The sequence below is a fragment of the Oncorhynchus keta genome, chromosome 9 (genome assembly GCF_023373465.1).
Source record: "Oncorhynchus keta strain PuntledgeMale-10-30-2019 chromosome 9, Oket_V2, whole genome shotgun sequence".
NCBI lineage: Eukaryota > Metazoa > Chordata > Actinopteri > Salmoniformes > Salmonidae > Oncorhynchus > Oncorhynchus keta.
The window spans coordinates 32,836,157-32,938,576 of record NC_068429.1 but is presented as its reverse complement, the minus strand read 5'-3'; the positions used below and the strand labels follow the sequence as shown (position 1 = coordinate 32,938,576).

General features: G+C 43.8%; 3 protein-coding genes across 4 annotated transcripts; 1 reads left to right on the top strand and 2 right to left on the bottom strand.

The window, feature by feature from the left end:
- Nucleotides 1-7,535: 7,535 nt before the first annotated feature.
- Nucleotides 7,536-9,722, bottom strand: LOC118385253 (NACHT, LRR and PYD domains-containing protein 1a allele 5-like). The gene is made up of 3 exons (XM_052526041.1): nt 9,535-9,722; nt 8,342-8,469; nt 7,536-8,041 (listed from the first exon to the last, which is right to left on the bottom strand). The coding sequence occupies exons 2-3, from the start codon at nt 8,466-8,468 to the stop codon at nt 7,728-7,730; spliced, it is 441 nt and encodes a 146-aa protein (XP_052382001.1). The 5' UTR covers nt 8,469; nt 9,535-9,722; the 3' UTR covers nt 7,536-7,727.
- Nucleotides 9,723-23,962: 14,240 nt separating this feature from the next.
- Nucleotides 23,963-40,338, top strand: LOC118385247 (gelsolin-like). Its single transcript, XM_035772229.2, has 16 exons — nt 23,963-24,216; nt 30,240-30,437; nt 30,809-30,963; nt 31,252-31,413; nt 31,635-31,784; nt 31,977-32,066; nt 32,215-32,347; nt 33,288-33,592; nt 34,157-34,290; nt 34,376-34,466; nt 37,741-37,911; nt 38,030-38,204; nt 38,299-38,426; nt 38,516-38,593; nt 38,925-38,985; nt 39,183-40,338. The coding sequence occupies exons 2-16, from the start codon at nt 30,245-30,247 to the stop codon at nt 39,350-39,352; spliced, it is 2,196 nt and encodes a 731-aa protein (XP_035628122.1). The 5' UTR covers nt 23,963-24,216; nt 30,240-30,244; the 3' UTR covers nt 39,353-40,338.
- A 154-nt stretch (nt 40,339-40,492) lies between these two features.
- LOC118385252 (stomatin-like) lies at nt 40,493-69,392 on the bottom strand. Of its 2 annotated transcripts, XM_035772237.2 has the most exons (8): nt 69,224-69,392; nt 65,603-65,712; nt 54,110-54,182; nt 49,650-49,732; nt 49,350-49,553; nt 48,518-48,534; nt 48,167-48,301; nt 41,507-41,637 (listed from the first exon to the last, which is right to left on the bottom strand). In XM_035772237.2, exons 1-8 carry the CDS (start codon nt 69,285-69,287, stop codon nt 41,634-41,636), a joined length of 690 nt encoding a protein of 229 aa, XP_035628130.1. In that variant the 5' UTR covers nt 69,288-69,392; the 3' UTR covers nt 41,507-41,633. The 2 variants fall into 2 exon arrangements, with proteins under 2 accessions (XP_035628129.1, XP_035628130.1); XM_035772236.2 differs by lacking the exon at nt 48,518-48,534 and having other exon boundaries at nt 40,493-41,637; nt 69,224-69,391.
- Nucleotides 69,393-102,420: the final 33,028 nt, after the last annotated feature.

The window sequence follows — 102,420 nt, the reverse complement described above, 5'->3', positions numbered from 1 at the left end:
AGAGAGAGAGAGAGAGAGAGAGAGAAAAAGGGAGGGAGAGAGAGAGAGAAAGAGAGGGAGGGAGGGAGGAGGGAGGGAGGGAGATAGAGAGAGAGTGAGTGAAAGAGAGGGAGGGAGGGAGAGAGAGAAATAGAGGGAGGGAGAGAGAGAAAGAGAGGGAGGGAGGGTGAGAGAGAGAAAGAGAAGGAGGGAGGGAGAGTGAGAGAGCACTGAGGAGAGCTGAGGCCTCCTGGACCCAGAGGTTTTACATAAGCCAGCCTTTATGTTACCAAATGAAGTAATGCAACCAGTCGATGCAACCGCTCGCCGCAACCTAGGAAACCATAAATTGAGTTTTCATAAAAGGAACGTTGTGTAAGGAGGCCAGCTGGTGAGACTCACAGAGTAAACATGCTTTTCATCAAATGCAGTTGCTGAATTTAGCAACTATCGGGTCATTTTTCAGGACCAGATAAACAAAACACAAGTACTGAATCAGGTCTTGCAAAACATAATCAATATCCATTTGATTATTATTCTATCAAACATACATATTCCATCCCGGCTGTGAACAGGCATTCCCTCTGAAACTGCCCGGAAATGCCTGGAACATTCAAACATACCAAGGTTTAGGGATTTCTCTCCAAACCTGGCCATGGAGCCAGAAGAAGAAATTAGGGTATATCTGTCATAGATTTCTTGGCTGTCGCATGGGCAAACAGACCAGAAAAACTCACTGACGGACTGAGGATAGGACAGGATTCCGTTGTGTTTGAAACATTTAGAAATTCAAAGTAGCCTCGCTACCGAGCACAAAAGCCAATTCTCTGCTGCGCTTGGTATAATGTAATTTACATGAGCTCCTCTGAGTCTGTTTTCTGTTGCCAGGCGATGTGAACCCAGACTGCCCTGGCGCTTAATAAATACGAGGACGAGCTGCATTGCTAAATCCTGTTTCTTCTCCTCACACGTGTTGCTAAATCATTGTGGCCCATGTGTCAAGACATTAGTATTGAGAGAACATCAAGACCATGTAATTAGTCTTCATCTTTAAACATGTTCCCTATTCCAGAAAGCAGCCCCCCCCCCCGAACATCATAAATCTTCACGAGAGAAACATTTTCTCCACTGAACAAAGAGACCTATTATTTTTCTTGCTGTCCTTGTATTCCTTCCATACGGTGACCTTTTAGATCAAGAACAAACAAAAAAAGGAAAGATTTAATGTACCCATCGATAAACTATTTCTGGCATAGTCAAATACAGTACATTGGTCACTGCTTCTGTGATCACCATGACAGAGAAGCAAGGAACGTAAGATGGTAACATGCTTAGCTCGATGAGTATATCTGTGAGGAAGAAAGTGACAAACCACCTTGTGAAACCGATAAACAGGCTGATCCCCGTTGCTTTTCATTGTTCTTTGGAGGACAGTTTCACTTCTTACAGCGAGGCTGCTGGTTCTCAGTCTTGGTTTTGTTGGTCTGTCCTTACTTCAGGAGGGGCGATGATTGGCCTCCCAGCCTACTAGGACCTGGTCCTGTCGTTCAACCTGAGAGATAATCAATGATTACCAGATCCACTGGTGCAGATAATCTGTCAGCAGCCCATTCATCAACACTCAGACCTGTGGGGGGAACAGAGGGGTGCATAGGAATGTTTATTCAAGAGATGGTATCATGGCCCTTTTGAATGGGGACTTCGTAGACTGTCTGGGAAATGTGCATTTCCTTACATTTTCATAATTTATAACAGCATACTGTAATCCTATAAATGTTATGGACCGTGTTCATGTTCTGGGCTTGAAAGAAAAGTCAACATCCAGGAGTTGACTTTGGAGAGGTAGCCTGCCTTCCTGCCTCAAATCTATGTCTGGTATTTGCATTATGCGACAGCTTTAGTCTGTCTCTCAAACACAGAAGTCCCTCACACACCATTGCAGTAAATCCTGTTGATAGTAAAACATAGCTATTGAAAAACGTTCCATTCCCTGCTCCGTGTTAAAACTGGTATTGAGTGATTTGACTTGAAAGAAAAAAACTTTGATGTCAGTAGAAAGCATTCTCCTTTGATCTGTGGCTGAAATTCTAACACTGTTGCCAAATTCAGACATTTTGTTCTCACCCGTCAGGCTCCATTCTTGATATGGCTGCGGTGCTAACAGCTATCTGCCACCTGTACACCACAGATAAATCTGCCCTGAGTGGCAACCTACCAGCTCTCACAGTCCCACGTCAGAATTAGACGATCATCCATATTTCTCAAACGTCAAAATTTGAAGTTGTTTCAAGTTTCAAAGTGTTTCAAAGGTTAAGTTTAGGCATTAACTCCAAATTCCGAAAGGTTCATTATTAACTCCGAATGGTTAAGTTAAGGGTTCAGTTTTGGGAAAATAAAAAAATCTGAGGCAGATGATTGCGTCCTCCACCATCCCTGTCCAGCAAAACCAAAACCTACATGAAGGTAACAGCGCTCACTGTTGCCCCTGGTGGATGGTTTCCACGTCATCTCCCAACATCCTCAGACATGGATGGACGTCAAATACTGACTTGTATCACATGTGAGCTGGTTGGTAGTAACACTACCTGCGGTGGTGGGGCCTTCCAGGCTACCTGCCACACACACACCACACATACATGTACACACACCACACATACATGTACACACACCACACATACATGTACACACATACAGAGTGCCACCAGCCAGTTCCAGGATATATATAGAGAGAGAATAGCAGCATGGGTTACTCCTTGCCTCGACTCTATAGCACAGTCACATGGGGGAGAGCGTCTATGGGGTGGACTCTATAGCACAGTCACATGGGGGAGAGCGTCTATAGGGTGGACTCTATAGCACAGTCACATGGGGGAGAGCGTCTATGGGGTGGACTCTATAGCACAGTCACATGGGGGAGAGCGTCTATGGGGTGGACTCTATAGCACAGTCACATGGGGGAGAGCGTCTATGGGGTGGACTCTATAGCACAGTCACATGGGGGAGAGCGTCTATGGGGTGGACTCTATAGCACAGTCACATGGGGGAGAGCGTCTATGGGGTGGACTCTATAGCACAGTCACATGGGGGAGAGCGTCTATGGGGTGGACTCCCTGCATCACAGTATGAGGACATACATTGTCTGTGGTAGATTTTGATACTGGTCCCTGTAGCTTCCCTCAAATGGTTTTCCAGAAAAATCACATTGAAAGGAAAGACATGAACTACATTAAGTTGAATGGAGAAATTCATACTCTGAAAAAAAATCCTCTAAACATATTATTTAGCTTCTTAGAAAAGCACAGATACTATTGGAAATCTGGAAAAACATTCCAGACCGTCTGATTGGTCGCAGAAACTGATGAGTTGGGCCAGAGCCAGAACACATGTGGGTAAAGTGGGCATTGATACTCTGATTGGTAAGATATGATCCAATTACTTTGTTCTGTACAACAACCCTCATTTTGACATTACAACAAACAACTTTATTGATGTCAGTCTCAGACTGAAGTATGTAGCAAACGATAGAGCAGCAGAAGAATTCAGTTTGAGTTGTCAGGTAAAGATACTAAATTATTGCCTCTAAAGTAAACACCACTGAATACACGGAAAAAGACAGAGGTTTTTGTGTATAGTGCACTCAAGTGCCAAAAGCAATATTTTGATGCGGAAGCTATACCTGTCTCCCAACTTCCTGTCTTATGTAAATCTAGATTTGCACACAACATAGCACTGGTCTGGAGTCAGTTGAGAGCAACGTGATTAATAAACAAACAGGCAGGCAGGCCTGATCCCAGGTAGCACACACACACACACACACACACACACACACACACACACACACACACACACACACACACACACACACACACACACACACACACACACACACACACACACACACACACACACACACACACACACACACACACACACACAAGCTTAGTTTAAAGGGCTTCAACTGTAAATCTGCTCTTGCCTGTGGTCATGGCAGAGAGAGAAGTGAGGGGTCTGTATGGGCTGTGACGCAAGCTGTACACAATGAAAGAACCAACTGTGTGAGTGTTGAGGGGCATGAATTCACATGTGCTCCCTCATTCTGACACACACACACACACAAACACACACACACACACACACACACACATTATATCATACACACAGGTGTACTCACATGTACGTTACTCAGAAACACATACGACACACATGCAGGCGAACACATAGTCGCACACACACACACACACAGTCGTGCACACACAGTCGCACACACACACACAGTCGCACACACACACACACACACACACACACACACACACACACACACACACACACACACACACACACACACACACACACACACACACACACACACACACACACACACACACACACACACACACACACACACACACACACACACACACACACACAGTACTGTTTAACCTCAGTCCCAGACAGAAAGTCCATCATAGAGAATCGTAATAGTAAAATCTAATCTATATAATCACACATAGTAACTGCACATAGTACCTGTATTAGAGTAGTGGAGGTAGTTGGCAGGGGCTGTGGATGGTGAGCAGCACTCCTAACATGCTGTACCCCATTCTATTATTAACCATCATTAGACAGGCAAATCTGACACAAGACGAGGATGACAGCACAACAAAGCCTTCTCAAAGGAAGCCATATAAAATACATTTTATTTTTACCCAGTCCACAAAACCCATTTTTTAAGCAGTATTAAGCTGAGTTGTGAGTGTGGTGCCACAGATTGTTGTCCAGCTCCAATAAACAGGGAGAGAGGGGAGAGAGGGAGAGAACGACTTGTTGTCTGGCTCCAATAAACAGGGAGAGAGGGGAGAGAGGGAGAGAACGACTTGTTGTCTGGCTCCAATAAACAGGGAGAGAGGGGAGAGAACGACTTGTTGTCTGGCTCCAATAAACAGGGAGAGAGGGGAGAGAACGACTTGTTGTCTGGCTCCAATAAACAGGGAGAGATGGAGAGAACGACTTGTTGTCTGGCTCCAATAAACAGGGAGAGATTGTTGTCTGGCTCCAATAAACAGGGAGAGAGGGAGAGAACGACTTGTTGTCTGGCTCCAATAAACAGGGAGAGAGGGAGAGAACGACTTGTTGTCTGGCTCCAATAAACAGGGAGAGATGGAGAGAACGACTTGTTGTCTGGCTCCAATAAACAGGGAGAGAGGGAGAGAACGACTTGTTGTCTGGCTCCAATAAACAGGGAGAGATGGAGAGAACGACTTGTTGTCTGGCTCCAATAAACAGGGAGAGAGGGAGAGAACGACTTGTTGTCCGGCTCCAATAAACAGGGAGAGAGGGAGAGAACGACTTGTTGCCCGGCTCCAATAAGGGAGAGAGGGGAAAGAGGGAGAGAAGGACTTGCGGACATGTGCACGTAAAAGTGATCACACAGGGGCGGGCTGAGCAGCTTCGCCGTTCACCACCGTTACTGTCCGCCCACCGACGTATAATGCCTTCCCTGGGAATGGAAGCTTGAAAAGTTTACGATAACGCACTCGCCGTCTATTGATACATTCCCCACATGGCCCTGAGATTTATATTATTGTTGCAAGTCTCCCAGGATCCTCTCTTCTCCTGCTGCCAGGGGAGTTGCTCTCCAATTTATGCCTCGTATAGAACTATATAAAACATTGAAGAATAATCTCTCTCTCTCATTCCCCTACCCTCTTTCTGCTTCTTTCACTCTCCCTCTCTCCACTCCTGCTTTCCCTCTCCCTCGTACTTAACAGGCCAACATCTTCCCACAAAGGCAGGCAGAAAAACTGCAGGTCACCGTAGTCTGTCACCAGGTTATCATCAGGAGAGGGAAAACAACTGACTACTCTCTCACGCCTGCAGTAGCCTGTTGATTATAATAGCTATACTATTCTCAAAAGCCTATATTTCCATCAAATGTACACCCTCTCTATGTAGTCTTTTAACAGATAAGGGAAAACAGTGGGTTCACTAAAGTCCCAGGTTAGGACGTCACTACACCATGTGCATGTGCTGAATGTGAAAATGTAAGCATATCATCCCATTTTGAATGGGTGCCATGTTTCTCTGCCTGCTCCTGCCAAGTCTATGATGGACCAGGCCCTCAAAGGTGCCCATGGGTAATCAATGTGGCCAGTTAGGAGAGATGTCCTGAGTGATGTCCTGGCAAAATTCCCAATCTGGCCCTCAAACCATAATCCCCAGTTTACGATTGGCTCATTCATCCCCCTCCTCTCCCCTGTAACTATTCCCCAGGTCGTTGCTGTAAATGAGAACGTGTTCTCAGTCAATTTACCTGGTAAAATAACGGATTAAAAAAATAAAATTAAAATAAATCAAATAAAATAATATATACAAAAATATTTAAATTAAAAATTAAAATAAATCTCTCAAAGGTCACTAAATTCATCATCTCAATAGTCAGCCAATAACATCAGAAGTTGCTGATACTGGAGTATTCGCTACTACCAAGCTCAACATGGTGGTAAAGCCCTTCATCTAGTGGACAATTTAGTAACTACAGTTCATCATCTCAATAGTCAGCCAATAACATCAGAAGTTGCTGATACTGGAGCATTCGCTACTACCAAGCTCAACATCGTGGTAAAGCCCTTCATCTAGTGGACAATTTAGTAACTACAGTTCATCATCTCAGTCAATATCAACATCCATTCCTTTACTAAGATTTGTGTCTATTAGGTAGTTATTGTGGAATTACATGTTAGATATTGCTGCACTGTCGGAACTAGAAGCACAAGCAATTTCACTACACCCGCAATAACATCTTTCGAACCATGTGTATGTGACCAATAAAATTGGATATGATTTGATTTGAAATCAATATCAGTGAAAAAGATCATACACATGGTTTGCAGATGTTATTGCGAGTGTAGTGAAATGCTTGTGCTTCTAGTTCCGACAGTGCAGCAATATCTAACATGTAATTTAACAATTCCACAACAACTACCTAATACACACAAATCTAAGTAAAGGAATGGGATAAGAATATATACATATAAATATATGGATGAGCAATGACCGAGCGGCATAGGCAAGATGCAATAGATGGTATAATGCAAGATATGTAAACATTATTAAAGTGGCATTATTAAAGTGCTGAAATGGGGACCAATTCTATACAGAGTGGGGTTGTTTGTCACCAAAGATGATCCTTACCTTGATCCCTACGGTTTGGAAATCATACCAGAGCCCACACAAACATATAGGTCTCTAAACTGAGAGCTGTTGCCTGGCCTTTTGTGTAGATTGTTGACAATTACATCCATTTTAATTCCACTTTGGAACACAAGATAATGTGGGAAAAAGTCAAAAGGTGTGAATACTTTCTACAGCATACATTAATATTGCCAAATAAGACAAGAAAATGTAAGCAACGACACACAGCAGGAGGGAGCTGAAGGAGTCCAGTATGAGGCCTAGGTTCATGTAATGAAAAAGTGTAACACCAAATCAAAATATATCTGCAGTGCAGCTAGGGCCACATCAACCCTAGATACAAGAACATTCAAAGATTAAAAAAATATTTTAAAAACGTGTTTATTGATTCATGGTATGACAGATAAGATAATGTCATTGGAATTACCTTTCTAATTCATGTTATAATGGAATTTAAAACTATCCTAATTTGGATGATTTATTCGTAAACATTTGGTCTTATTTCAGAACGTAATGGAATAGGCAATTATGGATATGGCAGTGTATCAGGAGGTAGTTTATCCCTCTAGGTCTTTCACCAAGTAACGGTCTGCTTTTTTCAGGGCCTGGTAAAAATGTTCCTGTGCAGTTTTCCCCTTGTTAATAACCATGGTCAGCAGAGCTTCATTTTTCTTGGTCCGTGTGGTTTTGATCTCTATCTCCTCTCTATCCTCCTCACTCAGAACCCCAAGGTCTATGAGATTGCTAAGGATGGGACGAAGGTTGCACATCCTGTTCTCCAGATCATTCTTGTGTGTTTTCAGGAAATCATGAACTGATGACATCATGGGGCTGGAGGGTCTGGTGTGCTGGGGTGCCGCAGACAAAGGGCCTGCAAGAGAAGAGGACTCACCGTTATAAATATCCATAGAGAGTCAAATGGAAATCATTCTAGCTGCCGTATGCGCAAGCTTGAACGATTGGTACGATTGGTACGATTGGTACGATTGGTATGATTGGTACGATTGGTATGATTGGTATTATTGGTACGATTGGTATGATTGAGTGTGAATGTTTTATGTCAATATTTGTCAATAATTGAACTTTTGTCTCATATGAGTGCAATTCTCAGTTTACTTATTTTGTGCAAAATCATTGTTAAAAGTGTAGATTTTACACTACCCGTCATCACCTGTATGATAATGGATTGCCCCAATGGTGTTACGGGTCATTATGGGAGCGTTGACACTGGACCCATTATTGGCTGAGATGTTGAAGGGTTGGCCAGAAGAAGACCCAGATTCCGGACCAGATGCCATTCTATGTCAATAGAAACAGATCATTTGAATATGAGGGAAAACATGATCTATTTCATTTTGTAAAGTTGACTGAAGTCCTAGACCTATCAAGGAATACAGACATGGAGACAGCATACAGACAATTTGAGTCACATCTCATGTAGACAGAATATGATTGCTGATTTGATCTACAAACATCTACTCAGCCTACGTTAAGCATTGTCTCTCAACCTGGTCTCGGAGCATTTTGTATTATTCTGTATGTAAACCGAGACACTCCGTTTAGTATAATATGTTATGTTTTGTATGGTATGTATTAATTTGTGTATGTCCATTTCGTATTATATGTTACGAAATACAATGAATTATATGTTATGAATTTGCTAAACTTACAATATGCTACAAATTTCCAAAACGTATGATATGTTACGAATTCTAGCTAGGTGGCTAATATTAGGTAGTTTGCGAACATTAGCTAGACTAGGAGTTACGGTTAGGGTTAAATTGTAATTTTGTAACTAAATCCAGGCTGTATAACATTTGGCCCAGCATTGTCCGGGGTAGGCCGTCATTGCAAATAAGAATGTGTTCTTAACTGATTTGCCTAATTAAATAAAGGTGAAAAAAAATGTTTTAAAGTTTAGGAGTTAGGTTAAAGGGTTTATGGTTAGGATTGGGTGAAGGGTTATCTAAACGGGTTAAGTTTTTGCCTTGATAAGTAACCATTTGTCTTATGTAACCATACCAAACATAACATATCACAGTAAATGAATTCCTTCAGATTTATACATTCAGAATAATATGAAATGCTCTGAAACCAGGTTGTTTCTCTCTGCCGATTACAGTATAGGACATTACATAACTGCTAAATGTTGTTAAGAACATAAATATACAATGCAAGTCAAACACACATGTATTTGTCAAATTACGCACTGTTCATTGCATTATGCCAGTTTACAAGTTCAGGAAAAAACCATCCAACTCCGTCACTCAGATTTTCGATTATATTCTGATTATATTCCAAACGAATTAAAATCGCACATAAATGAACACATTCTATTGGAAAATATCTCAAACATCGCCTTACCAAGGTTGATGTTCTAGCTCGGGAGATGTAGGCTACCTTTGTATGGATGTTCTCTTCTCTTTTAAAGTTACAAAAGTTTAGAAGGAAACTACAGAATACTATTTTCACTTTCGCTTTCTGATGCATTACGTCTCTATCACACCGATTGTCAAAGGCGTTTTGGTATATGTTTCAAATGGAACGCTGTGTTGGCCTTGCAGCATCGCAGAGGCAGTTGTGTGTGGTGCGTTCGTTGGATTTATGGAACGTATTCGTCGAACTACGTGTATATATATGGCTTGACAGAAATGGAGGCAGAAGGAGAATTTTGAACTGTTGCTGCACACATATCCAGATGATGCTGCTACACTATTGGTGTGATCGGGGCGTGAGCCTATCAGTGCTGTTAGTTGATGTTGTAAACCTATACAGGAATACAACCACAAATGGTTGTTAATAAGAACTCAAAGGACATGCAACTTAGACTGTCGAAATTCAATGCATATCTCGTTTTTGAATTCTAATTAACAACCATATGTGGTTGTATTCCTGTATAGGTTTACAACAACAACTGCAATCCTACACATTTTCCCATATGGATTAGAGAAAATGTTGCAATTTTAAAGCAAGCTTTCTGCAATTCTTTATATTTTGTTATAGGGCGGAGGGGATTTGAGCAGTTTTAAAGCTAGTTTCCTGCAACTCAACCCATTTTGCCAAGACTTAAAGTACCAGTCAAGGGTTTTTCTTTATTTGACAATTTTCTACATTGTAGAATAATAGTAAAGACATCCAAACTGTGAATTAAAAACTTATGGAATCATTTGGTAACCAAAAAAGTGCTTCTTCAAAGTAGCCACCCTTTGCCTTGATGACAGATTTGCACACTCTTGGCATTCCCTCAACCAGCTTCTCTTGGAATGCTTTTCCAACAGTCTTGAAGAAGTTCCCACATATGCTGAGCACTTGTTGGCTGCTTTTTCTTCACTCTGCAGTCCAACTCATCCCAAAACATCTCAATTGGGTTGAGGTTGGGTGATTGTGGAGACCAGGTCGTCTGATGCAGCACCCCATCACTCTCCTTATTGGTCAAATAGCCCTTGCACAGCCTGGAGGTGTGTTGTCCTGTTGAAAAACAAATGATAGTCCCACTAAGCGCAAACCAGATGGGATGGCATATTGCTGCAAAATGCTGTGGTAGCCATACTGGTTAAGTGTGCCTTGAATTCTAAATAAATCACTGACAGTGTCACCAGCAAAGCACATCACACCTCCTCCTCCATGCTTCACAGTGGGAAACACACATGCGGAGAGCGACCGTTCCCCTACTCTGCGTCTCACAAAGACACGGCAGTTGTGACTAAAAATCTCACATTTGAACTCATCAGACCAAAGGACAGATTTCCACCGGTCTAATGTCCATGTGTATCTTGGCCAAAGCAAGTCTCTTCTACTTATTGTTGTCCTTTAGTAGTGGTTTCTTTGCAGCAATTCGACCATGAAGACCTGATCCTCCAGTTGATGTTGAGATGTGTCTGTCACTCGTCACTCTGTGAAGAATTTATTTGGACAATTTCTGAGGCTGGTAAACTCTAATGAATTTATCCAAGGCAGCAGAGGTAACTCTGGGTCTTCCTTTCCTGTGGCGGTCCTCATGAGAGCCAGTTTCATCATAGTCCGTGATGGTTTTTGCGACTGCACTCTAAGAAACTTTCAAAGTTCTTGAACTTTTCTGGATTGACTGTTACACCAGTCTTCGCTTTGGCTCCACCTCCTGTCCAGCTCATGCGTTCAGCGTCGCCGGCCTTCTAGCTACTGCCGAACCTACTGCTGGCAAACACCCTTCACTCATCAACCCCGGCTGTCTCGTCATCATTACACACACCTGGTTCCAATCCCCACTCTATAAATACTCCCTCTGCCATTTGTCTTTGTTGGTCATTGTAAATATTACTTGTTTTCCTGAGAGGAATCTCTCCTACTATTTCCTGAGTATATTATATTTTGCACTTTGGGATCGCCCTGTGCCTTTTTGTTTATGGAGATATATTTTGAGCACAACAGCATTTAGGTTTCATCCAGCTTTGATCTATGGTGCTTAAATAAACTCAGTAGTTCTAAACCTGCGACTGCCTCCTGCCTACTCCTCTCTCCACCAGTGATAGAATGACCGACCCAAGAAAACAGGAAGCAGCAGGATATCCCGACCTCTCTGCTGTAGGAGCAAAGCTCCACCACCACGACTCGTGCCTGGAGCGCCTCGGGACTGCCATGGACTACGTGCCTCGGACCTACACCAGTGACAGTGCCTGACCTTCATGTCTTAAAGAAAGAATGGACTGTTTTTCTAACAAAATCAATGGACCCCCCCTGGAGGTCAGGGCCCCTGGGCACATGACCTGCATGCAGGTCTGTTTTTGGCCATGATTACTGCAAGTTTACATAGCTGGTTAGACTGATTTACTAATCGAAACATTGTTAGATAATATGGTTAATTCCATCTGGACAAGAGGAATAACTATGTAAGAATGCTGTTCATTGACTACAGCTCAGCATTCAACACTATAGTAACCCCCAAGCTCATCATTAAGCTGGAGGCCCTGGGTCTCAACCCCGCCCTGTGCAATTGGGTCCTGGAATTTGATGGGCTGCCCCCAGGTGGTGAAGGTAGGAAACATCTCCACTTCACTGACCCTCAACATTGGGGCCCCACCGGGGTGGGTGCTCAGCTCCCTCCTGTACTCCCTGTTCACCCATGACTGTGTGGCCATGCACACCTCCATCTCAATCATCAAGTTTGCAGACGACACAATAGTAGTAGGCTTGATTACCAACAACGACGAGACAGGGAGGAGGTGAGGGCACTCGGAGTGAGGTGTCAGGAAAACAACCTCACTCAACATCAACAAAACAAAGGAGATGAACGTGGACTTCAGGAAACCGCAGACGGAGCCACCCCCCACCCCCCCCTATCCACATTAAAAGGACAGTAGTGAAGAAGGTGGAAAGTTTAAGTTCCTCGGCGTACACAACAGACAAACTGAAATGGTCAACACACAGACAGGAGGCTGAAGAAATTTGTCGTCACCTAAACCCTGACAACCTTTTACAGATGCACAATTGAGAGCATCCTGTCGGGCTGTATCACCGCCTGGTACGGCAAATGCACCCCCCTCGACCACAAGGTTCTCCAGAAGGTCGTGCGGTCTGAACAACGCATCACTGGGGGCAAACTACCTGCTCTCCAAGACACCTACAGCATCCGATATCACAGGAAGGCCAAAAAGATCATCAAGTACAACAACCACCCGAGCCACTGCCTGTTCACCCCGCTACCACCCAGAAGGTGAGGTCAGTAAAGGTGCATCAAAGCTGGGACCGATAGACTGAAAAACAGCTTCTACCTCAAGGCCATCAGACTGCTAAACAGCCATCACTAACTAAGATATGCTGCTGCCTACATAGAGACTCAAATCACTGGCCACTTTACAATGCCACTTTAATAATGTTTACATATCTTACATTACTCATCTCATATGTATATACTGTACCTTATACCATATTTGCACCTTGCCTATGCTGCTCGGCCATCGTTCATCCATATATTTATATGTACATATTCTTATTTCATCCCTTTAGATTTATGTGTGGATGGGGAATTGTTAGATTGCTTGTTATATATTACTTCACTGACGGAACTAGAAGCACAAGCATTTCGCTACACTCGCATTAAAATCTGCTAACCATGTGTATGTGACCAATAAAATTTGATTTGATTGTCAGAGACTGACCTAATAAGAGAAACTGCCAATGCACAACCACATTTCGAAAATTGCACTTTGTGTATTCTACTCTTCTAACTCTCAACAGTAAATTGAGACCCCAACTAAGGGAAAACTTATTCCTGTAGCCGGCCCTCGCGTTTGCAAATGTGTTTGTTGTTGTTGCTAAAATACATTAACAAAATTAGCATAGACCTAAACTATATATTTCACTGCATATGTTATTTTTGCCAAACAAAACTAGAATATCTAGGCAATGACACACAGCAAGAGGGAGCTGAACGAGTCCACTATTAGGTGTAGGTTCATTTAATGAAAAGGGGCCATATCAAATCCACAGGGATCACCTGCCTCCTGTGTAATCATATAGGGAGTCAAAATATATCTGCATTTCAGCTAGGGCCAGCTCAGTTGAAATGGAAAAAGTTTAAGATTACTATTTTTGGGACCAGAGACAATGCTATTTCACAGTAAACAAATTATCAACTGACTTTCAGCAAGCTTACAGGGAAGGGCACTCAACATGCATGGCACTTACATAAATGACTGATGATTGGCTGAAAGAAATTGATAATGTTCTGTTAGACTTCAGTGTAGATTTTGACATTATCGATCATAATCTGCTTCTGGAAAACCTTGTTTTATGGCTTTACATCTCCTGCTATAGCGTGGATCGAGAGTTCTGTCTAACAGACATGTCACATTCTTTATAAGGATCGGACCAAGGCGCAGCATGGTGTGCGTACATTCTTATTTATTTAAAGAATGAACATAGAACAAAATAACAAAACGAAATGTGACGCTATACAACTGATTGCTGACAGGCAACTACACATAGACAAGATCCCACACCAGAAAGTGGGCAACAGGGCTGCCTAAATATGATCCCCAATCAGAGACAACGATAAACAGCTGTCTCTGATTGGGAACCATATCAGGCCAACATAGAAATACAAAATCCCTAGACCTACAACAACCCTAGACATACAATACCCTAGACATACAAAACCCTAAACATACAAAACCCTAGACATACAACATTCGAGTACCCACCCTAGTCACACCCTGACCTAACCAAAATATATAGAAAAGCAGAGTTATCTAAGGTCAGGGTGTGACAAGAAAGCAGATGGTGTTTTTTAATGGAAGCCTCTCCAACATTATCCAGGTAGAGTCTGGCATTCCCTATGGCGGCTATTTAGGCCCCTTCGTTTTTTCAATCTTTACTAATGACCTGGCACTGAGTAAAGCCTGTGTCTATGAATTCTGATGACACAACATCATACACATCAGCTACCACAGCATGTGAAATCACTGAAACACTTAAAACAAAGACCTGGAGTCAGTTTAAGAATTGGTGGCAAGTAATAAGCTAGTCCTAAATATTTCAAAGACTAAAAGCATTGTATTTGGGACAAATCATTAATGAAACCCTAAACCACAACTAAATATTGTAATGAATGGAAATTGAGCAAGTTGAGGAAGGAAAGGAAAGGGGATAGCTAGTCAGTTACAGAAATGAGGCATTCAACCAAAATGTGTATTCTGCATTTAACTCAATCCCTCTGAATCAAAGACTAAAGTGCTTGGTGTACCCCTGATTTGTAAACTGTCATGGTGTGAACATATTGATGCAACGGTAGCTAAGATCAAAGCAAATGTGTCACATGCACTGAATACAACAGGTGTAGACTTTACAGTGAAATGCTAACTTACGAGCCCCTAACAGACAGTGCAGTTTCAAAAAATATGGATAAGAATAAGAGAAAAGTAACAAGTAATTAAAGAGGAGCATTAAAAAAGAACAATATACACAGGGGGTGCCGGTACAGAGTCAATGTGTGGGGGCACCGGTTAGTTGAGGTAATATGTACATGTAGGTTGAGTTAATTGGAGTGACTATGCAGAGATGACAACAGAGAGGGGCAGTGGTGTGGAGAGGGGAGCTGGGCAATGTGAATAGTCGGGGTAGTCATTTGACTAGATGTTCAGGAGTCTTACGGCTTGGGGGTAGAAGCTGTTTAGAAGCCTCTTGGACCTAGACTTTGTGCTCTAGTACTGCTTTCCGTGTGGTAGCAGATAGAACAGTCTATGCTGGGGTGGCTGGAGTTGTTGACAATTTTTAGGGCCTTCCCCTGACACCGCCTGGTATAGAGGTCCTGGATGGCAGGAAGCTTTGCCCCAGTGATGTACTGGGCCGTACGCACTACCCTCTGTAGTGCCTTGCGGTCGGAGGCAGAGCAGTTGCCATACCAGGCAGTGATGCAAAAAGTCAGGATGCTCTCAATGTTGCAGCTGTAGAACATTTTGAGGATCTGAGGACACATGCCAAATCTTTTCAGTCTCCTGACGGGGAATAGGTTCTGTCGTGCCCGCTTCACAACTGTCATTGTGTGCTTGGACCATGTTAGTTTGTTGGTGATGTGGACACCAAGGAACTTGAAGCTCTCAACCTGCTCCATTGCAGCCCCTTCAATGAGAATGGGGACGTGCGCAGTCCTCTTTTTCCTGTTGTCCACAATCATCTCCTTTGACTTGGACATGTTGAGGGAGAGGTTGTTGTCCTGGCACCACACGGCCAGGTCTCTGACCTCCTTATAGGCTGTCTCGTCGTTGTCGGTGATTAGGCCTACCACTGTGTCATCGTCAAATTTAATGATGGTGTTGGAGTCGTGCCTGGCCGTGCAGTCATGAGTGAACAGGGAGTACAGGAGAGGGCTGAGCACGCACCCCCGAGGGGCCCGTCTTGAGGATCAGCGAGGCGGATGTGTTGTTGCCTACCCTTACCACCTGGGGGCGGTCCGTCAGGAAGTCCAGGATTACGTTGTAGAGAGAGGTGTTTAGTCCCAGGGTTCTTAGCTCATTGATGAGCTTTGAGGGCACTATGGTGTTGAACGCTGAGCTGTAGTCAATGAATAGTATTCTCACATAGGTGTTCCTTTTGTCCAGGTACGAAATGGCAGTGTGGAGTGCAATAGAGACTGCATCTGTGGATCTGTTGGGGCGGTATGCAAATTGGAGTGGGTCTAGGGTTTCTGAGATTATGGTGGTGGTTTGAGCCATGACCAGCCTTTCAAAGCACTTCATGGCTACAGACATGAGTGGTTATTTAGACATGTTACCTTAGTGTTCTTGGGCACAGGTACTATGGAGGTCTGCTTAAAACATGTTGGTATTACAGACTCGGACAGGGAGAGGTTGAAAATGTCAGTGAAAACACTTGCTAGTTGGTCAGCACATGCTCCTAGTACACATCCTGGTAATCCATCTGGCCCAGCGACCTTGTAAATGTTGACCTGTCTAAAGGTCTTACCCACATCGGCTGCGAAAAGCGTGATCACACAGTCTTCCGGGTCCAGCTGTTGCTCTCATGGATGTTTGTGTTATTTGCCTCGAATCGAGCATAGAAGTAGTTTAGCTTGTCCGGTAGGTCCGCACCACTGGGCAGCTCTCGGCTGTGCTTCCCTTTGTCATCTGTAATGGTTTGCAGTCCCTGTCACATCTGACTAGCGTCAGAGCCGGTGTGGTATGACTCGATCGTAGTCCTGTATTGGCGCTTTGCCTGTTTGATGGTTCGTCTGAGGGTATAGCGGGATTTCTTATAAGCTTCCGGGTTAGAGTCCCGCTCCTTGAAAGCGGCAGCTCTAGCCTTTAGCTCAGTGTGAATGCTGCATATAATGGGGAGAGGTCGGCCCGTAATAAAGCACTGTTCTGCTTTCTTGACATTGCTATCAACAAAACAAGTCCTACAGGCCCTAGTTTTGTTGCACCTGGACTACTGCCCAGTTATATGGTCAAGTGCCACAAAAAAGGACATATGCAAATTACAGTTGGCCCAGAACAGAGCAGTATGGCTGGCCCTTAAATGTACACAGAGAGTTAACATCAATGACATGCATGTCAATTTCTCATGGCTCAAAGTAGAAGAGAGAATGCATCACTACTTGTCTTTGTGAGTGGTATTCACATGCTGTAAGCATCGAGCTGTCTGTTCAAATGACTAGCACTGCACGGAACTTTATTCCACATCAAGTAACTCATGCAAGCAGTAAAATCATGTACAAAAACAGATAAACCTACACCTTGTGGAAAAATGCATACTATGACGTCACACGCGTACACACACATCCATACGCACACACCCGCCAGCACAAACACTCTACACACACGTAAGTATGGTGGTATTAGAAATGTTGTATTTTAGATATGTAGTGATATAATAATATTATAATACGTACTGTTTTATAAAATGTTTTATTTTTGCCTTAATTGGTTTGGACCTCAGGAAGATTTGCTGCTGATCCTTAAAGCATAATCAACAGGGGAACGTTGCACTCTCCCAGAGGTGTGGTTCGTGGGTAAAACCGGTGAATCCAGATAAACAAAAAGGTGTGATTGGTCTGCCCTCAAAAGATATATAACAACTGAGGCAGTGGGGGTTAACTTAAACCCTCATGCATGATAAGAAACACCTCCGTTCGACTGTACACTGGAGTGCATCATGGAGCACAGTGGATCTTACCGGACTCTCTCCCCAGTAATGCGTCTGCAGATATATAACAAAAGTTTGAATTATACAACCAATTTTTCAAAGCCTATAGTTATCAGAGGCCTGTGAAGTAGGTCTCAGCGAGATTACATACCAAGGACCGTGATTATTATTTTAAAAGGACATCTGAACCCTCTAAACCTATAAAGCTTATAAAAGGATTCTATAGAACTGTAAAGAGGATTATCTTTGAGTTGAACGGCCTCCTAACGAAATGAAAATACTATTGAACTACAACCCTATTCAGAAACGTGTACAACTATCCGAGGATGATGAAGGAGCTATAAAGACCAGTGGTAATTTAGCCTACATGTTGGGGATGAATCCCAATAAATGGGTATATTTATGTTTATCCATGTCACATGTATTGCTGCTGGAGAGACGAAGCTAATAAGCTAAGTTAATAAATAACGGACATATGACGAGACAAGCACAGCTTCAGCAAACAGAAAACTAAGACAAAAAACAATCAGTCCAACAGTGGGGATCAGAGCTGGGGAACAGACAGATATAGGGGAGGAAATAAAAGGGTGATAAGTGAGTCCAGGTTAGTCCAATAACGTTGATGTGAGTGACGAGGGAGGGCAGGTGTGAGTGATGGATGGCAGGAGTGTGTGATGCAGGGTAATCTGCCGCCCTCAAGCGCCAGGGGAAGGGAAGAGCGGGAGCAGACGTGACAATACATGCAGGGTTGGACTACATGTTTGTGTATACCGACATCATATCCTATCAAAGGGTAGGAGACAGTTATGTGCCCCTCCTGAGAACAGGTCATATATATGGAAATGATGGGGATGTGGTCACTGTTAACTATGACAAGCCTCACTACGCACCTGTAGCAAGCAAGAAATATATTGAAAACATTCAGGTTGAGCTTAAAACGGATCAGAACAAAAATACAGATTTTACTTATGGTAAAACGATTGTAAACTCCACTTTAGACCTGCCAAAGCTTCTCTACATATCTAATATTACATTTACATTTATATATATATATACATAATAAAGACAAATTAAAGTGGTTATGGTACACAACCATCATCTCGATCCTAACACTCTCCAAAGAATTACCATGAAAACATTCAGCATACCTGTGGGGAGTAGAATCTGCAGTCAAGAAAACCTGTTTTTAGGCCCATTACCCCACTACATTGTTATAGGCATGGTTAGTCACACCTCTAATACAGGCAGCTTAAATTTAAAAAACTTAAATTTTCAGCATTTCAATGCAGAGTATGTAGCTCTCTGTCAGGACAGAACTCAGGTCAAGGGCTAAGGCTTTCCAACCACAATTCAATAACAACATATCTGTGCGAGAATTTTACAATCTATTCCTGCCTACAGGGAGGAATCTAAAATATCTCTCTTTACCTATTGACAGAAATTATTTTTTACAGAGGGTTACACATTATATGCTTTCAATGTATCACACCTAAATGTCAATTTATCACACCTATGGCACCACAAAATATTGTCAGGTTTCTGAGATAATACATCTTCAGAATTCTCCAAAATACTTTTTACAAAACAAGTTTTACAGCTATTGGATGGGCCTGCGAATAAGGCCGAAAATGGTAGTTGCAACCTGGGATCAAAACCTTCTACAGCAAACGTTTATATCTTGAGGGTTAAGACACACAGGGTTTGTAACATAAAGTCAGTAACCAAAGGGCAAGGTGGTCCTGTCAGGCAAAAGCAATCTCTTGTCATAGACTACCCAGAATATTATAGTAAGTGGGGCATTACGTAGATGGAACCCCTTTGTATCAAACTTTTTGTAGGAGTTCAACATTTCTAATACACTATTCCGGTCATTTATGAACCCCTAAGCGTGTGATTGATTCCAAGTTTACACGCGGGGCATTTTCATAGTTTTGTGTCACGCCTTTGGCTTTCAACACCACATGATTGTTTTTAGTCCTAAAAGCTTTTGGGGCCACAGGATGACCACTCTATGATATGATCACCATCTTCCAGTTCACTTGTTAAACCACCCAGATAGTTGCTAAGTGGGGGGGGGGTTCCAATCAACCTGTTTGCTTACATAGACCACAGAGTCTGTGTCATGGTAAAGAACCATCCTCTGCAGCTGCTCCATGAGCGTGTATAGTTCAAGTTGCCCATAGGGCGTGATAAAAGCTGCAAGAAACACATTTACATTACCAGGGGTAGACTTCAATTGCACCAGGGCTATGTCTTGACTCAAAAACGAGAAATGTGAAATTTCATATTGGTCTGTTAACATTTTAAAAACATTAAAAAATAATTTTCATTCATAACATTCATGATAGTCCTGAATGTATCTGTCTTTGCTCTCTTGATCTTTAATGATTGATCTCAAGAAAGTCTTGATGTACTCTTTAACATTTTACGTCTTTAGCCATTTTGTCAAGGCTCTTTCTTGATCTGAATGATCACAGGGCTTTTCCTGGTTGTTGTTTTCACTGCAGGTGCGACAAAGGGGAAAGAAAACTTCAGCAAGACTGGAATCGTGCAGATTTGTCTTTGTGAATGCCGCATCCACAGATTGGAAAGCAGCTGCGGTCATCCCCCTCTTCAAAGGGGGGGACGCTCTTGACCCAAACTGCTACAGACCTATATCTATCCTACCATGCCTTTCTAAGGTCTTCGAAAGCCAAGTCGACAAACAGATTACCGACCATTTCGAATCTCACCATACCTTCTCTGCTATGCAATCTGGTTTCAGAGCTGGTCAAAGCTCAGCCAAGCTCAAGGTCCTAAACGATATCTTAACCGTCATCGATAAGAAACATTACTGTGCAGCCATATTCATTGATCTGGCCAAGGCTTTCGACTCTTGTCAATCACCACATCCTCATCGGCAGACTCGACAGCCTTGGTTTCTCAAATGATTGCCTCGCCTGGTTCACCAATTACTTCTCTGATAGAGTTCAGTGTGTCAAATCGGAGTGTCTGCTGTCCGGACCTCTGGCAGTCTCTATGGGGGTGCCACAGGGTTCAATTCTTGGACCGACTCTCTTCTCTGTATACATCAATGAGGTCGCTCTTGTTGCTGGTGAGTCTCTGATCCACCTCTACGCACACAACACCATTCTGTATACTTCCGGCCCTTCTTTGGACACTGTGTTAACAACCCTCCAGGCAAGCTTCAATGCCATGCAACTCTCCTTCCGTGGCCTCCAATTGCTCTTAAATACAAGTAAAACTAAATGCATGCTTTTCAACCGATCGCTACCTGCACCTACCCACCTGTCCAACATCACTACTCTGGACGGCTCTGACTTAGAATACGTGGACAACTACAAATACTTAGGTGTCTGGTTAGACTGTAAACTCTCCTTCCAGACCCATATCAAACATCTCCAATCCAAAGTTAAATCTAGAATTGGCTTCCTATTTCGCAACAAAGCATCCTTCACTCATGCTGCCAAACATACCCTTGTAAAACTGACCATCCTACCAATCCTCGACTTTGGCGATGTCATTTACAAAATAGCCTCCAATACCCTACTCAACAAATTGGATGCAGTCTATCACAGTGCAATCCGTTTTGTCACCAAAGCCCCATATACTACCCACCATTGCGACCTGTACGCTCTCGTTGGCTGGCCCTCGCTTCATACTCGTCGCCAAACCCACTGGCTCCATGTCATCTACAAGACCCTTCTAGGTAAAGTCCCCCCTTATCTCAGCTCGCTGGTCACCATAGCATCTCCCACCTGTAGCACACGCTTCAGCAGGTATATCTCTCTAGTCACCCCCAAAACCAATTATTTCTTTGGCCGCCTCTCCTTCCAGTTCTCTGCTGCCAATGACTGGAACGAACTACAAAAATCTCTGAAACTGGAAACACTTATCTCCCTCACTAGCTTTAAGCACCAAATGTCAGAGCAGCTCACAGATTACTGCACCTGTACATAGCCCACCTATAATTTAGCCCAAACAACTACCTCTTTCCCAACTGTATTTAATTAATTAATTTATTTTGCTCCTTTGCACCCCATTATTTTTGCACATTCTTCCATTGCAAAACTACCATTCCAGTGTTTTACTTGCTATATTGTATTTACTTTGCCACCATGGCCTCTGTTGCCTTTACCTCCCTTCTCACCTCATTTGCTCACATTGTATATAGACTTGTTTATACTGTATTATTGACTGTATGTTTGTTTTACTCCATGTGTAACTCTGTGTCGTTGTATCTGTCAAACTGCTTTGCTTTATCTTGGCCAGGTCGCAATTGTAAATGAGAACTTGTTCTCAACTTGCCTACCTGGTTAAATAAAGGTAAAATAAATAAATAAAAATGAATCAAGCCACGTACAAGGTTGTCCTGGAAGAAAACATGCTTCCTTCTGCTCTGACAATGTTCCCCAAATCTGAGGATTGGTTTTTGCAGAAGGACAATGCTCCATGCCACACAACTTTCCAACTTAATTTAAAAAAAATCCTCAATAGTGGTAGAGATTACCTCTGGGAGCCAACACCAAAGAGACCATAATCAGGCCCTCCATCCCCCAGTCATTCAAACGTAGGAACTGGTTCCTCCAGGCTCCACACCCACCCCCGCCTGGCCATCTAGAGGTGTGAAGAGGACAGCCCACAAGTGGAGGAGGGCCAGTTCACCAGTTGCAATCACCGAGGTAGAGGACCGTTGGCACACTGTGCTAGAGGATAATGTGGAGCCACTTCCACCAACATGTCGACCTAAAAGGCAGCCAGGACCTCAGCTGGACATGACTGGAATGTACAGCCCCTTCGTCTTTGTGTGTAAACATACATTTTTTATTACCATAGCATTTTTGTATGTTCTCTATAGTTATGTACTTGAAAACATAAATTCAGTGACTCGCTCCTGCAGGTTCATGCTCTACAACATCCGTAGAGTATGAACTTACCTCACACGGGAAGTGGCGCAGGTCCTAATCCAGGCACTTGTCCTCTTCCGTCTGGACTATTGCAACTCGCTGTTGGCTGGGCTCCTTGCTTGTGACATCAAACACCTGCAACTTATCTAGAATGCTGCAGCCTGCCTGGTGTTCAACATTCCCAAGTTCTCTCATGTCACCCCACTCCTCTGCACACTCCACTGGCTTCCGGTCGAAGCTCGCATCCACTACAAGACCATGGTACCTGCCTACGGAACAGCAAGAGGATCTGCCCCTTCCAACCTTCAGTCTATGCTCAGACCCTACACCCTAACCCGAACACTGTTCTGCCTTCTCAGGTCTATTGACCCTCCCACCCCTACGGGAAGGCAGCTCTTGCTGAGCTCAGTTCTATGATTAAACAATCAAGGCCTATAAACACTTGTTGGACAACAATTGTAAAAATGAAATGCCTTTGATGGTCTCGCTGGGTGGGACTTGACATACATCAAATTAGCTGCATTTTGTGATTTAAAAAAAATTATTGGAGGTTGTTCCTCTGGAAAAGAGGCCATATGAAATCCACACTCTAGTCAAGAGAATCACCTCAAATGACAAATCACATTCATCCAACCATACTTTAGCCTTACCAGCAGATAGTGCTATGGCCTTTCCAACAGACAGACTTCACTTGCCCTCATAAGGACTCACCCTAGAAGCAAAGAGGTAGCTAAATCAAAACAGGGTATTGTATATGTCTATCAGTGGCGCAACTTTCACTGAGGATGGGGAAGGGGACCCCCCCCCCACACATTCTGAAATTGCATTTTTGTCTTCCCCAGTTTTATCAATAGAATGTGATACAAACGGTGGCAACGGTTTACTTTGGGACCATGCGGATGTGGCTCTGAGCAGTCAGTTAGGCTGTTTGGAGTGTTTATCCAACAAAATAAAAATAATAATAATAATTATATCCCCCCACTTCTAAAACCAAAGTTGTGCCCCTGTGTCAAACTTTTGTCAAAATAAACTGCAATGCAAGCGTGGGCAATGTTTTCGGGTATTTAGTTAATCGTTTTTCAGTGTTTTATGGCCACGTTTGAATGCATAACATTGAGAGAAAGAGAACACATTTTTATTAGAGAATTTGCAAGACACAGTTGTACTCCGTATGGTATTCATACAAAAGTGGTGGGCTGTAATAGGCTATCATGCTCCGTTGTCATCTGTGGTTGTCATCCAGACAGGAGGGGTTATGCCGCGCTCATATGCTAGTCGGAACTCTGAAATATCCTATTTGCTAACTTTATACACCCTCCGTTTCCGACTTGCACTTGAACGCGGCACTTACATGCCAGCTTGATCCCCCTGTATCGCGAGTGTCATTTAGGGAGTTGCTCGGCCCAAGCCAGACGCACCAACACACCCTGCCAAACGACACTGTCCTGACAAATTAAGCCCTCTCCTGCAGCCTCAAAACACCCGCCGCGGCCTAGAAAACGTCTAAATCACACAGCATACGGTAAGCAATTCATTTTAATTTGTGTACGGACACTCTGGCGCCTGTTACAATGATGCATTAAATCAATGAAGCAAGATAGATGCCACTGATAGAGGTGATTTAACCAGAACCGGACCGTTATTCTTTCGATGATCCTTAGGCTATACTCATAGGCTACGATTTAAAACATAAACTAAATATGCAGTCAGTCCTATTCAACTGGCGATGTTTCGCTGCTTTGATACTGCTTTTGCTGAAACTATATATTTGGTGAAAGATGATTTTTTTTGTGCGTAATTGGAGTAAAACAGCCATCATTATGAATTACAAAAATGTTATCGGAGACAATGACTTAAATTGAGCTATGCCAAATTATTATATCGGAGGATGCCATGTAATATATGGACCGACAGTGAAAAACTTGGATAAAACCATTGGAAAAAACAATGACATTTACCAATAAAAAGAGAACAAAGAAAAGACTCCAACATCAAGATGTCAGATTACATTTAGATGCACAAACCATTATAATATGTGGAAGAAGATCTTACACTCTGATGATTCCCCCCCTGTGAACCATAGTTAATCAAACTGTTACAACTTTGTAATAACATAATAACTTTGTTAAAGTTGTATAAGAGTTTATAGGTTTTGCAAGACACAGAGAGACATGCTTCTGAATGCATGCTTCACTATGCACAGTGACTGTCAAATTATTCATGATCATTTTACAATATCAAAATATTCCTGCTAAATGTATATTGTTTGAAAGGGTGTGCAAGTGTGTGTCAATCAAATGGCACACATGATTGCCTGTTTGTCTATGCCTACTGTTCATATCCCATCAACAGTTGGGCATTCTCATATCTATAAATGGACATCCTTAGTCACCATGGAAACACTCACAACTCCAAACACTGGCCTTGCATGATGAATAACCAATATAAGAGGAAGTTACAGTGTTGCGTGTTGGCCTTTGGTTGTCTGTAAACAAATAATGTGTGTGCGTGCGTGTGCGTGCATGCGCGTGTGTGTGAGACAGAGCAACCTGGAACTCAGTCAGCAGGGGAAGTGTCTGATTCTTACCCACACAGATGTGAGGGCCCAGACCAGGGAAAGCTGTCTGACGCCACAAATGACAGCGCACCTAATCCCTCTGTGCCTCACTTTAACACACATTATCCACTGTGTTAGCTGGAGCCATAACCATATATAAGTGTTGTGAGTGTGTTATGTGCGTCATTACTTTTATGCGAGAGAGAATGAAAGAGAAGCCAGGTAAATAAGATGTTCTTTGTCCTTGACTTTGAACCCTTTTAGAAACGGTACCCGCCCACGCACAAGTTTAATGTCCGACCTTATAACCGGAGTTGTGTGTTTACACTGCCATAAAGTCAGTCTGGCTCTGATTCTCTTCCTCTCCAGGTGATATAATACTCTGTGTAAGCACTGCAGTATGTAGATGGAGAGAAGGGGTTAAAGGAGCCAAACTGAATGTCTATCTGGGAAGGCCTGTAGAGTTGAGGGTAGGCACATGATACACACTCAGCTGAGGGAGAAGCCTGAGTGGAGAAAATGAGTCACCCCTAAATTAGTACGGAGGAATCTCTCTTCCAAACCGAACTATAGGAAACTTAGGATGGACGTGAAGATCTTCATCAATGCATTGATTTGAGTACTAGACATAACACTTGAACCCTATCAGATTGAGAGCAAAAATCGAGTTAACATTTTGGTTTTCCTGTTATGATTGTGTATTTCGTGTAATCTATAACGTAATTGGTTTGCAGTTTCTCGAATCCAGCATCCCTCCTTTCTCTGGGCCTCAGTAAAGACCGTGTAGCAGCTTACCCAGAACACATTCCAAGCTTTTTCCAGTTCATCTGATACTGAAGAATAAAAAGGGGCTGGTTGGTGGGGGAGGGGTGCAGCGTACAGGCCAGCAGCAAGTCTCTGAGGGGCGGGAATACTGGAATGACTGACTAACTTTTATGTGGTTGTGGAGAAGAGGGAAGGGTAATGACTTGCGTAAGTCTTGAGGATTTGCATGGGGCAGCTCTGTTATCCTCATGTGCCAATGAGACTGGGACCAGCAGTCAGGTGATCTGTTCTATTTATTCTCCCTCCTGTGGAGTATGAAGTCTACCAAACTACCCCCTCTGAGTCACTGACCAGAACACAGAGGAGATTATCATCAGAGAAGTGACTGAGTTAGAGTATAGTTTGTGTTGACAGTGACACAACATAGGCATATAGTCATTTCTGCTAGTATAGCATTGCTAGTCAACACTGTGAGGCCCAGGGACATGATTTACAGTAAACAAATGACATCCCCTCTCCGAGCACATAAGCAGACAAGTAATTACAGAGGAAGATACCGTTGCTTGCATCTAAGTAAAGTCGCAGCAGTGTCACTTGTCAGGTTGCTGCAATATATTTTGATAAATGCATGTATTCATATCATATACAGAAAATAATCATATATGCAATGCAACTTAATTAGCTGCTTTCTCTGATGAGACGTGACAGTGGGAGCTGAGAGGAGCTGGCCACACGCTCAAAGAAAGATAACTTCTTGCAGGGCTCTTGCTCAGATGATGTTTCATATGTAAATACCTTGGTAGTGATCTAGCACTGGGGGCCTTGATGTTCTCACAGAGCGAACAGTCCTCTCTGTCAGAGTAGAGATCACAGTTACAGGTATTTGGTCATGTTACATCATACTTCATACTGCAAGCACTTCAAAAAGTTTGGAATTAAAGTTTGGAATTCATTTAATACAAATTGTTCAAGGCATGGAAACATAGTGAGCTGCAGGTGTAGTTCTCCCCATATAAATAAGAATGAATAGAACGGGTGTCCCCATTCAAGTCAATGATGGCATAATGGGTGGATTAACGGTCATTGCGTGATGTACCCATAGGAGCAAAGCAGGAAGCAAAAGCAGGAAGTGTACCCAGCAATGTACCCAGCAATCTGTGCTGTGATTTGTTAAATCAACTCAAATTACATGACAAAAAATGCATTCCATTGCATGAGCCACATCAGTTAGCATCATTTGAATGAACATTCTACCTTTCCATGGAAATGACCTCATAATACCAAGCAACCATTGCGAGGGTACCCATGATGAGTTTACCAGTCGAATTGCCAGGGTTAGAGGTTTCAAGCCCATTCTATTCATTCATCATATATTTATTTGGTTCTCTCTATCTGGAGGCATGGCAATGTTCATGGTGTTGGACAGAGTTTCAAGTAAAAGCTGACTTGGGCTGATCTGTCAATATACAGTAGTTCAAATCAAATTGTATTTGTCACATGCGCCGAAGACAACCTTACAGTGAAATGCTTACTTACAAGCCCTAACCAACAATGCAGTTAATTATTATTATTATTATTATATATTTTTAGCCTAAAAAAAATAAGAATGAGAAATAAAAGTGACAAATAATTAAAGAGCAGCAGTAAAATAACAATAGCGAGGCTATATACAGGGAGTACCGGTACAGAGTCAATGTGCAGGGGCACCAGTTAGTCGAGGTAATTGAGGTCATATGTACATGTAGGTAGAGTTATTAAAGTGACTATGCATAGATAATAACAGAGAGTAGCAGCCGTGTAAAAGAAGCCTTTTGGAACTATACTTGGCACTCCGGTACTGCTTGCCATGCGGTAGCAGAGAGAACAGTCTATGACTAGGGTGGCTGGAGTCTTTGACAAATTTTAGGGCCTTTCTCTGACACCGCCTAGTAAAGAGGTCCTGGGTGGCAGGAAGCTTGGCCCTAGTGATGTACTGTGCCGTATGCACTACCCTCTGTAGTGCCTTGCAGTCAGAGGCCGAGTAGTTGCCATACCAGGCAGTGATGCAACCAGTCAGGATGCTCTCGATGGTGCAGCTGTAGAACCTTTTGAGGATCTGAGGACACATGCCAAATCTTTTCAGTCTCCTGAGGGGGAATAGGTATTTTTGTGCCCTCTTCATGACTGTCTTGGTGTGATTGGACCATGTTAGTTTGTTGGTGATGTGGACACCAGGGAACTTGAAGCTCTCAATTTGCTCCACTACAGCCCCATCTATGAGAATGGGGGCGTGCTCGGCCCTCCTTTTCCCGTAGTCCACAATCATCTCCTTTGTCTTGATCACGTTGCGGGAGAGATGGTTGTCCTGGCATCACACGGCCAGGTCTCTGACCTCCTCCCTATAGGCTGTCTTGTCGTTATCGGTGATCAGGCCTACCACTGTTGTGTCATTGGCAAACTTAATGATGGTGTTGGAGTCGTGCCTGGCCGTGCAGTCATGAATGAACAGGGAGTACAGGAGGGGACTGAGCACGCACCCTGAGGGGCCCCCGTGTTGAGGACCAGCGTGGTTGATGTGTTGTTACATACCTTTACCACCTGGGGGCGGCCCGTCAGGAAGTCCAGGATCCAGCTGCAGAGGGGGGTGTTTAGGCTCAGGTTCCTTAGATCCCCGGGAGCTGTAAATCTGACTTCATGATCTGGTGTTGATCAAATGATTATATTTTCAACTGAAACAGGAATCAATGTGTTGTTTATGGCCAATGGTTTGTTCTCTGTTTGCTCTCTCCGGTGGCAGATTGTTCCCCCTGTAAAAATGTAACAGGACAGATACCCGTGTGATTGAAAACGACATCAATATTGAACTTTACGATGGCTATAAGACGTACTACCATGTCTTCATGTAAGAAAAGATATGGGAAATAAGTATGTGGCTGCTTGTGAAATCTGTCATAGGTTACAAAAGAGTAGCGACAGAGGAAAAGGGAACATCATATTCTTCGGGGTTAGGGTTGCCTGAATTCTCTCCCAAACAAAGGTCACGTGTGAATTCTTTCCCATGCTCTGATGCTGAGGGTTAGTCATACAAATTGAAAAGGAGACCCAAACGGCAGTCTTTCCCTAAATATATTAGTTGGAGACCTGAGTCCTGAGGCATGCAGATGGGCCCCGGTGCAGAAAACACTGTGTTTACTCTCTAGAACATGGCCTCATTTAAGAGCACAGAGAAGCCTGTTTGCGCTGTCTGGAATGTTGTGTGGATAGAATTCATTCAGGGTGTGTTATGCTATGTAGATGTAGGCCGACCGTAATTTAACTTCTCATTTGATTTGAACTGTTGTTGTTGTGTGTTTCAAAACGGATAAGAAACGAGGCCTTGTAATCTTATCTTGATCGGTTACTGCTTTTGAAACCTGAGCAAATATAGATGTCTGACACTTCCCTTTCAGTGGGCATCACCTTATGTGTTTGTTTGCTGTGGAAACAGTGTGTGGCAGGGCTACTGTCTAAGTGCAGGAACCAACTTAGGCATGATTACCTGGCATCTAGACCACTGACTGAACATTTTGAAATGCTTTTCTGTGGTCACTATAGTGATCTGCAAAGAGGATAGGTATTAAGTTCCCACATGCCAAAATGAGCTCAAATACAATATGTGATAATCTCACTGAGCGTAGCCATCCACTCCATGCTTTTAATACAGTTCCTCATTTGGTGTCTGATATGACTGAAGTGTGATGTTTGTGGGCCTGTCCCATTGGGCTGCATGCCTGACTGCGAGTGTGCTGTGTGTGTGTGCACTATGCCGTAGTTCATCTATGGTCTCTCTCCTCTCTTCTGTACACACACTTATACTGTGGTGGCACCATTGCTGGGGCTGCCTGTTACAAACCGAGTCACAGCACTTTCCCATCAGAGAGAGGAAGAAACTCCCAACACCCAGCACAGGGCACCAATGAGTCACCACATCACACATTATTAACTCACGACTCTAAATGTTATCTTTATATCCATGACAACAGCTCTCAGTGAAGGGAGTGGCTCCCTTCTGCAAAATATGTCCATAAATTGTAGAGACAGACTTTTCTTGTCTTTCAATCTTTAGATCTTGGTCCTGAGGTCATATTTGTTCTTATCTTGCTGTCTCTGTATAACTTGGCAATTGGTGAATTAATAGTGTTCCATATCATCAATATCTTCTATCAAAGCATGTGTGTGTGTGTGTGTGTGATCTTTCCATGCAGGCAGCATGGTGTACCATCCTGAGTTTGAGAAGGCTGGCCAGCAGGCAGGCCTGCAGGTGTGGAGGATTGAGAAGTTTGACCTGGTGGCCGTGCCAGAGAATCTGTATGGAAGCTTCTACACAGGAGACGCCTACCTCATCCTCAACACCATCAAGCAGCGCTCCGGGAACCTGCAGTATGACCTGCACTTCTGGCTGGGTGAGGACAGAACCAGGAGCAGGATGGGTTGCATTACAAGCCCTGGTGGATATGATTGACGTCATAGAAATACTTTTACTAGAATGGGCATCCTCTTTCAAGTCACTGTGACTTGTGGTGGGTATGTACTGTAATTCTATCTCTATGATTGATGGGAAATGGACTAAGTGAGTGATACTCAAACTTGGTTCATTCGATGTACCGGTATGTGTCCATTGAGTTTTGCTTTAGGGAAATAGTCATCCATGACGTCTGTGGAATCTAGCAGACTAAGTAGCCATTGGGGGTTGGGCCTCCATTGTACAAAGACAAGAGAGCAAAACATTGCAATTCAGAGTTTGAATTTAACTTCTGTGGATTTTCTGCCCCAGGCGACTTTTGCACCCAGGATGAGAGTGGAGCAGCAGCCATCTTCACAGTCCAGATGGATGACTATTTGGGAGGTAAACCCATCCAGTACCGTGAGGTCCAGGGACATGAATCCAAAGTATTGCTGGGTTACTTCAAGGTTGGACTGAAGTACTTGGTGAGGAGATGTTATTTGAGATGACAATTAGAATTGTCTTTGACAGTTTTGTCATTATTGCGCTTAAACCCAAGTCATGACACACATAATATTGCATTCATACCTCAGGCAGGGGTATTGTTATAAACTAGTCTCTATACCTAAATGGTTTTGTGGTACATCAACCTTTTAATAGGTATAAAGTCCTCCTTGTATTGTCCCCTTTAATCTAATCTAATGGTGGAAATATGCCCTAGAAATGTGAATGGCTCCATATTAACCGTGACATATCTTTTGTCACTGTTTTAGAAAGGAGGCGTAGCATCTGGGTTCAAACATGTTGTTACCAACGAGGTGGTTATGCAGCGGGTGCTACAGGTCAAAGGTCGGCGTGTTGTCAGGGCGACGGAGGTGCCTGTCAGCTGGGACAGCTTCAACCAGGGAGACTGCTTCATCCTGGACCTGGGCAGCGTGAGTTACCATCGGACATAGCGTCATTAAACATTGGCGTCACATTTCAATAAAATAAACAGAGAAGCATGCACATTGTATGTTTCACGTCTTGCTTAAGAGAAAAGAGAAATGTTTAATAGAGAGATTGTCCAAATACACATACAATTCTTGAAAACAAATTCCTGGTCGATGCTGACCACATCACGTATCCTGTTTGTTATGTATCCCTCCTCCCACAGGAGATCTACCAGTGGTGTGGCTCCCAGAGCAACCACTTTGAGAAGCTGAAGGCCACTCAGGTTGCCAAGGGTATCCGTGACAACGAGCGCAGTGGGCGAGCCCGCGTGTACGTGTGTGACGAGGGAGCAGAGCGAGACAAGATGATAGAGGTGAGATCATAAACAACTAAAGAACAGGAGTCTTCTTACTCTCTTTATCGCTCTTTCTGTCTGTGATTGGTTGACGTTTATTGTGGTGTTTAATGGTGCATAATGGACTTTTGAATAAACTCCAGCTGTGGTTAAAGCATTGTTTAATTTTCAACAGTATATCTAAAAGGGATCTTCTCTGTGCGTCTTCAGGTTCTGGGAGATAAACCCCACTTTCCTGAAGGATCTTCTGATGACATCAAAGCTGATGCCTCAAACAGGAAGATGGCCAAACTGTACAAGGTGGGAATACAGGAAACAATCTACTGAAACCAAGATCAACTGGTCTAGCTGTATAATGAGAACATCTCATATAGACCCTGAGGACTTTTCACTTACACGTCTCTGATCTCTCTGCAATTCTTCCTCTGTCGCTCCTCCTCTCCCCCAGGTGTCAAATGCCAGTGGAGACATGTCCATGTCCATGGTGGCAGCAGAGAACCCATTCTCCCAGAGTGCATTGGAGTCCAGCGACTGCTTCATCCTGGATCACGGCTCCGATGGCAAGATCTTCATCTGGAAAGGTCAGCTGGGGTCACCCAATATCAAAGACATATTTATGATCAGCTGATTTTTCACAGTTTGCAACACTCTCCACCAATTCAACCAGTCAATGAAAGCATAATACTGTAGCTGGAATTGTTTTGGCATGGTATGGCTGCTGTCGTGTCCATTTGGTAACACATAGCATTACAGACCACATTTAGAGAATGAGACATTGTCTTGGACAGTTTCACATGATAAACTTCCACAGAGAGCATATGATGCAACCACGGGTGTCATTTCAGCTTAACCTCCAAGAAATGTATATAAAATTGAAGCTCATTTACTGCATTTCTACACCATTTAAAAACTCAAAAAAATGCAACTTGGAGAACAGCAAAAACAACTTCCAGCCATTATCATCTTGTTGCGGTAGCTTCAATCACCTCAGTCAATAGGGGACTTAACATTCGACAAACACGTTATACAATAATTAGTTGCAACGCACAAGGGATTAAAACTAGTTTAGTTTCATGTGAAGTCAAACAGCAGTTACCTAGCCAAAGCCAGCTACTACAACCATCTTTAACTCTGCACTCTTTTGAGAAAAAGTGTTCCTGTTCCCTGCAGCTGCATCGACGCGCCTCCCATAAAGCCAGCCAGCCACACAAACAACCTTCCCTCCCACTCCCAGGTGTCCGCAATGTACCACTAAAGTACATTTGCCTTTTAATCAGGATTGGAATGATTTTAGTAGCCTATTTGACATTTTTGGTATTGAGCTAAGGTATGGCGAGCGCCATACCCTACCGTACACAATTGATACCCATGGATGCAACTGAAAGGTGTTGTTCTAAATTCAAAATATAATTGTCCTCCGTTATTTATATAAAGTCCTCCATCTTTATAGTTTCTAAGTGGTTGAATTCATTAAACCCACTTTTTGTATTTCTCACCCAACTTCCACACACTCTCACCCAGGTAAAGAAGCCAACCTGGAGGAGCGTAAGGCAGCCATGAAGGCAGCAGATGAGTTCATCAAGAAGATGGGCTACCCCAAACACACCCAGGTGCAGATCCTGCCGGAGATGGGAGAGACGCCTCTCTTCAAACAGTTCTTCAAGAACTGGCGTGACAAGGACCAGACGGAGGGTCTGGGCGTGGCCTATGTCTCCAACAGCATCGCCAAGATAGAGAAGGTGCCATTTGATGCTGCCACACTCCACGACTCCCCCGCCATGTCTGCCCAGCACGGCATGGTGGATGGTGGCAACGGAGAGAAGCAGGTGGGTGGACAAGACCAATGGCTGGGCCTGTGCCCACATTGTATGACAAGCCTTCCCAGTAATCTTTCTTAGAGTAACTATCAGGATGAGTATTTATTTTTAATTTAACCTGTATTTAACTAGGCAAGTCAGTTAAGAACTAATTCTTATTTACAATGATGGCCTAGGAACAGTTAACTGCCTTGTTCAGGGGCAACACAACAGATTTTTACCTTGTCAGCTCTGGGATTCAATCTAGCAACCTTTCGTTTACTGGCCCAACGCTCTAACCACTAGGCTACCTGCCGCCCCAGTATTGCTTGTCACTATCAGCTTTATGTATTAGGGCTATTATACAGTATACAGTAAAAAATAATTCTGTGAGCTAATCTATGTAGACTGTGGGGGAGGTATGCTAGGGTTTCAGACCAATGTAGCTGATAGAGGAAGGATATTGAAGTAGGAAATCTCTGATGAACAGATAGCAACCAAATGACAGGGGCATGAATTTGTATTTACATATTTAGCTCTGTTTTGGTAGCCTGCCACCATTAGGGGTCACATCATGCGTATGTTTATGTACAGATCTGGCGTATTGAGGGATCAGACAAGGTGGAAGTGGACCCCTCCACACATGGACAGTTCTATGGCGGAGACAGTTACATCATCCTCTATAACTACCACCATGGAGGACGCCAAGGGCACATCATCTACATGTGGTAAGAGAAACACTAAAGTAAAAGTACAATTAAACAGTAGAGAGACAATCAGAAGAGATACATTGCTAACTAGAATGTCTCTCAGGCAAGGAAGTGACTCTTCCCAGGACGAAATTGGTGCTTCGGCCATCTTGGGTGCCCAGTTGGACGATGAGCTTGGTGGTGGGCCTGTGCAGGTAATGAATGTGTGTTTGTAAGTGGGTGGGTGTGTGTGTGTATAGAAGTGGCATATTCCTTTTTTCTATGGTTTCCTCTTAGCTTCATCTATATTTGAACCAGTAACCCTGTGTAACCCTGTGTGTCACTCTCCCTCTTCCTCACATTGTTTCCTGTCGTTCATTTGCTTTCTCTCCCCAGGTTTCAGGTGCTCCTATTACCACCCTGGTACTCCCCTCTCAGGGCTGCATAACTCAGTACAGAGCAGAGTATTTAACTGATATGGCTCAATGTGTTTACAGAGCAATCAGCTGGTTGAAATCAACAGGGACCCAAAACAGGACATTAAGGGCCATGTTTATGAGGGTGTTCCCTTTATCCTCTCGGATTCTGTTGCTTCATCACTCTGGCACAGTTACTGTTCCCAGACGAGCCAATTCCCTGACCTGTTGTAGGGACAAAGAGCTGTCTTGCTCGTCCTTATGAGATGTGCTCAACTCAAGCAAGGACCATTGCATAGGTTATATAGAGGCCACCAGTGATTCTAGGTCAGCTTATCCCAAACTCGGTCCCCCAAGGGGTGCACATTTTGTTTTTTTTGTCCTAGCACTACACAGCTGATTCAAATAAGGAACTCATCATCAAGCTTTGATTATTTGAATCAGCTGTGTCGTGCCAGAGCAACAACCAAAAGATGCACACCTTGGTGTCCCCGAACCGAGTTAGGGAAACGCTGTTGTAGGTTGTTTTATATACTGCAGTTCATTGTGATTTGGCTAGATCATGCCCTGGCTCTGTATAAGGTTCCATGCTCTGAGAATGTCTGCAACCATCTCTTTCTGTGTACCTGTCTGTTTGTGCCTGTCAGTCTCACCTTCCTGTCTATAGCCAGTGTGAAAAATGGGGCCCTGCACTACGTAGTTATTTAATTGATTTGTTATAATGCATGACTAACAGTGATCCTGCATTTGTGGAGAAGCCCACCAGGGTGGAAAAGTCAGTCACAAACCTGTTTATGTTCCATCAAACTGTCCATGATGTCTAACAGCTGATGGCTACCCAGACCCCTCTTTTATGCTGCTGCTCCTCTCTGTTTATCTTCTATGCATATTCACTTTAATAACTCTACTAACATGTACCTAATTCCTCAACTAACCGGTGCCCCTGCATATTGACTCTGTACCGGTAACCTCTGTATTTAGCCTTGCTATTGTTATTTTACTGCTGCTGTTTAATTATTTGTTAATTTTATTATCTATTTTTTTTACTTATCTATTTTTTACTAAAGAAGTTTTAAGAAAAAAAAGTGTTAAAGCATTGTTGGTTAGGGGCTTGTAAGTAAACATTGTTGGTTAAGGGCTTGTAAGTAAGCATTTCACTGTAAGGTCTACAACTGTTGAATTTGGCGCATGTGACAAATTCAATTTGATTTAATTTGACACACAATCATACATACATTTGTAACAGTGTGATTCATAGTCATTCAACAGAAACAGTATTTAGAGGAACTCAGTGCATGGATATTAGTCATCACACTAAACATCCAAGATTGCAACATTGCCTCACACATGTTTTCAGTACAGAGGTAGACTTCTTCATTAACTCTGTGCAATATGCACCTAATCTCTATTTCTCCGATTAGTAGTCTCCAATTTTGAAAACAAATAAAACTGAACAAGGCTTTGTGCAGGCTCACCCAGGTCCCAAAATGTCAGGAATGGTGTTAAGAGGAGAACAAACACTCGAGAGACTAAACAGTGAGAAATGCACACAGTCAGACTTTGGATAGCCCATTGCTTGGTATAGTTAGGGACCGTCAATAAATTACACAAGTAGGATAACATTTTCATGTTGCACATCTTTTAGTTCTCTCATTAAATGATTTTAATATTTGTATATGATTTTAGTTGGTTTGAGGTTATTAAGTCATTGAAATTTGGAGCTATGGACCTTTTTAAAATATTGTCCTATGTACATTGTGTAATTTACTGATGGTCCCTAACTAGCCCCGATAGGGAAATCGAATGTCAAACTAAATTGACCATGGGCATTACGTTTGGGTCGCATGCAACTGCGCTCTGAATTGATGATTGGGTGCTGCCAGCTGTGGAAACAATTCAAATAAACACAGCCCACTGAAAACTGTTACGGTACTCGTCATTCCGTGACATACTGCACAATTTATCCTATCATCTCGCAAATCTCAGTTTTGGACGAGACTGACATTATGATCATAATTATTCTATTTACACTTTGTAGTTCATTTTTACACAAAATACATTTTTCTGACTCATATCGATGCCACATTGGCCATTTTCTAATCAAGAAGTTGCTTTTTAGGAGCAGTTGCTCTTTAACGGGAGGAGAGAGAAAAGGCCCCGTTGTGCTGGCGGATGGCGAGACAAGCTTGCTGCATCCACTAAACAGGACTTCCTGTTGTCAGCCAGCCAGACAGATACACAGCATGCTGGGAGAGTAGGGTGGGGAGCGCTGTACAACACTTGGTGCTTAGTGTTTTCATGCCTTGTTGTTCAGAGCTCACTGCTGCCACCCTGTGGGAAATATTTGCAGACACATGCAAGGCTGCGTTGCAAGTATGTCCATAGATTTCCAAATAGATGTAATTAAATACAATTATATTCTTCCAAAGATCCACTTCTTTTTGTTTTTCACCACACTGGCCCATGTTGACTCCAATGTTTCCCACAGTTGTCAAGTTGGCTGGATGTCCTTTTGGTGGTGGACCTTTCTTGATACACACGGAAAACTGTTGAGTGTGAAAAACACAGCAGCATTGTAGTTCTTGACACAAACCGGTGCGCCTGTCACCTACTATCATACCCCGTTCAAAGGCACTTAAATGTTTTGTCTTGCCCATTCACCCTCTGAATGGCACACATACACAATCCATGTCTCAATGATTAAACTCCTTATTTTGAATTATTTAACTAGGCAAGTCAGTTAAGAACAAATTCTTATTTTCAATGATGGCCTAGGAACAGTGGGTTAACTGCCTTGTTCAGGGGCAGAACAACAGATTTTTACCTTGTCATCTCGGGGATTCAATCTTCCAACCTTTCGATTACTAGTCCAATGCTCTAATCACTAGGCTACCTGCCCTGTCACCTCCCCTTCATCTGCAATGATAGAAGTGGATTTAACAAGTGACATAAATAAGGGATCGTAGCATTTACCTGGATTCACCTGGTCAGTCTGTCATGGAAAGAGCAGGAGTTCTTAATGTTTGGTATACCCACGGTATGTTTGTTAACTAGTTTGCTCTGTGTGGTCCAGGTGAGGGTGGCCCAGGGCAAGGAGCCAGCTCACCTCATGAGCATGTTTGGGGGGCAACCCATGGTGGTGTACAAGGGAGGTACGTCCAGAGATGGGGGCCAGTCCGCCCCCGCAGAAACACGCCTCTTCCAGGTGCGCTCCAACTCTGCAGGGTGTACAAGAGCTGTGGAGGTGAGTGACATGAGGACAATGCCTCTCTTTTTTCTGAAATCAGCTACTAAACTGCAATATATTTACAGGCATGACACTCGTGGTCATTTTCTACCCACCATGTCTTATCCACCTCTAGGTTGATGCTGTGTCCTCCAACCTGAACTCCAACGATGCCTTCCTCCTGGTGACTCCTGGAGCCTCCTTCGTGTGGATGGGCCAGGGGGCCAGTGACACTGAGAAAAATGGCACCCAGCAGCTATGTGTTATCCTGGGGGTGTCCTCCTCAGAATTGCCTGAGGGCGGAGAGACCGGTATGTACATTGTGCCAATGACATTGGCTTACCTTTGCTCTGTGGCTGGCTGTGGCATGTCGTAACCAACTGACTATTGTGTGTGTCTATGCAGATGATTTCTGGGAGGCTCTAGGAGGGAAGGCAGCGTACCGCACCTCCTCCAGACTCAGAAGCAAGGACAAGATGGACGCCCATCCACCCAGGCTCTTTGCCTGCTCCAACAAGTCTGGAAACTTCATTGTGAGTCCCATTATTAATACCATAAGCCATTCATGGTTAAACATCTTTAACCCTGTTTTTTCAAATGCCTTGTCGCCTTCTCCACCCAGATTGAGGAGGTGCCTGGGGAGATGACCCAAGAAGATCTGGCCACTGATGATGTCATGATCCTGGACACATGGGATCAGGTAGATCAATTAGCATGTGGTATTTTCTGAGATGTGAATGTTATTAAGTATGCAGATATAGGATCTTAATTTGACCTATATTTTAACAGCAAAATAAGGTTGACTAAAGTAAACTACATAAAAAGTGCAATACTCTTAATATAACCCTGTCTTAGTGTGGGTTGTCAGTGAATTTATGTAAATCACAAAGCTCATCTGAATTTCCTGTGGTAAAGGAAAATTCTCAGCAACAAGAGTGAACAAATTAAGATCTTACACCTGCACAGTAACACAGTGGATAACATATGAATTGCTGTACATAGTCTAATGAAAGTTGAATATCCTCTTCTAGGTGTTTGTCTGGATCGGGAATGAAGCCCACGAAGAGGAGAAGACTGAGGCGATGGCCTCCGGTAAGTCATAAAATTGAAAACTGCTTAATTGAATAAATGATTTATGAATGATCTTACAGACAGTTTTACGTAGAGAGTGTTCATGCCATCTTTTCCTTTTGAGTGCATTACTCATGACTAAAATCATTTGATTGAGAAGTTCCCCACTGGGTAAACTGCTCTCTAAAGAACTATACTTTAATCCCCTCCTCCCCCAGCTGTGCGTTACATTGAGACGGACCCTGCCAACCGTGACCTCAGGACACCCATCGTGAAGATCAAGCAAGGGTTCGAGCCACCCACGTTCACCGGCTGGTTCCTGGGCTGGGACCATGAGTACTGGACCAGCGACCCCCTGGAGCGGGCCATGGCTGAGCTGGAGCTGTGAACCCTCACCTTTAACCCCTAACCCTGCCGCCTGACTTTACCGCACACACTGAGCAGCTCCAGCCATGAGACTTAATGGGGAACCCTCTATGCCCCGCCAACTTCCTTTCTTCTGACTGCCAGTGGGAGGAGGCTTTTTGTTGATTTTTTACATTTTGAAAAAGGAAATGTGTCAAAGAATATTGAGCTTTTAGATTAGAATGTCTTGCTTTGATTAGAGTAGAAGAGGCTGTCATAACCCTGTATATCTGATACAGAGCACTGGTGCACAATTGCAATGCCAATAAGGTACTGTAATAGACTAGCTCTACTCCCCCACCACATGTAAAATGTATGTTTCTCATTTCATGTTTTCGTATTGTGATAATGTTGTGTCATTATTTCAGCCCACCCCTGCTTCTAAATTCATCCAAGGATATTTAGGAGCAGTTACCCAATGCAGTCTTCTGATAATAAAATGAGGACTTTATTTGTTTGTTTTTTTACGTATGCAAATAGCATGCACGTGACCAATAATAAGGGCTTTAATGGAACCACAGGTTTAGATAAGGCTTTGCACCTGCTACAATCTGCATTAAGATTGAAATATATTTTATACGACGTCAGCAACATTAGGCTGTTTCTAATTCAGTATCTCACCATTAAGAAACCTAGAATATTACAATCATCTGAACCAACAGAGGCAGGGAGACAAAGCTTTGAGGAAATCACACTGCCAGACATAACCTCACTAGTTATCAATCCGTATTGCTACAGTTTTCGCAATAACAATTTAAAGGTCATTTTCCGATTGAGACGATATATGCAGTGTTTACCGTGAATGCAGTCTCCACCAATGTGGGAACATTGCCTTTAAATTGTATTTGTTTGGTGTCAGCCAGGCAGGAGTATAAGGATCACGCAATTAACGTAACAGCAGTCAATGTCAAGTTCAATGGTTTTCCCCAGGCCTTACTATTGTTTCAATAAAACCTTATGTCACCGACACTAGATGTGTTGTCTCCATTATATATATCATTTAAAGTGTATATAATTTTTATTTAAAGGCTGAATCATAGTGAAAATAACAATATGGCTTTGAAGGACAAAAGTGTAAGAGAAAAGTTCAGATTCAAATATATGTCAATACATTTACAATTCATCGTAATCAACATTGACCTTTATAGAAACTGTTCAACAGCAAGTTTGATAAGGATATGAAAATATAAACATGATAAGGATATGAAAATATAAACATGATAAGAAATCATTTCAATATGAGAAAAATAGGTTACAACAGAGTGGTTTAGTAACATGAAATAATGTACAGAATACAGAATACACTGACAATACAAAACATTAAGAACACCTGCTCTTTTCATGCCAGACTGACCAGGCCATTTCAGGTGAAAGCAATGATCCCTTATTGATGTCACTCGTTAAATCCACTTCAATAAGTGGAGATAAAGAGGGGGAGACGGGTTAAAGAATGATTTTTAAGCCTTGAGACATGGATTGTGTATGTGTTCCATTCAGAGGGTGAATGGGCAAGACAAAGAATATAAGTGCCTTTGAACGGGGTATGGTAGTTTGTGTCATCAACTGCAATGCTGCTGGGTTTTTCACGCTCGACAGTTTCCCGTGTGTATCAAGAATGATCCACCACCCAAAGGGCATCCAGTCAAATTGACATAACTGTGGGAAGCATTGGAGTCAACATGGGCCAGCATCCCTGTGGAACGCTTTCAACACCTTGTAGAGTCCATGCCCTGGCGAGTCTGTTTTGAGGGGGTGCAATTCAATATTAGGAAGGTGTTCCTAATGTTTGGTAAACTCAGTGTATAACACATACCATGTATTATACAGTAATGTATACTGCATAGGTACTGTAACAGCATCTGAAGAGCATGTAGTCTTGAGGATAAATACTGCTATTAAAACAGACTAAAATGCACTTACAATTTCCAATTACATGCCTCTCTCATCTTTTCAAGAACTTGCACAATTGGTGGCTGACTAAATACTTTTTTGCCCCATTGTATGTGGGAATGTTTGTTTTGTGTGTGTGTACTGTAGGTGTGTAACAGCACTCACACAGCACCCAACAGGCTCCCCTCAGTCTCTCTTCATGAAGGCCTGCATCATGTCCATTGGCAGGGGGAAGATGATGGTGGAGTTCTTCTCGGCAGCTATGGTGTTGAGGGTCTGCAGGTAGCGCAGCTGCAAGCCCGATGGAGACTCAGCGATCACCAGAGAGGCCTCCTTCAGAGCCCGCGAAGCGTTCATCTCCCCCTCCGCTGCTATCACCTACACACAGGACCCAGGGGACAGGAGGCAGGGCGGAGGGGGACAGATAGAGAGAGGAAGGGAGAGATGGAAGAAAAAGAAGTTAGGTAATGACCATTAAGTAACAAAGATAGATAATGGAGAGAGAGAGAGAGAGAGAGAGAGAGAGAGAGAGAGCAGGCTAGAGGTCATGATCACATGAGCTCCTGCATTTTTCAGCATTTTCTTTAAAAAAAGATAGATTTAGAGTTAGATGAACTTGGATTTTTTGTCAGGAACATATACAGGATGCTACCCTCGACAACATAACCTTCACTCCAAATCAAAACTCAAAACCTACAACCTGATTTTGGACGGAATTAAGGAATCACCTGGAGGTTTACAACTACCAATGATTATTATTCTATACAGCGAATTCTCTGGAAAACAACAGAAACCTGAAAACACCATCCAACCTGGAACTGAGTGAGTAATGTTTAGTCAGACACAGTATTTTATTTCAAAAAGCCAAGAAGAAAAATACACTACATTACTTTATAGGGACTGAGTGGTAAATTAAGGGTGCCAAGTTTGATACAGCTTCAATTAGCACTGACGTATCAAGTGAGAGGTGTGAAAGTCCTTTAGCACAACAATGGCAGGAGAGTCAAACAGTCTACTCCAACCAAATGGAGAGGCCTTAGAAGCTGCCTCCCGCTGTTCAGAGGTAATTAATATACAGTACCCTGTGTATGTAAAGAATGATAAAGCAAGAAAAGACTACAAAATGAAGCTCCTTATGGAAAATCAAGAGACACTTTTTGCTGACTATTACAAAAATGGGAACATCAGCAACCTTATCTTCCACACAAACCATCCCCTGGCATGGCACAGTGCTATATTAGCACACTACCCCTTTGTTAAGAGAGGAGGTGTTAACGAGGGGTGGAAACTCAGGATACTTGACAACGAGGACTCTGAGTCAGCTAATATAAATCTCTATAAGTCTGGAACAGTAATGGTACAGGGCAATCCCAAACAGTTTCAGCTGGACTTTCACCTAATCAAATAATTAGCCCAGCAGGAGAAGCTCTCCCTTGAGAAAGATACCCCCACATTGAGCAGGTCAGACCAGACCTCTTATATAACCCCACAAACGAGCCACCCCCAGCGGAAATTCAATCTCCCAGCACAGAGTACTACTCTCTCATTGAAATGAAGGATACATTTACCCAGCTGGAGGTAAGGCAGGTGGAGCTGGAACAGCAGGTGATTACTCTCCAGTCAGCACAGACCCAGACAACAGTCCAGCACAACAACACTCTCCTAACCAGACCCGGAGTGCTGGAGGTGGAGAGAGAACTAAATATCTGAACTCTGGACAGTGGTGAGACAACTTCAACAGGAGAAGAGCAAGAGCAGGAGAATAACAGAGCAGTAGAGGAGAGGATCAGACTGCTGGAGGAGAGGTTGAGGGGGGTGGCGTGTGACAGAGAACAACCCTAGAGGTGGCCATCCCCGCAGAGAAGCCAGCAGAACAGCCCACCTCAGCATCCGACAAAAGTCTCGACACCACAGCAGAACAGTCCACACCAGACCCTGACCATAGCGTTGACATCACAGCAGAACAGACAAATGAAGAACCCCAAGCCCAGGGGCTCCCACCCCCTCTGAGCACCCCCCCGTCAGCCACCCTGATAGGCCTTCTGACAACCCCCCCACACCCACTGAGGACATACACAAGACACAGATTGTTCTCTTTATGGACAAATGGGAAATATATACAAGAAAGAAAAAAAAACGTTTTCCCAAACACAGTGTGTCTAAACTCTGGTGTCCAAACACCCAGCGCCCTAGACCTTCTGTCTGAGGACCAACTAGGTTCACCTAGCCAGATAATAATACACACAGGCACAAATGACCTGAGAGCACAGCAGGAAAGGGTGGCCACAGCACTGAAGGGAGTGATTGAAAAAGCTTCTTCTACTTTCCCCAACGCACAAGTGGTTATCTCCACCCTGCTAACACGAAAATACTTCCACCCTGCCACAATACAGCGGGTAAGCGCAAGTATTTCCCGTGACTGTGCCTCAAAACCAAATGTTTTCCTGGCCCACCACTCCACCCTGGACTTGAACAGCCTTTACGACCAGGTCCACCTATACAAGGCAGCAGTGCCCACCTTCGCCCGGACCCTAAAGGACATTGCTCTCAAACGTAGCCCCAACACTTCACACAGCAGCAACAGATCAAATGACACAACGCCCAGACCAGCGAGACACCCTCCCAGACCTGCGGGACCCCCTGAACCTACACATAGAGGACCCACACCAAGAGGACTTATATCCAGACCACAGCACCAACTAGCCACATCCACACCCCCACCCCCACCCCAACCAATCAACACCCCCCCACGTCAACCATGCCCACACCGCATTTAGGCCCCGTCAGATCAGACCTATGTAAAAATCACAGTCTACTTGAACAGAGCAATACTCAATCATGAGGCATCAAAGCCAAAGGAACTGAGTAACATTAAGAAATGCTATAGATGGAAGGAATGCAGTTTGGAAACCTACCAAAAAAAAAATTAGGCAACAACAAATTCAATCCCTTTTAGACAATTTCCTGGGTAAAACGTTCCACTGTAATAGTGAAGGTGTAAACTTGGCAGTAGAACATCGTAACAGTATATTTGACCTCTCAGCTTCCCTATCAAATCTAAAAATCTCAAATAGAAAACCGAAGAAAATGAACAACAATGACAAATGGTTTGATGAAGAATGCAAAAATCTAAGAAAGAAATTGAGAAACCTGTCCAATGAAAAACATTAATAGCAGACTCGTACATTTCCTCAATGAAAAGAACATACTGAGCAAATGTCAAATTGGCTTTTTACCAAATTACCGTACAACAGACCATGTATTCACCCTGCACACCCTAATTGACAACCAAACAAACCAAAACAAAGGCCAAGTCTTCTCATGCTTTGTTGATTTCAAAAAAGCCTTCGACTCAATTTGACATGCGGGTCTGCTATACAAATTGATGGAAAGTGGTGTTGGGGGTAAAACATACGACATTATAAAATCCATGTACACAAACAACAAGTGTGCAGTTAAAATAGGAAAACACACACATTTCTTCCCACAGGGCCGTGGGGTGAGACAGGGATGCAGCTTAAGCCCCACCCTCTTCAACATATATATCAACGAATTGGAGCGGGCACTAGAAAAGTCTGCAGCACCCGGCCTCACCCTACTAGAATCTGAAGTCAAATGTCTACTGTTTGCTGATGATCTGGTGCTTCTGTCACCAACTAAGGAGGGCCTACAGCAGCACCTAGATATTCTGCACAGATTCTGCCAGACCTGGGCCCTGACAATAAATCTCAGTAAGACCAAATTAATGGTGTTCCAAAAAAGGTCCAGTCGCCAGGACCACAAATACAAATTCCATCTAGACACCATTGCCCTAGAGCACACAAAAAAACAATTTATACCTTGGCCTAAACATCAGCGCCACAGTTAACTTCCACAAAGCTGTGAACGATCTGAGAGACAAGGCAAGAAGGGCATTCTATGCCATCAAAAGGAGCATAAAATGCAACATACCAATTAGGATCTGGCTAAAAATACTTGAATCAGTCATAGAGCCCATTGCCCTTTATGGTTGTGAGGTCTGGGGTCCGCTCACCAACCAAGATTTCACAAAATGGGACAAACACCAAATTGAGACTCTGCATGCAGAATTCTGCAAAAATATCCTCTGTGTACAACGTAGAACACCAAATAATGCATGCAGAGCAGAATTAGGCCGATACCCACTATTGATCAAAATCCAGAAAATAGCCATTATATTCTACAACCACCTAAAAGGAAGCGATTCCCAAACCTTCCATAACAAAGCCATCACCTACAGAGAGATGAACCTGCAGAAGAGTCCCCTATGCAAGCTGGTCCTGGGGCTCTGTTCACAAACACAAACACACCCCACAGAGCCCCAGGACAGCAGCACAATTAGACCCAATCAAATCATGAGAAAACAAAACGATAATTACTTGACACATTGGAAAGAATTAACAAAAAAACTGAGCAAACTAGAATGCTATTTGGCCCTAAACAGAGAGTACACAGTGGCAGAATACCTGACCACTGTGACTGACCCAAACTTAATGAAAGCTTTGACTATGAACAGACTCAGTGAGCATAGCCTTGCTATTGAGAAAGGCCGCTGTGGGCAGACATGGCTCTCAAGAGAAGACAGGCTTTGTGCACAATGCCAACAAAATGAGGTGGAAACTGAGCTGCACTTCATAACCTCCTGTCCAATGTATGACCATATTACAGACACATATTTCCCTCAGATTACACAGAATTCGAAAACAAGCCCAATTTTGATAAACTCCCATATCTACTGGGTGAAATTCCACAGTGTGCCATCACAGCAGCACGATTTGTGACCTGTTGCCACAAGAAAAGGGCAACCAGTGAAGAACAAGCACCATTGTAAATACAACCCATATTTATGCTATTTACTTTCCCTTGTGTACCCTTAACCATTTGTACATCGTTACAAACACTGTATATATACGTAATATGACATTTTTAATGTCTTAATTGTTTTGAAACTTCTGTATGTGTAATGTTTACTGTACATTTTTATTGTTTATTTCACTTTTCTATATTACCTACCTCACTTGCTTTGGCAATGTTAACACGTTTCCCATGCCAATAAATCCCCTTGAATTGAATTGAATATGTTGGATTGAGTAGCACATTCTGTTTGCCAACAATACCTTGACATAAGGCATCAAAGTCGAGTGTTTGTTATGCATGCCAGTTACTAAAACAATGTAACTTGCGAACCATGGTTCTACCGTGTATAAAGATGCCTATTTAAACATACATGCTCTAGTAATGTGAAAAATATTACTAGAATAACGATCAAAGTGTTGGTAGAGTATAATCACATCGTTTAACCAAAAATGTGTTTGTCTGAAGCGCCGCAATGTTTCCTTGTTGAAGTGCCACTGTGCATTACGCATTACGCAAATTAGTCTACGAGTCATCGAGGGACATGTATTGGTTGATGGGAATAACCAAAGTGGTGAATTATCCCGGGGGTGAATTACTTCATGAATGTGTATTGTGCGACTTAAAGAAGATTTCATGGTACAAGTAATCAAAGGGTTTGTTTATGTAAAACTTTTGTTTAGGATGTTATATGTCCATCGGAAATTACACATTTATGGTAGAAATGTGTTTTGGGGTGTGGGGTACTAACTTCTAAAGTCAAAATATCCTTATTCATGTTACTATTTTAAAACTGAAGGTAGGTAAATATACAGAGTGAGAAAGGGGAGAGCAGAAAGCTTAAATTCTGTCAGAACATGTTATTGTTAAATCTCATATGGAGAGGTGATAAGCCACAGTCTGGTGTCAGTCACTGGTAAGGTGGGACAGCAGTGAGTTAGGGAGAGGTGAGGACTGTGGCTTGAGGTAAGGTCAGAGAAGTGAAGAGGAACAGTTCTATGACATACACACGTAGGAGGCAGAGCCATGACTACCCCAATGAGAGGAGCCACTTAAGTTCCTGCCTGGCAACAGAGATGTATTGGCTGTCTAGACTGCGGAATCAACTCCTTGCACCAGTAGAGGGTATTCATATATGTACTTGTGTAAACATGTCTTTGTCTGTGCAGCTGTGTGACCCAGTGGGTGAATAAACTTGGTTTGAGCTTTTACTAGTCGTTCGTGGGTTTCACAGGGGCTATCAGGATGGAACATTCCTAGCTGAAAGGAGTTCCTGGAAAGAATACTTAGGTGGTCAGTTGGCTTTTGTCTGGGGGAGAGCAGGCTGGGCGGGTAACAGGTTGGCTAGAGTAGAGTTATACCTGAGTTTTGTTAGAGGCAAAGAGTTGTTGCCGGAAGAGTTTAAATTGAGAATACTTTTGATTTATTAAAGTCTTTTTAAATGTCCTGTTTGTTATTTTCCGTACAAACTTTATTGGCCAATTAGTCCTGCGCATGGTAATATTGTAAAAGAAAAGCGTCTACGAGAGGTGAGCACCAAACCATCCTGTCTGTCTCCTCGCGGTCCGATCCGATTCGGCTTCTTCTTCACACACATATCAAGTGAATGTAAGCATACAGAGAGTAACCATAGTGAGTGGATGATTAAATAAATCAATCCCAGAGAGCCCGCTTATCTTTAACCAGCAGATTGAAGATGATATCCAATTAGTGTAATGGCCGATGGGAGGAGACTCGGGCAGAGAAGCCCCAGCTTGTGACCTGCTATGCTCTCGGGTTCTTATGATATGACCACCGGTTGCTAAGGAACAAGGGAGATGACGTGTTTACCTGTCAAAAAAACATTTTCATCTGGATGATTTATTTTGGGAGTCAATCAAATCAACAAACGATATAATAGAAGCCAAGTGGGGATTTTTCACTCAGAGGAAAAGGATTTAGCTCAACTCAAGGGACTGAAAAATAGACTAAAGACCAATGCCTGTATATTCGAGTGTGTGTGTGACCCTGGTGTGTATCTGTGTCAGTACCGTACCTTTGCCCTGGCCTCACGGCTAGCCTCGGCCTCTGCAGCCATGGCCCTCTGGAGCTGCTGGGGCAGTTTGACGTCCTTGATCTCCACCCGCTCCACCTTGATACCCCAGTCATCTGTAGCGTCGTCCAGGGTAGTCTGAGGAAACACAGGGGATAAGACACGGAACTCTACATCCAACACGCTCCTTTTGAAACCTCAGACAGGGCTCAAAAGTGTGACCATTTTGGCCGCATATACTCAAAATATTTTGCTGTGTGACCTGAAATTAAATGCAATTTTAAGATCACCAGTGGGCCTAGAATAAAAATGTGCCCACTTAACAATTGTCGTAATGATTAGGTTTCGTTGTACCTTTGTTTCCGAGTGCCCTAGAGAAAAAGCAGAGTGCAGATTCGTTATTATCACTGTTGAACCTTTACTACAATAAAACTCTTGTTTCTGGCACAAACAGGTGAAAGGTAATTACCCGCACCATTACTAGTGGGTTTTGACCAACATCTGTCGGGACATACACATTGCCACAATCATACCCTGGATCTATTTTGTCCCGTGGAATAGATCTAAATGTTTATCCTCATAATTATGGACTATTGAATCACCATCTTATTAGGTTTGCAATCGGAACAAATAATTCCCTCAGATCCCAACCAAGTATTATCCAAAGCCGCACTATAAATTCTAGGACAACCCAAAGATTCCTAGGTGCACTTCCAGACTTCCTCCACCTACCCAAGGGCGGTGGAGTAAAAAAAATCTGTTAACCACCTAACCTTGCGTAATACCCTAGATGCAGCCACACTGCTAAAAACATAGAGGGGTGGAATATACACGGCAGTGACAATAACCAAAGAAAATTATCTCAAGGGGTAATTGTTGAGATATTCCAGATCGGGAGAAGAAAAGGACTTGAGTTCCTTTACGCTACCACAATCACACCATGAGTTGTTAATCATGAGACATGCCCCTCCATCTTTGCTACCTAGTGGCTTTTAGTGAACTCGAGCAACATCTCCTGTTTTATGGCAATTATGACTTGCTGCAAAGTGTGGTATTAAGTTTCTATTGCAAGACTAAATAAAGAACAGACAACGGTGCATTAGAGTACCTGCATGCTGTGGAGTATGGTGCGTGTGTATGGTCAGGTTATGATCAGAGTGAGTGGCAGGATTCTGTGGTCCAGTACCTGCATGCTGTGGGCTATCTCCTCGCGGTCAGACAGGATCTCAGCCAGGTTCTTGGTGCCCAGGACGTTCCTCAGGGTGGTCTGTGCCAGCAAGCGGGTGGCAGCGTCAGCGTTGGTGATGTTGGCCACAGCCAGGGTGGCATTCTGAACACGGTAGTACACCACTCCATCAACACTGACCGTCACTGAGTCCTTAGTCAGAACCTGGGGAGAAGGGGGAAATCAGTTACTACTGACAGCACTGATCATAACTGGTATTTCATGATAATAGTAATTAAGGTAATGGGGGGCGGGGCTCACCTCTTGTGGGGGGATGTCGAAGGTGATGGTGCGCATGTCCACATTGATGAAATTATCTGTGCACGGCAGGATGAAGAACAGGCCTGTGGGGTGATGTGCACACACACATGTTTAACAGCGAAGCCTAACGCTACAAATCAAGCCTCAGTTCCATTAGTCTGACAACTATTGTACAATCAGTACAGTACAAATACAGAGTTCTGGGCATGATGGTGTGTAAAATACTGTAGCTTAGGGCAAACAAGCGGCTTAAAAGGATACTTTGGGATTTTGGCCTCGCTGCTAAAATCCTGAAGTATCCCTTTAACAGAGGCATTTGCCCCGTGCAACTTTCACTGATGTAAACAGCTCCTTCTTTTTCTTGAATAATTGTTCCCAGCTGGGACTTCAGCCAAATGCTAGCTGCTGGCCCTGGTTGTACTGTACTGCAAGTCTGCAACACAGGAGTATGCTCTGAATTCGCTATGCAAAGCATCATGGGATATGATGGAAAATTCCATGGATTCCCACCCTAAAAATGTAACTGGTTCACTCACCACTCCAACTTGGTTTAAGGCTAATGCAGAGTAACACCAATGCATAAAGCATCAGGGAAACTTGCAAATGCAATGACTACTGACTAGCCCATAGCCTGACTTATAACAGTTGATTCTGTTAAAAGATCTTATCTGACAGTTGGACAAGACTTACTATGGAGGGAGGGGGAAAGACCATAGAGATAATGAGCAGAGTTTAGTTGGCGAAACCAAATATTAAACTCAACTTTGGTGTTTGTGTCTCCGGGCAGCAGAGGAACTTGAGGGTCCCTTCGTGACAGATGGACACGGTTTATTATTACCCCTGGCTGTTATCATGCGGCTGTTCCGGAATCCTGCTAGATCATGTTTCACCCATGGAGAGCAATGCTTGAGAGTTTGATGTCCATAGCCTGGCTATGGTAGATAGACTACTGGGGCCACTTTATACTTACACTGAAGGTTGGAGATTTTTTAAGGGCAATAGCGTATCTTGCACATTGTTAAAGTGTAAATACAGCTAATTAATCAATTATCTTAAGAATGCCACCATCTACTGAGGGGTAAATGTCAACCAAACCTTCAGCACCACTCTTCCACTCCAACTACAAAGAGATAGCATGCCTCTGATCTCGCCACTCTGCTCAGCTAGGGGGGAATTCCATCAAGAATGAAGCGCGTAAATGGAACATAATTCCCTTTTTAGACTTTTCTGTCTACGCGTATTCTGACCTTGAACTTAAGCATGAGAATAGCATGCTATTAACCTGCTATTCGTTTGGGGTGGCGATCAAAGAAATTAAGGTGTGGCAAAGGTGTGTCTACAGATACACCATATTCTAACCGTGACTTAATTCCCTCGTAATTCCACCACCTTTATGCACAATGAATAAGGTTGAGTAACCTGTCTGTTCCAAGTGGAACAACATCTACTTAATTGTTTTTCTAAAAGAAATAACACCAGTGTCCATGCACTGAAATTTACTAATTGATAAGAGCTATTGATTAGAGCTAGGTAAATGAGCAAGCCATATGGATAAGGGAATTGTAAATATAAATGACTATTGTTTTAGATCCATTTTACCTTATGATCACTGGAGACAAATGTCAAACCAGTTATATGGCTGTAAACTGAAGCATATCAACATATCACCTTTTCAACAGTGAAGTTTACGAAATGCTGGCACTATAACATGCAGGTATGACATTTGGAGTCCGAAGTTATAGGCTTCTTTAGAAATGTGCAAATGACAGACTAGTGCCAAATCTACCGAGTTGATTTTTGATTTGTAGAATGTTTTAATTATATGCCCAGACTTTTCTTTATACTGTATTTTTTGCAATTTGTATCTTTTTAAATATTATTCACTATCGGTAGCCACCATCAGTTATACCCACATACAGTTTTAACTAGTGATAGTTTCCTTATATTTGTAACTGTCACTTTAGTGTTAGTTTCCTTACATTTGTAACTCTCATTTTAGTGTTAGTTTCCTTACATTTGTAACTGTCATTTTAGTGTTAGTTTCCTTACATTTATAACTGTCACTTTAGTGTTAGTTTCCTTACATTTTGCATCATTCCATTACATCATTAGTATACCTTTCTTTCCTCTGTCACATTTGTGTGGTTGTTCCTGAGGATCACTAGCAACAGCTGTAGAAGCTAACGTTTATAGTTTTGAGTCAACCACATACATAGACACACTGGCCCAAAATCCAGTGGCATGTCGTTAGTAAAGACTGAAAAAAGTAAGGGGCCTAAACAGCTACCATGGGGAATTCCTGATTCTATTTGTATTTTGTTTTTAGAGGCTTCCATTAAAGAACACCCTCTGTGTTCTGTTAGACAAATAACTCTATCCACATTATAGCAGGGGGTGTAAAAAATAACACATACGTTTTTCCAGCAGCAGACTATGATTGATATATGATTGATAATGTCAAAAGTTGCACTTAAGTCTAACAAGACAGCCCCCACAATAATTGTATCATCATTTACTTTCAGCTCGTCATTTGTGTAAGTGCTGTGCTTGTTGAGTGTCCTTCCCTATAAGCATGCTGAAAGTCTGTTGTCAATTTGTTTATTGTGAAATAGAATTGTATATGGTCAAACAAGTTTACTAAGGGTTGGTAACAGGTTGAATGGTCAGCTATTTGAGCCAGTAAAGGGGGCTTTACTATTCTTGGGAAGCGGAATGACTTTAGCTTCCCTCTAGGCCTGAGGGAACACACTTTCTAGTAGGGTTAAATTGAAGATGTGGCAAATAGGTGTGGTAATATCGTCCACTATTATCCTCAGTAATGTTGCATCCAGATTCCCAGACAACAATAATTCTTTCACCACTTCCACACTCACTTTACAGAATTCAAAAGTATAATTCTTGTCTTTCATAATTTGGTCAGTTATACTTGAATGGTTAGTGTCAGCATTTGTTGCTGGCATGTCATACCTAAGTTTTCTTATCTTACCAATGAAAAAGTAATTAAAGTAGTGGGTTTTGTGATTAATGAGCCATCTGATTCAATTAATGATGGAGCCGAGTTAGCCTTTTTTCCCAAATTGTAATTTAAGGTGCTCCAAAGCTTTTTGCTATCATTCTTTATATAATTTATTGTGCACCTGAATATGGTAAGTCTGAATACCAACTACTGAGAAGTGCGTAGGAAAGGTGTGCGTAGGGAAAGCGTACATTTCCTAAGTCTGAATACCAACTACTGAGAAGTGCGTAGGAAAGGTGTGCGTAGGGAAAGCGTACATTTCCTAAGTCTGAATACCAACTACTGAGAAGTGCGTAGGAAAGGTGTGCGTAGGGAAAGCGTACATTTCCTAAGTCTGAATACCAACTACTGAGAAGTGCATAGGAAAGGTGTGCGTAGGGAAAGCGTACATTTCCTAAGTCTGAATACCAACTACTGAGAAGTGCGTAGGAAAGGTGTGCATAGGAAAAGCGTACATTTCCTAAGTCTGAATCGGGCCATTCGAGAAATGAGGAGAGCCTCATTTAGGGAAAAAGTTAGCATCAAAGGGTAATATCATTAGAGTAAAGGAAAACACAAACAGGAGATGCACAAAATAACCTTCCGAATAGGCGGTTGGTAGTAGGCAAAAGAAAGATCAGAGAGAGCTGAGGAGGGATGTTGGTGTTTATTCTGCACTACCAGTCCAGTACTGTGACTCAGGTCCACTGCTTCTCATCAAGACATCAGTTTGTACAAGGACAGCAGTGGAGCTCTAAGATCACTTAGTTTAAGTCTCTTAAGATCATTAGTTAATTGATTGCAATAGCTGCCAAATTCTGTAACTTATTGTTAAATAGAGACCTCTCAAAGTATTCTATAAACATCGATCTGAAGGCCAACTATTGGTATATTTAGTTTGTCATGACAAATATACTCTGGACATATTTTACAGTGTTACCAAGGCAAAAAATCCTACCACACAAACTACGCTTCGGAAAACAAAGACCAGCACTATTTTAATTAATGTGCTTGCTGAAAGTATTCCAGCGTGAACCCTGGAACTCGGTTTACGTTCTGCAATTCTGTTTAAACATAAGCTACTGCAGGACAGGAGTGGTTAAACTAGGACACAGGAGTGCAGAACAGATCCGTTGCAGTGAACTCCTACACAGTGGTTCAATGGAAGAACAATTATAGTGTGGTAGCCCACCACAATATAAAACAAATAGGTCAAAGCAGATTTACCACCTAACCACATTAACACTAAGTGGGGGCTTGAATCCTCCTCCTAACATACTTTCACAGTTAAGGTGGTTTCAAGACAGGCCCACATCCTGTTTACTGCGATTTTCGTCTACATCATACTAGTAGAGACTAAAATGTAATTTTATGGGACCTTGAAAGAATCCAAGAATCATAGCTAATAGGCACAGAGTTTCTCCAAGGACGGTGGGTGTGAAGGTGATGATGGGGAGTATGTTACCTGGCCCTTTAGCTCTTCCTCGTAGGATCCGCCCCAGCCGAAAGATGATGGCCCTCTCATACTCCTTCACAATCTGGGAGAGAAAGTAACACAGGCTGGGTAGTCATAGTTCTCCCCTCTTTCGGCCAGGCCGATTAATCGGTCAACCTCTAGTACAGAGGCCCACTATCAGCAACCATCACTCCTGGGTTCCAATGGGACGTTGTGTTAGCTATTGCAAGTTTATAATTTTAAAAGTCTAATTGATCATTAGAAAACCCTTTTGCAATTATGTTAGCACAGCTGAAAACTGTTGTCCTAATTAAAGAAGCAATAAAACTAGCCTTCTTTAGACTAGTTGAGTATCTGGAGCATCAGCATTTGTGGGTTCGATTACAGGCTCCAAATGGCCAGAACAAATGACTTTCTTCTGAAACTCGTTAGTCTATTCTTGTACTGAGGAAGGCTATTCTATGCGAGAAATTGCCAAGAAACTGAAGATCTCATACAACGCTGTGTACTACTCCCTTCACAGAACAGCACAAAGAGGCTCTAACCAGAATAGAAAGAGGAGTGGGAGGCCCCGGTGCACTACTGACCAAGAGGACAAGTACATTAGCGTGTATAGTTTGAGAAACAGCCATCTCAGCTGGCAGCTTCATTAAATAGTACCCGCAAAACACCAGTCTCAACGTTAACAGTGAAGAGGCGACTCCGGGATGCTGGCCTTGTAGTGTATATACGTTTTTTTACCCCTTTTTCCTCCCCAATTCTGTGGTTTCCAATTGGTAGTTACAGTCTTGTCTCATCGCTGCAACTCCCGTACAGCTCGGGAGAGGCGAAGTTTGAGAGCCGTGCGTCCTCCGAAACACAACCCAACCAAGCCGCACTACTTCTTGACACAATGCCCACTAAACCCGGAAGCCAGCCACACCATTGTGTCAAAGGAAACACCGTACACCTGGCGACCGTGTCAGCGTGCACTGCTCCCGGCCCGGCTCAGGAGTCCCTGCCGACCAAACCCTCCCCTAACCCGGACGGCGCTGGGCCAATTGTGTGCCGCCCCATGCGTCTCCTGGTCACGGCTGGCTGTGACAGAGCCTGGACTCGAATCCAGAATCTCTAGCGGCGCAGCTCGCACTGCGATGCAGTGCCTTATACCAATGTGCCACTTGGGAGGCCCCCTCTCCCCTTTTTGACTAACTTTTCACTACACTGGTAATTGAGATATCATATGTAAAGTCTATGAACATACGGAGAAGGAACTGTCAGATGCGTCACAATAACCCCTGAACTAGCCGCATTTGGAGCCAAATTTGAAATGGAATACATTGAATACATGCAGCAGGGTGGAAAAAATAAATATAGGAATTTAAATGCATTTTCGGAAGGTCTGTGTCACCATTCATGAACTCAAATCATTTTTTTTTTTAAATCTATTTTTTTCTCAAATCAAATCAAATCAAATGTATTTATATAGCCCTTCGTACATCAGCTGATATCTCAAAGTGCTGTACAGAAACCCAGCCTAAAACCCCAAACAGCAAGCAATGCAGGTGTAGAAGCACGGTGGCTAGGAAAAACTCCCTAGAAAGGCCAAAACCTAGGAAGAAACCTAGAGAGGAACCAGGCTATGTGGGGTGGCCAGTCCTCTTCTGGCTGTGCCGGGTGGAGATTATAACAGAACATGGCCAAGATGTTCAAATGTTCATAAATGACCAGCATGGTTGAATAATAACAAGGCAGAACAGTTGAAACTGGAGCAGCAGCACAGTCAAGTGGACTGGGGACAGCAAGGAGTCATCATGTCAGGTAGTCCTGGGGCACGGTCCTAGGGCTCAGGTCCTCCGAGAGAGAGAAAGAAAGAAAGAGAGAATTAGAGAGAGCATATGTGGGGTGGCCCGTCCTCTTCTGGCTGTGCCGGGTGGAGATTATAACAGAACATGGCCAAGATGTTCAAATGTTCATAAATGACCAGCATGGTCGAATAATAGTAAGGCAGAACAGTTGAAACTGGAGCAGCAGCATGGCCAGGTGGACTGGGGACAGCAAGGAGTCATCATGTCAGGTAGTCCTGGGGCATGGTCCTAGGGCTCAGGTCAGTTGAAACTGGAGCAGCAGCATGGCCAGGTGGGCTGGGGACAGCAAGGAGTCATCATGTCAGGTAGTCCTGGGGCATGGTCCTAGGGCTCAGGTCCTCCGAGAGAGAGAGAGAAAGAAAGAAGGAGAGAATTAGAGAACGCACACTTAGATTCACACAGGACACCGAATTAGGACAGGAGAAGTACTCCAGATATAACAAACTGACCCTAGCCCCCCGACACGAACTACTGCAGCATAAATACTGGAGGCTGAGACAGGAGGGGACAGGAGACACTGTGGCCCCATCCGAGGAAACCCCAGGACAGGGCCAAACAGGAAGGATATAACCCCACCCACTTTGCCAAAGCACAGCCCCCACACCACTAGAGGGATATCTTCAACCACCAACTTACCATCCTGAGACAAGGCTGAGTATAGCCCACAAAGATCTCCGCCACGGCACAGCCCAAGTGGGGGGGGGCGCCAACCCAGACAGGATGACCACAACAGTGAATCAACCCACTCAGGTGACGCACCCCCTGCAGGGACGGCATGAGAGAGCCCCAGTAAGCCAGTGACTCAGCCCCTGTAATAGGGTTAGAGGCAGAGAATCCCAGTGGAAAGAGGGGAACCGGCCAGGCAGAGACAGCAAGGGCGGTTCGTTGCTCCAGAGCCTTTCCGTTCACCCTCCCACTCCTGGGCCAGACTACACTCAATCATATGACCCACTGAAGAGATGAGTCTTCAGTAAAGACTTAAAGGTTGAGACCGAGTTTGCTTCTCTGACATGGGTAGGCAGACCGTTCCATAAAAATGGAGCTCTATAGGAGAACGCCCTGCCTCCAGCTGTTTGCTTAGAAGTTCTAGGGACAATTAGGAGGCCTGCGTCTTGTGACCGTAGCGTACGTGTAGGTATGTACGGCAGGACCAAATCAGAGAGATAGGTAGGAGCAAGCCCATGTAATGCTTTGTAGGTTAGCAGTAAAACCTTAAAATCAGCCCTTGCTTTGACAGGAAGCCAGTGTAGAGAGGCTAGCACTGGAGTAATATGATCACATTTTTTGGTTCTAGTCAGGATTCTAGCAGCCGTATTTAGCACTAACTGAAGTTTATTTAGTGCTTTATCCGGGTATTCGGAAAGTAGAGCATTGCAGTAGTCTAACCTAGAAGTGACAAAAGCATGGATTAATTTTTCTGCATCATTTTTGGACAGAAAGTTTCTGATTTTTGCAATATTACGTAGATGGAAAAAAGCTGTCCTCGAAATGGTCTTGATATGTTCTTCAAAAGAGAGATCAGGGTCCAGAGTAACGCCGAGGTCCTTCACAGTTTTATTTGAGACGACTGTACAACCATTAAGATTAATTGTCAGATTCAACAGAAGATCTCTTTGTTTCTTGGGACCTAGAACAAGCATCTCTGTTTTGTCCGAGTTTAATAGTAGAAAGTTTGCAGCCATCCACTTCCTTATGTCTGAAACACATGCTTCTAGCGAGGGCAATTTTGGGGCTTCACCATGTTTCATTGAAATGTACAGCTGTGTGTCATCCGCATAGCAGTGAAAGTTAACATTATGTTTTCGAATAACATCCCCAAGAGGTAAAATGTATAGTGAAAACAATAGTGGTCCTAAAACGGAACCTTGAGGAACACCGAAATTTACAGTTGATTTGTCAGAGGACAAACCATTCACAGAGACAAACTGATATCTTTCCGACAGATAAGATCTGAACCAGGCCAGAACATGTCCGTGTAGACCAATTTGGGTTTCCAATCTCTCCAAAAGAATGTGGTGATCGATGGTATCAAAAGCAGCACTAAGGTCTAGGAGCACGAGGACAGATGCAGAGCCTCGGTCCGATGCCATTAAAATGTAATTTACCACCTTCACAAGTGCCGTCTCAGTGCTATGATGGGGTCTAAAACCAGACTGAAGCATTTCGTATACATTGTTTGTCTTCAGGAAAGCAGTGAGTTGCTGCGCAACAGCCTTCTCTAAAATTTTGAGAGGAATGGAAGATTCGATATAGGCCGATAGTTTTTATATTTTCTGGGTCAAGGTTTGGCTTTTTCAAGAGGCTTTATTACTGCCACTTTTAGTGAGTTTGGTACACATCCAGTGGATAGAGAGCCATTTATTATGTTCAACATAGGAGGGCCAAGCACAGGAAGCAGCTCTTTCAGTAGTTTAGTTGGAATAGGGTCCAGTATGCAGCTTGAAGGTTTAGAGGCCATGATTATTTTCATCATTGTGTCAAGAGATATAGTACTAAAACACTTGAGCGTCTCTCTTGATCCTAGGTCCTGGCAGAGTTGTGCAGACTCAGGACAACTGAGGTTTGGAGGAATACGCAGGTTTAAAGAGGAGTCCGTAATTTGCTTTCTAATAATCATAATCTTTTCCTCAAAGAAGTTCATGAATTTATCACTGCTAAAGTGAAAGTCATCCTCTCTTGGGGAGTGCTGCTTTTTAGTTAGCTTTGCGACAGTATCAAAAAGGAATTTCGGATTGTTCTTATTTTCCTCAATTAAGTTAGAAAAATAGGATGATCGAGCAGCAGTAAGGGCTCTTCGGTACTGCACGGTACCATCTTTCCAAGCTAGTCGGAAGACTTCCAGTTTGGTGTGGCGCCATTTCCGTTCCAATTTTCTGGAAGCTTGCTTCAGAGCTCGGGTATTTTCTGTGTACCAGGGAGCTAGTTTCTTATGAGAAATGTTTTTAGTTTTTAGGGGTGCAACTGCATCTAGGGTATTGCGCAAGATTAAATTGAGATCCTCAGTTAGGTGGTTAACTGATTTTTGTCCTCTGGCGTCCTTGGGTAGGCAGAGGGAGTCTGGAAGGGCATCAAGGAATCTTTGTGTTGTCTGTGAATTTATAGCACGAGGCTTTGATGGTCCTTGGTTGGGGTCTGAGCAGATTATTTGTTGCAATTGCAAACGTAATAAAATGGTGGTCCGATAGTCCAGGATTATGAGGAAAAACATTAAGATCCACAACATTTATTCCATGGGACAAAACTAGGTCCAGCGTATGACTGTGACAGTGAGTGGGTCCAGAGACATGTTGGACAAAACCCACTGAGTCGATGATGGCTCCGAAAGCCTTTTGGAGTGGGTCTGTGGACTTTTCCATGTGAATATTAAAGTCACCAAAGATTAGAATATTATCTGCTATGACTACAAGGTCCGATAGGAATTCAGGGAACTCAGTGAGAACGCTGTATATGGCCCAGGAGGCCTGTAAACAGTAGCTATAAAAAGTGATTGAGTAGGCTGCATAGATTTCATGACTAGAAGCTCAAAAGACGAAAACATCACTTTTTTTTGTAAATTGAAATTTGCTATCGTAAATGTTAGCAACACCTCCGCCTTTGCGGGATGCACGAGGATATGGTCACTAGTGTAGCCAGGAGATGAGGCCTCATTTAAAACAGTAAATTCATCAGGCTTAAGCCATGTTTCAGTCAGGCCAATCACATCAAGATTATGATCAGTGATTAGTTCATTGACTATAATTGCCTTTGAAGTAAGGGATCTAACATTAAGTAGCCCTATTTTGAGATGTGAGGTATCATGATCTCTTTCAGTAATGACTGGAATGGAGGTGGTCTTTATCCTAGTGAGATTGCTAAGGCGAACAACGCCATGTTTAGTTTTGCCCAACCTAGGTCGAGGCACAGACACGGTCTCAATGGTGATAGCTGAGCTGACTACACTGACTGTGCTAGTGGCAGACTCCACTATGCTGGCAGGCTGGCTAACAGCCTGCTGCCTGGCCTGCACCCTATTTCATTGTGGAGCTAGAGGAGTTAGAGCCCTGTCTATGTTGGTAGATAAGATGAGAGCACCCCTCCAGCTAGGATGGAGTCCGTCACTCCTCAGCAGGCCAGGCTTGGTCCTGTTTGTGGGTGAGTCCCAGAAAGAGGGCCAATTATCTACAAATTCTATCTTTTGGGAGGGGCAGAAAACAGTTTTCAACCAGCGATTGAGTTGTGAGACTCTGCTGTAGAGCTCATCACTCCCCCTAACTGGGAGGGGTCCAGAGACAATTACTCGATGCCGACACATCTTTCTAGCTGATATGCACGCAGAAGCTATGTTGCGCTTGGTGATCTCTGACTGTTTCATCCTAACATCGTTGGTGCCGACGTGGATAACAATATCTCTATACTCTCTACACTCGCCAGTTTTAGCTTTAGCCAGCACCCTCTTCAGATTAGCCTTAACGTCGGTAGCCCTGCCCCCTGGTAAACAGTGTATGATCGCTGGATGATTAGTTTTAAGTCTAATACTGCGGGTAATGGAGTCGCCAATGACTAGAGTTTTCAATTTGTCAGAGCAAATGGTGGGAAGCTTCGGCGTCTCAGACCCCGTAACGGGAGGAGTAGAGACCAGAGAAGACTCGGCCTCTGACTCCGACCCGTTGCTTAATGGGGAAAACCGGTTGAAATTTTCTGTCGGCTGAATGAGCGACACCGGTTGAGCTTTCCTACAGCATTTCCTTCCAGAAACCGTGAGAGGGTTGTCCGGCTGCGGGGACTGTGCCAGGGGATTTATACTACTATCTGTACTTACTGGTGGGACAGACGCTGTTTCATCCTTTCCTACACTGAAATTACCCTTGCCTAACGATTGTGTCTGAAGCTGGGCTTGTAGCACAGCTATCCTCGCCGTAAGGCGAGTACAGCGACTACAATTAGAAGGCATCATGTTAATGTTACTACTTAGCTTCGGCTGTTGGAGGTCCTGACGAATCGTGTCCAGATAAAGCGTCCGGAGTGAAAAAGTTGAGGAAAAAATAAATAAATATATGAACGGTAATTAAAAAGTGAAAACCGTAAAGTTGTCAGGTAGCAAAATAGGTTGGCAACAAAACGCACAGCAACTCGAAAACAAGCCTGCAAGTTGTGACCGGAAATGACGTGCTGTTTCCATTGGCACACTCCCACGTTTGATACAAAGAAAACTACATTAAATATATACACTGAACAAAAAATATAAATGCAACAAGTTGGCTTCAGGTTTCATGAGCTGAAAATGTTGTTAACAAGTTTGTTTAGATTCTTGTTAGTGAGAATTTCTCCTTTGCCAAGATAATCTATCCACCTGACAGGTGTGGTATATCAAGAAACTGATTAAACAGCATGAACATTACACAGGTGCAGTTGTCACACAACACAATGCCACCGATGTGTCAAGTTTTGAGGGAGCATGCAAGTGACATGGTGACTGCAGGAATGTCCACCAGAGATGTTGCCAGATAATTGAGTGTTCATTTATCTACAATAAGCCGCCTCCAACATTGTTTTAGAGAATTTAGCAGTATGTCCAACCGGTCTTACACCCGCAGACCACGTGTATGGCCTTGTGTGGGCGAGTGGTTTGCTGATGTCAACGTTGTGAACCGAGTTGCCCATGGTGGGGTTGTGGTATGGGCAGGCATAAGCTACGAACAATGAACACAATTTGAATGAACAGAGATACCGTGATGAGATCCTGAGGCCCATTGCATGCATCTTTAGTAACCCTGTGCTTGGCGTGACTGTTATGGGAAGAGCAAAACATTCGATATGCCCTGAAATGTTTTGATATGCAACCTGGAACAAAACTGTAAGAGGACCAGTTCTTCTATAGTGAAGCAAATCTCACATCTGTGCTGTTTCCGAGCAATGTTGTTAGGCTACATTGTATAGTTCAAAATAATTTCACTTCACCAAGACATCCAAGTTCTTCAAGTTTACCACTACAGTGCCTTCAGAAAGTATTCATATCCCTTGATGTCACGTCCTGACCTTAGTTCCTTTGTCCTGTCTCTATTTTAGTTTGGTCAGGACGTGAGTTGGGATGGGCATTCTATGTTTTGTGTTCTATGTTTTCTATTTATATTTCTATGTGTTTGGCCTGGTATGGTTCCCAATCAGAGGCAGCTGGCAATCGTTGTCTCTGATTGAGAGCCTTACTTAGGCAGCCTGGTTTCCCACTATGATTTGTGGGTAGTTATTTTCTGTTTAGTGTTTTTGGTGCGCCTTACAGAACTGTTCCTTTGTCGGTTTGTTGTTTTTGTTCAGTATTCATCTTTATTAAAATTATTATGAATCACGTACCACGCTGCACTTTGGTCCTCTTCTCCTTCTCCCGACGACAATCGTTACACTTGACTTGTTCCACATTTTGTTGTGTTACAGCCTGAATTCAAAATGGATTATATAGTTGTTTTTCTCTCACCCATCTACACACAATACCCCATAATGTCAAATTGAAAAAATGTTTTAAACATTTTTACTTAAGTATTGAAGATTAAATACCGAAATCTAGTTTACACCCCTGAGACAATACTTTGTAGAAGCAACTTTGGCGGCAATAACAGCTTTGAATCGTCTTGGGTATCTGTATCAGCTTTGCACAACATGGGTATTTTCTCCCATTCTTCCTGGCAGACTTTCTCAAAAACTCTTAAGTTATATCGGGGAGCAGTGATGAACATCAATCATCAAGTCTTTCCACAAATTTTCAATGGAATTCAAGTCTGTGCTTTGGCTGGGCCACAAAATGACTTTAACAGTCTTGTTCTGAAGCCATTCTAGCATTGCTTTGGCTGTATGCTTGGGGTCATTGTCCTGTTGGCACGTAAATCTTCGATCCCAGTCTCAGGTTGTTTGCACTCTGAAGCAGGTTCCCATCAATGATTTACCTGTATTTGGCTCCATTCATTGTTCCTGTATCCTTGCTAATCTTTCAGTCCCTGCTGCTGAAAAGCATCCCCATAACATGATGCTGCCGCCACCGTGCTTCACGGTGTGGATGGTGTTAGATGGGTGATGAGCTGTGCCTGGTTCTCTTCAGACACAGCGCTTTGCATTCAGGCCAAATAGTACATTTTTTGTCTCATCAGACCATAAAATCTTTTGCCTTATGCTCTCAGAATTTTTCACATGCCTTTTTGCAAACTCCAGGCGTGCAGTTCTGTGACTTCTTCTCAGGAGTCGCTTCTGTCTGGCCAATTCCCAATGATGGACACCACAGTGCTCTTGGAAACTTTCAACACTCTAGAAATGGTTTTATACACTCAGATATGTGCCTCATCAGAATTCTCTCTCAGAGATAAGGACAGTCCCTTGAACATCATGGAATAGTTTCTGCTCTGACATGCACTTTCAACTGTGGGGGTCGAAAAGTATTCAGACCCCTTGACCTTTTCCATATTTTGTTACGTTACAGCCTTATCAATCACATCAATCTACACATAATACCCAATAACAGGTTTTTCTTTAGATTTTTGCATTAAAAATATGTATTACAAATTTTAAAAAACACAGGAATATGTTATTTACGTAAGTATTCAGATCCTTTGCTATGAGACTCAAAATTGAGCTCATGTGCATCCTGTTTCCATTGATCATCCTGGAGATGATTCTACAACTTGATTGGACTCCACCTGTGGTAAATTCAATTGATTGGATATGATTTGGAAAGGCACACATCTGTCTATATTTGCATACTCAACTTCCTAACCGGTGCTGGGTAAAATCACTGGGGAAGCCAAGCCAAGTCAGTAAAAAGCCATATTACAACCTAGGTTGTGAAAATGGCATTGTTTGCTCTATAACCCAATCATTAATACTCCACCGTGACATACAATAAGGCAGAGACAACAGTCACACAGTGGCGGAATAAATTTAATTACACATTAGTTTGTATCATCACAGACCCAGAGAACAACATCTGTCCGAAGTCCACAAAGCAAATATTGCATGTAACAAACAGTTACATGACCTACAGCATGGTCCAGCAAGTTCATGTTTTCTATAAACAACTACTGATTGAACCACGGAGTTACCACAGGCACAATTTAAACATCATCAAATCAACTAGGCTATAATACAGTGAAAACTAACTTAAAGACAATTTAGTCCAATCAATGTTGCTAAATTTCATGTGGCTAGCCATGGTACTGATTTCTGTCTGTGTGTATGTGGTAAGAGTAAAAACATTTGACTCACCCTAATTGTGAACGCTAATTCCACTCTCTTTTTCAAGTTGGCAAAACGGTCTATGGCTCTGTCATACAGTGCTTTTAGTTTTTGTTGCCATAGGCTACTAAACTAAAATGCTTGCTAGCCTAATTTCCTGGCATGGGCAACAATGAACCAGCTAAGTTTGCAAGATAGTCAACGTGAGAGTACTAGGCTACATCTAGGACCGAGGTAAAGTTAGTTTTATATTCATACATTCGGACATTCAGACATTCAACAGACATTCGGCAAAAGCCATTTACAAATGTAAAAGTCAATAACTAATTCACCGTTTGTCACAGAATCATCACACTAGATATGAATTATTCTATAAATTTCTAGCATACTTTATCTTTATTTAACTAGGCAAGTCAGTTAAGAACAAATTCTTATTTTCAATGACGGCCTAGGAACATTATGACATAATCATCAAAATAGGTCGGATGTATTCTATTACAATCTTAAAGTGTATGCCAAATCAATGTTTTCATTTTTAGTGCAACAGTTACATGACACAACAGTCATTTATTTATTTATACTTCTCTAATTTAACAGCAAAGAGGCCCCTTCCAAGCATTTTCTATTTTGGCTTTGTTGAAGTCCTTCTTTGTCATCTCCATTCAAGCAGAATGGTACCATCTCCTGAGGGGGTGGCAGGGTAGTCTAGGGGTTAGAGCGTTGGACTAGTGACCGAAAGGTTGGAAGATCAAATCCCCGAGCTGACAAGGTACAAATCTGTCATTCTGCCTCTGAACAGGCAGTTAACAACGATATGTAGGCAAGTCTAACCACATCACTCCCAAATGGCACAGATCTGAGATGTTCTTTCACTATAGAAGCACTGGTCCTCTGAAATTTTCATTCCAAGATGCACATAAAGATATTTAGGGTTATATTATGGTCTGCTCTGCCATTCCTCCCCTTCACACCAGGGCTGCCAGGAATGGACCCATCAAAAAACTATAAAGCAGCTTCCCACTACCATGAGATGTCAATATTTAAGGTATTACATGAATGGTGACCCAGCCCTTCCAAAAATACAGTCCATTTAAATCATATTTTCTTTCCACCATGCTCCATGTATTCAGTGTATTCCATTTCAAATTTGGCTCCCATTGAAGCTTTACTTCCAGGCCATTATGACACATCTGGCAGTTCCTTTTCTATATGTTCCTTGTTTAGTGTGTAAATATCTAACAATATACAACCTTGACGGATGGTGCTGCATCACGAGTAGGAGTAGGAGAGAAAGTAGGAGAGAAAGGCGAGTAGGAGAGAAAGGCCATTTAGATGGGCAACGAAGGCATGCTGGTTCGCGATCAATTCACAGAATAAATAAGACTCACACAAATGACACCCCTAACCAGTTCTCAGTTCACAGACCATCCAGCTTGTGTAGATGTATAGGTAATGACTGTACCTTAATACACATCCATATGGAGAGGGGCAGAGTCGCGAGCATCAGAAGGATGGATAATCCGACAATGATCCACCCACATAAGCCAATACCAATATCTGGGCTCTCCAAGGCTGAAAGACAATACAAAAACATACCAACAGTGTGAAATATTACTGCAAACAGAAAATGTACATTCTCACATCCCAGCCAACCCAAGAGCAGCCCCTTCCACATCATGCATTTCTGGTAGCATCATTCTTCAAAATGTTTCATCCGTATTCTTCTGTGATCTGCCAAGTCTATTTTATGTAGCTGAAATTGTGCATCAGCTACTGTACCTAGGCTACACACAATTAGGCTGAAAATGGTTTTAGAACTGCTGGTAATACCCAGATATGAATGTGTATCAAGTTAGCAACCAGCGAAAGCATCCAATCCAGATGACTGAGATATCACACTAACCTTTCCCTAAATTCACACCCTGAACCACCTACCAAAACAATCAATCAATCAAACTATTGTTAGATTAGGATGAAAATAAACAGTCTAGAAGAGATTAAGTTTATCCACTGAGCAACTGTTCAAATTAAATTAGGTTAATGCCAACAGCCCTAAAGCTTTACTTGTTGAATTAAACCTACCTAGTTAGCTATCGAACAAGTAGCTAATTCCCCTGACATACTCAAAAGGAACCTACCTACCTGTATCAGAATCACATGCAAACTACAGAGATACTGTATACCATAATATTCAGACGATTCACAATGGTAACATTACAAGCCTTGGCATTCACATGAGGAGGGATACACCACTACTGTAGCAGGGTTGGGTCAATTCTGAATTGAGTGGAGTGATTTCACGCCAATGAGAGCGGAAAGTACTCTGGGTATCTCAGATTGATCTGACAATTCTCACATAGGCACTTCAATGGGAAGAAGGATGTTTAACATGCTTTTTACATTTGTATCCCCCTTTTTTGGGGAGAAAATCATGATGAAAGTGGCCATTTCTGAACCTTTTTAGACCTATGTCTCCTGTAATACCCTATGATCTGTGAACCGTACATGATACAGACAACATATTGGTGTCATTATAATCCTTATAGCATTCTCTCAAAGATGGAGCATGTCTAGATTCTGAAATACACATTTTCACATTCATTTGTTCAATATTAAAAATAAAATCTCAACTACCCTTTTTGATTTTGCTTATTGTTAAACATTATTTGTAACAATATACATGTCAAAATTCCGGAGTGTGATCTCTGGTTCTTTTAATGATATGACCCATTTTATACATAGACATTGACATTATAGGTCATTAACCAATCACAGCTCTCTTTTAAGATTGCACATTCCTTAAGTCACAAGCAAAGGGAGTTCCCTGTGAATCCATTTTCCCATTCTCTGTTGATGTTCATAAAATTGATCATACCTCCAGAATTAGCACAGACCCCACTTTGGAAATGTGATGTACATGTAGAGTATATTGTTCCAAATAATATGTCTTAAAATAAACTAAATCAAAAGGATAGTTTGGAAATATTCATATTAATATGTTTAATGTTGAATACATTAATGTGACATGCTCCAGAATCTGTATCATATACAGATCACAGATCATGGGGTCTTGGGGCGCAGGTAGCCTTGTGGTTAGAGTGTTGGGCCAGTAACCAAAAGTTTGCTGGATCGAATCCTCGAGCTGACAAGGTTAAAATCTGTTGTTCTGCCCCTAAGCAAGGCAGCTAACCCACTGTTCCTGGGTGCCGAAGACGTGGATGTCAATTAAGGCAGCCCCCCGCACCTCTCTGATTCAGAGGTGTTGGGTTAAATGCAGAAGACACATTTCAGTTGAATGCATTCAGTTGTACAACTGACTAACGTAAACTCACCCCATTCCGTACAAATGTGCGCAACCGGAACATTCAAACGAGGCTACAAAGAGAACTAATGGGACTGTAGTGACTGTGTTGACTTCAAAATCGGGGATGTGAACTAGGTTTCTATTCAAGTGTTGATCGACATGGTAATGGCTCTAAAGTATTGGGGAAAAGCGGATCCTCCGTTACATTGTGACGTGTCATGTCGTAACGTACAGCACACATAAAGCAACTATTTCTGTCTTACAATCTCTCTCCACCAGGTGTAGCACTTCTCTCATCCTTTAAAAACAAAAAATGGACAGTGACAGGGGTAAGGGGGGATACCTAGTCATTTTTTGCGTCATCATTGCATGCGATCATCATTCTCAAAGCCGTTGTTTACTTATAAGATCACTTTAGCACCGCCCTAAAAACCCGATTCAAATTCGACACAAACCTTCAAATGATGACACAAACATATAAATTCTTTATAGTGTTTTATTTACATTTTAAATGCAATAAGGTGATAAGTTGTACAGATCGAGTGAAAAAAAGCTATTTTCCCACACAACATCTCTCCTTCTCACAACCACAAATTAGTTTCGCTTCGCATTTTTAAAAAGACGATGGGGCTCATTATGTTAAATCATGCAGAAACGGGCAGCGTTTAGGTCATGTAATTGATTATTTTGGAAAGGGGAGAAATTGTGCTTTACAATGGTATTGACATTACAGTTGATCTGAAAGTATTACGTTTCTGGGGCGCTAAAATAAGGTCAATTGTACGGACCAAGGCGATGTACAAAAATGAGTGAGTTTACGTTACATGTAAAGAATCATGATGTAAAAACCATTTCAAACATCCTTCCTCCCAATTAAGTTTCTATGTGAGAATTCCCAGAACAATTTGAGATACCTAAAATATTTTCCGCTCCCGCTGGCATGGTGATTCCCAGATGCAAAATGCTCTTTATTTCCAATTAAATTCTTGAATTGAATTACATTCAGAAATGCCTAATTAACCCTAAACCAAGCAAGGGATAAGAATGTTGTCAGCCAATATGACAATGAAACATTTAGAACGAACGACTGGGTCAGGTCCATAGATAGAGAACAAAAAGACTGAACGACTGGGTCGCGCCTCTGGCAACCAAATCAATAGAACGAACGACCAGACGGCTTGTGTAGCAACCATAGATTTGCTTTGTTTCTTGTGGAAGGATGAAATAATATGAATAAATTAATCAAAATAAATTTTAAAAATATGAAACTATGTCAATCATTATTTGAATATTTTGGTAACCCATTGTATAAATGAAGCGACCACTTCCTATAGACATAGGGTTTGGACTATTGTTTTTCTGATGCAAACATAAACATTGAATGAAATAATACTTTTATGGGTGAACACCATATACACTAATTTACGTTTACTATGTTAAGTCTAGTCTACGAGACCATGCTGGGCTATGATACTAACTATAACACTGAATTCTGAATTTGATCTGGCAAATCGACGTAGGGCAAATAGCCTAACTAGGCAACTGCCCAGCACTGCAGGCAAACTGTACTGAATGGAAAATAGTAATGTGGCAAAAACGTAAGTTAACCATTATGTCTGATACATAATGCGTGCATGCGTGCGTCGCACACCACAACGGTGTTTTGTAGGGTGGGTCTCTGTTCCACTGCTTTCTTTGGTCATGTGTTGATTTGACCAACTAAAGATGACCAAATGTAGATATCAGCAGACTTAAGTAAATAGACTGGATTATGCCTACCTGCTTGACGTTCCCGTCTTTTACTCTCTCTAATTGAAATGGTTTCTTTGCCGTCTTCCTCCATTGTAAAATACAGTTCAGTCACTGATCTCAGTACTGTCGCTTCAGTCGAGTATGTGTGTTGATGAAAATGAGCGTGTTTGTGTCACAAGATAAGACGTCCTCTGGAGGATGAACTGACATATCTTACTTCATTTTCATGCACTTTTGGCACCCCCTACTGGGTCAAGTACACACACACACACACACAAAAACTATGATGACGTGGCTTTATAACAACAAATGATGTAGCCCGATAATTTGGCCTGCTGAAAAGGAAAATGACCCAGCTGCATTATTTGGCAACTCTTGGAGGACAGTTGCTAAAAAAACATGATTTAAGCGCTGAGGCCCCTCATTTGGGTTTTACACACATAAATATTAGGAGGGTTTTAATATATCAAGTATCAAGTTTTAATGTCACTTGAGCAATTACAATTAATTGCCTTTCTTGCAAGCGTTAATACCAACAATGCAGTAATCAACAGCAATGAAGTACTAAAAATAACATAAGGTAGAACAAAAACACACAACAAATAAAATAAGAAAAACACAAGTAGTAAGTAAGCTACAGTTGGAAGTCGGAAGTTTACATACACCTTAGCCAAATAAATTTAAACTCTGGTTTTCACAATTCCTGACATTTAATCCAAGTAAAATTCCCTATCCTAGGTCACTTAGGATCACCACTTAATTTTAAGAATGTGAAATGTCAGAATAATAGTATTGAGTAATGTATTTCAGCTTTTATTTATTTTGTCACATTCCCAGTGGGTCAGAAGTGTACATACACTCAATTAGTATTTGGTAGCATTGCCTTTAAATTGTTTAACTTGGGGCAAACGTTTGGGGTAGCCTTCCACAAGCTTTCCACAATAAATTGGGTGAATTTTGGCCCATTCCTCCTGACAGGGCTGGTGTAACTGAGTCAGGTTTGTAGGCCTCCTTGCTTGCACACACTTTTATGGTTCTGCCCACAAATTTTCTATGGGATTGAGATCAGGGCGTTGTGATGGCCACTTCAATACCTTGACTTTGTTGTCCTTAAGCCATTTTGCCACAACTTTGGAAGTATGCTTGGGGTTATTGTCCATTTGGAAGACCCATTTGCGAGCAAGCTTTAACTTGAACTGACTGATGTCTTGAGATGTTGCTTCAATATATCTAGAAGAAAAAAAGAAACGCACACCTATTAAGACGAGGTGCTGGCTAGCGGAGTAGAAACTTGAAAATAATAGAGAGAGCCGCACACTCTAGGAGCTCAGATGCAAAAATGTAATACCAACGTTTCGACAGCCAAGCTGTCTTCATCAGGATATATTCACAAACATTGCGGGATAACTTGTTTATATAGTGTCAAAAGACACATGTGACTGTAATCATGGCCAGGAGTGGCCTAATATCATTGGTTAATAATCAAATATTAAAATGTCATACAAAGAACAGCATACAAACAAATGGATAGCATACGATCATAGATTAATTTTTACAAACAATTACAATGGCAAAGTCACAATAATCACAAGAATGGCTTCAGATCAAAGTCTACGTTGAGAGCGAAGGGCGCAAGGGTCTTTAATTTAAAGATCCAGGCAGCCTCTCGTTTTAACAATAAATTATCAAGGTCACCCCCTCTCCTAGGGAGGGTGACATGTTCGATGCCAATATAAGGCAGAGACTAAATCGAGTGGCCTGCCTCCAAGAAGTGGGCCGCAACTGGATAAGTAAATTTTTTACACCTAAGGTGCTACGATGCTCTGAGATACGTACTTTTAATTCGCCCTTTGTTTTACCCACATAATTTTTACCACAAGGACAAGTTATAAGATAAATAATTGCCTTAGTGGAGCACGTAATAACACCTTTTATTGGGATCGATTTCCCTGTTTGTGGGTGTTTGAAGGATCTACATTTATAAGTGCCATTGCATTGAGCACAGCCATTACATTTGTAATTTCCATCCAGTAGGGGCGCAAGTAGACGTTGTTCAGGAATATCTTGGGGTGGTAAATCAGAGTTTACCAATTGGTCTCTGAGATTTCTGCCCCGCGAGAATACGACCAAGGGAAGATCCGAAAACACATTATCAAGACTATCATCGGATTTTAGGATGTGCCAATGTTTGTGAACAATTCCCTTAATTTGTTCAGAGCACTTTTTGTGGAGTGGTTGAAAAACTAGTTTTAATGACTCCAACCTAAGTGTATGTAAAATTCCGACATCAACTATATATACAGGGTCAGTTCCAATACCCTATTTAAAATGGAGTGGTATAGGTAGAAATGTATAGGAGTAAGGTGACTAGGCTTCGGGATATATAAACAGAGTACAACCCGAGTATATGATGATTGTATGTGAGTGTGTGCTTGTGTGTAGAGTCAGTTTAAATGTGTATATGCATGTTATGTGTGTGTGATTAAATTAAGTGTGTGTGTGTGTGATAGTCGGTGTAGCCATTTTGATAGTGATTTAGCAATCTTATGGCTTGGGGATAAGCTGTTCGGGAGCCTGTTGGTGTCAGGCTTGATGCACCGGTACTGCTTGCCATTTGGAAGCAGAAAGAACATTCTATGGCTTGGGTGGATGGATTCTTTAATGATTTTCCGGGACTTCCTTTTACACCGCCAGGTCCATGGATGGCAGGGAGCTCGGCCCCAGTGACATACTGGGCTGTCCGCACAACACATGCAATTAAGAGTGGTGCTGTTGCCATAATAAGCAGTGATGCAGCCTGTCAATATGCTCTCAACGGTGCAGCATTTTGAGGATTTGAGGGCTAATGCCAAACCTCCTGAGGGGGAAGAGGTGCTGTGAAGAAGGTGAGACAGCTCCTTGACCCGTTCCACTGCAACCCCGTCGATATGGATGGGGGCGTGCTCGCCCAGCCGTTTCCTGTAGTCCACGATCAGCCCTTTGGTCTTACTGATGTTGAGGGAGAGGTTGTTGTCCTGGCACCACACTGCCCGGTCACTGATCTCCTCCCTGTAGACTGTCTCATATTCACCAGTGATCAGGCCTACCACCGTTGTGTCATCAGCAAACTTGATGATGGTGGTGGAGTTGTGCGTGGCCACACAGTCGTGGGTGAACAGGGATTACAGGGGAGGACTAAGCACACACCCCTGTGGGGTCTCCGTGTTGAGGGTCAGTGTGGCGGAGGTGATGTTGCCTACCCTCTCTACCTGGAGTCGGCCTATCAGGAAGTCTAGGATCCAGTTGTAGAGGGAGATGTTCAGGCCCAGGGTCCTAAGATTGGTGACGAGCTTGGAGCGGACAATGGTGTTGAACACTGAGCTGTAGTCAATGAACAGCATTCTCACATACAGTGCCAGTCAATCTACCCATTCCATGTTTTTTCTTTATTTTGACTATTTTCTAAATTGTAGAATGATAGTGAAGACATCAAAACTATGAAATAACACATATGGAATCATGTAGTAACCAAAACAGTGTTAAACAAATCAAAATATATGTTATATTTGAGATTCTTCAATGTAGCCACCCTGTGCCTTGATGACAGCTTTGCACACTCTTGGCATTCTCTCAACCATCTTTATTTCAATTAACATGTGTGCCTTGATAAAAGTTCATTTGTGGAATTTCTTTCCTTCTTAATGCGTTTGAGACAATCAGTTGTGTTGTGACAAGGTAGGGGTGTTATACTGAAGATATCCCTATTTGGTAAAAGACCAAGTCTGTATTATGGCAAGAACAGCTCAAATAAGCAAAGAGAAACAAGAGGCAATCCTTAACTTTAAGACATGAAGGTCAGTCAATGCGGAACATTTCCAGAACTTTGAAAGTTTCTTCAAGTGCAGTCGCAAAAACCATCAAGCGCTATGATAAAACTGGCTCTCATGAAGATCGTCACAGGAAAGGAAAACCCAGAGTTATCTCTGCTGCAGAGGATAAGTTCTTTAGAGTTACCAGCCTCAAAAATGGCAGCCCAAAACATTTTTTCCACAGAGTTCAAGTAACAGACACATCTCAACATCAACTGTTCAGAGGAGACTGCGTGAATCAGGCCTTCATGGTCAAATTGCTGCAAAGATACCACTATTAAAGGACACCAATAATGTCACGCCCTGACCTTAGAGAGACGTTTTATTTCTCTATTTGGTTAGGTCAGGGTGTGATGTGGGGTAGGCATTCTATGTTTTGTTTTCTATGTTTCTTTATTTCTATGTTTTGGCCAGGTATGGATCTCAATCAGGGACAGCTGTCTATCATTGTCTCTGATTGGGAATCATACTTAGGTAGCCCTTTATCCTCCTTTCAGTGTGGGTAGTTGACTTGTGTTAGTGGCACTTAGCATTCGTAAGCGTCACGGTTGTTTATATTGGTTCTTGTTTTGTTGGCGTCGTTCCAGAATAAAAGGAAAATGTATGCTGACCACGCTGCACTTTGGTCAACTTCTTTCGACGGCCGTGACAAATAAGAAGAGACTTGCTTGAGACAAGAAACACGAGCAATGGACATTAGACTGGTGGAAATCTGTAATTTGGTCTGATGAGTCCAAATTACACCGTTTTGGTTCCAACCACCATGTCTTTCTGAGACGCAGAGTACAGTAGGTGAGTGGATGATCTCCGCATGTGTGGTTCCCACCGTGAAGCATGGAGATGGTGTGGGAGTGCTTTACTGGTGACAATGTCAGTGATTTATTTAGAATTCAAGACAGACTTAACCAGCATGGCTACCACAGCATTCTGCAGCAAAAGCGCCATCCCATCTGGTTTGCACTTAGTGGGACTATCATTTGTTTTTCAATAGGACAATGACCCAAAACACCTCCAGGCTGTGTAAGGGATATTTGACCAATAAGGAGAGTGATGGAGTGCTGCATCAGATGACCTGGCCTCCACAATCACCCAACCTCAAACCAATTGAGGTGTTTAGGGATGAGTTGGACCGCAGAGTGAAGAAAAAGCAGCCAACAAGTGCTCAGCATTTGTGGGAACTTCTTCAAGACTGTTGAAAAAACATTGCAGGTGAAGCTGGCTGAGAGAATGCCAGGCGTGTGCAAAGCTGTCATCAAGGCAAAGGGTGGCTACTTTAAAGAATATACAATATACAATATAACATATTTTATTATTGTTTAACACTTTTCTGGTTACTACATGATTCCATATGAGTTATTTCATAGTTTTGATGTCTTCACTATTATTCTACAATGTAGAAAATAGTACAAATAAAGAAAACCCCTTCCTTGAGTAGGTGTGTCCAAACTTTTGACGGGTACTTTAGGTAATCCTCTTATCTAGGTGGGTGATGGCAGTGTGGAGTGCAATTGAGATTGTGTTGTCTATGGATCTGTTGGGGCGGTTTGTAAATTGGAGTGGGTCTAGGGTCTGGCTTGATGGAGTTGATGTGTGCAAATAACCAGCCTTTCAAAGTACTTCATGATTACAGATGTGAGTGCTACATGGTGGTAATAATTGTGGCATGAAGCCTTAGAATTATTGGCAACAGGAATTATGGTGGTCAGATTAAAACATGTGGGGTTTACAGACTGAGACGAGGAGAGGTTGAAAATTACCATGAATATGCCTGCCAGCTGTTCTGTGCATGCTCTGGGAACGCGCCCAGGAATACCGTCTGGCCCCCCAGCCTTGCAAGTGTTGGCCTGATTAAAGACCTTACTCACGTCAGCCTTGGATAGCGAGATCACGAGTCCTCTGGGTCGGTAGGGGCCCTCACGCATGGCACGGTGTTATTGTTGAAGCGTGCATAAAATGCATTGAGTTTGTCTGGTAAAATGCATTGCGTTCAAGAGGCATGGAAGAGTGGTATCGCTGGGCAGGCTGGGTATTCCTTTGTAATCCATAATGGACTGTAGCCCCTGCCACATGCGGCGGCCATCGGAACCTGTGTAATATGATTCCACCTTATTCTTAAATTGCCCTTTTGGTTGTTTGATGACTGTGCAGAGGCCATAGTGTGACTTCTTGTACTGGTTCCTGTCCTCAGCCATAGCCTCAGGGTTGTCTGCAATAGTCTTGTGTGCAGTAGCCCTGTCCTTTAGTTTTAGCGCCAACCTCAGTGTTAATCCAGGGTGTTTTATTGGGAAAGCAGCGAATCTTCACTGTGGAGACAACGTCACTGATGCATTTCCTAATGAAACCAGTGGCGGAGGTGTTCAGCTCGTCAATGTTATCGGAGTCTCAGAACACATTCCAATCAGCTCTAGCAAAGCAGTCCTGTAGCATAATCTCTAGTTCTGATGACACTGGCTGCGTCTCACACTCAAAGTAGACAGCCCTCGGCCCTAAACCCTCAGCCCTTGAATGACATTCTACATCGTTACATCCGAGCATACCTTAAATGTCCCTTGCCCAAGCAAGGGAGAGTGATGATCAGAGAGGCAACGTCCTTAGTAGAAATCTTTAAACTAAGCTTAAAAACAACCAACCTAAGCGATTGTAATGTAATTGCCAACCGTGCTATTTTGTTGTTGTTTTTTGCGTTGTTTGTAACTTATTTTGTACATAATTTTGCTGCTACCGTCTCTTATGACCGAAAAGAGCTTCCGGACATCAGAACAGCTATTACTCACCTTGAATTGGACGAATAATTTTTCTTTAATGAGTCAGACGAGAGGGATTTCCTCAAGACATCCGAACGGGCCCTCATCTGTATTTTTCGTAGCTGTCTACATACCACCACAGACCAATGCTGGCACTAAGATGGCACTCAATTATCTGTATACCGCAAACAGGAAAATGCTCATCCAGAGGCGACGCTCCTTGTGACTTTAATGCAGGGAAACATAAATCCGTTTTACCTCATTTCTATCAGCATGTTAAATGTGCAACCAGATGGGAAAAAACTCTAGACCACCTTTACTCCACACACAGAGATGCATACAAAGCTCTCCCTCGCCCTCCATTTGGCAAATCTGACCATCATTCTATCGTCCTGATACCTGCTTACAAGTACAAATTAAATCAGGAAGCACCAGTGACTCCGTCAAATAAAAAATTGGTCAGATGAAGCAGATGCTAAGCTACATGAATGTTTTGCTAGCACAGAGTGGAATATGTTCAGGGATTCTTTCGATGGCATTGAGGAATACACCATATCAGTCATTGCCTTCATCAATAAGTGCATTGATGACGTCGTCCCCACAGTGACCGTGCATACATACCCCAACCAGAAGCCAGGGATTACAGGCAAAATCCACACTGACCTAAAGACTAGAGCTGCTGCTTTCAAGGAGTGGGACTCTAACCCAGAAGCTTATAAGAAATCCCGCTTTGCCCTCCGATGAACCATCAAACAGGCAAAGCGTCAATACGGGACTAAGATTGAATCTTACTACACCAGCTCTGACGCTCGTCTGATGTGGAAGGGCTTGCAAACCATTACAGACTACAAAGGGAAGAACAGCTGAGAGCTGCCCAGAGACACGAGCCTACCAGATGAGCTAAACTACTTCTATGCTCACTTCAAGGCAAATAACACTGAAACATACATGAGAGCACCAGCTGTTCTGGAAGACTGTGTGAACACACACTCTGCAGCTGATGTGAGTAAACAGGTCGACTTTCACAAGGCCGCAGGGCCAGAAACATTACCAGGACATGTACTGCGAGCATGCGCTGACCAACTGGCAAGTGTCTTCACTGATATTTTTCAACCTCTCCCTGTCCGAGTCTGTAATACCAACCTGTTTTAAGCAGACCACCATAGTCCCTGTGCCCAAGAACACTGAGGTAACCTACCTAAATGACTACCGATTCGTAGCACTCACGTCTGTAGCCATGAAGTGCTTTGAAAGGCTAGTCATGGCTCACATCAACAACATTAACCCAGAAACCTTAGACCCACTCCAATATGCATACCGCCCTAACAGATTCACAAATGATGCAATCTCTATTGCACTCCACACTGCCCTTTCCCACCTGGACAAAAGGAACACCTATGTGAGAATGCTATTCATTGACTACAGCTCAGTGTTCAACACCATAGTGCCCTCAAAGCTCACCAATAAGCTAAGGACCCTGGGACTAAACACCTCCCTCTGCAACTCGATCCTGGACTTCCTGACGGGCCGCCCCTAGGTAGTAAGCGTAGGTAACAACAAATCCTCAATTCTGATCCTCAACACAGGGGCCCATCAGGGGTGCGTGCTCAGTCCCCTCCTGTACTTCTTGTTCACTCATGACTGCAGGGCCAGGCATGACTCCAACACCATCATTCAGTTTTCCAATGACACAACAGTGGGTTTTTATTTTTCTTATTTTACCTTTATTTAACCAAGAAGGCCAGTTGAGAACAAGTTCTCATTTACAACTGTGACCTGGCCAAGATAAAGCAAAGCAGTGCGACACAAACAACAACACAGTTACACATGGAATAAACAAGCATACAGTCAATAACATAATATAAAAATATATATACTCTATATATAATGTGTGCAAATGGCGTGAGGAGGTAAGACAATAAATAGGCCATAGTAGCGAAGTAATTACAATTTAGCAAATTAACACTGGAGTGATAGATGTGCCGATGATGATGTGCAAATAGAGATACTGGTGTGCAAAAGAGCGGAAAAGTAAATAAAAAAACAATATGTGGATGAGGTATGTAGATTGGATGGGCAATTTACAGATGGGCTATGTACAGCTGCAGCGATCAGTTAGCTGCTCAGATAGCTGATGTTTAAAGTTAGCGAGGGAAACTTCAGCGATTTTTGCAATTCGTTCTAGTCATTGGAAGCAGAGAACTGGAAGGAAAGGTGGCCAAATAAGGTGTTGGCCAGTGAGATATACCTGCTGGAGCGCGTGCTACGGGTGGGTGTTGTTATCGTGACCAGTGAGCTGAGATAAGGCAGAGCTTTACCAAGCAAAGACTTATAGATGACCTGGAGCCAGTTGGTCTGACGACGAATATGTAGCGAAGGCCAGCCGACGAGAGTGGTGGGTGGTATATGTGGCTTTGTTGACAAAATGTACATCACTGTGATAGACTGAAATCAGTTTGCCGAGTAGAGTGTAGAAGGCTATTTTGTAAATGACATCGTCGAGGATCAGTAGGATAGTCAGTTTTACGAGGGTATGTTTGGTGGCGTGAGTGAAGGAGGCTTTGTTGCGAAATAGGAAGCCGATTCTAGATTTAATTTTGGATTGGAGATGTTTAATATGAGTTTGGAAGGAGAGTTTACAGTCTGGCCAGACACCTAGGTATTTGTAGTTGTCCACATAGTCTTGGTCGGAACCGTCAAGAGGAGTGATGCTAGTCGGACGGGCAGGTGCGGGCAGCGAAGGGTTGAAAAGCATGCATTTAGTTTTACTAGCATTTAAGAGCAGTTGCCACGGAAGGAGTGTTGAATGGTATTTAAGCTTGTTTGGAGGGTTGTTAACACAGTGTCCAAAGAAGGGCCAGAAGTATACAGAATGGTGTCGTCTGCGTAGAGGTAGATCAGGGAATCACAAGCAGCAAGAGCGACAAAATTGATATATACAGAGAAAAGAGTTGGCCCGAGAATTGAACTCTGTGGTACCCCCATAAAGACTGTCAGAGGTCAGGACAACAGGCCCTCCAATTTGACATACTGAACTCTATCTGATAAGTAGTGAACCAGGCGAGGCAGTCATTTGAGAAACCATGGCTGTTGAGTCTGCCGATAAGAATACAGTGATTGACAGAGTCGAAAGCCTTGGCCAGGTCGATGAAGACGGCTGCACAGTACTGTCTTTTATCGATGGCGGTTATGATATTATTTAGTACCTTGAGCGTGGATGAGGTACACCCGTGACCAGCTCGGAAACTGGATTGCACAGCGGAGAAGGTACGGTGGGGATTCAAAATGGTCAGTGATCTGTTTGTCAACTTGGCTGCGGGGGGTGCGGTGCTGCGGGGGGTGCGGCGCTGTTGGCTGGGTAGCCAGGAGGAAAGCATGGCTAGCCGTAGAGAAATGCTTATTGAAATTCTCGATTATCGTGGATTTATCGGTGGTGACAGTGTCACCTAGCCTCAGTACAGTGGGCAGCTGGGAGGTGCTTTTATTCTCCATGGACTTTACAGTGTCCCAAAACTTTTGTGAGTTAGAGCTACAGGATGCACATTTCTGTTTGAAAAAGTTAGCCTTTGCTTTCCTGACTAACTGCGTGTATTGGTTCCTGACTTCCCTGAAAAGTTACATATCACGTGGACTATTCGAAGCTAGTGCAGTCCGCCACAGTATGTTTTTGTGCTGGTTGAGAGCAATCAGGTCTGGAGTGAATCAAGGGCAATATCTGTTCTTAGTTCTACATTTTTTTTAAAGGGGCATGCTTATTTAAGATGGTGAGGAAATTACTTTTAAAGAACGACCAGGCATCCTCTACTGATGGGATGAGGTCAATATCCTTCCAGGATACCCGGACCAGGTCGATTAGAAAGGCCTGCTCGCAGAAGTGTTTTAGGGAGCGTTTGACAGTGATGAGGGGTGGTCGTTTGACAGCGGACCCATAGCGGATGCAGGCAATGAGGCAGTGATCGCTGAGATCCTAACTGAAAACAGCAGAGGTGTATTTGGAGGACAAGTTGGTCAGGATAATATCTATGAGGGTGCCCATGTTTACGGATTAAGGGTTGTACCTGTTGGGTTCCTTGATAATTAGTGTGAGACTGAGGGCATCTAGCTTAGATTGTAGGATTGCCGGGGCGTTAAGCATATCCCAGTTTAGGTCACCTAACAGAACGAACTCTGAAGATAGATGGGGGAAATCAATTCACATATGGTGTCCAGGGCACAGCTTGGAGCTTAGGTGGGTCTATAACAGGCGACAACAGTGAGAGACTTATTTCTGGAGAGATTCATTTTTAAAATTAGAAGCTCGAATTGTTTGAGCATAGACCTGGAAAGTATGACAGAACTTTGCAGGCTATCTCTGCAATATATTGCACCTCCTCCCCCTTTGGCAGTTCTATCTTGACAGAAAATGTAGTTTGGGATGGAAATCTCAGAATTTTTGGTGGCCTTCCTAAGCCAGGATTCAGACACGGCAAGGACATCAGGGTTGGCAGAATGTGCTAAAGCAGTGAGTAAAACAAACTTAGGGAGGAGTGTTCTGATGTTAGCATGCATGAAATCAAGGCTTTTACAGTTACAGAAGTCAACAAATGAGAGCGCATGGGGACACGCAGGGCCTGGGTTAACCTCCACATCCTCAGATCCTCAAAGGGTTCTACAGCTACACAATCGAGAGCTTCCTGACTGGTTGCATCACTGCCTGGTATGGCAACCTCTCGGCCTCCGACCGCAATGCACTACAGAGGGTAGTGCGTATGGCCCAGTACATCACCGGGGCCAACCTTCCTGCCATCCAGGACCTCTATACCAGGTGGTGTCAGAGAAAGAAAGACAATTGTCAAAGACTCCAGACGCCCTAGTCATAGACTGTTCTCTCTGCTACCGCACGACAAGCGGTACCGGAGTGCCAAGTCTAGGTCCAAGAGGCTTCTAAACAACTTCTACCCCCAAGCCATAAGACTCCTAAACATCTAATCAAATGGATACCCAGACTATTTGCATTGCCTCCTCCCCTTTTATGCTGCTGCTACTCTCTGTTATTATCTATGCATAGTCACTTTAATAACTCTACCTACATGTACATATTACCTCAATTACCACGACTAACTGGTGCCCCTGCACATTGACTCTGTACCGGTACACCCTGTATATAGCTTCGCAGTTGTTATTTTACTGCTGCTCTTTAATTATTGTAACTTTTTTTTCTTACTTTTTTAAGGTATTTTTCTTAACTGCATTGTTGTTTCAGGGCTTGTAAGTAAACATTTCACTGTAAGGTCTACACCTGTTGTATTCAGCTCGTGCGACAAATAAAATGTGATTTGATTGATGTACCTAATAAGCTAACGTATCTAGGTGGCACTCCTGTCATGTAGCTAGCTACATTTACTCATAGCTGGTTATATAGTTTGGTGATTTATTCCAATACATTTCAGATCTGCAAAAAGTCTGTTTATGAATCTACCAACGTTTTATACGCTTATTACTATGAGACTAAGGTAATTTGAAAATGTTAAAATCAATGTATATATATATTTTTTTTTTTGCAGCCTTGTTGATTACATTTGACACTTCATGGCCACCAGAGTTTGACATGTAACTACAGTTTGCATTGAATTGTGGGTGTCATGTCTTTGGCATCATTAAAAGTGAAGACTGTTATTTTATCAAATCAATTCTCTCTTATTATTATTACGTGATTAAACGAATCATGTAAATGTAATTAACTAGGAAGTCGGGGCACCAATGAAAATCTTCAGATTGCAAAGTAATAATTTTCCGAGTTTAACTAGTTAGTTTTTAGTTAGTCTTCTATTCATGAATTATTCTTTACCTCACGTCAGTCTCATACCAAACGTCGTAAATTGTTGGTTATCTGCACGAACCCAGCCTTTACTATCAATCATCCATACACCAATTGGCTTAATCATTTATTTACAAACTAACTCAATAATCACATAAATGCATAAACAAACAGTAGATACAGTATGTTACTAACAAATGATAGGGAGGATTCCCTAGTATGGTAAGCCAATGTGACGGCTTGGTGGACAAAGGGAAGTGGGCGTAGACTGAGAAGGGTGGGAAAGACAAAATGGATCACTACACACAGTTGACAAACGCTCATTCATTCGTGAATAATTGCAATCCATATATATTTACGCCCATGTGTGGTGATCTTTTCTGTTGGAATCCAGTCCGTCTGGAGAGTTCATCCAAGTCGCTCTTTCTCTTTCTGCTTCCCTGAAGATCAAAGTCTTTCGTGGTTAGAATGGATACTTCAGATTACCATTCAGAATTGTTCTCATAGAATAGTTGTTTCGGCGGTTGTCTGTATTTGCATCCCAGGTTTATATACAGTGCCTTGCGAAAGTATTCGGCCCCCTTGAACTTTGCGACCTTTTGCCACATTTCAGGCTTCAAACATAAAGATATAAAACTGTATTTTTTTGTGAAGAATCAACAACAAGTGGGACACAATCATGAAGTGGAACGGCTGTAATCGCAGCAAAAGGTGGCGCTACAAAGTATTAACTTAAGGGGGCTGAATAATTTTGCACGCCCAATTTTTCAGTTTTTGATTTGTTAAAAAAGTTTGAAATATCCAATAAATGTCGTTCCACTTCATGATTGTGTCCCACTTGTTGTTGATTCTTCACAAAAAAATACAGTTTTATATCTTTATGTTTGAAGCCTGAAATGTGGCAAAAGGTCGCAAAGTTCAAGGGGGCTGAATACTTTCGCAAGGCACTGTAATTTCTAGCTGCAGACTAGTAGTTAGTATCTAAAATTTGTTCTTATTCTGTAGGGATCGATAGTCTCAGAGTTGAACCATTTCCAGCCGGGTAGGCAATGCTCCACGTGGTATGGTTAGGAATTCAATAACTATTTGCAATCACAGCTCACGCTGTGGGTTTGCTTAGTCTAAACAATTTGCAATCACAGCTCACACTGTGGGTTTCTAAGTCTTGGTACTCAAACCTGTGTCACCCAAGTTTACACTGAGATATGCGTGGTCTGAAGAGGATTTCCTCAGGAGGGGTTTTTATTCGTACCAATAGAAAAGGCAGTTCTATGATGCCTGATCATGTCTGTGCTCATTAGGGCAGGCCAATGGCTTAAACTTTAAAGGGAATACAATTCTCTCACATTAAAGGTTTAACATCACATTACATCATTTCACAAATAGTTTCATCTTTACTCTTTCATTTAAAAAATAATTAGATGCAAACCTCATAACAGAGGCACCTGTATAAAGAGTATTGGTAATGTTTCTGTATTGTCTTTCATGAGGTCACAAACATGAAACAAAACGGATCGGGTCATAGCTGGCTTCTCCACCGACCATTTACACAATCTCCAAAACATGAATATTGTTCAGTTCTCAAATGATGTGATGTTGTAGAAGTTCCTTTGTTCTACTGTGAAACTCTCTCTCTATATACTGCATGGTCAGGGGGAGAGAACCTGGGTGTAGGAGAGAGTGAGAGAGAGGTGGAAGCCACAATCTATACCCAGAAAGGGCCACGTCATGACTTGGGTCATATCAACCTGCAAGTGACCAAGTTCACTTCACTCCCTGGAGCTAAATCGAGGGCCGAGGGGGCAACGTTAGTGAATTTGACCTCCATTTAAGATGGCAATCAAACTGCATCCAGTTTCGAAAGTGGATAGCACAAGGGCTTAGGTGGTAAAAATATTGTGTTTGGACTGCAGCCCATTTCTCAATGGAGTGAGTCACAGGAACTTCCTATTTGAACTTCTGCTTGTAAACAGGAAGCATGAGTACGAAGTCATGATCTGATTTGCTGAAGAGGGGACGAGGGAGGCCCTGGTATGCTTGTTTGTGGGTAGAGTAACACTGGTCTAGGACTTTATTGCCCCTAGTGGCGAAAAGAGACGTGTTGATGGAAGATGGGCATTATTATTATATTATCACGTGTTAAATTCGCCGGCAACAAGGAAAAAAGCCTCAGGGTGCAAGTTTTCCTGCTTGTTCATAGTCTCGTATAGTTAATTAAGTGCCAGCTTGGCCTTAGGTGGAATGTATACAACAGTCATGTTAACAGCTGAAAACTCCCTCGAGAAGTAGAAGGGTTGGCAATTGACCGCCAGGTATTCCAAGATGGGTGAACAATGGGTCGAGACTTCCACTGCGCTCGAGTCGGCACACCATTTGTTTATTTCGCAGAGTCCGCAGAGAATACGGAAGTGCTTTATGTGAAGCACTCTCTTATTTCACACAGGTAGGCCAATTAGCAAAAAATAGCCCAGTCAATGATATGCCTATTGACAAATGAATAGCCTACTGGCTGGCAGAGGTAGGTGAACTACCCAGTTCACCTAGCACAGTCCACAGCACACTACAGCTGTGTGTTCAATGTGACCCGGGCCCACTGCCAACCATTCTACTGGGCCTGCCTTTTCCAGGCAAAAAAAATCCCTGCAATTCCTGAAGGTGTGATTATCCTGGGAAAGCAAGGGGATGGAGGCTGCCTGCGCGTGTTGGAGTGGCCGGGAAAACTCCATGCCGGCTAATCCTCTTTTAATTAGGGTAAGGAGAGGGGATCTGGGAACCCTCCTGGATTAGTCACAGCACATTGACAAAGCACCAAGCTGGGACCAGTGCACTGGACTGGCTGGCAGTGGCCAGTTAGGAACCGCCAACGCCCACTCAGGCGTGAAAAAATGCTTTTCCCTCTCCCAGCGGCTACCTGGGATTTGACCTTTTCCTCTAATACTAAAGGTTCTTTGGTCTCTGGTGGGCCTGGTGGATGAGTTACAGAATATGATTCACTCATTTTCCAATATCTCTCTCCCCCCCCTTCCCCCTCTTGGTCTATCTGTGCTCCCTCCCTCTCCCTATTATCCTCTCCCTTTCTATTCCCATGTCACTCTCTCACTCTATTTTCTCTCTCCTATTTCCCAATTCCCCCTCAATTCCCCATCCCCTCCTCCCTTTCTCTTTTTCTGCCCTTCTTTGTTTTCTCCGTACAGTACTAATGGAGGTGAGAAACCCTTCATGAGAGTAAGGGGTTGAGGACAAAAGGATGCTTGAACCAATCACATGTCCACAAAAAAAAGGCCCTTATGGTTCTCTAAATATCATCATGGCAGTATTGCAACCTATGGGCAGCCTCGGAGAAATACTAGAACATTAGTGGTGGATAAAAACATTGTCTTTTGGGTGATATTCTCAGACTAATTTGTTAAACATGTGGTTGTTTTTGATGTGAATCTGTTGCAGCAGTATCAAGATGTGTCACTGCTGGTGAATGATTTATTTGTGAAGCCTGTGCTGGTGAACGATTCTGAACACTAGAGAGCAGTGTTGCTCTCTAAACAAGATGATGTCAGCTTGGCGCATTCCATGAAGAACAACTGGGAGAAGGGACAGAGCAGAGTGAGGAAAGAGTGGGCCTGGAGCTGGGACACACATTTAACAGCTCTAGTAATCCATTAGCGCTTTTTATAGGAGGTATGCCTGCAAAAACTATCAGCGGAAACATTTCAACCTTTAATGGGGCACAATCGTTCTACATCATTTAGGGTTTGAAACTGACTCTTATGTTCCACATAGGAATAAAGAAGACTAAGTAAGTCATAGAATATGTCTTCAAATAGTTCACATTTGTATTCACTGTAGTCTGACGATCACACTGTTCTCCATGTATTAAATACACATGGAATAATATAATAGGTGTTAACACAGTCCCCACTTGTATTCACTGTAGTCTGAAGATCAGACATTTCATGTAATTCAATTCAAATTCTGTATACTAAATGAGTACAGTTTCCTCTTATTACAGCAATACATTCTGTACGGCCTAGGTAAATATAAAAATCAGCTGGATGAAAAAAACATGCTCACTGTGTTAACATAATCGCTTGTACATAACACATTCAGAGCTCACATCTGTTCACCCGATCATATAGTCACTACTTGATAACCCAAGAACCTTTTCATTTCATGTACTATTTTGTGTTTTACCTGCAATACAACTATGTGTACTGCTGTTCCTGAGCATTATGATAATGTTATAGCCCAGGCATCCTCCACTTTCCATTGTTCCTGCTGGTATCCAGGTAGTGTGCTGCTGCCTTGACAAGCGAGGCGCCTGCCTGCCTGTGTTTGGCATTCTGCTCCACTTCTCCCAGTGAAATGAGTTCTCTCTCTCAACTTACAGAGGATGCAGCGCCCACACAGCTGTTCTCCCCTGAGCTGGCGTACATAAAACATAAAAGCCGGGCCTATATGAAAAATGCACCGAGCGCTGGAATATAATGTGCTTGATACCCTGCTGCTGTGGAGAGAGGCAGAGATAAAGAGAGAGGCCTGCCCTGGATAGATTCTCTTTCTCCTCAATTCGTTGGACTGCAGAGCTTGGATGGCTGCCTGCGCAAACATTTACACACCGTACTCCAGCCGCGTATCACATTACAAAGATTGATTGCTCACTTGCCTCTCACCCACTGCTGTTTCATTGGCCAATATGAAATCAAATGGGATTTTTAGAAACAAGGCAATTGGAAGGGTAGAATAATGCAGAGAACAAGTGGCAACCTCTGCCAAGCCTAAAGACACACTTAGTAGGCCTGTGTGTGTTTCCAGGAAATTCATACCATTGTTCTTCTTGTGTATTGAATATGAATTGAATGCTGGGTCCAGTGATAACAAATCAAGATGAAAAGGACAATAACAGTGCATAAAGCGGAACACAAAGACTATTTGTACTTAGATGGTGATTGTGTTGTGAGAGATCAAATTGATGTCGTGTCCTCTACATCAAATATAATTAAAATATTACTTAAAATGTCATGTGAAATTGTATTTGAAAATGTGTGTTTATTAAGGTATAGATTTGTGCGTCATCTATATTCAGGTCTACTGCTCACTTAAAAAGAGTCACCAAAGCACAGCAGCTGCAGCTGAAATTGGTGCTGCAGGACGCAACTACTGCAGGTATTTAAGTTCAAATGATTGTCTTGTGCTCATCTATAATTTCATGGGTCTTAGGGCACTGCAAAAGGAAAAACTAACTAGAAAACACATGTTCCAGTGACAGAGGGAGCAGGAGAACTCATACCAAACAATAGAAGATACCTCTGGTCCCAAGATGCAGCGCTCCGAGCAGATCGAAACAGACATTACTCTCAGTTCAAGGTGACCCACAGCTTTTACCCCAGTCTTTTCCAAACAACTACACCAGCCAACGCCGAATCAATCTGCAGCATCTAATTTCATGGAGTAAAAGAATACCCAGGTTTTAATCAATAGTGGCGTTAAAGTAGGTACAAATGAGCACACCGAGCCCTGGTGGAGAGCCTGGGTGAGCAGAGCACAGGGCTCTGGGCAGCTGCGGTGTGTCAGAGCAGCTCGAGTGGAAGTAAGAGGACAGATCAGGTGCTTTGACCCTGGGGATGAAGGGTCAGCATACAGGATGTTGTGATTCTCCTCAGCTAACCCACTTTCAAAATAACCAAACCCCTCTCTGGGACCCCAGGCAACTGCAGATTAGCCCCCCTCTGCCGCATCGTGTCCTCCCTCACCAACATATCCCCTCTCCACCCTCTCTCTCTCTCTCTCTCTCTCTCTCTCTCTCTCTCTCTCTCTCTCTCTCTCTCTCTCTCTCTCTCTCTCTCTTTCTCTCTCTTTCTCTCTCCTTCTCTTTTCTCTCTCTCACTCGCTCTCTCACATCGTTAGCATTTAGATAGACGAGAGCAGAGAGGCTTGGGTAATAGGCTTTACCCTCCATCCCTCACCGTCTTGCTCAAATCAGCTGAAGTGAGAGGGATTAAATCAAAAGAACAACAGTGATGATGAGAGAGGGCAAGGGAGAGAAAGGGAGAATCAGAGGAGAAGAAGGAGAGGAAGGGGAGCATCATGCTCGATCGGCTGTGAGCTCATTAACCGAAGCCTTGACAGAATTGATGTTTGAGGTGATTGGAGATTATCACATTTAGGGAATACTTCATTCCCTTATCTCCTACCCCTCCCTTCTCTCTCCATCCTCCCTCTCGATTCCATCCGGGTCAGCTAACCCCTGCTAAATTCCCCAAGCCCTGGCCTGGAGCCCTAGGGGGCCTCACAGATACCACCAACACTAGCTGTCTGCTTGATCTCCTAATTCTGCTTCATTTAAACTTCATCAACTGTTCCATTGGACCGGAAGAGGAGAAGAATTGAAACAGCTTTTGTTCCTCTCCCCCCTTTGTTGTCAGATCTCTGATATGACATCCCCGTAGCTACCCACTCCTCTCTCCTCCCAACACACACTCTGCACATACATGCATATACCCCCCCCCAGAATCTGACCGACCCCAGAGATACACAAAAAAAGACACTAATCCTACACCCACGTACCTCCTGCCCCCCTCCTCACACAGGGAAATGTAGCATGCCCCTTCAGCTGATGCAGAAAATGAGATTACTGTATTTAAATGACTATGGAAATAGAAAGCGTGCTGTCAGGCCCCTGTAGGATAGGGGATTTCTCTTGCGCTCATTGTTAGCAGTTTTGCTAAGCGCCATTGTCCTGCTCCTAGTTGCAATAAGGATGTTATCTGAAATATATATTTTTTCGTTCTTCTCTGTTCTCTCATTTCCCTCTGACTCCCCCCCCAATTTCAGTTCCTCAAAGGACTCAAATGTGTGTGTGTGTGTGTCACCCTTCTCCAGTCCAGACCAAGGTGAATGTTGCTCATTCAAAGCCTCACTGCTCTGATTGGACACGCTCAGTCTGTCCTAAATCCATTTGATGCTTGCAGTGAAATTAACACCCAAAGGGCTCCACCTCCCAGCTCTATTTTGGCAAAAGAGGCCAGGTGTCCAGTAAGCCAGTGAGTCAGCTGTTTGGTCATACCTATGTGACTCTTCAACTGCCCTCCCAATAGCAAAGTTTCATTCCAATGTTTTGTCTCCCCAAGAAGTGGTGATGAAGGTAGAATGAGAGGTAGAAAATGATTGCCAAGAGATTAGGAGAGAGAGAACACGTCTCTATAAAACATAATTACCATTTTGACAGGGCTCTTTTGGGGTGCTTCGTGTCAGGGTCAAGCAGTCACACACCTCTCCAATGTGCTCCCTCATGTCAATGATCTGATGAACACCACAGAAATGTCTCGCTTCCAAAACAAACAAATGCTGGACCAGTAAGAGCAATGTCACCCTTGTCTCTAAATCAGTTATTTTTCTGTCTGCTTCACTGTCTGTCTGTCTGTCTGTCTGTCTGTCTGTCTGTCTGTCTGTCTGTCTGTCTGTCTGTCTGTCTGTCTGTCTGTCTGTCTGTCTGTCTGTCTGTCTGTCTGTGACTCCTTCACTGTCTATCTGTCTCCCTCACTGTCTGCCTGTCTGTCTCCCTCGCTGTCTTTCTGTCTCCCTCACTGTCTGTCTGTCTCCTTCACAGTCTCTCTCCTTCACTGTCTGTCTGTCTCCTTCACTGTCTGTCTGTCTCCTTCTCTGTCTGTCTGCCTCCCTCACTGCTCGCTTTTTGTCTGCCTGTCTATCTTGGACAGCTAATGTATCACAGCTCTCAAGTTGGTTGTTGAAGTCCTAATAGAGTAAAGGATAAAGGAGAGAGGGATAGGTGGAGAATTAAAGATATAAAAAATAAGATAAAAGGATCATAGCTGCAGAGATGTATGAGTTAGGGAGAGTGAAAGAGAATGTGATAGGCCAGAGAGATGTATGTATGTTGTGCTGTATGACATGTATTCAGTGGACCCCCCCCCCAGAGTCCCCAGTCCCCTTGCCTAACCCCATCCCTGTCCCCATCCCTGTCCCCATCTCTGGTCCCTCTCTGCCTACAAGGCCCCCCGCTGCATGGCTGATCTATTGGTTTTCACCAGAGGAGGGAGCGATAAATCACGGGAAATGGGGGCCGCCGATGATTGGGCTGCGGGGCGCAGAGAGAGTTAGAGAGCGAGCGGAGAGATGGATCGGAGAGGAGCAGGAAGAAGGGAGGAGATGGGGGACAGGGAAAGCGTGGGCTCCGGCACGATGCAGTGCAGTGCCATGCGTGCATCAGACAGGTTACTGATGGTGTTGGTTTCTCAGAGGCAGAGCTGTACCTGTGCAGGGGGTAGAGTTAGCATCCCCCGGGTGTTACATAAAGGAGCTATGGGTCTGTTATGGGTCTGTGGGGGACACAGGGAGCCTCCAAGACACATAAACTGGGGGAGGTGACAGGAATTACCTTTGCGCTGAAAAATATGGGCTCAGCATTGCTTATTCTGGCCAAGCCATTCTAATAGAACTACTGTAGAGAACAGAGAGAGAGAGAGAGAGAAGGAGGGTGGAGGAGGGAGATCGCCCCTGGGGGAGGAAAAAGCAGGTGAATAGCATTGAATACATTAAACACAATTAAAACTTCATTTGTATAAATCTGTGGATTTTAGCCTCATTTAAGCCCTGTGCCCGTATCCACAAAGAGTCTCAGAGTAAAAGTGCTGATCTAGGATCTTTCCATATAATCGTATTCATTATTATCTAAAAGGCATAACTGATCCTAGATCAAAACTCCTACTCTGAAAGGCTTTGTGGATACAGGCCCAGGACGGCTTGGTATAGAGAGAGAAATTAAGAGAAGCGTTTAACGAAGCTGCTCAGCATTTACAGCTTACATCTTTAGGCCAACTCGAGACAGTCGGACTGGCTATGCATTACTAACGACTTAAGAATTTGATTATGGTAAAAGGGTGAATATTGATGAAGAAACTCCAGCAAGATAGGCTGCACTGTAGCCTTTGTCTGTCATCACATTGTCAGAGTGAGAATGCCAGTCACCCTGTCACTTCTGCAGCTGTTTGTGATAAGCACCGCTACACGTGTGTCTCTGTCTGAGGCTCAGCCTGAGAAGTCACAACACAAAGTCAACGGTGCCTGTCAGGGATAATGAACCACGGCAAGTGTGATGGGGAAGCCTGAACAAGCTCCGTTGTATTATACGGGCTTCTACAGCACAGCGTTTCCCGTTGCTTTCCTATTTAATGGACGTTCTCTGTTTCAGTGTGTTTCATCAGCGTTGGCGAGGTGGCAGTTGGGAGGGATCCTGCCTTTGGAGGAGCGGAGAGGGCTTGTGTTTGCTTTAGTTTACACACTGCCACTCGTTGTTTGTGGCATGTTCAGCAGCCAGCTCTCTGCCATCAGCACTGCCATGATCGAGGCTGACAGCTCCCCGTCATGTTGTGAGGGAGGAGGAAGAATTACAAGAAAGAACAGAACAACAGACACAACAGCCTTACATCTGGGCCATGTGGGCCATTTAGTCCAACTAAATGTAGGCCAAAGTAACAAAAATGTACGAGATTAGATCTTTACATACTGCTCTGAAGATCTAATCTCGTAAATATGTGTTACTTTGGCCTGCATTTAGTTTGACTGATTGAGCGAGTCTACATAAGAGCTAAGTCATAAAGAGTCATTTTTGGGGAGGGAGTAAAGGGGGGGGTCTGGGATTAAAGAGATCATCCTACTATTCATCCTGGCCCTAAACAGATCCCGTCTTCCCTTCCCAAACCCTACTAATTCCCTTTTGATGAGCCGTGCTAAATAAATCCTATTTCCACGCCTTTATTCCCTGCTGGCTCCCACAGTGCTGATCAGGCAGGCAGATTTGAGGGATTCTGCTGCCTGCTGTGTGTGACCCACAATGGAGCCTGTCTGCATCGTGTATGGCCTGCTCTGCTCTGTCCACTCAGCAGCCTCATTATGCTTTCACCCCAACACGTCTGACTGGTGGCTCACAGACAGACACTATGGCCAGACATATGGAATAACACAAACATGTTTACACAGAGATGTAGCCAACGACAATACATTTTGTGCTGATCGCTGACACATTACATCAACCTTGGGACTGTGGTTGAGTTGTGTGTTGGTCTGGAATGTGTTTGTAGTGTTTATATGTATGGCTTCTGCCTGGTGTGTGTACTGGACTGTACGTCTCCCTCCTGTTTCCTCTCTAGTCCTACTCACCCATCCACTCCCGTCCCCTCTCCCACGCTGGGCCCCTGTGCTCGGCTATGACGCTAACAAGCTTCTCTGTCTCCCTGCCTCTGCCTGCCTTTCCCCTCCGCCTGCCGCCCGCTGCCAGGGCCCAGTTATTAATGGGGACCAGCTGGGAGTGGTGAAGGTACATGCACATCCAGACAAAGCCCCATATATAACCATAAAGTAATAACAAACGACCTGATGTAAATGAGGAAGGCGGTGGATGGAGCGAAGAGGGACGTAAAAACTGTGGAAGTTATGGGAGACACGTGTTATCTGACATAAAAATGGCCACTGCTCTCTCGGCGGGCGGGGAGAGAACTGTCCGCCCTGGACTTTGACCCTCTGGACACGGCAGGTTGGAGGTCAGGCCTTGAAAGTCATGGCTGAGTATCTCTTGGGCGGGTCATTTGGGCTCTGAATGGAGGAAGTTAGTCGGAGAAGCCAGCTGCTTGCAGAGTGGCTACCGTACGCGTCCAAGCAAACAAAGGGAGGATTTGGAGTCCCTGTATTTTGCTGCTGTAGACCTACCATGACTGACTAGCTACCACTCTGAAAACACACAATACAATTTGTTCAATTGTTACACCAATATATGACAGAGATGAAGTTTTAAGGGCTAAATTGTTGAGGGGAGTGATATATTGAAGAAGGATGGATTTCACGTATCATTACCAGAAAGAGATGGTGATTATGGGGCTATACTGTACGTTATGGCAGGCAGAGAGTCAGAATCCTGGCCTGCTCATCTGCAGTATGGAGCCGTCGCCAAGGCTTACTCAGACACATGCTCCCAATTAGCTGGCCTTCTTCATGTAAATGCTTCATAAATTATCCCCCCTGCTCCGGGATTAGGTGCTCATAAAGAGAGTTAGCATCTCAATAAACAGCCAGGTTGTGCATGGAGAGCAAATTAGTGGGACAGGAGGAGAGATGAGGGGTGTATGAGGGGGTTGTAGACTAGAGGTGGAAGTGGTGGCTATGGATTGGGGGAGTTTGTGAGGAGGGGTGGCATATACAGTAGGAACAGGCAAAATGTGGTTGGAAGTTGGTTGGTGGTTGGAGGTTCTGAAGATAGTGTGTTACTAAAGATCTCCTTTGTCAGTGGATTTTACAAGGTGTATTTTGATGCGAGGTTGAAGCAAATTGGTTGTCCATCCCCGGCTGCATAATAACATTTATTACAAAGCATACCATTCTTCAGATGATACTGATACACATAACTCCTTTCTATATACTTCACATTACAGACAGCAATCTTTTTTATGTCTTACGGTAAACCAGCGTCTCTCTGTGGGATCTAATATCTGTAATGGCTTTGGCATTATGGGGATTAGACTGCTGAGTGTGTGTGGCGGTGGGTGAGAGAGAGAGAGCCCTGAATTCTGACGGGTATGTAAAGCATCTGTAAACACACGGCACAAAGAGCCTTAACTCTCTAAACAACAGGCCACACTGCCCTTACAATGGAGTGCCTTATTGAATTGGCCCAATGCTGCCTGGGGGAGAGACTGTCTGGTTAAGAAGAGAGCAGGGCGTGAGTTAAGCTGGGAGAAAGCAGCATGGTGGACACTTGTCCATGTAGGGACAGTCTCTCAGCAACGGTACTCTGACAGACATTCATAACTTCAAACTCACTTTTCATCTGTGACTGTGACACACGTACACACACACACACACACACACACACACACACACACACACACACACACACACACACACACACACACACACACACACACACACACACACACACACACACACACACACACACACACACACACACACACACACACACACATACACACCAAAACAGACAGTCAATAAACAGAGCGGGGGGGATTAATACTAAGTCTGCCTTCTTTTCAGATAGCACTGGAGCTGCTGTCCCCAGATCAGGCACCAGATGGCGCTGTGCCTGGTGGGTGCCAGGAGATAATCGGGACAGATCGGGCCGCATTACTCCCCATTATCTTCTAATTATTCTTGTGTGGAGCACTGATCCTGCCGTTTGTGTAAGAGGATGGCAGAGAGAGCCTGCCTGTCGCCCCCGGCAGCATGGAATCCTCCCGCTCGCCTCACCTCCTCAGGGACAGAGTGAGATCAGCTGGGGGTGGGGGAGAGGAAAGAGAGTGGAGGTGGCCACCTAGAGGGTTAAGGCAACCAACCTTATCCAGTGGAGACATTTTTATAAGACATTATCTATAGAAGGAATACTACTTAAAGAGAGGAATGACCCTGGCACAGGAAGAATGCACTGTAACCTTTGACCTGTGTCAAAGAATATGTGGTTTCATGCCCGCATATTGTATTACCTACGATAAGTTTGCAGCTATTACTCGATTCGGCTCATCCTTGATCCCTTCCCTCGCTTCCTGGTATAGCCTAAATAAAAAGACCTAAGATGCAGTCCTTCCCTCCTAATAAGCATACAGTTAAACTCTCTGAGGTTCTATTTTGACAGTGCCTGTGCAGAACAGACCTTCACCCCCACCCCAAAGCACAGCACTAACTGCTCGGAGGCATATGGCTTACCATGTGCTGGGTCCCACGTGCACGTTCTTAAGCGCGACACTACCCAGAACATCTTCACTTAATTATCATCATTTTGTTCAGCATCCTCCTATTTTGCATATTAATATCTGTCAGCTCAGTAGGCCTAAGAGAGGAAAGGATAGATCACTGCCAAGATCTTACAGTAAAATCACCATTCCTCTGAGTGAGAGCAATCTGCATGCTAACCATCACTTACCCTCACTGGACAAGAAGATATACAGACCAAATGCTTAAATACATTTGTCTGACTCATAAGTATATCAGTGCAATGTGAGCATATCCACAGGCTTTAACGTGTGTATTTACAGTAAGATGAGTGTTTGTGCAGTACGTGTGGATGTTTTGTGTGCCTGTGTGCATGTCCGCATATGCATGTGCTTGTGCGTGGATGATCAAGAAAACATGTTTACCCACTAGTGTACCCGGCTGCATGGGCTGGTGTGCATGTGTGTGCCCACTGCGTCTGGTAGCGGCCTCCGACGGACGCATAATAAAACACACTGCAGCTTTCTTGATCAATCTCAGCAGCTCGCAGGCGGCACAGCAAGGGCATGTACATGGAAATGAGAATAGCTAAGAGAGAGGTAATCAGAGAGGTAGAGAGAGAGAGGTAATCAGTTTAGGGAGGGAAGGCGGCTGGGGGGATGGAGGGGAGGGGGCATCAGGGGGGAAATACATGCAAGGTGAATCAAGAGAAATAAGGACAGCAGGTTTAATTACTGTGTCCCCTATATGGGGTGAATCGGTCCATGGCCAGTCGACTTTAAACCTATGGATTTGGGTTAGAGAGATCCATTGGCTCCTAAAGAGCCGCTGTCGATTATTGAAATGTCTATGACACATTGGATGATGATGAGTAGTGAAGAGGGAACCAATAGGATGCATTGTTTACGTTAGCATTTGTGTGCATGTGCATAAAGGGGGTGGAGACAGAGAGAGTGAAAGACAAAGATTTAATGAAGAGAGAGTAGAAGAAGAGTGGAGGTCAGGGCAGCTAATCTGGGCCACTTGGCCAATCCCAAACGCACACACAGCCAGAGAAAGGAACAAAAGTGCTTGGAGCTGCTGGTAAAGGATGATTGAGGTGGCCCATGAGAAGATGATCAGCCAGGGAGATCCTGACAGGAGAGCAGATTAGGATGGATGCCTTTAGAACTCTGGGAACCATCGGAGGGAACCAGCCTAGAGCTCTACAAACCCTGACCTTTACACAGAGACTCAACCCTGGGAGCGCCTCCACAACAATCCCCATCCTCTAAGCTGCTCCAGGCTGGTCTATTGATGGTTCATTAAACCACAATGAGAACATATAACTGCTGAATGGGAGTATAGAGCATTTTTTTGTTTAGCTTTAGGAGGCTTTAAACTTACTTCATCTCCCATTTGAGAGAGGAATTGTGTGCCTCTTGTCATTCTCTCCCTTGTCTTTGTAGTACTAAAAACCACAGATATTAAGATCAGTTTATTTTCTTGGAGTCAATTCCCACCCTTTCAAGTTAGATGTAAAAAAAAACTCTTTAGGTGCTTTGACTAGTCTTGATGGAACCAGACACATCATCATCCCTCATTTAATCTCCCACAGATAATCACATAGTTGGACGGTGTGAAGAGGGAGCTGAGCAAGGGGGATGTTCCGGAAATTATGCCTGAGCTGGGGCTTTCTTTCTGGGCACTCGTTTCAAGGGTGTAAGAGCTGGGGTGGACAGGGGGGACATGTTTCCCCCAATTTATTTCTCAAAAGTCACTAGAAATGGGTTTTTATTTTTCGTAAGCATGTCCCCGGACCCTCGCAGCAAAATGTGTTCCCCCCCCCAATGCCAGAGTCGCTCCTACGCCCCTGTCCATCGTGCTTTGGAGGGCCTGCTCTGGATCAAAGGTGAGCTCCACTGATGTGTGTGCAGTGCTCTCCCCAGTGCCCTTGTCATATGTGCTACTCTCTCCTCCACCCTTTGATATTTCTCCCCCTGCCCACACGCTCCCTCCCTGTCAAAGGATATAGCATTCCTTCAGTACGGACTAGAGAAGGTTGGCCCCTCTCCTGAGGCCTTGTGTTCATCATCAGACAGAGTCAGTCAGGAGCAGAGGGGTCTAGACGTGTCCACTTCAGAAGAGGAACAGCCTTCTGTTTATCCAGCCTGGGACTACTAGCCAATAGATGGTCATGACTCCAGTCACAGAAATCAAAGGCAGCCAGGTGGTAATTGTGTAATATTTAACTTACTAAGACCATGTATAATAAATGATTTAGATTTGTGAGGTGATACAAGGCTATTCATATCTCAGAGTTTGGCGTCTTCTGTCTTTCTCCACCCTCTCTCACCATTTTGACTCTATTTCTGGAACTTTGAGAAGCTGTGTGTGTGTGCGTGTGCGTGTGTGTGTGTGTGTGTGTGTGTGTGTGTGTGTGTGTGTGTGTGTGTGTGTGTGTGTGTGTGTGTGTGTGTGTGTGTGTGTGTGTGTGTGTGTGTGTGTGTGTGTGTGTGTGTGTGTGTGTGTGTGTGTGTGTGTGTGTGTGTGTGTGTGTGTGTGTGCACTGGAGGCAGTCAATACATTATCAGCTCCTGCTGAACACTGACACCTTGACGTCCTTGACAGCAAATTGTTACTTTTTCATGACGCAACCAGGTGCAATTACAGCAACATCTTTGCGCTGTGTGCTGCTGCCGTAACTGTCAGAACACAGCAGGTAAGACATCAGGCCCTCCCAGTCCTCCACACACAGATAGACGGACAGGCAGACAGATAGACAAACTGAGAGGATCAAAATATTATCTTTTACAAAGACGCCACAAATTGTGCTTTTCTGACCCATATTTAGTTTTGTTTTGTTTCAGCAGCGTTTTTTTCCCACCTAGAGGTTTGTCTTTGGGTTGTTGACTGACATTAAGGATGATAGCATCTAGTAGAGATTCCCTGATATTCAATCAAATGCTCAGCCAAAACATCAAAAGTGAATGTTTGAAGCTGTCAATACCTCAAGTAAAACCCTTAATATAGGCTGATGAGTATGACCTTGTAAAATTGACGATTGAGTTATGACTAATGTACCACAAGCAACCCAGGAAACAGTATGGTTACAAGCACACAAAAGTATGATTATTGTGAATAGTCAGATTAATATAATAGATTCATTTAAACATTCACATGCGTTGCAAGAACAATTTCCTAATATTCCTTTTTACATGGACATGTCTGAAATCAGGCTACCTGATGGGACTTTGATAAATGCAGAAAATCAAACGTTCTACCACACGTTATTTTTCGATCATTCGAAAGATTGCTCAGAAAACCAGGTGTTTTAATCGGCGTATGCTTCCTCCGATTTTGACCTTGACGATTTTAGATAAGTTAGGTGTTTACATGACCAAAGCCATACTCAGCCTACTGCCATAATCATGTTAATATCTAATTATTGGTGTGCGTGTAAACATACTTTGGAGTAAAGGTCAATTAGGAGTGGGACGCTCCCCATGGAGAGTGGAGAGGAGTATGACGCAAAGAGCCAGAAGTATGTGAAGCCACAAAGAGCCAGAAGTATGTGAAGCCACAAAGAGCCAGAAGTATGTGAAGCCACAAAGAGCCAGAAGTATGTGAAGCCACAAAGAGCCAGAAGTATGTGAAGCCACAAAGAGCCAGAAGTATGTGAAGCCACAAAGAGCCAGAAGTATGTGAAGCCACAAAGAGCCAGAAGTATGTGAAGCCACAAAGAGCCAGAAGTATGTGAAGCCACAAAGAGCCAGAAGTATGTGAAGCAACCCCTGTGGATAGAGCTTCCAGACAGGGTGAAAACTTTCCATCTTGGAGGTAGATGTTGCCTCATGTCTCTGTGTTTGGTGGGTCCCCCGACTGGGACTAGGATTATACAGGAGGGTGTGTGTGTGGGGGGGGGGGGGTCTTCTATCCTTGTGGGGACCTAAAATCCCCAAAAGTCTCCACAAGGTTAGAAGAACAAAGAAAATTCCACCTCGTGTGGACATTTCCCACTTCCCCTTGAGGACAAAGGCTTTTTTAAGTTTAGGGGTTAGGTTGAGGGTCAGTTAGAATTAGGGCTAGGGTTAGAATTAGGGTAAGGGGTTTGTGGTTAGGTTTAGGGTTAGGGTTAGGGTTAGGAGTTCTGTTTAGGTTTAGGGTTAGGGTTACAGGTTAAGGTTAGGTTCAGGGTTAGGGGTTAGGAAAAATGGGAATTGAATGGAAATTAGTTTTAGGTCCCCAAGAGGACAGAAGAACATAACATGTGTGCATGCATGTGTGTGTGTGTGTTGAGAGATGGGGGTACAGGTAAGAGAGACCAAACTCGCACACACCACTAAGACGCCTGAGAATGAATGTCTTTCATCTCAGAGTCATCATCATCACTGCTCCAGCACTGATGCCCCTCTCCCTCCCTCTCTCTCTCCCGTCCCTCTCCCTCCGTCCCCCTCCCTCTCCCGTCCCTCTCCCTCCGTCCCCCTCCCTCTCCCTCCATCTCCCTCCCTCTCCCGTCCCTCTCCCTCCGTCCCCCTCCCTCTCGCCCTCCCTCTCCCATCCCTCTCCCTCCCTCTCCCGTCCCTCTCCCTCTCCCTCCGTCCCCCTCCCTCTTGCCCTCCCTCTCCCGTCCCTCTCCCTTCCTCTCCCGTCCCTCTCCCTCTGTCCCCCTCAACTCTCCCTCTGTCTCCCTCCCTCTTCCTCTCCCTCCCGTCCCTCTCCCTCCGTCCCCCTCCCTCTCCCTCCGTCTCCCTCCCCCTCCCGTCCCTCTCCCTCCGTCCCCCTCCCTCTCCCATCCCTCTCCCTCCCTCTCCCGTCCCTCTCCCTCCCTCCGTCCCCCTCCCTCTTGCCCTCCCTCTCCCATCCCTCTCCCTCCCTCTCCCATCCCTCTCCCTCCGTCCCCCTCCCTCTCCCGTCCCTCTCCCTCCATCCCCCTCCCTCTTGCCCTCCCTCTCCCGTCCCTCTCCCTCCGTCCCCCTCCCTCTCGCCCTCCCTCTCCCATCCCTCTCCCTCCCTCTCCCATCCCTCTTCCTCCCTCTCCCGTCACTCTCCCTCCGTCCCCCTCCCTCTCCCCTCCCTCTCCCATCCCTCTCCCTCCCTCTCCCATCCCTCTCCCTCCCTCTCCCGTCCCTCTCCCTCCGTCCCTCTCCCTCCGTCTCCCTCCCTCTCCCGTCCCTCTCCCTCCGTCTCCCTCCCTCTCCCGTCCCTCTCCCTCCCTCTCCCTCCGTCTCCCTCCCTCTCCCGTCCCTCTCCCTCCGTCTCCCTCCCTCTCCCTCCCTCTCCCTCCGTCCCCCTCCCTCTCCCATCCCTCTCCCTCCCTCTCCCGTCGCTCTCCCTCTCCCATCCCTCTCCCTCCCTCTCCCGTCCCTCTCTCTCCGTCCCCCTCCCTCTCCCTCCGTCTCCCTCCCTCTCCCATCCCTCTCCCATCCCTATCCCGTCCCTCTCCCTCCCTCTCCCTCCCTCTCCCTCTCCCGTCCCTCTCCCTCCCTCTCAATCCGTCCCCCTGCCTCTCGCCCTCCCCACACAGTTTCCTCGGTTTCCCTTTTACGCTCCTTGTGTCTCGCAGACACTTACAGTGGAAAACCACAGCTGACTTATGTAGCTAATGACACCTCAGTGAGCTGTTGGGTTTTCTGGGTCCTCTGTGTGTTTTTCTACTCTTGTCTTCTTCTCTCGCCCATCACCTCTCCCTCCCTCTTCCCCTCTCTCTCTCTCTCTCTCTCTCTCTCTCTCTCTCTCTCTCTCTCTCTCTCTCTCTCTCTCTCTCTCTCTCTCTCTCTCTCTTTAAAATCCTCCATCTCTCGCCAAGACCCCCCTCCAGTCTCACCGTACTCCCTCTGGCCTCCCCTCCCCCTTTCCCCCTTCTTCTCTCTCTCTCTCTTTGCTCGGTGTGTCAGAAACAGATTTATTCTGCCTGTGATGCGTGTAGAGCAGAGCAGTGTGAGTGAGTGGGGACGGGGGGACGGGGAGTTGGGGTCAGTAGGAGGGAGGTGTGTGTACAATATAAGATATGATCATGGCTCCCCGGGGGCTTGTTTGGCCCTGTACCCCATCTATCAAACGCCAACCAGAAATGCCAAGGTCAACTCTAATGAGCATTTTCTGGGGTCTTATTCTCCAACCCCCCTAACACGCACACATAGGTACACATGTGCACACATTCGAACACGTATGACATGCATGCATACATGTACTGTACCTCCTCAGTGTAATGTACTTTGCAATGGAAGACATGAACGTATTGAAAAGCAATCCATTGATCTCTACTCATGTGTAAAGATTACAGTACAGAGGATTGTGAGGGTACAGGCAGGATAATATGCACGGATTAATGTAGACTGTTCTAAGGCTTGGTCAAAGAGCCCCATGCACCCCACTACTCCCATCATCTTTATCCCAGGAGCAGGCAGGCAATGTGGGCCAGGAAAGTGCCGTGTGGTGCAGTGGGCAAGGGTCCGCTCATCGTCCCCTCGTCTGCCCAAACTTGTTAGGGTTTGCAGGCTTGTGGAGCGTGGGTGTGCCCTGGAGCATGTGGAGCCTACTAATGAAGCAATAAAAGTCACGGCGGGTGGGGCGGGAGTGAGGGTGGGATGTGAGGGAGGGAGGGGTTGTGGTTATAACTGGAGGATTGGGAGCCCAGTTTAACCACTGACAGGAGGTGTGATAATTGAGATGTTGCGACCCCACATATTACCTGCATATTGGCCACATTATGAGCCAGAGAGAAGAACTGAATGCTGGAACCAATGCCAAGCTGCACACGCGTGTGTGTGTGTGTGTGTGTGTGTGTGTGTGTGTGTGTGTGTGTGTGTGTGTGTGTGTGTGTGTGTGTGTGTGTGTGTGTGTGTGTGTGTGTGTGTGTGTGTGTGTGCGTGCGTGCGTGCGTGCGTGCGTCCGTGCGTGCGTGCGTGCGTGCGTGCGTGCGTGCGTGTGTGTGCGTGCAGTATATGTCATTCTGAATTTCACTATCTTCCCGTACTTTATTATTTTTATAGAATTTACCCACTGAGCAGCTGGACCTGCGATTTTGTAGGCTTTTCCTTGGGAGTGAAATGACGTCATAATGGCATTGACATGACACAATAGTGATCTTCTTGCATGATTTGCATTATGACAGCTGACTCTCCCGTAGTAGCCGAATCCTGCCATTCCAAACACAAAAAAAATGGAAAATAAACAAAAATACAAAACACAGCGTAACATAAAGTTGACAGTAGGCTTGCCATGTAAGAGGACAATGCACTTATTTTTAGCCTCAGCGCTAAAATGGAGTAGACTCTCCCGTCACTTAGAAGGCTTAGCGTATTATATATGGACTAGAAACATATAAAAGATGGTGAACTTCACATATACGACTGCATTACTGTGTTGACATTAAGCCAATGTTATCCATCTAACAAGGTCATTAAATTCAACATACTGTATAGACTTCCAAAGTATCCATTCACCCAGCTAGCTGAACACATAAGTCATTAGTCTTGTGAGGAGAATGTGTCCTGTCTGCTGACACGTTTGCGGTGATTCATTGACATGAGAGTAGCTTCCCTAGCCACAACCCCCCCACATGGTGGGAAGAGGGCAAGGGTGCAGCCCTGTCTCTGTCTCCGATGGTGGGTTAGAGGCTAGGGGGCAACCCTGGTTCTCTACCCCCTGGAGGCCTGGGGGCTAGAGGGGCAGCATCTCTGCTGTCCGCCAGCTTGTGTGTGTCTCCCTGTGGCAGCTGGAAGGGACTCCGGCCCATCCTGAACTCACCGACCCACCGTCACTCGGACGACAGGCTAACACTGAACTATGGCACCTTATAGAAAAATGTCCTCCCTCTCTACCTCCGCTTTTTATTTCCATTCTACTGTGCGATAGCTAATTACAAGAGAGGTACTCATTGGGATTCATTAGGTCCATTGCAAATATTGTATGCAATAATGTCCCATACTACAATCATGCCCCGTATACCTACACCACTCTTTGAAGCTGACGACTCTAATTGTTCACCATCTCAACAATCCTTCTCGATCAAAGTAAAAGCTGTAGTTTCTATGTGGTAATGAGCTCTGTGATGGTGTTGGCTCAGACCTTGGCCTCATGACTGTGGGGTCAAGAGTAATGGAAAGGAGGGTCAGGGATAGT

Bases quoted from the DNA above. Each gene is read 5' to 3' on its own strand.
- LOC118385247 (XM_035772229.2), top strand. From the start codon at position 30,245: ATGGTGTACCATCCTGAGTTTGAGAAGGCTGGCCAGCAGGCAGGCCTG. The intron at 31,785-31,976 runs GTGAGATCATAA...GTGCGTCTTCAG, and splicing joins AGCGAGACAAGATGATAGAG to GTTCTGGGAGATAAACCCCA. The intron at 38,594-38,924 runs GTAGATCAATTA...ATCCTCTTCTAG, and splicing joins TCCTGGACACATGGGATCAG to GTGTTTGTCTGGATCGGGAA.
- LOC118385253 (XM_052526041.1), bottom strand. From the start codon at position 8,468: ATGGCATCTGGTCCGGAATCTGGGTCTTCTTCTGGCCAACCCTTCAAC. The intron at 8,042-8,341 runs GTGATGACGGGT...CTTCTCTTGCAG, and splicing joins GGCAATCCATTATCATACAG to GCCCTTTGTCTGCGGCACCC.
- LOC118385252 (XM_035772236.2), bottom strand. From the start codon at position 69,287: ATGGAGGAAGACGGCAAAGAAACCATTTCAATTAGAGAGAGTAAAAGA. The intron at 49,733-54,109 runs GTAACATACTCC...ATCACCCCACAG, and splicing joins AGGAAGAGCTAAAGGGCCAG to GCCTGTTCTTCATCCTGCCG. The intron at 49,554-49,649 runs GTGAGCCCCGCC...CCTTCTCCCCAG, and splicing joins TCGACATCCCCCCACAAGAG to GTTCTGACTAAGGACTCAGT.